Source organism: Nipponia nippon, unplaced genomic scaffold, assembly GCF_047370975.1.
Source record: "Nipponia nippon isolate SJK-2023a ecotype South Korea unplaced genomic scaffold, ASM4737097v1 scaffold_10, whole genome shotgun sequence".
NCBI classification, from domain to species: domain Eukaryota; kingdom Metazoa; phylum Chordata; class Aves; order Pelecaniformes; family Threskiornithidae; genus Nipponia; species Nipponia nippon.
Genome location: NW_028262291.1, coordinates 4,995,001 through 5,121,481, shown reverse-complemented (window position 1 = coordinate 5,121,481; position 126,481 = coordinate 4,995,001). Strand labels below are relative to the sequence as shown.

Here is a 126,481-nt window from a genome sequence, read left to right as displayed (position 1 = left end):
TTTTCAAGGCAAGATCTTTTCTGAGATGAGAGGTCAATGCTCAGCATCTCTTACAAATATATTTGGGCCTAGGCATTCCCAGCTGACTACCTCTCTTTTCCTCAATAAACACATGAGTAACGGGGGAATCTCTGATGACTTTGGGATGTCATCCTGCCACTGCTCACACACGACCCCCCTTTTAAAAAAGGTGAAAACACGTGACTGATTGACACAAGAGACATCTATGCAAAAGCAAGAGACTTCCAGAAAGCAAGATTTCTCCATTCAGAACACCCCAAAACACAGGCCCTCAAAGCCACTTATGGTTTAATTCTCTGTTATTTATCTGCTATTTTATTTTTCCTCTAGACATTGTGCAATGAGGGAGCAAGTTGCTGATGCATGCACTTGATGTTCTAACCTTTTTTGTCTCGCTGTTAGGGGGAGAAATCTAAGAAGTCTTCTGGGGGCTCTTTTCTCGTTTTAGTCCTCAGCTACCAAAGTGCGTCTGCCTGGAGCTCAGGAATGTCCGGCCTTACCCAGGCCATGTACCACAAGCCTTTACACACCTGCTTCTTCATGGCTAGCTTCAGAATAACCCTGCTTCAGAACAGGGAGGCATTTTTCACAAAACACTAAGTTACAATAGCCAAGAAGATCATCAGAGAAAGGAAAACCATGACCTATTAAGCAGGCCGTTTTCTTGACTAACTTAACAGCAGACTTCAGTAAAGCTCATACAACACCTTTTGCCTGTGCCCTTACCAGCCGCCCGATAGCGCAGCCCAAGCCGGAAAAGCAGCCACCCCAGAGGAACGCTGCAAAGTCCAACATGGAAAACAGGAGATCCTTAACAAAACCAGCACACACGCTGCACAAGAACAGATCAACGAACAGACCAGACCCTCAAGGCTGCAATAGTCAGGAGTGGAAACATCCCCAGTGCAGATTTCACAGTCCCTAGAGGTGATCAGCCCCTTGGCCTCAGCAGCCTCCCTGTCTGAGCAACCCACCACAGATTCACTCGGACTCTCTGGATTCAGGCAAAGCCCATCATTGTTGCTCTACCCATCGCAGGCGTGGAAGGCAGATGGTTCCTTTCCTCTTTGGAGGAGGTTTGTGGGTTCTTTAAAAAGTCATTTAAAGTTTCATCCCTTACTCTTCCTTACCTTGACGTAAACAGCCTCAGTCTGTTCATCGCTTCCTTAGCAGTCAGCTTTTCTAGGTCTCTGCTTGCTTTTATTTATCCATACTTACTGCGAATGTTCCATCTCTTCCTGAAATATCACGTCCCAAGACACATACACATCTCTAGCTACAAACATAAAATTAAGATTTTCAAATGCGGTTAGAATTTAAACAGTGCTCAGTGGTTTTCAGGTAAGTTAGATGCCCATCTTGCTTTGAAAGTTCATCTTACTTCAAGACAAAGCTTTACAATTAAACTATTTAAATCATATAAAGAAGCTCCCCCTCTAATTTAATTCTTTTAGATATCTGCCTTTTAAAAATATGTGTAATAACACATGAGTCAGAAAACTAAGATCTATATTTTCAGTTTGAACTTAGCAGATTATAAGCAAATCCGTTACTGGGTTTTGGGGCAATGGTAGCAATATGCATTGCATCTACCAGTTCACGTACTATTTTAACATACTAAAATATAACTCAAATTGCATGCATTTGAAGTATAATTCTCATGTTTTAGCAATATGTTGGCCCTCATTATTCCACTCTTCATTTTACTATAGTTATATCTTATGAGGTTTACTTTTTCTATGAGATTTTATTCTGAAGGTAGAAGAACCTTGCTTGGTGCCATGTGGATGACTGGCTTACTGGCTTGATGTGATTGATTGATTTAATCTTTCATGTACCTCTGCTTATGTTTTCCACTTCAGATGCTGTAAAAGCAAAAGAATCATATTACTTGTCAAAGACAACCATAAATATTCATAAACAGAAATTTGTATACATAATACTTTCCAAAGTAGTTTTGATATTTCAATCCAAACTTCCAATTATTTTCATGGGAGATACTCTGAATATTTGAATAAATGTGCCAACTAAAAAGCATATTTTAATACGCTTTTGTTCCATGACAAGATATGATGAAGGCATTACTTTCAGTCCCCCTTGCATAGTTTCTAAGGAAACAAGATATCACATCATGTTCTGCTTTGTTGCGAGACTGCAGATGAAGGACTTTGCTGAAACATAGCATCTAAGCATCTCCAGATATCCTTACTGCAGAACTGTAGCTTTTTGGATTACAGGCTTCAAGTACAGTGGTTCTGTACTTGAGTGACACTATCGAACATTTTTTTCCCTTCTCTTTTTTTTCCTTTTTTGCTTAAAGTGTTTTGCTCTGCTGCTTTGAGACTAACCCCTCAGTTCTCTTCACGTTGACCAAAAAAATCAGAGGGAAACCTATAACTCACATACCTGCATCTCCTGCGTTGTGACAATAATGTCTCTCTTACAATCAGAAACATATCCCCCTTTAACTGTAACTGGGCAAATGGATAGGAAAGACATATTTAATAAGACGATATGCTTGGAAGAGACTTTTTGACAGCGGAAATATTTGTTTTTCAGTTCTGGCACCTCAGCATGGGTGTGGGATTTGGCCAGGTGAGGAGAGGAGGTGGGCTGACTCACCCGTGCTGTCACCATTCCCATCCCTGCGGAGGAAACAGCCATGGGGCCATTCAAACTGTAGGGCCTTGCATGGTATGGTGAGCTATATGGTCAAACGCCAGAGACAGTTTATGCCTGCGCAGATGTATGCAATATATCCACCTGGACAAACCAATTACTTCAGTGTCAGCATTCTCATCTCTCCTATGTCAGAGTGTCACAAATCCTGATTTAGGATCCTGCCGACTATGCCAGTTTGTCACAAATAAGTGGAGCACACCTCGCTCAAAAGAGAGAAGTAGCGATATGTTTTATTGAGGTAAAATAATAGTTTGAGAGTTCAATGAATTTGGTGGAATTTAACAAAGTGTAACAGGGGTTTGCCAAGGTTCAGTAAGTTTGGTGGCAAGGTTCACCTTATTAATTACTGCATGGAAGAAACATATAAAGGAAAATTGAGTTAAACTCGAGTTAGAATGATTCACAGAGAGACCAGAGGTGCAAAGAGTAAGGAAGACCCTCCTGTTGAGTCATGAGGTTCAGAGTGGACCCCCTTGCTTTCTAAACTCCTCCTCAGACAGGAATCCAGGTGCGGCTAGATCCAAACCTAGTCTCAGACTTGGTCAACGGTTTATATCTAAGGAATTGTACATGCAAAGTTTATGTAATGTTTCATTAGCATCAATTCAGCATGCAATCAAAGTTACCAAGACAAAACCAAAGTTACCATACTACAAGGTTATGCGTGATACCGGTCGCTTACCAAAGATCTGTGGTTGGTACAAGGTCTCTCTGCCTTGAGGAGCAGCCTTGAGAGGTGTCCCAGCTCAAGGGGAGATCACTGCCATGCAGCCACGCTGCCTAGCAGGGAGAGCTCAAAGGCGGCTCACTTAGGCTGTCGTATTTGTAGGCTGAAGTGGTTGTCTTGTAGTCAAATTACATGCAATGGAAAAGGTATGCAGGAGACTCCTTGTACCACAGCTAACTTTGTTCCTTGATAAATGAGTCTTGGAAAAGCCACCCGCTATTCATGTGCTAATCGCATGATGGGTGTTCCAAGCTCATACGCATCGACGCTCACTGTGTTGCTCTGCTGCTTTGTGGGTTTTCAGAGAACAGACTGAAACTAGAGGGGTTCACAGCCCAGCTACGGCTTGGGCCTTTACCTCTTCTGGAGCATGCACCAAACCACCGCCAGTCTGATCAAGGGGTTGAGCGCAGCCATCACACAGAGGAAATTTTTCAGAGCAGTAGTCATTAATTTATAGGAATAGTTACAAAACCAACAACACAGAGACATCTTGGATGTAGAGGATGGCTCCTGCCCCTTTCTACCCAATTTGCTCATCCTCAAGCAACACATCATTGCTCAACTTTGAGCAATAACATTTAGAGAGACAAATGAAATTGATTTTGATGTCTGGAGACTAACCTGGAGAATTTCACAGAATTTGGCCAGACGTTCCTTTCTCCAGCTTCCTGCTGGGACTGACAATTATTAGTGGTTTCACTTCAGACATAAAGCAACCAAATCTGCTTGGTCTGTAGCAGAGAGAGAGGCAAATTCCAGGTATCACACAGCCCTGATCCTGAAGAAAAGCAAAGAATCCCCCCAAAAAAGTGAAGGAGCATACAAACATACACTTCAATGCAATTTCTATCAAGACTAACACAATTTGGGAGCATGTGTCAGATACAGGGGGAAAAAAAACCCCAAACAAACCATAAACAAACTGGAAATGAATGTACAGTCCAAGGAGGAGCAGCAAAAAGATCTGCAAGACGGAACTGTTTCTTCTGCAGAGATGATCTGGAAACTACCAGCAGCTCATTATATCAGCTAACAGAGTCAGCAGTGTTTTAATAGGGCTGACCCAGGATCTCTTGGTTTTTTTAGCCTAGCAAGATCATCAAGAACTGCTGCAAAACTCAGATTTAGTTACAGCAGGGAAGCGGACCTGACGTATGGCTTCCCCTTGGACAGCCCCAGGCAAGAGAAAGGGATATGTGCATGCTCAATATTTACCACCAAACATACTGAGCTTGTATATGGAGGCAGAATACTATTAACACCTATGGCAAGTTTTTATATCATCGCTTTCAAATCCTACACAACCAGAGGGAAGCAAGCTAGTGCAAACCGCAGTCCACAGGATGTACTACAAAAAGATTAAGTGTCATCTGCATGATCTACAGCTAGCCTTTCATCAGATCCGCACGTAACCCCCTGTAAAAATCCTCCAGGTGATAGCTCATAGTCTCCCTTCTGTTTCCACACTACTGATCATGAAAAATAGCTTTGCAGCGTAAGCTGCAACAGGCTGGTAGGGAGTGAAGAGGAAAAAGAAATTAGACTTGTAGAGGCTTCTGTGAAGTACAGGAAAACATAATAGGATCTGGTGATGTTTTCTTAAACGACACAGAGTTCTAAGTTGAGATAATTACTATATCAAGTTCCAGGTAGGTATTTTATTACCTTTTATTAACTTTCCCTACCATCCACACTCTTGTTACCAGCTAGGCTTATACATCCCTCTCCTTAATTCAGCTTCGGTTCTAGAGAAAAGGTAAATTACACTTGGCTAACTCCATCTAAGATTTTATTCTTTATGGAAGGCAGGGAAGAGCAGGTAGAGTTGAGGCAGTCTGGAAAGAGACTGTATATTTAAAATACTTCATGCAAAAAAAGCACATGATAGATATACCTAGTCCCCCAGTCCACAACCTTTTCAGACAGAGTGGTTAAGTATTGTTTAATGCATAGTAAATGCCAAACAAACAAATCCAACAGTTTGACTCTGGACCGCTTCCCCTCCTCCTCCAAATAATGAAAGCTGCACATATCGAATAAAGTGAATCCTGATGGGGAAAGTGATTTGAAAATATGTATTTGTCCTCTTCCAAAGGATTGGTACGCTCCAGTGTTTTTAAAATACTGAAGGATTTGCTGAAAAACAGATTGACTAGCAATGCCCTACTAAAACCAAGGTTTGTAGTACTGGTAATATATTAGCTGGGCATACTGACTAATGGGAACGGCTTCCATTTTGCTCACAGTGTTATAGCAAGATGTACAAACATGTGAAGTTATTGAAAACATTCAAGCACAGAGTGGTCCCAGAGGAGCAATTGCAGAACTCAGGAAAAACAACCATGTTCTCGCAGGCATATGAAAGCGTAGTATTTTATCAAAAACCCATTAAACTCCCCTGTAAGTTTACTCAATGCCTTTTCCCAACTCTGTAGACTATCAAGACAATTTCTTGCTAGGAATAAATCCAGGTACACAGAAAACCGATGAGACTGTCATAACAGCTCAGCCATTGCTTGCTTATTCCACTGACTGAAGCAAGGGTTTCAGATGGCAACTACAAAAGCTGACTACGGGATCATCTTACGGTGTTGATTTTGCTAAGGTTCCCTGCTGACAGCTCTCTTACCCACTTCCTTCAGCAATGTCTCAATTACCACAAAAGTAATTAACTGTCACATGGATGAATAAGTCAGGCATGAAATATCTGACTCAAAAAAATACTTGTGTGTGAAAAACATAAAATCCCATTAAGGGATGGGCTAAACCCCAGCCCTAACTCCATGGTATATTCCTTAGCCAGATGCTGCACCTAGGTTTTAACTTAAGAGTTGACCAAAATCATGGATTAAAAGGCAATGTGAAAGCCATGAAAAATTGAGACTTTATTACCGCCCTTATAGCACCTGTCATCCTGTCTGTGTTTTTTTTTGTTTTGTTTTGTTTTGTTTTTTTTAATACAGGAAGATAAGAAAAAGCGTGACACCTCTTAAATATTAAAACACAGATCAAGTTACCACAAAGAAATAATATTCAGGAAGTCTGTTTCAGAAAAAACAATCTTAAACTATCTTTCACTGAAGCCATGACAAAGGGGCCTTCACGCAGGCTTTTCAGAAAGGCAAACTCTTATAAAAATAAATCTCAGTTTGAACAGAGCAGTAAAAAAATTAAAATTAAAAAAATTAAAATCACTAGTCACTTCAGAAAATTTTGATCACAGCTGAATAGTTTGATAGTTAAAGAAGGAGCTTGCCATTTTTTCCTCAACATCCTCTCTTTCTGACAGCATTAACCTTCCTTGGCATATGCATATTTCCACAAAACCACTCTCCTTCCACTTTCCTCAGATGGCAGTGTGTTCCCTGCCGCTTTTTGCTGTCGTTTGCAAGAGGTGTTGGTTTGCTCTAAGTGACAAGTAAAAATAACTGGGGCCACCCATCTCCAGCTAGGTTGCGCAGTCCAGGGTCATTGTCATCTGGTACCGTAAAGGTGGTCAAAATCCCATGCAAACCAATTGCAAGACCATTATTTCTCTCTAGGGACACTGCATAATACCTGTTATCCTCTAAGCTACATCTATTTTGGTGTCTACGTAGATATAACAGTTGTGAATGCTCTAAACACACAATGCTTCTAAAATTAACATCAATGCATATATTAACATGAGGCAAGAGACCCAAGTTGCCTACTGCTTTCTCTTCTCAGTGTAAGGCTTTGCATTAATTCACAAGCAAGCAGAATAGTGCAGCTATAACATCTGAGTTGCAGAGAAGTCCTCCTCCTCACATCCAATTTTCCAGTTGAGTAGACTTTGTTTCAAGAATGTCCAGTGTTGTGACAGAAGTCAATATTAGTAAGAAATTCCCTCTCTTCAGTGCTCTTCTCTTTGCATAGCCCATCAGAAGGTTTAATCAAAGTTCAATTCTACTTACTGAATCCTACTTGTATTTCAGGCTTAATTACCTAAACCATCATTACCTAAACTGGATCAACACTCCTTCAAGGGAGCTCTCTTTGTGGTACGTGCCACCCGGGACCTGCAGTTCTCCAACGCGTCTCCCATCCGCTCACCTTTCTCTCCTGCCACCCTAGAGCTCCTTCTTTCAACCCGGCAGACTGCAATGCTCAGGGAAATATGAGGCAGTAAAAGTTGGTAATTCTTAGCAAGACTGATTGACTTTTTAATGAAAACTACTGCAAACAGTGGTACTGGAGAGTGATGGTACTAAAGAGCTAAGCAAATGTGTATTAATTTGTTTGGATAGTACTGGATGAACTGTATCAATTTTACAGATTTTTATTTTTTTTAAATCCAGGTCATCAAATATATACTGTGAATATCACCTGATAAAGTGGAAAAAATTTTAAGCCAGGTGTGATGATACCGAGAAGAGCATACATAGCACAGATTGCATTCTGGTAACATGGCATTATGTCCATGAGATGGGTTTTCACCAGTGGAAACTTCCCAAACATGGATATCTTGTAAGTCCTTGAATCACCTGCATCCTTGTTACTCACTGCACATTACTATTGTGTACAGATGTGATCTATCACAATTAATGCAAGTCACTTTGGAAAAATCTATCCCTTATTTTGTATAAACTGTAACATGCCTTAAGATGCTAGAGTGGTAAGAAAAAAACCATGAAAAAATGGGCATCCTCAGCTTTGCCTGGCTCTCTTTGGAAGAAAAAGAAATAAATTTGAAAAGCCTCTCAATCACTGCGAAAAGCAGGTTTATTTTAGCATCTGCCAATTGAATCCAAGGAGAATAATTTTATCTGGGTTGTAGCTCTCACTTGTGAAAGGCTAACTTCAGTTAGTTTGTTTTCCATGGGACATATTTGCTCTCACTCTGTTTCCACTGATGTTTTGAGTAGTACCCAAGTGGAAAATAGAATTAACATGTTGAGTAAGCTTTATTCCTCTTTAATTTGTTATCACTGTCATTAAGAGTCTTTTATTTTACTTTGGCTAATTGTTACAGGAACAGCAATAGAAATGTTATAAATCTGTAAGTTGATTGTTTCATGGTACAATTTTTCCATGGGGCGAGTCTTTTGCATTTATCATGGAGGAGTGCAGAGTACTGAAACCTAGAGGTATTAGTAAAACTGAATGACGCTCTTGCCATTCAGAAAGGGACATAAATGAAGTTTGTCCTATTTTGATAGATGAGAATCAGCAAAGTAGGTAAAAATTCAGACCCAGTTGGTAGGCACCAGGGAACAGACTGTTACTCACAGGTTCACGTACTGAGAAGGCACAAGCTTCTGAAATATTCTATTAACAAAACTTAATTTCTACGTGCACAGTACCTCACTAGCAGTAAGGTTTCTCCTTGCCCCTTTTGTCTTCGCCGCTCAACAATACCATTAAAAATACTGCTTTTAACTGTGAAGTTAATTTCCTACCTATTAATTTTATACAAGGTCAAATAATATATCAAAAAGTATGCGTTTAAACTCCTTTACTGAACCCAGAAAACTGAACCATCTGCAGGTTCCAGTCCAACTACATCAATGTCACTCAAACTGACTTGCTTTTTAAACCTATTCAATCAAATAAGCCCTTCTGTAAATTCATCTGCAGTGCTAGTCATAACATTAAATGCTAGCTTTTCCCTATGTTTTCCCTTGCCTTCTGATGTAATACAATATTTGTCTTTTAACTGGATGTCACTATTTCACCAGCATTAACAACTGCCAATATCTATATCAACCGAACAGCATAAAATCTCTTTGGCATTTCTTTCAAAGTTTGTATATTAAGAGATACGCCCAGGACATGATTTTATTTTTGGTTGCCTTTGAAAACACTTAAATGCTGTTATTATGCAGTTAATCAACGTTGTAACAGCAGCAGCAAATTGTACCCCCAAACCTGGTTTCTAAAAATAAAATCATCATCACTTTAGTCTTCGCACAAGCCTTTAGTTTCAACTCTTCATCTTCCAACTCCCCTTCCAGTAAGGGTGTGGGCTCTGCCTGCTTCTTCCAGCAAGTCAGTCAGAGCGAGGCTGTGACATTCTATTAACTTTGGTAAATATACACTTCTGCAATTTTTTCTTCAAATAATTTAAACCAGGGACAGAAAATGTCAAGTCATTACTACGGGGAACTTCAGGCACTATTAAACAGATAGCAGAGAAACATCCTTGAAAGGAAAAAAAACTCTTAAAAACTTAATAGCAGCCCACCTTTTTTAGTTAGCAGCTGCATCTCCCAAACCAGCTTTCCGAATCCTCTGTAGAGCTTTATCTGTTTGAAGTTGAGGCTTTGCTTTTATCTGGATCACAGAAGCTGGATCTATCTCATTACAGCGCACCCCATAGGACAGAATTTAGAAGGTCAAACTAAGGTGCACACAGAAAAATCCTGTTAGAGACCCCAGCATGATGCACACTGAAGAGACATTCAGCAATGAAGGACCAGGAGCTTCCACGTTTGTCTTTCTTGCTTAGCTGCTCTCTGATGGGTAGAACCAGGGAGAGAGTTTCACAGCCTAGCTAGGTACACATTTAAAAGCACTACAGAAGACAAGGAAGATTAAATAAGCAACAGATCATAAAAAGGGAAAAAAACCCTGTAGTTTAGCATCTAAATAAGAAGGGGAGCGGTGAGCATCCATACTCTTCAGGTGGGGTTATTTATCTTCAAGTACATAGACTTCGGGCACAGATTCGCAAGCAGAAGATAGGCCAACCTTCAGTTTTATCTGAATATTAAAAGAACTTTTATGAATGACTAGCCAATCTTAATACCTCTGACCTTGGGCTAAGTATAATGTAAATTACTTAAGCGTGAATAAAGATTGATAATTGACAGTTGAGAATATTCCTTACAAAAAAGGTTAACTATTGGATTAAACACTAAAAACTTCGGTACTTTCAACATTCTTCAGAACTCCTGGGCTTCATTATTAAGCACAACAAAAACATACTTTCTCAACAACAACAAAAACATCTTTTATAGCCAAACCAGCATTTTTTCTAAATGATTTCCCATTCAATAAAGTGTAGAAATAATTATGGTATATTAAAGATAATTCAATAGGATCACAATCACAGTAATTAATCTGCAAGTGTATTTTTATAGAAAAAATTAGTTTAACCACAAAATATTCAGTGAATACAATATGCATTTATAAACAGGATCATTAGTATATGGTATTTTGCAAATGCATAGTGCAAACTGGAAAATTTCAGTATGCCTCCAGTATGCATGTGTATATGAGCATATATGGTGTTTAGGGTCTGGAGCACAAGTCTTATGAGGAGCAGCTGAGGGAGCTGGGGTTGTTTCATTTGGAGAAGAGGAGGCTGAGGGGAGACCTCATCGCTCTCTACAACTACCTGAAAGGAGGCTGTAGCGAGGTGGGGGTCAGTCTCTTCTCCCTAGTAACAAGCAATAGGACAAGAAGAAATGGGCTCAAGCTGCGCCAGGGGAGGTTTAGGTTGGATATTCGGAAAGATTTCTTCCCGGAGAGAGTGGTGAGGCATTGGAACAGGCTGCCCAGGGAAGTGGTGCAATCAGAGTCCCTGGAAGTGTTCAAAAAAAAGCCTGTGGATGTGGACACGGTTTAGAGGTGGACCAGGCAGTTAGGCTAACAGGCTGGACTCAATGATCTCAGAGGTCCTTTCCAACCTAACAATTCTATGATATATGAGTATGAATACTGGAGACACACACATATACACAATTCCGTGACACAGCTAATACCTACCATGCAGGTTCCTTGGTTTTGCTAATGAAGAATCTTTCCGATTAGATGTATAGTTGCCATCTACAATTTGGGGCAGGCAAACTTTCATCCTCTTGGAAAACAGCCATGCTATTACCACCATGTAGTCATTTGCCCTTTACTGTGTGCAAGTTTCATAAATTCATAAAGTGAAATGAATTCATAAAGTGAATTAAGGGTCCTAAATATTGCTGATGCCAAAGAAAAGGTGTTTTTCTTTATGCACGTGAAATGACATTGCACATGCTTTAAGCAAGGTATCGCAGTGTCATTTCCTATTACTTCATGCATCTGACCATTGACCTGAAATGACTAATCTTTGTATTTTTTTTTCTTGATATCATCCTAGATATGCATCATAGACCGAATCAGATTTTTTAGCGTGCTTTAGCAGTTCTCCATGAGCAACAACAAATTCCTATGTTTTAAGGCCTGTAACAACGCTCTGTCTGTACCTGTCTTATTGCATCTGCATGCTGTTTGTGCCATGCCTGCAAATCAAGCACCGTCTGGGCAGTGCTGATTGCTGAAGCAAAGCTTACACTTGTACACAGTTTGTTGCATCTCTCAAGAATAATCTGCACATTCAACATTTTGAACGAAAGAAGGAGCAGGGAGAAGAGGAGCAGTCTAGGAATGGGGACAGATGAGTGAGAGCGCTCAGTTAACAGGAGGCTCCGGTCATCAGAAATAAGGGAATGCTGTCAGGGCACATTAGAAATTCAAACAAAACAAAAACCAACAGGCCCCTCAAAACAGGAAAAAACCCCAAAGGCCAGGGACAAGAGAGACATGCTCTGAAATGGAGCCAACAGCAAACAGCTCTGCGTATCATGTCAGACAAGAAACACACGGGGAAGAACGAGGGGTGTAAACAGGACAGCAGCCACCCACCTGCGGGGTTTGCTGTCTGCATTAAAAACTGCATCTGTACACACCAGGATGTGGGAAGGAGGGGGAAAAGAAGAGACAGGAGGAAACAGATCTCAAAGAAAGAGAGGCACGTAAATGAATTCCAAATTTGAATTGCAAAGTTGGCGAGATCTAGCCCGTAGGATATACCAATATGATATTTCTTAGTCAGGGGAAAAAAAAAAAAAAAAAAAAAAAGGTTTTGTCACGTAAGGAGTTGCTACTAAGATAAATCCTGTCAGGTAGACCAACTCAATTTCTATCAGCTGGTGTAACAGACAAGTACTGTCAGACGATAAGTGAAACTCAGGCTCTCTGCAATTTACTCCTTCCTTTCTTTTCTGAATACAGGAGCACACACTGAAGTAATAAATCTAGGTCTTAAACTATGACTATCCCAGTTGTTAAAAAAATATTAAAAAATCGATACATGAATGACTGACAAATGGCTGTTTCTACAACTATAACAGGGCTGTATCACCGTATTGTAAAAGGAATTTAAAGAGGACGTGTAGGGAGCAAATGTCCTTGGCAGTACAGGATCGGGTTAGGGTATCGTAACTGCAGTCACAGCACAACAGGAGCTGCAGCCAGGCCGGCAGAAGGGCTGGCAAGGCGTGGGATGCAGCACAGCTCTGCCTCTGCCCATCAGCACGGCCAAGCGGCACCTCCAACCAGCACTGACACACAGAGACTACAAACACCCAACACAGATAAACCCGCGTGATCCTATCACCCTCCCTAGGAAGAAAGTACCCAAGATAAGGATGATACTGTTTGCTTTTCCACAGCAATGAGCTGTAGCTATTTCATTACACAGGTCAGGCATCAAACTTCTGCACCAGTACTGGATGACATGACCTGCAATCTGCGTGCAGCAGAGGTAGCTGGAAGACAAGTTGTTACTACCACCTGGAGAAAGAAATGTTCTCACAAACTGTGCAGAACGCACAACTTGGCATTTCCAGCCACTGCCACAGAATTTTATTTATTTTTTTTAAATGCAGTTACAGATTATTTGCACCTTTGGCCACGCTGACTACATGCCTTAGAATAAAGGATCACATTTTGCATGAAGTATTACTATCTCTCACTGGACAAATTCAGGGCTAGTTCTACTCAAAGCAGTTACTTTTCACTTTTCTGCCTCTGATTCAATCATTAGAGTCCCTTTAAAAAAGTATTTATTGATCATGTTTCTTACAGTATTTAATTCTCAGAATTACAATTAGGAAACGTAAATAACTGATTGTGCTGTCAGATGAATCCCGTATTATTCAACTGCTAGGTTGAGAAAAGCCATTTTTAATTGATGGGCTACTTCCACAGGACAGTGTGCGACACTGGCTATTAGATCAATTCCCACTGATGGATTTAAAGTTCTCTGAAATTCCAATGCCTTTATCAATTGACCCTCCTCAGGCTTTACATTAATTAAGGTCTTTTCAGGACATTTTCCTTCTGGTTAAATGATACCAAATTTTCTCTTCTTGATGCAGTTTCATGGGGGGGGGGTTGTGCCTTTTTTTTTTTTTTTTTTTTAATAATAGCTACCCTTTCCCTTTTTCTTTTACACATTTTCAACCATTTTTTCATTTATAGTCCCCTGCTACTGCAGGCTACACAAACTCTGTATAGGCCTTTGCACTGCTCTCCCTTTGCGTTCTTTTTCTTCCTTTCTTGCCTTCTATGTCAACATTTATACAAACAAAATCTGCATTTCTACAAAATCTGCAGAAGAATTGAAAAATTAAGGTTGGAAGGGACCTCAACAAGATCATCTAGTCCAATGCTGATACATCAAAACATTAGTCACACTAAAAACACGTGAAGCTCCCACAGTCAACTGGGTATCAGATGACCAAATTCAGATGCAGATACTTCCAACTTCTGGTTGCCACAGTACTGAAAACACCGTATGAGAATTTTGCTTAGTCCGTCACTACCCTATATTTCTACGGCGCCTTTCGGCAAAGGACAAATTAGCAGCCCATCCCCTACCTTGCATGTTTACTGTCTAATACTGATAACTGTCACAAACTCCATTAATCAGTCCAATGCCAACTGCTGGCACTTCATCTGCAAGGTCAATTTTTATACGGAGTTGAAAAAGCCTGAGTTTCAGATAAACAGGGTCAATCATTTTAACAATCAAAAGATTATCAATGTATTTTCAAAAGGAATAAACATCACCAAGCTAGAAAAATGTTAAATCAGTGAGACTTACACATCATCTACATCACGGTAGAGCGTTCATACTTGTCAGGTACTATGAAACACATCTTGCATCTTTTTTTTTTTTTTTTTTTGTGTGTGCAAATGGCCTCATTTGTTATTAAGTTTTTAGAGTAAAGCCTATCCTGAAAACAAAATTCTGAAAATATGTAGAATTTACAAACTGCGTGCAGTCCCACTTGCATAAAATTGAGGTATCTAAAAATCAGTGCGAGCAATGAATTCATACCTATTACTAGGTGGACATAATAGCCAAGGTGCCAGTATGGGTGGTCAAGCCCTCATTTAGGCCATTAAAATGAGTTAACCAGACCAGATGCTCAGCACCCGAACATTCCTATTAAGCTGCAGATGTGAGCTGAGCTCTTGAACATCTAGATGTTTATCAGGACATTTAAGGGTCTAAAGGTAAATTCAATAGTTTTCACCCAGGAAAGAATCTTCACCCCACCCCCCCAGCCAAGGAAATTATTTGGATGCAAATTAGTAAGCAACACGTTTCCACAAGAGAGGATAAAAGCAGTGTAAGATGAAAGACAAATCCACAAGTCTGTTTTCCGTTCAAAATACAATAGCCCTGTAGCAACTATCGCTTCCTACTCAATGTCCACTTCACTGTATGAAATCAAGTGCTGCCCTGCAGGAGAATTTCACCTTTTGGAATAGAAGTTTCCACTTTTCTGCCAAATTGGCATTACCACTGGTAACACTCTTCTTTAGTTACAGGCAAAAGATTAAGTATTTCACCCCATTATACAATATACAATTACCCAAACTTTGTTGAGCAGATTCCAAGGGAATTTCCTTCTTGTCTTAGTCCTTTAAAAAAGGTTCTAACATCATTTTAACAGCAGTTCAGAGATCACTAGCAAAACACTGCCATCTTTGCTTCTTGAAACAATTTTTGAAACCACTTTCAACACAAATATACGTGTACAATGCAAGTGCATAAACTGCATGGCGTTACCATTCCAACTCTATTGCAGTTTAAAGTGTTTAAACATCACGACACGCACGTCAGTCCTTGATTGTTCATAGGCTGTTTCTGCAAGCAGCCAAACCAAATCCACTGTTTCAGCAACTGCTGCTAGTTGTTCATAGCATTTTTCCTAAAGCTGCTGAAATATACACTTCCATCCACCCATGCTCCAATGGGCTAGTACAGAAAAAACTGTAGCCACAAATAAATGAGCCATCACTGGACAGATAGAAGAATTTCCAATTACATAGAAAACAAGGAAACCGGCAACTGCATTATATAACATACTCGGTTCATTTATTTAGATAAATGTAACTGAAATGTGATACAACTTTTTAATTATAGAAGTGTAATAAAGTCTTTGTTGCTGCAATCCTGCAGCTGGAATTCCAAACTTATTCCTGCTGGGACTTTCCAGCTGCTGTTGAGGTACACCAGCACATGATTTAGCTTCTTCTTTCCTAAAAAAAAAAAATTGTGCAAGGAATTTGCCAGTTGGAGAATAAAACAATATTGAGAGATCATATTTATTGTTCCTCACAGCAAGACTTTAATCTGATTTTTCTCCCCCACCAGTCTCACGTAACCCAAAACCATCTTTCTTGCCTTCCCCACATCATGTGAAACACAGCAGAATCTGATTTTGTTGTCAGTCTCCATATCCCAGTGCAAAAGCATCCAAACAGTACTCTCTCAATTCTAGGTAAACTTTTCATATTCTTGTGTGTGTGTATACATACACAAATCTAAGAGTTTACCATTTTTGGGTGTTTAGAAACAGTTATCAACAGTTAAATCTATCATTTAAATTTAACATTTCCCAAAGTTACATGCACAGAATTTTCACTGAAGGCTGTAGGTCTGCTGTGTGTCCTTCACTGAAAGGGTTATAAAGAGGGACCGTGGATCCTTTCTGTTTTTGCGGACCATTATCTTTCCTCTCAAGGCCTCTCCTGCAAAAGTAAAAAGAAAATTACTAGGCTTACATTACCGACTCATGCATGGTAACAACAAAGATGCCTTACATACCCACATGTTCCTTGAGAAGCTGTTCCAAATTAATCGGAATTAAACAAGTCTACAAAAGTTTCCTTTACATTTTCAAAGCTCTAAGCAACAGTCTTAACAAACATAAGTCAGATTAACTGCAGTTAAACCTGGTGAGGTGCTGAGTTATGTCTGATGCTTTACTTCTCAGATGACTCACCCAAAGACCTGATCTGCCAATTATTTTACTTGTGACTGGGGAAAAACTCTGTACTCCTTGGATACATAAACCTCTCTTTGTATCTGGTTGTCCTGGTTTCAGCTGGGATAGAGTTAATTTTCTTCCTGGTAGCTGGTATAGTGGTGTGTTTTGGATTTAGGATGAGGATAATGTTGATAACACACTGATGGTTTAGTTGTTGCTGAGCAGTGCTTACACTAGTCAAGGACGTTTCAGCTTCTCATACTGCCCTGCCAGCGAGGAGGCTGGAGATGCACGAGAAGCTGGGAGGGGGCACAGCCAGGACAACTGACCCCAACTGGCCAAAGGGCTATCCCATACCACAGGACGTCATGCTGAACAAAAAAAACTAGGGGGAGTTGGCCAGGGGGCGGGGGGTGGTGGTGCGCAGCCGCTGCTCAGGAACTGGCTGGGCATCGGTCAGCAGGTGGTGAGCAATTGCATTGTGTATCGCTTGGTTTGTATATTCTTTTATCATTATTATTTTCCCTTCCTTTTCTGTCCCATTAAATTGTCTTTATCTCAATGCACAAGTTTTACCTTTTTTCCGTTTCTCTCCCCCGTCCCGCTGCAGGGGGGTGAGCTGTGTGGTGTTTAGCTGCCTGCTGGGTTAAACCACAGCACTGGTTAAGTTGGATCTGCACATCACTACCTAGCATTTCCAGGCACGGACAAGTCTCAGCTGGACAAGTTCAAAGTACCATTGTACTATTTCCCCGCCACCTCCGAGCTTCAAATATCAACTCGTTTTCTCATGAAATGATATTTAACGTCTTTAAATTCTTGAACATAGATTTCCATCCATGAAGTAAGCAAATTATTAGCAGTAATAAAACGTAATATAAAAATAAAGGTATAAAAAAGCAAAACTGCTAGTCCACAAAATTTAATATTGCATTATTCCTTTGCTGAGCTCCCTAATTTAAACGCATGACTACTATCAACTTTGAGTAAACCAAGCAACCACAAAAACCTATTCCACTTCCTACCACATATGCCATGTGGTTTCTATTTGCACTGCATTTCATTTAAGCTCTGATTAGGTAATGTTTTTATCTGGCAGGAAACATTAACACAGAAGTCTTCACAGCACTTCAAGTATACACATTATTAATAGCCTGACAGTTTGTAAGACAAAACTTGCTTTCTCGACCATAACACTTGGCATATATGCGCTTCAGCTAAAACCAGAGAGAACGCTTAGACACAGAAGGAAAGAGCTGAGAGACATCTAAAGAGGCACTCTCACTTTTGGTGTTACTAAATTTAAGTAAAAGCTTTTGTCCTAGAGAAATTTCAGGCCTTGATGTTTCTGTTTAACATTTGTCCTAGCCTGTGCTGATCAAGCCTGGTTCCACCCCAACAGCAGCTACAGTTCCACAGCACATCAAGTTTGTCCACATTTATTCTTTACTTAATTCAAAGGTCTGTTCTAACTTTTAAAAGCACTTTCAGATTCTGAAATAAGTGAGGAGAAAAATTAAACCTGCTGTGCCAGCTTAAGAACTTGTGTATACTCTCTAAGAAGAGATGTGTTGCTTTTCACACACAGGATAGGAGATTATTTGTGGATCTGTAAGTCCAATTTCATGATCTAACAGTCTATTTTATCATCATGCAAACGTACTCAACGGCTAAGATGTGAAAAGCCTTTATAGCTATGCAACCGCCTGAAACTTTATACAGGACTGAACGAAGGGACAATGAACCCATTTCTCTATAGGCACAGCTGTTCTTAACTTCTTTTTTTCCCCGCATCTAAGATCCTTATTATAAGAAAATAGCAGAAAACTAGATATACAGATATCGCGAGCTCCAGGAACTGATTCATGCTACATAAATTTAAGACAAAAGTTACAAGTTTGTATCCATCACATAAAAGTCACGCAAACTGAAATCCATAGCCATTCCCAACTAGTCATAGGGTTTCCTATTTGCTTATTTGAAAGCTTTATTTAAAAAGCAGTTTTGAGAGACCAAGCTTGCAACAAAGTTCTTGATTTACAGATACTTAAGGAGCTACTTTAATTAACATTATTCATATTTTTGAGTATTAAGCACAAATTTACTGAGAAGGCAGTACAGGAGGACAAAGAGAATTTAATCTTCTTATTAACTTTCATCTGCTTCCCCCAACTCCCATCCCACACCCCAACAAAAAGCCAGCAAATTCCAGGTTCCCTGGGCAATGCCGAAAGATTCTGCCAGACTTGTGTGCCCGGCTGGGAAGCAGGGGCATAACAAAAAGCAAAGCCTCAGATCTCTGCAGAGCAAAGGTATGGGGTAGCGTTTCATAAATTTCCCTAAACCATATACAACTGACACTTGGGCTACATCGTCCCCACTGAATACTGGAGAGAGGTTAATAACTTTCGAAAACATTAGTGTGGCTGTAAACCTAGTACTTGAAGACTGTAGCTTCAAATCTTTAGTTTCATGGAAAGAGAAAAACAATCAAGAGGTAAAGAAATGGAAGCAAACTGCAGACTTATTTGCAAATGCAAATTTCTTTGTTGATATAGACATACATGACAATCTATTAATGTTATGTATGTATGAAAAGATTACTTCTTAAACATCTTAGTGTTTGAAATATTTATATACATGGCAATTTCAAGTATTTATGTGTGAAGAATGCCTTCCTGGTTTTGGCATGTAGACTAAAAACCTGAAGCCAGAGGGTATCAACATCCCTTTAAGTAGAAACGACTAGATTCGACTAGTTTTGAACTACCTAAATAGAGTACATTGTGCATCAGAGATTGCTTCAAACTCAGATTAGCACAGGAATGATTTCAGACTTGTCACATACAAAAATAACTAAACCATGGTTTGAAAAGAGCTCAGGATACAATCCAGAAGCTGAAGCCAAATACCTTCAGGTTAGTATTTTATATTTTATTTATTTACAAACAAGTGCAATTCAATGGCCTGGACCGCAGAGAGGCAGAATGGATTTAATTTTTAAATCTGACCATGTGTGAAGTTTTTAAATAACGCCATATATATGTTAGAAAAAATAGAATAAAACTTTAAGCCAACAGCATTAACATTTTCAAGTAAGGTATCTGAAATGACGTGCCCCAGCAAGAGACTAATTTTGAAGTTGGAGGACCTTCACCTTCTATAACACATTGGGGGACTAGAAGAATCGGGATATCTTGTTTGGTGGCCTTCAGTCAGATACTCAAAAGATCAGTTACAGCTCAAACTTTTATGCACCTTAAATATCATTGCAAAAGCTCTGGAATGACAAATTCTGTTCCTATAGCCTGGCTCTAGCTTGAAGACGAACATATACATTGCATTCTTTTTATCTTGAGGAAACTACACACGCAGTGAATACTATAATATCTGAAGAAAAAAAAAAATCCACAAAGACAGATGTTGCCTCATATTGCAAGGAAAATTACCTATACAGGCTTTTTAGTCTTGTTTTTAGTGAGTTTACCAAGCAAGTAGCTCTTAATTTCACCATGCTTTTGTGAAGATTGCTGCTTGCAGTTACTAGAAAAAACTCATCTCAATTTATTTTCAGTCCTTAATAAGACCTGCAATTTAAGCTATATTTGTAAATATTTAGGAAGCCCATTGCTGAGCCACTTCATACCATCATTTTAAAACCACAAGAACTACATCTAAGTGGATGATTCTACTAAACACATAATAGGAGAGCATGACCTCGAGTTACAGCAGTAAGTTTGCTGCTACTCTTCCATTAGGCCTCCCTTGCCCCATTCATCTCCATCCCTCACACCAGCCACATCCACCGTTACTACTTTTCTACCTCACTGGATCCAAAGTATTTCCCAGCTGTTCATTACTTAGTGGGAATTTTAAAAGCCATTCTTTATGTTCTGTTAAAAAGCTGAAGTTTTCAATATTCTTATTGCAAAAATGAAAACAAATAGGAATTTGAAAACTAAGCTGATTTCAAATTCAGTAAAAATTTTAGAATTCTCCGTTTGGCACAATTCTCAGTTGCATCCACAAACAGTAAACTGACACAAGATCCACATTATAAATAATAAATGCAGGATATTTTTTCAAAGGCTGCAGTATAAACATCAAAGAAAGCTTTTCAAGAATGACTGTGGTACTAACACTGTAGAAAAGATAAAAAAAACATATTCTTTGATAATTTTGTATTTTTTTCATTATTTAACAGTTAGTTGGAGATTCCATTTAAATTCTTGTGCAGCTTTATTATTAGGACACAAATAACTGATATAACACAATGTGATTCGCAAAGAATTGTGAAAATGGTTTCACACATTATTTAGACAGAGACAGATTTGCCAGGTCTAAGGACAAGGTAAAGAGAAAAGGGCGTTATAGCTTCTCTCTACCTAAGAAGTTTAACCCACTTTGAACATACAGATTTTCAGAACTGCTACAAAATGCATTATTTGATATATTTTAACCTTCTATTTAACCTATCTTTTTAAAACATTCAGTAAGACTGAAGAGCCTCTGAGAACTAAAATTCCATGATTTAAATTAATCCATACTTCAATCTTGCCTTTTAAAACATTAATACAAAGCAATACAATAAATGAAGTAAAAATCTAATTTCATAAATTATAGCTGACTTCATAGAACAGAACCCTCAGATCCTGCTTGTAAAGGCAGTTAATGAAACGAAGCAGTCCATTTTTCTCAGCTATTTCTTATGCAGTAACCACATTAAATCTGCCTTTCGAAAGAGTCTTTTCTGAGGGCCGAAGCAAACAACAGCAGTGCAACCAAGTAACAGAAAGGCAGTTCTGAACAATTAATCAATGTCATGGAGATAGAAAATGACGGATGTTTTTTCACCATTCTGCTGTCCTGAGCTGCCTGGAGGAAGCCGTCTCTGGGACTCAGCTGCATCACCTTGCTCTTATCACGCTCAGTTGAATGCAAGTAAACCACACAGTGCCACTGCAGTTTGATTAGGACAAAACTGAATCCATTACGATCCCCTTCCTGCATTTTTATTATCCCTTGGGGAGTCCTGAAATTGTCCTCAAAAAGAAAAAAACAGAATTCAGCAGAAGCGCTGCACAAGCTTGCTAACACAGGAAAAAAAAAATGCATCGCTACATCCATACTGACCCACTGCCAAATAACATACATCTGATTACAGTACACTCTATGCATGTGCTCTGAACACTTAAAATAGTTTATTTTGGTTCTGACTTCTACCATCAGTGAAACTGCGAGCAATCGTTCTTTCACTTATATTTGTGCAATGCAATCACACACAGGGTACACCTGCAGTTCGTGAGCGAAGATACCTCTCAGTACAAGAGCCATATCACTAAGAGTGCTTAGGCCAAACAACCGTATTTTTTCAGTCTATAACATGATTAATTGGAAAGGATTTGACTGAATCCAAAGATTCCATGCAGTCTCCTGCATACATATCCATAACATCTACTTAAAGCTCAAAATGATCCATGGCAACGAGCTTGTAATGTGAAGAAACTACCCTGCCTTTCAATAATTCACCTTGGTGTCCTTTCCCTCTTTGATTATGAAGAAGATTGGAAGAGTTACTGAAGGTAGCCAGCAATCAAGATCCTTCAGGTTTCCTTCTTTTCTTCCTGTGGATGAGCTTTATGAAGCTAACAGTGAGACAAGTAAGAACACGGTACTCAAAGCATTCTTTACTCTGACCCACATTAAAATTACAAAAGATCTTACTGGAATTCTTTCAAAGACAGCTGCTAGAAAACTGCAGTGCATTTGGGCTAAAGACACCTTAACTACCAAACTGCCGGTGAGAAATATCTTTACAAATCCCCTACACTGCAATAACCACAAGCTTCTAAGTAGTAGTCATATGTGCCTTCACATTTACACAACAGTAAGCTCTGACACTGTTCTTCGTGATAAGGTTGTCCTTGCTTGAGACTGACAATTTAATCATCATCTAGTTTTCTACTTTGGTTTAGACCAACCAAACCCACAATCTTACGCAACGCTGAGGTCTAGCACGGAACTGGAAAAAACCAAGTCTCAAAAGCATTATTCCAGAAGAGTTGGCTAGAAAGTAGTTCCCATAGTAGTTCCCGTCTGTCTTCTGAAAACGCAAAAGAACAACGAAAGACAGAAATAATTTGTGGTGGGACCACGAGCATTTCCCTTAAAATTCAGTAACTTATCTTTAATCCTCCTATTCATTTTTTTTAAACTGGAGGCACCTGCAGCTGTACACAGACCACCACCTTCCCATTTGGCCACATCTCTCACTGCATCCCCAACCTGATGAGATGCCATGAGCAGTTTCTGTACTGAGCAGTAGTCATTGCCTTTCGGTATTATCCATCTGATCTGTGACACCCTTCTTCCGCCGGCTGGTTACTTTTATAAACTAAGCAGCTCTTTGCCAACTCCTTTCTGTTACATCTTTGTTCGGCCTCTTCTGAAACGATGTTGAGGTTTGATCTTCTCCTTTCATGCCCCGAGTATATTCTTTGAAGAGTTTTTGTAACAAACTGGCATGTTTCAACTCCCTACAACAAACTATGAACTATGCTGCTGCAAAGAAGTCTACACAGCTGGTTGAGTAAGGTAAGACAGCCTTGTATAGCAGCCTAAGATAACATGCACACGCTGCAAGCGACCAAGATTCCCAAGATAGCTCAGGTACCAGAAATAGTTGTCACAGGGAACTGTGAAGGCCAGATACTGGTCCTCCAAAATGTATAGCTGCAGTAGCCAAACTCGCTCACCTAGAACTAGTCTTATTTCACTTTTTGTAGAAGAGATCTTAAACTGTATAGCCTTGCCTCAGTCTTTCTCTCTCAACATTCATGACAAAATTCTGAGAAAACGAGACTGTTGTTGCTGTACGCGCCATATCCCCTTGCAGTCGCAGAACTCGCAAAGGGGGCCACGCAGAATGGCACAAGAAATCCATCCAAGTTTTCCTGTCTAGATACAGAACTTCTGTTATCTTTCAACAAGATAAAACAGCCATGGGAAGAGATTCGCTCAATTTAGTGCCTGAAATATGTACTTACAGATGTTTCTGGAAAGTCAGCAGGATGATTTTAAACCGCAGATTTCAGAAGACAGAGCGTAAGACATGCAAGATTTAGTCTGACCTCAAAATTCAAGGTTTAAAAATTACTAGATTTTAAAACTGAGCATCATTTTTGGAGGTATCACTTTTAAGTGAACAAGTGACAGCGTTCTATAGACACCATTTTGCAGCTGCAGACAGGCAAAACAGACACTAAAATCTCAATTAGGAACCAAATTATCCAACTGGGATGCACAATATTGAAGGATTTCAGTATAAGATCAAAACATTCAGACAGATTAATTGTGCCAGTGTTGTTTTCCTACTTTTAACAGAACTCTCTAGGTAGACAAATTAACATTTTTCAGTTTGTAAATTTACAAACAGCTACCCAATTATGGAGACTGGGGAGTTAAAGATAATAAAGGATTTTACAGGGGCTTAGTCATGTGAGTTCTACTTCAGTTTTGCTGTGCTAGCCCCTTTTAGCACCACAGAAGAACAAATCAAGGTTTTACTTCCACTGCAAGGCAATATCAAGAACACAAAATGCTGACAATATGCTGTTTTATTGCTAATAGAATTTGCTTGCATACAGATCTGGGGTTTAACTTAATGCACTCTTACTGAAAAGATTCTGTGGGCCCTTCAAGATAATTTTTGTTAGCATTTTATTTATTTAATAAATGCTTGAGACAAACAAATGAGAATATTCTGTATATAATTTTTTGTTTATGAAACTTAGCAGGAATATTTCATGTTTGGACCATTAATAAGAAAAAGATACTGCTTTGGCACCTCAATTTCTGTTTTCAAAATAAAGACATTTTCAAGCTATTAAAAGGGCCGCTAAGTGAAGCCTTGTACTCTGTAGGGAGTCCACAATACAATAGTCTTTTGTCTGAGAAAACCCAGTTTTTCTGGCAATAAAATATCATCTGGTTTCTTTCTCCAGTTTCTTTAATTTTACTGCATGCTAAGCAGTTAAAGCATATCCAACATGCTGATGCTACTTTGTTTTACTTCATTGTGCGTCAGCTTCAAGTCTCTTGTCACAGTTTGAGGAATAAAACTAGCTTTTCAGAATATATCAGGAGTAAGAGACTCTCCCCCACTCACACATTAAATCTAAACCAAATCAACAGAAATTATCCATTAAAACTACATACAAAGGTGACTAGTTATCAAGCTGAAATTCAGTGGCAAATCAGAAGTATTAATTAGGTATAACTTCTATTGCCTTGCTCTCCAGACCTTTGGACCTAGATTAAACAGCTCCCATTCCACCTCGGAGAAGTTGCAAACATTGCACACCTAGGGCAGGCTGTGGCAGGAACGGCAAAGGAGGGAGGATTAGTTGCAAGCCCCATCCTTTGGCTTGTAATGGCTTGATTCTGTTATCTTTAGAATCCAGATCAAAACAGTCGGTCTTTTTTACGGCTGAGAAAGTAGACCTATTTCTACAACAAATAACCTGGCATCAAACAGCTGAGAAAATTAACTAGTTCACACTGCAGAATAAAACGATTTTGCCATGGCATAAAGCAGCCTTTTCCTGTTAAACATCCAACAGGTTCAGATACCTGTAAGCTCAACCTCTTTTACAGAGCAAATCCAAACACAGTCGGTGCTTTATAAACACTTTAGGCATATCCCCAAAAGCTATAAAGCATCTGACAGAGACTTTAAGGCAGCCTTACTATTTTACTCAGAATTAGAAATCTGAGGGAACCATTTTTCTTTACTGAGAAAAAAAAAAAAAAACCACACAAAAAAAACCCAAAAAACCAACCAAAAACCACTGCCCTGTCTGAAAGATGCTTCCAAAACAGGAAAACATTTTAAATGCATTTTATATCACCAAATTCCTCTTTCACAACCTATTAAAATAATGAAAGCAAATGCCACCATGGGTACTGGTCAGATTATTGCAAGACTCAAATCATATTATTTCTGTTTATTTTCCAATATTTACTAAGAAAAGAGCTTGTCCTGATACATTTAGTCACAAGTGGGTCGTCTTCATTGTGTCTCCCAGTGCCATATATACATTTCTTATTCTAAGAATTTATACAGAGGATTGATGAGTATTGGTAAACACACAGGGATGGACATAAAGGCTGAAGCCTTCAAATGATGCAAATGTGTTTAATCTAACACCATTACTTTTTTTTTTTCAGCTATCTCACATTGAGAACAGTCCATTTGAAGACAAAAAAAATTTCCCCAAAAGCTAAGTACACTTGGAGTGGAGTTCAGTTCACCACATGTGGCAAAAAGGTAACAGGCAGTGCTAATTCATTAACAAGTGACAGATGAGAAACAGCTGGAACTTTACATATGCTGCAAAAGCAGTTTGAGCAGTTTGTTTAGCTGGTAAAATGGAAAGTGAAAGACTGAAGAAATCAAAGAATATGGTTAATCACAAATTACCAAGATGAGTATTTAAGTCACTATTTTCACAAAGGAAAAAAAACAATATGAAAAAATGGAAGATAGGGAAATCTGTACTTAGAGTAACATGTCTTGAGGAAAACCGATTTTTGGAACAATGAAGGAGAAGAATCAGAGAGAATGGTTTTTCAAGAAAAATGACCTAAATTAAGCAACATTCCTATGTAAGGATCAGGAAACACCTTCTGCCCTGATAGGCTTATGCAATCCATGAACAGCAAATATCCCACAGACATCAACACTGGGATTACAAAGGAAAAGAAAATTACCTCAGGAGTTTCTCTTGGAACCTTCTCTAACACTAGAAACAACCGGTAGAGAATCCTAGATTGAAGCGGTAATTTTATATAAAATCGGAAAACAGACAGAATGGGTAAAAGGATGGGAAAGGGGAACTTTAATTATGAAGAGAAGGAGACAGGTAGAAAGAAGAGAGAAGCATAGCTGTAACAAGATTTGTTACAGGAATAATTTTAAGCAATATGAGCTAATGAAGAGAAAGGAAGGAGTTGCAGTAAAAGTGATCTTGAATGTCAGCTAGGTTGTGTTCACTGCCTCAAAGCACACTGTTTCTGCAGTTGTCTTCAGAAAGTCACCACACCTAGACTAGAATTCTAGAGCCAGGCACACCTCCCGGTAATTTCAGACATTTGGTAAATGTCAAATGATGTGTGTAATATTAAATAATGTGCATATTCTAACAAATGTCATTGCACTTAAAATTTCACTTCACACTCCATGACATTGAAACTTAATGAGTTGCAGCAAGGAGACCTTAGCTAGCCTTGCCTAGAAAGAGAAACCGAACAGAACACAAGCCAAGTACAAATGCACCAATGCTTACGTGCATCCCAAGAACTGACAGGACCTAAGAATATGCAAATAAAAATTATTTAAGAATATAAAGTCAAAGCATGAAAGAGAGAAATGATTTGTCAGATAACATAGACCATAGTGCCTTCAGGAAAGGAGCTCCTGGTAAAAAGTTGCCACGGCTGATAGCTGGAAAAGGGAACCGCAAAAAGTGGTCTAATTGAGCACAGATGCTGCTTTCACCACTCACATTCATAATTAGGTCTGTTACGAGAGACAATATTCCATCTACATCAATACTTCTCTATAGCATCTCTAAGCCTCTTGACCTCAGTTTCTTTTGCAGCATCCACCTAAGTTTTTCTACACTTTCCCCCCATATGTCTGGTCTATTTATAAACTGTTCAGGTCAGGGCTATGTATTACCATGAGCTTATTAACTGACCAGCAGAAAAGAGCCCCATTCTGAGGTTCCTCCCTTGGTCCTGCTAGGCTGTAAAGAAAAATGGCCCGCAAAGACATCTAATTCACCATCGGGTAAGAGTTCAATAGTGGTGAGTAAATACCCAGCGCTTAAGTGGACAAAAATAAAATAATAAAACAGTATAAAAACATAAATACTTTATTTCCTTTGATTATAAAAAGACTAGGAGAGCCTGAAAGAAAGTGCAGTTCTACAGGAATAAGAGGGCAAGACTTATAATTCTCGCCCTGTTGTACATCTGCCCTCTTGCATGACTATCCTGTGACAGTCACGGACATATTTCTGTGTCTATAAAGCAACAATATTTGACTACTTGCAGAGAAATGTATTTTCAAGACTTACAAAACAGAACTAATTAAAACCACTAACAAGCATCACTTTAGTCTTCAAAACCTTACTTCAACAACTTGTCATCTGAATTTTGGGTTATCCCTTCTGACAAAAAAAGCCTTTTTACTCGCATCAAATTCAAGGTGAAAGATATTACGGTACTTATACATGTTATAAAAATTTACAGTGTTTCAAAATAACATCTTCCATACTTCAATGGATCAAGTTCATGGCTGTGAGTTCTTCGAAACTGTTTTCAATTTAAGAGCAATCCCACAGTGCCAGGTACTACACTCATGCATATATTCACAATTCATTTAACACTACAGCATAGTTCAGGAGTGCTACAAAAAATCCTGTGTAATCACTTGACAAATATGATACTTAAGAACATTAGTAATGTTAAAATTAAAAGAATGTTAATAGCAGTGTTCTGGTCTTACTTTTTTTCTGCCTTGGAAATGTTTTAATACACAAGTTTTCTCATCAAAATTACAGTACAGAGCTAAGTAAGTATAAGGCATGTGCCCGCTTACATACACATACGCAGACATTTATATGTATTTTTACATGAATTTTGTAGAATACAGATAAATATCTATTTCCCAGTGTTTTGCTTAAACAAAAAAATTTCTTTAACAGCAGTTGAAAGATTTATATACTAGTTCTTCTTAAAATACTTCAAGAATTACGTAAGTGTTAGGATTTAAATTTAATAACAGCAATGTAACACAACCACTGTTGCACCACAAGTGAATTTAAATATACCTGCTTCTACAGGAATTGGTTTCTCCAGGAGAAAAACTGTCTGTTTCCAGTGTGTTTTGGTACACTGGGGACCAGTTGAAAACAAGACCTGCAATGGAAGAGTTCAAGAGTTTGATCAAGAACAACATTTTTGATATCACACCACATCAATCAATTACCAAACACACATACACATGAAGTGTTTGCTACAGCAAAACAGACTCACTGCCAAACACCTTGAGGCAGAATAAAGTACAAAACCACCCTTATCTCTCAAAGATGTTTTTTAAATGCATAAGCCCAAATACTCACCTTGTTGTGACAGTTCTTCTCAAAAAATATATCAAAATAACCAGCGACTGCCTATAAACAAAAGAGGAAAATGCAAATATGATAAAGGAGTAATAGTGACACTCAAGTAAAAGTATATCATTAATATACACGTCTATTGGTGCTTCTACTCCTTTTCAAGCCTTTAATAACAGAAGCAAGGTTAGATTTATGCTTTCAAGCATGCTAGAAATCAAAATAACCCACAAACCCTAACTGCAACTAGAATGACATATGAGAAAACAGCCTTTCAGATGTGCAAACCCACAAGCATAAAATTCAGTCCTTGTCCTCTACGACTCCCATGACCCTCACTAAATGCACGCACGGTACGAGGGATCCTGCATGATGTGTTCGCTCTTTGCGTAGCTCAACACTATTTTCCACAAAAGCTCCCTGTGAACAGAGGCAGAGCATAACCAGGCAGGGAATATTTTTCTTCCTCTACTACACACACAGATACGAAAAAGATTCACAAATGTCTCATGCTGGCCTTTTCAGCAGTTAAATAGTTTCTAACAGTAACTCTCCATAGGATTCCTCAGAACACTTCTGTTCCTCCTGCCATCCCTCTCCTAACCTCAAAGAGCCTCTCTTCAGTGCATAATTCATTAGTGGGACTTTTCTTTCAGTTTGAAGAGAAATACAAAATGTCCGCACACAAAACAGTACACCGACACTATTAGTTACACAGTCTTTTAATACTGGCCTGCTTTTTTGGCAAAAAAAGTTTTGTGAGAGTCTCAGAAATTCAAAGAATTCAAATAAAGAACTGGAAGACCCTAATAAAATACCATCCACTCCACAGTTCTGCCTCTAAAAACTTGTCCATGCTGACCTTCATTTGCTTTCTACTGTCTCCTATGAAAAGGCTAAAGCAGATCAGACCGTGGGCCCAAGGCAGTTATGCTGTTGTATGTCAGCCTGAAGAAATGACCCAGAAGAGAGCTTTTGAGTAACTTCAGCTCCAGCAGCTGGGGACGCTCTACCCTGTGACAGCAGGAAGGGATTCTCCCCACGTCAGCTACAGCACACTCAAACAAGTTACGTACCAATTCGATGGCAAGTCGTTGCAAGAAAACTCACTGCAAACGACTGATAATAACCTTCCTCTCATGGCACCAGTGTTTTTCTCCTAAGTCTAGGAAACTGGTTGTTCTGAATAATTTCAGGACAAGTTCTGTAGCATGCCCTTCATTTTGACTCAGAGATAGATTGTGAAGGGGAAAAAAAAAAAAAGTCAAACATGCTCACAGAATTAAGGTAACAAACTGAAAGGCATAGGGCTTTATCATTGTGAAATATGTAATCTGAATGATAGCTAAACCATTCTGGTATTTTTCCTCTCTAGTCTAAATCCAGAACAGATTTCACTAAGGTGGTGGAGAATATAACGTGTTAAAAGCAAGTAAGAAGTAAGCCTACGCTAAAGCACCTGCATTAGCTTTTCAACTAAGGGCACCCCAGCGAAGCCTGGCAAGTTCCAAATTCCAACGTGGGCAAATATTCTTAAAAAAATGAACCAAGGAGACACTGAGGGACCTTCGTGACAAATGAGCACCAGACATTGGAAACGGTGGTTCTTTCATCCCCTAAGTAAAGTCCTATCACTCAGTGTTGAGAATCTCATTCCCAAGTGAATTACAGCCTTGTCTCCAATATGCCTTTTTGAGTAAAGATTGAGAAGGTTTTGACAAAGCTTTATTGACCCATCAGACTACTTTTATTGATGCACAATCTTTTCTGGACATTAGTCAGAGATCTACTAAAACACTGAAAAATATTTTTCAATCATCAGGTCAATACTGTTGATACGCTTACAAGTAAGACCTAGGATATGATTACTGGAGAAAGGAAAACAAGAGTGCCACAACAAAAATACGGTAAGAATTGAGGGGAAAAAAATTGGCTTCCAGAGAAAATGAGACAATCAAGCTACATTTTGGACCAAAAAGCTATAAGTTCCAAGCAGACACACCATAGCTAAGGTGAATGCAATTATCTATACACTTGGTAGCAAGAAGTAAAAGAAAATACCCTACATGCTACCCTGAGAAAACGTCCCCGAGTTAGCATTCTTTTGGGATCAAGTTCAGGCTGAAAAGAAACTGCAGTTACAAAAGCAAGGAAACTGTGCCCTGCTATTTGCCACCTCCTGTGCTCAGGGAAACAGGACTTGTACACCTTCTGTAAGCGACCAGGATAAATAACCACCTTACTCCTTACAGAATCAATGATTTCCCTAACTGAAACAACCTGAAACACTGAATTTGACTATCTAAATCAAAAGATAGTAACAGTAATTATTACACGTGACAAAGACCACCTTATGCAGAGCTCCATGGATTACAGAGTTCAAGAGTTCAAGGGATTACAGAGAAGAGTTGTACATTGATCCATTAAATTCTTTTCGAACCAACTAAAAAAAACACCCCCACACACACTTGGTTTGCTGATTTTTCTTTGTGAAATTGGTTACAGCTATGTAATTTGTTTTTAATAAACATTTTTAGGCAACCTGCCATCATTCACCAACACTGTGTTTCATCTCCAGATAGATATCTCTCCCCTCGTATTTTAAATCTTTGAGAAAACAAAAAGTCTAATACCAAACCCAGTAGCTACTGACCAGCTGCAAAGTTTTTCTAATGTTCACTACGGCAGCTATTCTACAAGCCAATTACAGTTAAGGAAAAACAGAAAGTGAAAATGCACGGATTAAGTATATCCCACTTTGATGCACACAGTCTGTGGCTTACCCTGTAAAACAAGAAACCAAACCAAAAGTTTAAACCTGCTATTCAACAGACGTAGAGTTACTTGCATGTAACTAGGTCAAGGTAAGGTCAAGTCTATCCTAAAGCCTCCCAGTATCTCCAGCCTAAATTAACTACCTTCTTTCTTTCCTCTTCTTGATTTCACATGGAAGATTTGATGTGCTAGATTGCACGTGTTCCCCTGCCAACAACACAGCACTTTAGAAGGCATTCCATTTATCCAAATTATACATTATTTTCACAAAGTTCAGTTCTATTTCTGAACAGACACGTTATAGGAATTATTAAATTCACCAGCTCTTCTCAAGACAAGGGTTGTTCTGTATGGTCCTCTATAGCATATGTACACTTACATGCTCGACGAAACGCTATGCTATAGTTAAATTTTTAAATATACTGTTGCCTTTTTGAGATCTTTCTGCTTTTGAGCTGTTTTGTTATATTTGACTTGCCCCAGGCCGAAGGGATCTCAAGCCAGCTACACAAATACCTACAGACTCATTAAAACGAGCACACCTGGCCTTCCTAAAACCCACCAGAATATTCTGTAGAACAAGAAAAGCAATCAGTAACAACAGTCATAATGAGTTTCAAGGCTGAGATGGTCCTGGGCCTATATTAAAGTTTAAGTTGGTAAGTAATTAGCTACTGATACTGTTTTCTCCATTTCCTTCAACAACTCCTAGCACCCATTGCAATACATCCGTGTACGAAACTCATCATTCAATTAAAAGTTTTATCAAAAGAAATAGGCTGGGCTGCTTCTATGCCAAAATACAGGGAGGGCATGCAGGATCTCATCGTAGCTCTAAAACCTTTTTGTAGAAAGCAAGCAAGCAAAGAAGGAACCCAAGAGAAAGGGAAACTTCATATTTGCAGTTAATCTAGAAAACCTTAGCCTAAAGAATGGATGGGCCTATGTCAAAAAGGAACTTTGTTCTTCACACCCAATTTAATGATTTCTTCATACCAGAAAAGAAGCTGACAGCTTCTTACAACCACTCAAGCTTTGCCTTAAGCAATCTAGGAATTCCAAGAATAGACCATTATAGTCTTACTATGATGGTCTGATTTTATTCATCTAGCAGAAAATAAGTACAAATGTTAACAATTAATTCCTACCACAACATCTTAAATCCAGAGCGTATATTTTTTTTTGTTACAGCTCAATTTTATAAATCTTTTCATGTTCAAAGTAGTCAACTATTCTAGGAGTAGCAAACATTTAATTTTCAAAAAATTCGTAAATGACACCGCATTTCTAATACAGAAAGAAAGTTTTCTTTGCCTTGTCAAAGGCTTTAGTAAAGCTTTTGACACCATTTCCCACAGCATTCTCCTGGAGAGACTGGCTGCTCACGGCTTGGATGAGTATACTCTTTTCTGGGTAAAAAACTGGCTGGATGGCCAGGCCCAAAGAGTTGTGGTAAGTGGAGTTAAATCCAGTTGGCGGCCAGTCACAAGTGGTGTTGCCCAGGGCTCAGTACTGGGGCCAGTTCTGTTTAATATCTTTATCCATGATCTGGATGAGGGGATTGAGTGCACCTTCAGTAAGTCTGCAGATGACACCAAGTTGGGCGGGAGTGTTGATCTGCTGGAGGGCAGGAAGGCCCTACAGAGGGACCTGGACAGGCTGGATCGATGGGCCGAGGCCACCTGTATGAGGTTCAACAAGGCTCAGCGCCAGGTCCTGCGCTTGGGTCACAACAACCCCATGCAATGCTACAGGCTTGGGGAAGAGTGGCTGGAGAGCTGCTTGGCAGAAAAGGACCTCGGGGTGTTGGTCGACAGCGGGCTGAAGGAAGATTAAGTCCTCCCTTCTTGTAAAATTTAACACATGCAGCTAAGCAGCAAAATATAAGGAAAAAGAAAATCACTTACAAGTGGCATACTAGAAGCAATCACAGACACAAGCATATTAAAATGAAATATAGGACTGGCCCGATTTTTATTAAAGGTGGCATCTTTTTTACAAGAAATCAAACTAAACAATGCCCCCATAAATTCTAGACGATGTTTCACAACTACTGCTTTGTTTGGTGGTTTGGTTTTGTTTTTTTTTTAAGCATAATGATAACAGTTATTTCTTCCATTGCAGTTTTCCTCATCTTTTTGCTCCACCTTTGATAGCTCATTTACAACTTCACCAACGACTAATCAACAAGAACTTCAGCCTTCTCTGGAATAATCTTTCAAGTGCCAGTCTCTTGAATACCATCAAAGAGGAAAACAAAAATAACGATTTCTAAACTGGTAATAAATAACTGCAACTCTAGCCTGACACATGCTCTAGCCTCAAAGGATGTTCAATATTAGGAAACACTGCAGAAATATTATTTTTCATGTAAAACAGCTTATGGTCTTCATCCATCACTGAGGGTTTCTAAAGTGTCCAAGCAAACAAAGAAAAACTGTAAATGAAGCACGTCCTCCCAGTAAGATTCACTTGTCTTCAACATATTTTTCTTCCCTCCCAGATAAATTATTTTGAGCCTATTTTTTCCCCATTTGTTCATGTAACGTACCAAACATATTAAGATCAAAAAAAGCTTTAACGTATGTAATAGATTAATATTAGTACATATTATTTATACTCTTCCACTTAGAGCCCTTAGCTGAAATAGGAAGAGGAGTCTAAATTTTAATTCAAATATATCTGAATACTAAGGCTTTTTTCTCAAGAAAATGGCTGGGTGTACATAAAGCATTTTAACAGGATAAAACAAATGAGACTGCTCGACTCCTTATGAGAACTCATAAAGGCAACCTTACCAATTCACTTAGGAACAAGGAAATTAAAAATTATCATCATCGCTATCACCTACAGTGAGTAATTTATCATTCTTGCTCTTCACTAGTATCATGTTCCAACAGTGAGTGGCTACAACAAATACAATTAGACAGCTGGCCACAGAAGTGGGAGATAATGTGCTTTTGATGGAGTTTATCCAAGCATGGAGATGGAATGTTTGTCATCCACACGGCAGAGCTGCTGCGTTTTTATCACAGGGAAAAGAAACCCCTCGCTATTAAAAACCCAACAATTTTGTCTTTTAAAGAGACTAAGAATCTGGAGATCACTGCAGAGGAGGCTACCAATAACTAAATAGATCAGAAGGACAAATCCTGCTTCATAATATGATAGAGTAGTCTTTCCTTTAAACAAAAATTGGCCATTCAAGGTGTGTTTAACCGTGGTACCCAAAGCCAGATTTCCAACTTTTAGCTTAAAAAATTTAATTTCTCACCTAAGGTTGGAATTGAAGACTTATATGCTAATATTTCTTTTTGGCTCCCAAGTGGAAGACTGGACATGAAGAAATGAAGCTAACATTTAAGACGTCTTTAACAAGCAAAGATTTTTCCTTAGTCAAAATCATTTTTTCCAGTCAACTCAACTTCCTTTTTCCTTCTAAAGGTTTTAATACATCAGTCACGTCCTCTGGTTCATTATCCTTCTTTCACCCCCCTTCCTCCCTCCCACTTTTTATACACATCCCCTGCTCTTTGACAAGATCTCCTGGGAGCAATGAAGAGATACTGCCATTTTCCTCCCAGGGGATATTGTTATTCAGCTAGGAAAGATCAACCTTGATGGACTCACAGGGGGAACGCTCGCAAACAAAGAGAAAGTTTGTCAATTGATTTCTACACCGAGGGTAATCACCATTATGTTTTATCTCAAAAGCTCACACGGTGATCAACTTAGAATACAATTAATGGAATATTTTCCTAGCAGCATCTACTAACTGATATTAGCCAGATGTCTCATTAAAATCAGCAGTGACAAACCCTAGCTCTTTACTAGGAAAACGCACTTTTGCAGGCTAATTAAATTTATTTTTGGCCATTATCTTTGTAAGACTGAAATCAAGTCAACTTGAAGTGCTTTGAAACAATTTCATATAATGATTCCATGCAACTGTTTCATGCTTTGAAAATCTTCAATCTTTGCAAGCTAAAATAATGATAAATAAACTTAATGCTAAAAGACAGTACTTTGTGGTAAACCACAGGAGGAATAAAAGAAATATCAACAGAAAGAATACGTGCTCTGAAGAAAGCCTTGACTCCCACCCGCCCCACAATAACTTCTGAAAGACTAAGCAACACATACAAGGTCACATTTAAAATGTTTATTTTTGCTCAATCTTTCCATATTTCTCAGGTTTATATGGATTTTTTTTTTCCTGAAGACTTATGTAATTCACACCTGGAAGAAAAACCTATTTAGAGCACCAAGCATTTTTTTTTTTTTTTTTTTTTAAGACATATGACTCAATAAATTACAGGATCATCTGCAATACGCTTAGGAAGCACCTACGGAGAGACATCAGGCTGATCGGTTACAAGCATGACTTAATATGCCGCTAGGGGTTTTTTTCAGTCATACAAAAGTATGAAAGGAATTTAAAATAATTTACAGGTGGAAGAACAGACAAATCAGGTATGCGTCAATTAATACTATGCTCTTAGGTTTTGGGAACTGCATAGTTCTTCTATTTTGCACAAGCTCATCACTAAGTCTGGGCATTTATGTCCTTAGTCCATTTATCTAAAACCAGAAAACGGTTAGCCTACTGCCCTCTGAACTGCATGGTTTTCAAACACCCTCTAGTACAATTAAGTGGCAGCAGATAATTAGCCAAGAGGTCAGCAAGAAGGCTTTCCAAGAGCAAGAACAGTAATAATATCTAGAAAGAAGAGAAATATCTATTTCAGCACTTGCATTATCAGTTTTCAGGAAGTAAAAGGTTTGTACTAAAAAGTGACAACGCAAAATGGAGGGGAAAACAAAAATAAAAGCAAAGGATGAGAAAGAGGTGGGTGGCAAGTCCCAAAGGTTAGCATTAGGCTTGAGAGGCTAATCTTCCCGTGGTCCCTCCCGCCAAAGAACAGGAAAAAAGCTCTGTTCCTAACTCTCTCCTAGGTGAAGCAGCCTTTATGAAATCCTCCCTGAAGCATTCACCAGAACAATTTACAAGAACAGAAATAAAGTACGGGGAAATTCAGAAGAGGTCAACTTCTCTGTTGAGAATTAAAATAAAAACCGAATTGCAAAGAGTATCTGCTAAAGGGGAAAAAAAAAAAGAGACTGAGGAAAAAACTAAGGTCATATTTTAAAGGTATTTAACACCTTGCTACAAAAACGAGAAGCGCAGCCTCTCCTGCCTGAGGGGTCCTGGGGGTGTTCCAAGTCATAATCAAAGCAAACGTGGTAATGAGTTGGTAAAAAGACTGCATTATGGCTGATTCCTGTTGGCTTTTACAACTTACTGTCCTGTTACCACAGACATGCAAACAGGTTGATGGGAGGAAGCAACACACCCCAACATGGCTAATGCCTCCAGAGTTGTCAGCTGAAAGCTTAGCCCTTCAACGATGAACATTACATTTCATACTCCAACTAGACGAGGCCGCAACTCTTTTCTCCGAGTACTTGCTCAATTACTTCCCATCAGTGCTAAGCTTCTGCAAAAACAAGTTCAGCAACAGCAACCACGCATTCCATGCTGCTGAGGCATTTCCATGTAAGAATGTCTACCATATACTCCTCTGGACCCACACCGTGCCTTGGAAAGAAGGAGCATGGAAACCCACTCCCCACAACCCGATGACACAGAGCAAACTAGGAGCTGATCTGCAACAGGATCCACAAAACAACTAACCTATCGCCGTGCACCTAAGCTTTCCACTTGCTTGGTTTTTAAAGACAGACCACTTAACAGGAGTCCTCGTTCTGATGGTAACACTGGTCCGAAGTTAGCTTTGTTATTGATGGCAACACTAGGAATAAGACAACCAAATCTGTTTTCTCACTTTTATGGCACAGAAAGGGCTGAGAAAAAGCTGCCTTGCAATGAACTTTAGGTTGTAAGCTAAAAACCCCTGATATATACAAGCATATAAGGATGGATTTCCAAACTTATTATTGTGGAATTTTTTTTTTTTTGTAAATTAAGTAAAAATATTTTAAAATGTTCATATTTTAAAAATGCAAAAATCAGGACAAGTACAAAAAGCTAGAATTTCGGGAAATATATGCAGCTTTCTCTTTTTGTGCAAAAAATGAAAAGCCATTAGAACAACAGAACACAGATGCAAACAAGAAAAACATCAAATGTTTTTTTCAAAGGACAAATTGCAATCTTAAAGCATCTCCTCAAAAATTCTCAACATAAATAATGGACTTTTATTGTTCATTTACTGCAAGGTTAGGCAGCCTGATATGATGGATGAACTGTCAACCCCCAACTAAACTTCTACAATCCATCATAGAAAGAGTGGAAATTTCACTCAAAGTGTCAATAAACCTAAATGATGAAGTGCAAAATACTTTACAGAGTTCTGATCATTTTTTAGAACCTGCATTCACTGCAAAATTTCAGAAACACTGCTCTTCCCCCACTTCCCTCCCCTTCTCCCTGGAAGTCATAAAATGGAGGCGTACATCTTGATTTCATAGAACAGAAATGAAGTTTTCTTAAAGGTCTAGTGCTAGGGAAAAAGATGTTTACAAAATAAGCTATTTTACTCTACCCAAACATCAAAAAGATCACCAAGATTTTGTCAAGATTTCTGTTTAACTAATCAGTTATTCAAAAGTGGCCACATTAAGAAAATTAACCCAGGACTGTACTGGAGCTTGGTCTGAAATCAAAGCTGACCCTGCCCTGAGGCAACTAGAATTATTCTATGATTCTATGACAAAAAAACAGGAGATTTTTTTTTTTTGTGAATGCACAATAAAATATATAGATTTCCATTTAATAAAAAACAAGAGGTTACTGTATCTTTACTTAATTTGGTGATAATTGAGAAAATAACTATGAAGTATTTGTACATAGCTACTAACTCACACTAATAACAATACTTTAAATTATATACCTTCACTTTATAATTATATACTTCACTTTTTAACACCAACAAATTCTTATGCATCCTGTTATACAGCAAAAGCGGTGGTAAATGCAGCAGCACAAACTAACCCACAGGCCCATCCAAAACCAGCTAGTACGTTGCTTGACATAGGTATCCAAGATTTTGTTATCAGCTTAAGCGTCCACACTATACAGCAACATATTCTTTGTGTCCATATCAGAGGAAGCCTGCATCTCTTCATGCGAAAGACAAATAAACCAGTTGTAGCAGACTTATCACAATATATTTAAAATTAGCTACCCATTACCCCTTTGGACTTGATTCTGTGATGTGCTGCAACTTAAAGCTAAGGATGAAACTCCCTGCAGAAGTATCACAATACACTAGACTATGAAAATTTTAGTTTGTACTACAGATCTCAGAGCCTAATACAAACTTTTGTCAAATTTGATGGGGATATTTGAATAAATCGGTAGAAAGCATTTATAACTGATGTTGAATATAAAAGCATATTAATGCAATCATAAAACCCGTGAAAATTAGGTCATCCTGCATTTGCTTATCATTTAGCATTCAAAAACTCAATGCATTAATCTAAGCCACCACCAGGCTCTCATCTGTACCTCATCTTTATTCCAACTGCCCTGCCTAACAGTAACACTACAAAAATCCACCTATTTGATTCTTTCCTTCCTTATTCCAACAAAGAAAGCAAGCTGTGCATCATAACTAAGCCAAATCAAAAAGGTATCCTCAGATAGGTACCAATCTAAACACTTAAATATTCATGTTGGAATACCTAATTTGTTTTAGCTTTAAACACATTCATAACACCTTTATATCAGAAGTCACTCACACCCTTACACAAAATATGTTAAATAAAACTGTTTAGGTATCTTCCTTGACTTATACTTCCAAAAAGGAACACAAAACACGCAACGTAAACTGCATGGGCCCTTGCAGGAAAAAAACAGGGGACATTTTTCATTAATACAAAAATCAGTGTTTCTCCCTGTGTTTTCATAACTACCAGATACTGAATGACCAAGAAAAAAAGTTGCAAAATGAATGTGTATTTATGTAAATTCATACTGAACAATGTAGGCACAACTTCAAAGAAGTGTTTGAAGGATGCCCTAGCACTAAGTTTTCATTTAATTCTAAAGCTCAGAATGAAAGTTTTTTTCCTTCTTTTCTTTCTTTTCACATTGACTAGTGTTTGATAGACAAATAATACTCACTCGAGTGAGATCACAGACTCAGATTTGCTGAAGATTCTTCACTCCATTTAATGCAGCATAGTCTGTAATACTAAGATGAAGCAGCTTGTGTTTGCTGTAATTAGAACTCCCCTCCAATCAAATTCCACAGCCTTTCTAGAATTAGTGTTCTTTTGAATGTAAGTCATTATTAACTTACATAAAGTAAAAATACTAACTTGCATACAATGAAACAGATGCAATAAACCCCCTGGTTATCAGATTCAGATTCTAATGCTGTATTTGTTCCCCCTCAGCCTTCACATGTAGAGTTCATGAACTTCCCTGCTTGAGAAACTCTGTTTGCCATATAAGTTGCTCTATGTTTATTACATGAGCTATAGTCTACCTTTCCCATATCTATTTTGTTTTTCACTCTTTTTACTAAACTCAGAAAAGCTCTTCTGAGAATAGGGACTGCATCATTCTTGAGCACAGTGGTAACAACATGTCTGAACAGAAAACGGGCTAGAGAACAAAACAGAACGACCCCAATGTTAAGGCTCCTTATCATTCCCTTTCCTCATCTACCTATATTCTACCATAACACTATGACTGGAGTTTTACATCCATCTCTCTACAAAAAGGGCTCATTTGACACCTCTGTACTGCAGAAATGAATGTTTCAAGGCAAGGACTGATGATAAATGAAGCTTAATTAATGCATTGCCTATTAGTCCAATGTGATACTGACCATATATGAAGAAATGAAAATTGTCTTACCGTACACATTGTGCTCGTTGTAATGGTCAGGGTGAAATCCGAAGAGAATTCTAAGTCTGGAGTGGATGCAGTATTACAGTTGATATGCTGTTGAAAGGAATAATACAATTCTGTCAGTAACAGTGCTGAATTTAAATTAAGATCTTCCTTTGGATGAAGGCTGTTCGGTTGCTCCCATAAGACGACAGCTTTTCTAGGGCAATACTAATTCAGGTCTCCAAAAATGGGAAGAGAATTAAAAACCACCTAATCCTATTCGTACACTGACAAAACACCTAAAACCCCTCTTCCCCAAATGCCAAAATAAACAGACACTTTAACTAGTAGTGGTATGGAACTAGATATTAGCAGCTTACTCTGTTCAAGAAAGTTACTCTTGATGACAGCTGCCCATATTGCCGAGATTAAGCAGCTTTCACAGGCATCTTCACCTGTGTTGCTCCTTGTTCATGTAGCCATATGGTAAACTACAGTATGAAACTGGTATGGGTTAAAATCGGGCTTTTTTGATTTGCCAGGCTAGTTTTGTATTGCTCATAGAATAATTGAGATTGAAAGGGACCTCTGGAGAACACTTGGTCCAACCCCCTCCACAAAGCAGGGTCAACTATAGCAGGTTGCTCAGGACCACGCTCAGATGGCTTCTGAGTGTCTCCAAGGATGGGGACTCCACAATGCCTCTGGGCAACCTGTCCCACTGTTCAATTGCCCTCACAGTAAAAAACTGTTTCCTGACCTTTAAAGGCAACTGTCTGCAGTTCAACCCGTGCCCATTGCTTCTTGTCCTGCCCCTGACCACCACTCAGAAGACTCTGGCTCCACCTCCTTTACTCCCCACCACCACCAGGCATTTATACACACTCAGAACATCTCCCCCAAGCCTTCTCTTCTCCAGACAAAACCACCCCAGCCCCTTCAGCCTCTCCCTATATCACAGATGCTCCAGTCCCTTCATCCCCTTTGCAGTCCTCCACTGGACTCACTCCAGGACACTCATCTCACTCTTGCACTGGGGAACCCAGCCCTGGGCACAGCACGCCAGCGGTCATCTCCCTGGGGCTGAGTACAAGAGAAGATTCACCTCTCTTGACGTGCTGCTGACAGTCTTCTTCCCAATGCAGCTCAGGAGGCTGGCTGGCTGCCTTTGCCACAAGGGTGCGTGCTGCTGGCTCATGCTCAACTTGGTGTTGACCAGGACACCCGCATTCTTTCCTGCAAAGCTGCTTTCCAGCCAGCAGCCCCCAGTCTCTACTGGTGTAGGGGGTTATTCCTCCACTCCCAGCTGCAGGATTTTGCATTGCCCCGAGCCCTTTGTGCAGGACCCCCGTTGACCCATTTCTCCAGCCTGTGGAGGTCCTTCTGAACGGCAGCACAACCGCGTGGTGTATCAATACGTGAAATATCAACAACACAAAGAAGAAATAGCACACAGGGCAGAGAACCACTTTGCTATTGTGAAATTGACACAAAGCAACAGCATCCAGGATAACGATAACATTGTCAACTCAAACTGCAACTTGCATTTCAATATTCTAATTTTTATATATATAAAATCAGAGCTTTTAAAGAACAATAAGCTTCAGTTTTCAGTTGCTCATAAAAATTCCACCACATTTTTTCACTGTATGAAGTTCTTTAATTTACATACTCAGTTAAAATGCTTCATCGAAGAATGTCATATACTGCTGAAGTTAAATGTCATATACATTATTAATCAATACTTCTTGATGCTGCCTTGTCTTTCTTTATGGACTGTTTTGCTTCCTGAGAAGTTACATTATGAACTATACAAAACAAGCAGCAGCTAATCCGAGCAAACACACCAAAATATCTTCTATAGTAATCAGATGATAAATTGGAACATTTTTAAACTTTTCCTCAAAAATATACTCCATTTGTCCTGTGGAATAGCTATTGATTAAAACAATTTACCTATAACGCCACTGTTGCTCAACTCATTAATTTTACTGCTTTGTACTGTAACTCCAGCAAACAAGCTCATGCATTGACTTTAGGTTATTTTAAAAATCATGATTGCTACTAAGAGCAAATGAGTATAGAAGCATTAAGCATAACAGTTATGCGAAATGCCACATGATGACAAAATTTGCCAAGCACACACACCTGAGCTGGACAGTGACTGCTCATGACAGTATATATTAGAAAGGGACATGTACCATTACCAGTAAGGCATTTTGCTTCTAAAATGACAGCAGCTTATCAACTGCATTGAGCACATTTAACTATAGTTATTGTTATCAACACCCTCCAGGTTAAGGTGTTGTTTTAATTTATTTGCTCGCCTAACAAACTGATAGAGTTCAACTTACCCATGCAGCTGTTAATTTAGAGCACGTTATATGTTCTCTACTTATTTTCTGTATACCAAACTTGACCTATTTGCCAGAAGTATACAACTACACTCCCACTTGAACCAGAACATGCAAAATGTTACCAAAAAAATGGCAGGTGAGAACAGTGCCTATGCCTCACTCATTGCACAATCAAACCTGCGAGATGGCTAGCAATTACGGCCTCAGATTCTTCATCTCAGTACCCCTGTTTTGTGCACATTCATTCACTAAGGGGGAAATTTATCTTCCCTATAATGACACGTCTACAAAGTGTATTTCAACAACTGAGTTGATCACTGTACCCTCTCCTTACACTCGAGGGAAACAGACACGTAAGCCTCAAGTCACACAACTTATTATAGGTGTCCTTAGGAATTTTATTTCACTGACTCTAGAGGGAGTCTAGTCAACAAGCTCAGAGAATAAAATGTAAGACACATCTGCAATGACTTCATTGTCTACAAATAAAGAATCCTGAAGTAAAAAAGAAAAAAAAAGAAAGTAGAGATGCACAAGAAGGTCAAAGTAGTTATTCAAGTTAAAGAAATATCAGTCTCAGCACTTCCTACATTCAAATATCCAATTTAAAAACCTTAATACTTCTAAATCTTCTCTGTAATAAAATTATAAACAAGAAAAGCTTAACCAATAACTTGCATCAGGATATACTTACAACAAAACCGTACTTCACCTGTTACTGTTTTTGTGGGCAGGATGACAACTGACCACAGCAAGTAGTTTCTATGCTGGAAGAGACTGGAATTACTCTCAATCACCACGTCAAGTTCAGTGATGAATTATGTAAACCCATTTTCTTCTATATAAAATAGGATAGGAATGCATTCAAATAGAAATTACCTCTTTACAGAACAGGCAATTCCTACTGAAAGGCAGTAATACTACTGCCTTAAGTGTTTTACAATAGAAAAGTAACTATACAAACCATAATTAGAATATAATTGTGACAAAAAAAAATCTTGGTTTATAATAGTCCTTCTCTCAATTTGATCTGAACTGTTCAAATTATTACTAATGACAAAGTTCATCAGAATTTCAAACTAGTCAGTGTTCTGGAACTGTATCTGGTCACGTAGGTGTTCTCTCATATGAATCACTACCAACTTTGTTGCTACTCCTCATCACAAAGCTGCTATAAAAAAAGACAACACAGAAAAGTAAGCATAAAATTAATTCAATGAGTGCTGCAGAAACAACCGTTGCCTTTTCAGACAAGGTCATTCTGTTGAATGACGCTATGGGTGATAGTGAGTGATCCTCCAATGAAAGATCTTCCAAGCCAGCTAGCTTGACACAGAAATAGCTAAGAAGCCCCCCTGCAACTCAGTACACTGAGTGAGGTGAAGAGGGAAGCAGAGTAGAAAAAAAGACTCTGTATTTCAGGTTTGTTTGTTTTTTTTTTTATAGTTTAAATTTCAGTTGCACAACTTGTAACTTACTAAAACACAAGTAAATTTGGGTTTGGATAGATGAAAATGTAGAACAGAACAATCTAAATATGGGAAAATTAAGAGCTCAAGCTGCGTTAAAAAAAAAGGGCAATTAATACAAGTCTTACAGTCTTAACACCAAGAACCTTATTGCATTTGCATAATTTTGAAGATGACAAAGGGGGTGTGTGTGTGTTTTTTCCCCCCTCCTCCATAAAAAAAAGGAAAATTCAAGAAGTATGGTACCTTAATGACACTGGCTGTAGATACCAGTGTGTTTGGATCCAGCACCTCCACAACAGCTTCTGGAATTACAGCCTTCTTCATACAAGACATGTCAAAGCCATATACATCTTCCCAGAAAAGTAGCTTGTCCGCATGTTTATTCATATCCCCAACAGCTACTAGACTAATGGTGCAAATGTCAGGATAAACTGTAACAACAGAAACAGATCAGTGAAATTTTATTTTAGACAGGCACAAAGAGCACTTTTTTCTTTTCTCTTTAAATATTAACAACTCAAAAGAAGAAATAACTTTTTTCAGCTCTTGGACAAGACACTTTTTCTGCTACTTTATTTTCTGGAGTCCCATTTGTCCACAGGAGAGACTAGACATTGGAACTTAATTTTCCTAGACTACTCTGGTAACAGTATTTCCTGTTCATGACAGAATATCTTTGCAGTTGAATCCCACTGCCAGGCAATGACTGGAAACTTGACGTCTGAAGAAAATAATTTGGAACATCCTATCCTGGCTTCTATACAGAAACTGGCCTAAAATGTATTTAATAACTGTAGACAGACAACCAGAGGAAAATTCAGGTGAGAGCTTTGCAATAACAAGAAACCTCTGTGAAAAGACCTTATTTCCAGAAAAGAGCAAATATTCTTACTCAAGAGTTTTATTCCTTTTTCTTATCAGCTTTGGCTGGTACTTGCCTTACAGCCTAAAAAATTACTTCCGAGTACTGGAAAAGAATAACCACCCTTCTATCTGCATCTGAAGAGTATGGCAGTGACCCAACAGACAGAAGAGCACTCCCTCATCGATTCCCGCCCCTAGTTTTAGGATGACAGCTATCATTCTTACACTATCTTCACATTTATGCTTTCCCTTCTCCCACGAATATCTTCAGAACAAGTACCTATTTACAGCTTTTCCAAATAGTTGTGCAAGACTGACATTTGCCTTTTTAACAGCTGCCTACTGCCAAGAGACGGACTGGCTTTGCTATCTCTATCCACTACTGATTGGAAAAAGACACAAAAAACCCCTGTTATGAACATGGTTGTCTACAACGCTATCAAATAGTAAGAGAAGCTCCATTTATATTTAGCTAGGTTTCGTTCCACAAAGAAATTCCTATGTTTTGTTTTCAGAGTTTTAAAGCCTTTAAAGCCCCACACGTGAAATTCTTGATCTGGCTTCAGAGCAAAATGCCCGCTAATAAACACCTTATTTTATTTTCTTTTTTATTGATACATGAATGTGGCAATGTTAATAAAACTGAAGCTAAGTTTCTCTTTTCCTCCCCAAAATCTGGTGAACTGTAAAATTAATTCTGTCTTCAGCTCTGCTTGAAATTGCAGCTTATCAAAATGAGTATGGAGAAATCATTGGTATAGCATGTTAAGTCAGAAAAGCAGTATTTTTTTGCCTTGTAAAATACTGAAGGCGGAAACAGCAAATTGCAATTAGACCTTTTCTATCGTGATAGTAGATTCAGCCTAAAGGAATAATCTTATACATATTAATGATAAAGACGAGTCTTCTCTAAAGAAGCTTTTTTAATTTTTCATAGGAAGACATTGAAGTAAGCAACCACCTCTACATTTGGAATGACTGGTTTATACAAAACATGAAGCCGCTGTCATTTTTCTCACTTTCTGACTGTTTAAAACAGAATAAGTAAATAAATATCAGCAAGCTTAAACTGGAATCCCATTGGTAAGCTACCACCATGCATACTTTGCAGATGAGGAACTCAAAGCAGAAGGTTTCTCCAGGAACAGCCTACTATTAACTCAGCAGTAAAAAGGCAGGTTGATGAGAATCAAAACAAGAAGGCATTCAAACTGGCTTGTCTGAAACAAATCATCTGGTTCCAGCACACCTGACAGCTGTCACACACGCACAAAAACCACAAACATCTGGTGGTAGGAGTATTTGCAAGTAGTTTCTGGAGCCATCAATACGGGATTTCCATTTCTCAAAGCTTTCATAATGCTGTTTACCAGTGTGACAACCGTGTTATATTCGGCTTTACCTCCCAGCATTTCAAACCTTCAAGGGCCGCCGCTGATGCTTCAAAAATTAAAAGACAGCATGAAACAGACAACAAAAGCGACTACGGCCTTTGAGGCAATATTTTTCAGGGAAATACTCTTCGTAGGATGCAAGCGGCATGGTGAGAAGAGGGGTGAAGAGAGACTGAAAGTCCCTAGTTATAGAATACGCTTCCAGGAGCATGCCAGCGACACTGCAGACAAAAATGAAAGCCGCAGCAAAAAGTGATCAACTACTTCATAACCTTCCTTCCTCGGACTAGCCCACATTTCTGGGACATTCTGTTAACAGGAAAAAGTTTACCACATCTATCAAGCGTGAAATATTTCAGTGGGACCATAACCAGTTTTTATTAAATCTCTTCATCCACGCAGCAGATCCTTAAATCAGCAGTGGAACTCATGATCGATTATACAAAGTGCTTAAGAACAAGCGAAAATGTAAACACTAATGTTCTAATCCAGTCTGCATTTTTAGTTTAGCCTATCAATAGCAACAAAAAAGTAGACAACACCTGTTCAGACTTCACGAAGAAACCTGTGGTTCCACAGGCAAAAGACTACAGTGATACATAACTTCCAAATTTACAAACCCACCCATGTCCAGAAGCATATGCTATACTGAAGTTTGACTGGAAATCTAAGCATGTTATCTAAATATCAGCCTAAAGCATCTCAACACTGGCGAGTTTTGTAAATGTTTAAAAGCATCTGCTTAAAATTGCATTTGCCATTTCACCCATTATCCTCAATCCCCCTGGAAATCCTCTGCTCTTTCTGCAACCCTGTAACACTTCCCTGTGCAATCCTGACAGACTTGTCATTTTTTTCTGATTAACGCCATAATTTAATAATTATTCCTTCTCACAGGTGAAATGAACAAAATGCTGATTGGACAAGAGCACATACTCCTCAGTGCTCTCACAGATTCATCATTTTGACCATCTGTGTCCTTCTCGACTCAGTGCCCAGAAGTCATCTGTCACTAGGAACAGCTCACGTGATGAACCGAATATGATGGGAAATCCTTTATCCCTTAGCAATGCCTCACAAACTTCAGGACGCTGAAGGGTAAGGCAGCAACCCTCCAGATATACGGAAATAATTCCAAGGGAATACCATCATGATTTTGATGTGAACAAGCAAACAGTGTTACAATTTGAATGCTGCCTGCCTTACACCCCTCACCAACATGCACTGCACTCAAGTGGATGCAAAAATCTACACTCAGGCAAGTAACAGCTCTAAAGAGCAAACAGATGGGTCCTAGGCAGCAAGAATTTTATGTTCCCAAATAAAGCTATTATATACTGTACCCATTACCCTAGAGAGTTTGGCATAATCCACTTCAGCATGCCAATAGGCTAAATTGAAGTAACGACGATATGACTGACTGAACACAAGTCTAGAAATTTGGATTCTATTCCCGGCTCAATCACGGAAAGGTTTGGCCAAATCGCAGCTGCTTCTATTGCTTTTTTCAGCTTTCAAACAGTCCCTGTAATAATGATCTTGGGCTCAATAGTACAAAGCGGCTTGAGACAAAATTAAGCTTTATGGCAGATTCAGGAGTTTCCCTGGTAAGACTTCACCTCAAAATGAGCTCTTAGATTTGGCTCATCTGAATTTGGATGTGCCCGCAGTTCTGCTGCTATTCATCTACGCTGCAGAAGAGCCTGTCTTGCTAAGCTGATTCGTGAGAAAGTTGCTCAGCAATCTCAGGCACAGCCATTTACCTGCTATACCAGCTGGCAGAAGAGCAGTAATTTTAAGTATCTTAAGGAAACGTCGTTCCATTTAAAGTCTGGCCATACCAACTGGCGACCATACAATACTGTATGCTTTGTGAAGAGTCAAATAAGGGCCCAAGATCATTCTCAGACCACAATGGATAAGTGTACTGAAGAGCCAGCATAGCCTGTCTCTCAAAGGAAATTCTGGGAGGCGCAAGCCACTAGCAAACTTACCAACAATACAAATAGAGAACAAGATGCTACCGCAGTTTCAATAGAGGTCAAAAATTCCCGGCCCTTTTCAGAAGGCTTTGGAAGTAGTAGCTAAACATAAAATGATTCCTTACAATTTTATGGGATGTCCTCAAATTTAACTATATTGCAATGTAAAGTTATCAGCATATATCGATACAGAGCACACCACAACTGTGTTCCAGATCTGGCTGGACTATTCTACATTACTGAAAACAAAAAAGCTTTTATTCTGTCACGTTGTTCAATGGCTTCTAAATGTTTTAACACATGAACAGTAATCTCTTGCTTGTATATTCAGCTTTGTGACCAAATGTTGAACAACTGCATAAACCCTCTTTTTTCTGCTGCACTCTAGCATACAAAAGCTCACTGCAATCACAGGGAAGCACTGCAGCGAGCACTGTTACATAGTCATTAATCCAATCATTAAGTCAGTGTAGTGAAACTAACTATGTGCATGGTTAGCACAAAAGGGGGAAAAAAACCCCAGACGGATGACTACGATTGAAAAGGTCAATACGAAATACAATACTGACAAAGGAATTAAGCGCAAGGAATAAAGCATATGCAGAACTTGTGCAAAAAACTGCATCACATGAGGAATAAATATTTACAGGCGTTTAAACACTGCTTAAAATGACACTAAGCTACTTAAAAGGATAAAAGAACTCTATTTCAAAATAAAACCTTTTTGTTCTGTCACTTCCTTACCCTCCAACCAGGAAGAAAAAGGGTATATTCCCACCAGGATAGAATATGCTGAACTGAAACAATGTAAATCCATTAGTTATTTCAAGTGGCTTCTTGTGTTTGAGACCATGTCCTCCCCACGCAACTTCCCTCCTCCAGGAAAATACGCGATCGACTTCTCCTCTAATTCATTGTAGCTTACTCAAACAGTAACACATCTTACAGAATAAAACTTGTTTTCCTCTGTTCATAGTTATGCAGAAACTGGGATTTCAAGAGGGGAAAACAAATGCCCACATGTGTGGGAAAAAAGTAGGGAGGAAAAATTTAGACTGTACTTAAGAATAAATAACCCCTCTATTCTTAAAAACACCATTAATTTGAGACCTTGATACCCCATCTAATGTCTTCTATTACCCATACAGTAAATTAATGCCTTGAAGCTCATACTAATGGAAACATTCTTCATTTACACTGGCAACTTTCTCACCCATGCATAGCTTATTCCGAGTCTGAGTTCATTTAGTTTCCCCCCAGAGCTACATTTATTAAAAGCATTATGCATACCAACCTGAGCCTCCCTCTGCCAGGTACTTGTCCTTTGCATAGATGACCGAATCCAGCATTGACTCAAAGAGAAGGAAGTAACCCTGTTTATAGAAAAGGGAAAGAATTTAGAAATCATTATGCTTCTTATGGAGCATATTTAATCAATCTACAGATAGACAACACAGTTTAAAAACTTTATATACCCATACACCTCAATAAGAGCCAGAACCCAGTAAATTTCTCAGCAATAGCATTGCAACTTCAAAACTTCAGTTACATAAAGCATCATCTTTCATTCCCCAGACTGCAAATATCTAGCACCTACTAAATTAATAAACTATAGGCAATAAATATCCAATCTACACAAACAATTACCTGATAGAGTCCTACAGCATCAAAAGAAATCAAATGCAACTCAAACCCGTGAAAAGCTGTATATATTGATTTTATAGTAATAACTCTGGCATGCCATACAAAAAAAAAAAGCAAAACCAACAAAACACCAAGAAAATACCTTCCCAAGTAGAACTGCAAGTAGAATGCATTTTTGCTACTTCCCATTGGCAACTTCGTGGTGCCCTGTACCAACTTGGGCAATGCTTACAAAGACAGGTGGAAATAAGTCATATACCAAAGAGATGGGTTCTCTGGATGTTCTACACCAGTTAGCAGCACCTGAACTTAAAACATTCTCAGGATAAAAATGGCTACAACTAAATTTGAGTAGTTTTTTTGGCGTTGGGATTAATTTTATAGCAGGTTAATCATACCACTATAGTTGTTTAGAATAACTTATTGTAAACTTAATCGAGTCAGACTTTTTTTGAAACAGAAAAAACCCACTTCTTTAATTAAATATTTCTGAAATATAAGTCATAGCAGTATTTCATACAATTAGCATTTTATACATAAAAGTAGTTGAGAAACCTGAGATGTTAAGTAAAATGCCAATTTCCAAGAGATATATAGCCCTTTGTTTTCCAAATGATTTACTGATTTTACACCCTGCCTATCTTCCAAGTTTGAGTATCACCCTTATTCTTACTGCTGAATACTATAACACAATTTCATCCACATACACATTCTTATGACATCAAATCAGTTCAGACAAATCATACCGGCATACATTTTGGATACATCCTAATTCTCATTTTGATTTTTTTTTTCTTCATCTTTCCTACACTTCCATATTTCTACAATCATAGACTTTATTTTATTTTTTGAAGTCATCCGTCCACACAACCGAAGACAGACAGCATTGCATGGGAACTGCACTGCTAAGATACCAAGTTTATTTCATGTTTATGCCATCTTGGCTGTTTATTTTGCCTACAGCTCTTAGAACAAAAAACACTGCAAGTTCAGAATTGCTTATAAATGTCACCATCTATACTGCAGCCTTCAGAACTAAAAACTAAACTAGAAAACCAGAAAGTTGAAGCATGACGTATTTGTATTCAACAAAAGCATAGCTTGAAAACAGTGGAAATGCCCTTTTCTCAACCGGTTTCTTCTGGTAACAGCACAGCGCTCTACTGGACACTTTTCTTCCAAATGTTGCCTCTTCTTCCACTTTACTGCCTAGCTTTTATGAAGGCCTTAGAATAAGTCCCAGAATGAAGACTACTGCTTTGTGAGCAATATGATTTTTAGTAAGCTTTGCAAAATGGTTGAAAAGGCCAGGAGCTCCAACTGCATCAGGCAGAGATGATTTTGTGCCTACAGCAAGCCAAAAGCACAGAATAGAACCCGACTTTTCTTTTTTTCATCCTTACTCTTGCAGTTTTAAAAACAGAGTATGTTTAGTTCATAAAAATTCTTTTCAGATGCTTTTAACTGAAAAGGAGTTGTTTTCACAGTATTTTAAATGTGACCTCTAGGACATATCTTAAGACTAGTTACCAGCAAGAGTCAGTAAGCTACAAAGTGACATTTTTAGAGATCAGCTCTTCACTTATTTCTTCCTGCCTAAAATGCCCAACGCCTACAATGTCTGCCTAACAAGTGCAAGAAGCAGAGCTGGAAGACACACCTTCTCATGAGAAATACAGTGAAATTCTCCCCGTCCTTTCCCTGACCTTTCCACTCTGGCACCGTTGGTTCTCCCCCCACTCCCAGTTCTATCCTCCCCCCCAATTCATTATAGCATTCCTGTAAGTTACATAAACTGTCAATGGTACTGAATCAAGTCATTTATTACTTATACCAAAGCGTTTTGCTCACTGTGCTGTGCTCATCTGTAGTGTAATTTAGAATGTAATTTCACAGGCTGCTGCCTCACCTGTAGGGGTGCCATCTGGAAAGAGAATTATACCTGACATCTTTTCCCCGTGATGCTGTGGGGCACTCTTGCTTCCACCCCAATCATGTTCAGGGTTTTGTTTTTCCTTAAGCGTGTATTAGCATCCTCAAAATTAATTACTGTGAAGAGATCTCTAGGATACAAATCTGTGAGCCGAATATTAATAATTCTGTCTTGCTAGTGGCTAAACTAAGACACATGAAAGGTGACAGGTTCTCTGTTAAAGACAACTAAATACACAGCACATCTTAAATGTTATGATGTCATATTAGGTGTTTTCTACTAAAAAGCTGGCCATTTCTTTCTCAAAATGAAGTTCCTTATTTTTATATTTTCAAAGCTGAAACAAAATAGTTGCTCTCCAGCTAACAACAAAACCACATATGAGCAGATCTGGACAGGAACAGAAATACGCAGCACTATGGAGTTAACTCCGTTCAAGTATACATCTGTCCTACATCATGTCTGACCATGTCTTACATCATGTCTGTCCAAGAAGTCAGCTATCAAAAATGCATGAGCCCACTGACAAATTTGAATCCAGGGGACTGTGAGTATCGCTACAGTTCTTACACAAACAAAATACAGATATAAAGGATGTATAACAGTTATAAAAGGCTCACAAAACTTTGATGTCTTAATATCCCGCATGGCTAAATTTTCCTCTATTACTCAAATACACTACAGAACTCTTAATACTTACTTTAATTCAAAGCTACATCAAAATATTTTACCAATTGATCAAAATGTAGAGCACAGGAAATTCTTTTAACATTAGTGCTTCAGTATTCATCTTTATATTCTTCATGAAGGAAAAGAGATTAAGCTCTTTAAAAGCATCAAGACACAAGAACAACGCTGCATTCTAAAGCATACCTCATTGTGTGGAGAATACTAAAGAAAAATGCTTTGTTTAAAACACAAATTGCTTCAGATTAAAAATGCCTCTTCATGTACATTTCCCTTAGCCGTTCCTAACAAATACCTTAGTGGAATTTGGCCTTGCCTTCACTTATTTTCTACTTATTGGTAAAAGCCATGTATATTTCAAAAAGTGGTACTGGCATGTTTACAATAGCAAGAATTAGCAGAATTTTTAGTACAGCAGAAAAAACAGGTAAGGATAGAACTGAGAAGAAATATGTAACTACTTGAATAAGTGTTGCATTTCCCCCCCCCCTTCTATCAAAGATCCGTTTTATTATTTTCTGTAACATAACTGAACCTGGTCTGGTACTCCAGATTCAGTAAGGCCCAACACCGAATATTTAACGAGATGGAAGGCAGCTATCAAATCGCTGGCCCAGAGAGTGGACTCTCTTTTTTTAATCCCTATCAGTATAAAAAAGTGCATTATTTTCTTAAACTAAAGTTTCTAACTACAAGGTTTCCATTGGACTATAAAGTAAAACAAGTTACAGAGGGTATATAACAGATTCGACAACGGATTCCGATTTAAAACATAAAACGTAATCTTGCATTAACAGATGCAGAAAACTGATGTGGCCCACTCAATTTTGTGAAAAATTACTTTTTACTTGACAAACACCCCCCCCCTCAAACCTGTGGTGCATTTAAATGAGAAGCAACAGCTACATGTAAACTCTTCTGCATGCTCTGCTGCAGCACTATTTCCCCCACGCTAAGTCAGCCTTCGTGCTGATCTCTCATGTATGATTTAATTTAGGAAAAAAGGAAATAATTCATCACTGACGGAGCAAGCCCACACATTTCAAAACCACAGCTTGACTTTGTTTTGTTATTACGCACACCCTGTTGTGTCCTTAAACAAATATGAGTGAGAACACCAAATGGGAAGATCTGAAGAGCAGAAAAGTGATACCCATTACTGGTGTTGGCAAGAAAAAAAAAAAAATCATGCAAGGAAATACAATCCCTTTATAAAAAAACATTTTGCTCTAAGGAGTATGCTCTTTACACAGCATTATTAAAAACACAAAAAAGAAAAGCTCAATTCTTATGTAAAATTATAAATTATTACTCTGTTATAGAAATAGAACACTTGTATTAATGCATCTCCAAATACTAACATACAATCATAGAATCATAGAATTGTTAAGGTTGGAAAGGACCTCTGAGATTGAGTCCAGCCTGTTAGCCTAACTGTCTGGTCCACCTCTAAACCATGTCCCTAAGCACCACATCCACACGCTTTTTGAACACTTCCAGGGACTGTGATTGCACCACTTCCCTGGGCAGCCTGTTCCAATGCCTCAACACTCTCTCCGGGAAGAAATTTTCCCTAATATCCAACCTAAACCTCCCCTGGTGCAACTTGAGGCCGTTTCCTCTCGTCCTATTGCTTGTTACTTGGGAGAAGAGACCGACCCCCACCTTGCTACAGCCTCCTTTCAGGTAGTTGTAGAGAGCAATAAGGTCTCCCCTCAGCCTCCTCCTCTTCAAACTAAAACAACCCCAGCTCCCTCAGCCGCTCCTCCTAAGACTTGTGCTCCAGGCCCTTCACCAGCTTCGTTGCCCTTCTTTGGACACGCTCCAGCACCTCCATGTCCTTCTTGTAGTGAGGGGCCCAAAACTGAACGCAGTACTCGAGGTGTGGTCTCACCAGTGCTGAATGCAGGGCACTAGAGACTATTAAAACTACAGAAAGACTAGTAAGTGTTTACAAAGCACCATCACTGTATGTCCATCACAGAAAGAGGGCAAAGGAGGAAGAAGAGTAAAGATGGCTTCCAGTGTTTCAGACACGCTCGCTTCCTAGTCCTCCTCCCTAGTTCCTGAATACCTCCCATTCACAGCCCATCCTGCAATCACTTCAAAATTATCTAACACAAAAAAAAAAAAAAGAAGATATTAGCTACCTGAGCAATGATATAATTAAGAGACAAGAGTGCTGGATTCTATCCTTGGTTTATTTTAATTTGAGAGTCCACCTCTTTCCCAGTTTTTCCTTGTGTAAAAACTCTACTGCACATTCAGTATCATAAAGCACTGCATAGAACAGCAATTTATGAGAACGCACTGTACTCTAACACTGTATTTGAGACAACCATCTCAGACAATTGTCTCTCATAGTAAAACCCCTTACAGCAAAAATGCAGATATTTTTCAAATGAATAAAACTCTTAACCTCCAGCTTTATATTCGTAGCCAGAGAAAGCAAGTGAAAGCATATCAAGAGGAAAAATCTGCACACAGATGCAGCTGGGTAAGAACATTCCAGAAAAACATTACATACATTTTGTTTCTTTCTGCACTCATCCTTTCAATAAGCAGCCTCTGAAGTTTACAATTACACTACCAAAATTCCTGTGCAATAACACAGCCATTTTCATATGTTTACAGCAAATCTTTTCCTGCCCAGCATTCAATTTAACCAAAAACTAGCTTCACCACTTTGCACAGCAGCTCGCATTTCAAACTCATATACTGTATGGAAAATTACTCTAATTACAGTAAAATATCATTGTTTCTTAAAAATTCAATATCTCTGGGGAGAGGACATAAATGTGATCCTGACTGAGAGCAAATCTATGATATATACAACTCGTAAGTACTTTCCCACCACCTGTACCAATGGCACCACATTCAAGTCAAAATTCTAAACTTCGGATGAAATTTGAGCATTTGCAAACCATTTCCAGGTCAAGTCACTAACTGACAAGGGTTTTCATTCATTACACCAAGGTGCAAACAAATCACTGATGTGTGTTCAGAAATGCATTTCCACCAGATTGCCACTAGGCAGTCTATGCAAATACTCCACTATTGGCACCTTTGCTTAGAAACCTAATCCGTGTAAGTCTAGAGTTTGAATAAGAAGATAAGAGACTTGCTTGTACGTGGTCCTATGGTACAAGCAGACAAGTAAAAACATGTTAGAGACTGGTACCTGTAACCACTAACAATAATTCGTAATTTCACAAACTTAGGGCTTTCAGAAGTTTCACACCTCAGAGCTCCAGGCAACCAAGCAGGATGGTGCATCAGAAGCTTACAGCCCTGCTACAGAACATCAAAAGATCCTGGACAGGGAAACCTCTCTAAAAACAAGGCCAGCGGTGAGATCTTATATAAAATTCACCCATTCTTACATTCAAATAACCCTTCTCCAAGAACTGGAAGACTTCCTTCTTATAGAATCAGTTTGGTTAGCAGAACAGGCTATTACTTGGCCATTCTTGAGGTCTTTCTTAAGGTAACGTGGTTTATTGGGTGAAGCTGCTCTTCGGTCCGTCTGCTCTGCCTTGTGCTCCTGACCCACAGCACACAAGTAGCCCTTGTGTCGGTCAGGCTGCATACTTCACCAATGTTTTGCTAAAAGGAATCCATACTTGCCTTCAGAGTGATAAAATCTAAACAGATGGCTTTATCTGGGTATTCCATAGTCCAACAGGCCCTCAATCTGCCTTTTGGACACCAACAGAACAGCTCATCGCACCTTCCGCTGTCTTTCTCAATAGTTTGCATACTGGTTTTAGTGGAACGCAATCACATAGATGTCCTGCTTACGGTCTGATTTTGACGATGTCAAACACGCATACTTCAGATGGTACAAACAATGCATTTAGTCTTTACATTAAAAGCAAGATCACTGCTAGTTTCTTTCACAGGCTTAAATAAAGCCACTGGAGAGAGAGTTGCCCATCATTCAGCCTCTAAACCTGGAACATGACAAAATCGTATCCAGATCAATTTAAAACTGAAAAATATTATTTTGGAAGATAGCAAATATACATTTTAAATATAATTTGGCTATATACACTCACACACAGAGTCACACACCCCTACCCACTGTGTAATATTTAAGCTGCTTCTCCCATTTTTGTGTATTTTAAGGGAACAAATTTAAAAACGAAAGAGAAGTAGGAATAGCAAGCAGTTTGTGGAAGTCATAGGCCACTTGTACAATTAAGAGCATGATCATCAGAATCCATTACGTTGGAGATGCTCATAATGTAACACTATACCTTTTACAATATACTATGTGCCATCTTTCTCAGAAAGCCTGTTCTAGAAACATTCCTGACGGATGCAGTATTTTTCCTCTCTCCAGCCTCCATTCCGTTGCTTCACACTTGTTTTAAATTTCCTGATGCTCCATGCATAGCTCTAAAAAAAGCTTATAATGTACTGGTCTTAAGTACTGTTCTGTACCAAGCAAAACAAAGGTATGGCTCCACCAAAGGATTTAATGTTTACTAGTCTAAAAGCAGTTTGTTTTCTAAACAGAACAGCAACTATTGATATTTTTGTTACAAAGGAAAAACACTGTTCCCATTGGAATTTTCCTGCTAGCCCATACAGATTCTGTAAATAAAGACCTGAAAACTGACATATGCTGACTTCCTTTTTCCTGTCACACTTCACTTTTGCAGCATTTTCAAGCACTGACATTCACATATTAATAAAAGAGTTCACACTGGTCAGTATCATGTAGGGAAGGAAAAGAAAAAGCAAATTCACACAAGAAAGCCAGACAAAGAGGAATCTTCATTTGCATCTAAGCAATCTAATGTTCCTTTCTGGACCGTGTTGGAACAGTGCACACACTGTCCAGCTATCAATCTTACTTCCGTGGCATTGTCCTCTTTATCTCTGTATTGCAGCAACCTATAAAAATGCTAACATTCCCAAACATTTAGAATACCTAATTAAGTGAAATGCACATGGCTATATAATTATGACATTAAAAGGTAAATTAGCACACAAATGGGAAACATGGAACATTCAATACTTCATTTCTTACAGGAGCTGCTTTTCGAAATCCCTTACTTCACCTTAGAGGCACTGATTTACAACATGACTTAAGCTCTTAAGCGCCCAAGTTGCTTTTAAAACCAAATCTTGGGCTCCAAAATGAGAAATGTGATTTTGGGAACATTATTCTTGGTGCACATATTAGGCAACTGATCAGAAGTTTCCCTGAAAGAACGAACTATAATTGCATTTCTAGTGAAGTCACTCTACTCTCGGAAATCACCAACCATAACACACTATTTTTAAATCACTAGTTTAAGCCAATGGCTTAAACCTTCCTTGAAACTAGTGACCTCAACATTAAATTAAGCCCATGCTTCAAATAACGTTCATTACAGCTGTGGAAGAAAAACTTTTGCAGATTTCCAGCTCACTGAAATTCGTAATATAAAATAAAGCCCACGGAAAAACCAAGACAAACGATTTATTTCCACCTTTACCTGGAAACTAGTTAGATAGACATGGATCCATACTGATCATGTGACCTCTCTCCCAAAGGCCCTTGCATACAGTAGAACAGCCACAGTTTGTAAACCAACCAACCAACTTGGAATAATAAGTTTTCATTATTGATCTTAAATCTGAAGGACAAAAGAACTTTTAAGTCCAGACAGTGGGAATGAGCATGGAAAAAAACCTGTATTTTGAAGTGCTTTTTGAAGGTCTGTGATATGAGGAGACCGAATAACAGAAGTCCACAAAAAGAGTCACAAAGGGTGTTTACTACCACGTTCTTGATATGCAACAGACTTATTCAGTTGCTATGAAGTTCAGCCTGGCACTGGGTCTTGTCACACAGATTTCTTTATTAGGATCAACGGCAGGTAGCAAGCACAACTGTGTAACAGTCATCAGCCAGCACATGAAAGAAAGGTAACAGGCCAACAGCCGAAATCCAATGGATTCCACGAAACGGCTCATTTACACACTGCATACTGCATTTCCTGTTGGCCACCATCATTATTACACACTTTTAAAATCCGTTATTTTATTCTTATACTAAAAAACTGCAATGAATAGTAACGCTGTTTTCAAGCTTTCTGTCCCTGGAAGCGTTCAAGGCCAGGTTGGATGGGGCTTTGAGCAACCTGGGCTAGTGGAAGGTGTCCCTGCTCATGGGAGGGGGCTGGAACTAAGATGATCTTTAAGGTCCCTTCCAACCCAAACCATTCCATGATTCTATGACATATTTGCCGATTTCCCAGTGCGTGTGCTCCTCACCTCCTTATCACCTTTCCCACACAGTCAGCACCGTCTTTAGCTGTCTTTGCGGACTAAAGTTATTTTACTCATCAGAATGATCTAGCTAGACGACTAATATAATATTTCTTCATTACTTTCACCTGAGCAGCTACAATAGTATTATTAAGGAATACGGAGTACTTCTGTAGCTTTGCACACTAACTACGTAACAGAAACTTACTACTGTACCCAAAACAACTCAACTGTACTTAGAGAACCTTGACTTGAAAGAGCGTGAACAAGAGGGATCGGGAACTGCATCCGACTACCACATAATCAGAAACATCATCCCATCTCTCACATTGTCAAAGACACTGTTGCAAGCATGATAAATTTTTGATTAAAAAAACAGCATTACTTAAAGAATAATTTTTCAAATAAATATAACAACACATTTTTTCCTGAAAATAACTATGTCTTGAAAAGGATATTCATGCACCTTACCATCCATTCAGATATAATTACATCCACTTTTTCCAAAGGCAGATCTACTTCTTCAATTCTTCCTTTGACTAATGTAATGATATTTTCAAGTTTATTTAATCTGCAAGTCACAACATAAACAAATTAGGTTATATTTCCAATTTATGCTGTCAAGAGAGAGATAGTGACATCTATATTTTTCATTTCCCCCCCCCCCCCCCCCGAATAACAAGGGGGGGGGGGTTAACTAATCAAGAAAGCACTAAAATGTAATATTCCTCTTCTCAGTTATATTTCAAAGGGAATGTTTCCGAGTATTCAAAACCTGCAGCAGATTAAGTGCCAGGCAAAGATGGCAGACAGTAGATCCACACACCTCCAATGTGCTGAGCATGCAAATGTGTAAGCTTCAGAAACGAGGAAAAAATAAAAAAAGGACAATTTAAAATGATGCTCCTCTTCACTTAGAGTTGCTTGTTCCCAGTTCTCCTTCTTTGACCCCTACAGCATGAGCCCATAGTGATTAGAGCCTACTCATCACACTAGGATAGCAATGGAAATTAACTTCCTCACAAAGCTGTTTTGCACGACTTGGTTTTTTATTTAACAAAACTAGCTGCAAAGTCACTGAGAACAAACATTCCGTCTAGATCAGTATTACAGTTATTCCACAATAAAGGCATCCTCCTCACTGCGATTTTGGCCAAGATCATCTGCAATGTTTAGTAACTGCAGGAATCGGGTATTACCTCATACGCAAGGTACAACCACCCTGCATAAGGAGGAAGGCACTGTGATGTGACTACAGTTTTTGAAACAAACTGCATGACAGTGAAAATACTAAACACATGAACACTTGAAATGTACTATTTTTCTTGTACACGTCATTATTAAGATAGCTATTGTTATAGAGGGCAGAAAACTATTCCCACCAAAGAAATTTATCTTTCCACTGCAGTTTTTATCTCTGCCCCTTCCTTCCCTGTCCTGATATCTTACTCTTACATTCTGTCTGGCTTTCAATGCAGACTAGTAATCACATTAAAAATTCAATCTAAAAGACAATGGGAGAACGATCAGAATGAAGGGAGGGAAAAAGAAAGGGTCAAAGGGCTACGTGAACATGTGGGCCCTTGGAAAGATCAATTAAATACTCTACACACAACAGTCTTCTGGTAGAAGAGTAGCAGTTCATCACTAACGTCATACTTAATGCTGTAAACAGAAGTAAAACCAGAAATTCAAAGTGAGAAATAGAACACTAAAGAGCTAACACCCACAACAATATTTTAAGAAGGACAAAAAGAGATCTAAGGATAACTTCCTAAATGACCATATACAAGAACATGATTTAAAACAAAAGAGAGGAAAACGGCTAATTCATTACATGCTTGTTTTCAATTGTAAGGTATAAAAAAGCCAAACAAACTGATGTAGTTTACACATTGCAGGAAAAACTGCCGAGATGCCACTTTGGAAGTATACTTCAACTTTCTATTCTAGCATAACGGTGACGAACGACAAAAATCAAGTCATTCGCTGCACTAGAAATTTTACGGGCAGCTACTCACAGTAAGAAAAAGAGAAGGCAAGCATTTAGTTAAAAATAAGTTTACTATGTAACCTTGGGAAAGAACCATGCCACTCAGGGCACTTACTCCAGCGTACTTACACACATGGGTTGCACTGTTTCTAGCAATTAGCATGCTAGAAGTGAACCTGAATTCGGGGAGGGACAAAAGCTCTTGAGCACATACTTGAGGCACACTGCAGTAGTCACTTTTAAGCTACACAGATTTCAGTATTCCAATAAATATTTGTTACCCCATTCCAAGTTTGTCAGCTTGATTTCTTTAGGAAAAGTAGGTTTAATGTGACAAATATAAATTGTTTGGATGTGAACTGAAGACTTGAATGTGAATTGAACCTTTTATAGCAGAAAGGTATCTATAAATGTGTAGCCGTACTGATAGTTCACTGTGCACTTCAAGGGGCAATTTATCCCTCTAAGAGTTTTGATCTGTTGTTTTTCTTGAGGGTCTGCCCTTCTCCCCACCAAAGGTAAAATGTGTTGGCCGATACTCCTATCCTCCTCAGAGTATGAATAACACATAAAGGACTTTCTGTGCGCTTGCTGAAAGATGTCAACAACCCTACATTTGTCATCTAGTACATTAGAAATAAAACACTGTTTCATAATTGTAACCATTCTGAAGGTGTCAAGGACTCCTGGGAAAAGTTGCCTTTAGAGAAAAAGTTCTTGTGCCATCAAGGCATTTTAGTCAAAGTTGCACCTAATGGTTAACGTGGTACTTTTCTTAAACAGGCACTTATTTAATAGAATAATTTTACAGCATCCAAGCGCGCAGCGTTGCACCTACAATGTGTGAAGTGGCATCTAACCTAAAAATTCTGCCTAGACAACCTTACTTCTGTACAACTTAAGCTTGCATAAAACCTGTCACTCCCAAATTCCTCAATATCTACCTGGACTTTCTTTTCCACAGTCGCTCTTACAAAAACAATCAAAATGAAAAAACCTACACACCTCAGCTATCAACAGTCCACATTTACACCTACATTTCTCCTACCCCATGCTAGGAAATCCTTCTTAAGCCTTCAGATGCCATTGCCTCATTGTTACATATACTCACAGTCTCCCTTAGTATCCTCTATAGGTTAATTAGTGCAATATGGAGTGGATAAATGAACCATCAGATGGGTGGAAAGCTGTCTAGATCCCAAGGCTCAAGAGGTGAGAGAAGGAGTACAAAGTCTAACTGGTAGCCAGGTACCAGAGGTGTCCCTCAGGGTTTAATGCTAGTTCTGATACTAATTAACACCTTTATTAGTGACCTAATGGGACAGAATGCACCCTCAGCAAGTCTGTGGATAATGCTGAACTAGGGGGGAGCAGTTGATATGCGAGAGGGCAAGGTTGCTATTTACAGGGACCTCAGACTGTAGATACGGGCTGATGGGAACCTCAGAGATCCAGCAAAGGCAAAGGTGAAGACCTGCACTTCAGCTGGAATAACCCCATGGAACAGTACAGATTGGTTCCTGCTGGTCAGAAATCAGCTCTGCTTGCTGTTCCCCACCCTGCCTCGATGAGGGGCCTGGTGAACAAGTTGAATGCAAGTCAGCAGTGCGCCCTGGTAGCAAAAGTGGCCAACTGTCTACTGTGTCATATACGCAAGAGGGCAGAAGCAGGTCAAGGAAAGTGACCTTTCCCCTCAATTTGACACTTGCAAAACTGCACCTGGAGTGCAGCGTCCAGTTGTGGGCTCCATGGTACAAGAAAGACAGCGACACAGAATCACAGAATGTCCTGAGTTGGAAGGGACCCACAAGGATCATCAAGTCCAACTCCTGTCCCTGCATAGGACAACCCCAAAAATCATACCATATGTCTGAGGGCACTGTCCAATTGCTTCTTGAATGTTGTCAGGCTTGGCGCCGTGACCACCTCCCAGGCGAGATTGTTCCCGTGCTCCACTACCCTTTGGGTGAAGAACCTTTTCCTAACGTCCAACCTAAACCGCCTCTGGCATATCTTCCTGCCGTTCCCTCCGGTCCTATCATTGGTCATCAGGGAGAAGAGATCAGTACCTGCCCCTCCTCCTTCCCTGGTAAGGAAGCTGTAGACTGCGATGAGGTCTCCCCTCAGTCTCCTCTTCTCCAGGCTGAACAGAACAAGTGACTTCAGCTGCTCCTCGTATGGCTTTCCCCTCCCAGAGCAAGTCCAGGGAAGGGGCCACCAAGATGATGAGGGGCTGGAGCACATGACATACATGGAGAAACTGAGAGAACTGCGTTTGTTCAGCCTTAAGAAGAGATGGTTAAGGGATGGGCTTCTGTCTGCCTCTGTCTAGCAGAAAGGTGACAAGAAGACAGAGCCAAGCTCTTCTCTTGTATCACAGGAACTGGATGACAGGCAACAGACACAAACTGAAACAATGGAAGTTACAATTTGGTATTTCAAAAGTAAGAGCGAGGCTAGTCAAACAAGACACAATTTCCAGAGAAGTTCAGACAGGAGTGGTACTGTTCATGACAGTTTACATGGCATGCAACATCTTTGTAGTTCTCCTGGAAATAACTCTTCTCAGTGACTCTGCAGACTGTGTGCGTGCTCTTAAAATGGGTTTGGTTTAGGTTTTTTTGTTTGCTTGTTTGCCTCCCCCCCCGCCCCCCAAAGATATTACAGTGCAATGGTAATCACTTTCCAACTAGCATGAAAACCAGAGGTCAGTAGGTTTCTAAAGGAACAAAACACAGGGTAATACACATTTACTATTCTCACAGAGAGTCCCTTAAATATACCAACGTACAGAGAACCTTACTAGAGAAAGGTTTTCCACAAGTTAACACTAAAGTACCATATAATTATAAAATCTATTTCCCAAAGAAAGCTACGTTATGTCTCCTTTTTATGTACTAAAATCGGTAAAAATTAACTAATGCATGACAAGCTTTTGTTTAAAATCATCAGTTTCAACATGATCTAAAATATATATGCATTTAGATGAATCTAGTATAAGTTGTTTAATTTTCGACATGGAAAAAAATTTCTATAAGAACAAAATGTCTATATTTCGATAGTTCTAATTTCTATACTTCTATAAAATAGAAAATTAAATTATAGAAATTATATCATTATTTAAAATTTCTATATAGAAATAGAAAATTAAACTGTATATACACACACACTCTTGAACAACCTTTACTGGGTTTATCTAAATCAGAACAGTTTCCTTAACTCCAAGTAGTGCAGTCAGGAAAAGTTTCTCATGTCCTCTTGGAACATGGTTGTCTAAAAACTTAGAATTTTATCAGTAGTGACATTTAAAGAGTGAGAATGCAAAATGGACTGGCAGCAGCCAGCTGGAGCCTCTGCAGCAAGACAGCACTGGCCCTATGCTAACATTAGGAGGAAGGTCTGGGAAACACCCTGCCTTAAATACAGCTCTGTTTTAATTATCCCTACCAGAGGAGCAAACAACTTTACTGCACATCAAAACCTGTGTTAATCCTTAGGACAAAGAAGGACTTCAATAAAACACATACCGGTTAATGATCACCTATCACTCTGTAATGGCATTTCAACAACTTCTTACATCAATATTTACCATACTTGGAACATTTCCTACCTAATGATGTCCATGGCCTGATAGACGATTTCAGATTGGTCAACTCCAATCACTTTCTTCGCGCCTGCTTTGGCAGCAAACATGGAGAGTATTCCAGTTCCACAGCCAACATCCAAAACCACCTGAAATGAATAAATGGAGGTAAAAATAAACACCTGATTTCCCTTGCTATGATTTTTCTACATGTCTTTCTACATCAGTGAGATACCATATTCTAACAGAAGGAACAAATTATTGCTCTCTACAACTGCCTGAAAGGAGGTTGTAACGAGGTGGGGGTTGCTCTCTTCTCCCCAGTAACAAGCAATAGGACAAGAGGAAACGGCCTCAAGCTGCGCCAGGGGAAGTTTAGGTTGGATATTAGGAAAAACTTCTTCACCAAAAGGGTGGTCAGGCACTGGCACAGGCTGCCCAGGAAGTGGTTGAATCTCCATCCCTGGAGGTATTTAAAGAACGGACAGATGTGGTGCTCGAGGACATGGCTTAGTGGTGGACTTGGCAGTGATAGGTTAACGGTTGGACTCAATGATCTTAAGGGTCTTTTCCACCTTAACGATTCTATGATTAAATGGTAGCATCAAGTCTTACTACTACATTCGGAGACAGCCAAGTCAAACTGCAGCTCTAACTCCACACCCTCTACTACCTTTTACAGACAGACAATGAAGCAGACCAGCTCCAGCTGCAGATTAACTCAGTCACATGGGAAACAATCACAAGCAATTATTTGGGCAACAACTGAAAAGTTACAGGAGAAACAGGAAATCATAGCCTCAGCAATTTTAATCAGTGAATCAGTTTTAACACCTGGAAATATTTTCTAACACCATTTATAAGCAAAATACAACCCCAAAAAATCCAGGAAGATGGGATCACTAAGTTTTCATGAAAGAAAAATAAACTTCACTACACTTGAAAAAAGCACATTCAACATAGCAACAAGACTCATGCAAACGCTTGGTTTTGACATCTCACATATTAGCTACTGTAGGAAGATACTGAAAAGTTTAAAAACATGAAGCAACTAAGAAAATAGTACCAAATACATTAATAAGTAGAGTTGAGCTGCCAGCAGTGGTGAACTTCATAAAGCAGAGATTTTACCAAGTAGCCTTGTTCAGGCCTCAATATCATAATAATGTATTTCCTCTAACTGCTGGAAACTTCTCAACAGCTTCAAAATTAACACTTTCAATCTTGAATGTGTTACAGTAGATTTTTAAGCTACGAGATTCACATCTGGTGTTTTCACAGAAACAAGAATTGTTGAGGTTGAAAGGGACCTCTGGAGAACACTTGGTCCAACCCCCTCCACAAAGCAGGGTCAACTATAGCAGGTTGCTCAGGACCACGCTCAGATGGCTTCTGAGTGTCTCCAAGGATGGGGACTCCACAATGCCTCTGGGCAACCTGTCCCACTGTTCAATTGCCCTCACAGTAAAAAACTGTTTCCTGATCTTTAAAGGCAACTGTCTGCAGTTCAACCCGTGCCCATTGCTTCTTGTCCTGCCCCTGACCACCACTCAGAAGACTCTGGCTCCACCTCCTTTACTCACCACCACCACCAGGCATTTATACACACTCAGAACATCTCCCCCAAGCCTTCTCTTCTCCAGACAAAACCACCCCAGCCCCTTCAGCCTCTCCCTATATCACAGATGCTCCAGTCCCTTCATCCCCTTTGCAGTCCTCCACTGGACTCACTCCAGGACACTCATCTCACTCTTGCACTGGGGAACCCAGCCCTGGGCACAGCACGCCAGCGGTCATCTCCCTGGGGCTGAGTACAAGAGAAGATTCACCTCTCTTGACGTGCTGCTGACAGTCTTCTTCCCAATGCAGCTCAGGAGGCTGGCTGGCTGCCTTTGCCACAAGGGTGCGTGCTGCTGGCTCATGCTCAACTTGGTGTTGACCAGGACACCCGCATTATTTCCTGCAAAGCTGCTTTCCAGCCAGCAGCCCCCAGTCTCTACTGGTGTAGGGGGTTAATTCCTCCACTCCCAGCTGCAGGATTTTGCATTGCCCCGAGCCCTTTGCGCAGGACTCCCGTTGTTTCTCCAGCCTGTGGAGGTCCTTCTGAATGGCAGCACAACCGTGTGGTGTATCAAGCACTCCTCCCAGTTTTGCATCATCTGCAAATTTGCTGAGGGTGCATTCTGTTGCATTGGCCAGATCACCAGCAGTCTTATTGTTAGACCTCTACTTACTATAGTTAAGCTTTACTAATGGTGTTAAAAAAATTCTAAGCACTATGTACAGTCACTCGTATCATGCATAGCATTTAAGCATTAACAGAATCAGAACCTTAAAGACAGACCTCCTTTCCCATACAAGAGATCTAAACAAGAGAGTAAGCACAATTTACTAAAACACTTCTAAGGTAACAAGAACATTGAGTTAGAATTACTAGTCATAAAAATTATTTATTAGAAAAACTAACTTATTTCACTGTCTCCTTAGCACAGCATCCAGTCTTGTAAAAGCTGTCCTCACAGCTTTCATGACATTAAATTTTTTTCAAAAGAAGGCATCGAATCACTCAGTAAATCAGTCCCACACTTGAGAATTGTAACCCCATTTTACAAAATATTTCAAGGCAATAACGCACCCTACTGACAAACTTTCTAGCTTATGAGCTATTGAGCATTCTTGCTTTGGCACAACAAAAACTTGCATGTGCACTTTTAAATTTCACCAGACAAACAGTATCAAAGTAAACATTTGAATGCTCGGCACATTAGGTCTGCTTGCCTTCCCTTGCATACAATTCTATACGTTCTGATGATGGATACAGAACAATGATTCTGAAGCCAGCATGAATAAAAATAGCCATTTACCCTTAGCAGCACTGTGTAAGTGAGCTTCTACTGGGAAGCAATGACTGAAGAGTTGACTGCCACCTGTCTTGAAAGAGCAACTTACAATCTGGAACTAAAAAACATTAGCGTGATGAATTTTTTTACAGCATCTTGTGTAGAGGCTGGCCACGGAAGTTGCGGACAGAGTTACTTGTTCCACTTGCAACTCTTTGCAGCTATGTTCCTTCCAATAGGAGTCAATTCTACAACTCATTCACAAGTTACATACGAGTATGTAATGGCTACAGAAATCCCTAGGTTAAGTCTTCTGAAGACAGGAATAGAAAGTAATAATCAATGTTCTGGCAGCTGCTGAAATCTCACGCCCCCTAACACCATCTATTCTAACGCTTCACCCATGGTAGTTAACAAAATTGCTGAGCCATGAAAGCTCGAAGTCAGAGCCAAAAATAAACCTCTGTGAAAGAATGATCTTGATGTACAGTTGCATGAAAGAGAGCAATCACCACAAATTGGAAAAAAATCAAAACAGACATCACTTTGGACAGCTGCCCTGGTCACTTAAAAACCCAGATGGAACTCATCTAGCCTTAGGCAGGGGATGAGGGTGGAGAAAAAGGCACAGGAGAGAAAATACACAAGCTGGAACACATCTGAGGAACAGAAAGACAAGCAGAATGATCACCAATTAGCCTAAGGACAAGGGTCTACAGCTAACGCATTCTTGCGGTGATCACATATGGCCTCTCACCAGAGATCTGGAGCAGCTGGACTGGCGATTTGACTATACCATAATCTACTGCAGCATCACACCCCTCTCTGCTAATCAAAACTGATATTCTACTTTTAGTAACAGAAAAAAATTACTTCAAATTCAGAAAAACAGGAGGTCAGGTAATTTGGCCAATTAAATTAATTCCATCAATGACCTTTAGTAGGAACAACGTTTAAAAACTCATTTTTTCCCCCTCAATATGGCATTGATGCCTGCCTCAGACTTCTATTCTACAACAAAAACTAAGCATGGCAACACTACTTTTCTAACCAATTATTTTTCCACCCAAAAATACTCTCGCTGTAAAGTGGATCACATTTCCTTTTACTGAGTAAGGCCACCTTAACTATTCCTGCTAGGTCATCTAAATTGTCCTATTCTCTTCTCAAGTACATCTGACAGGTTGGAAATAAAGGCAGCAAGCAGGACTCATTCAAGTTTTAATAATTTCTTTTGAAAGCTGAGAGAGAACAAACAAATTGGCTGGTTCTGAATAAAGTATGCATAATAAACAACCCTAAATATTCTGTTATCACCTGTTCCCGTGCAATCACACCTCTTGGGGATACTGCAGATCTGCATTAAAAGGCAGTACAATGAATTGAACTCTTTGAACAAGCTCCTCCCAACCCACCTCACAGGTGTCCTGTCAGAAACAACAAAAGCATTGCTATGTGCTTCCTAGGTAGGAATACCATATGGGAGTTCTAGGAAACCTGGTATCAGACATTTCCTCACTTTTTTTTTTTTTTTAAATTGTAATCAAACTTTAAGGGAAAACAGCTTATTTCCTCAAGTTGGAAGTTTTACTCATTAATACGGTTCTGAGAGCATCATATGATACGTAAATGAAGCAAAACATCTTAACGGATCTCTGAAAAAAATCCCATATATTCTCCATAACAGCATATCAAGTGAAAGCCACATCAACGTTTAGTCAGACGCAGAAGTTAAGTGGGGCACTGGTCACCTGGATGGAAGCTGTTGGGAACTCAAAACAATTAAGAATCTTTTGTTCCATTCAATCTCAATGCACTATGACAGGTTTGGATACAACATGAATTTGAGGTAATCATGATCAAAAAAACTGCTGTAAAAACATCGAGTTCAGAAACCAGTTTGTAGATGTTGCGATAACGGACAAGCTTTTCTTTAGAAGTTGAATGCTATCACGCGAAGTAAACACACAAAGCAAGCACACGTTTTCTAGCTGTTTCCTGACCCAGTGCATCTACAGCTGGGGCTGAAGCATCGTTGTCTGGAACAGTTCACCCACATTTTATTTCAAATGTTACTGGTATGTCCATACAGCAGGGGAGAAATACAACCAACCCTGAAAAATTCCTGTTCCACTAGGACATATATTCCATGTAACTTAAGATCAGTCTTACACCGTGAAAACCTGCAGTTATCAATTTTAGGGGCATCTGTGAAACTAAATTTCTCCCAAGAAAGTTTTCTTTCCTTTATTGATCTCTCTGCTTTGTTAGATGAGCCGCCCAGCTATGCAGTCACCCGCATCTTTTAAGTAGCTGGCAGCACAATGTTTCTACAACACTGGTGCTTGTTTTGTCATTGTAACTAAAGAGCTTCGAAATATTTAGTGGAAACAGGCTTGTGACATGGATTGAAGCAATAAGGAAAACTCTTTTCCTAATATTTTTCTGCTGCAATTGCCAAAAGAAAACTGAGATAAGACATACAAAGAGTATGCACTATCTACCTTGAAATACCTCCCAGCTAGGACAAAACCATATTTAGCACAATCTCCAACTGAGGAATTATCAGATGTGTGCACTTTTATTACTTCCACAACTATTCTGAAGCCTTGTATTATCGCTTATTAACAAAGTCTCAATCAAAACCAAAATAAAAAATCAACAGTGATTGCCTTCCATAAACATAGACATCCTGGTTTCACAGTAAGAAATATCCATACACAGCTTCAGAATGGCAAACACTAAGCAGAGGAAAGCTAATCCAGAATAGAAGGCTGCACAGCCTAACTCGGAACACAACAAACTCTTCAGAAATAGCCAGCACAAATACAGAAGACAAGAAGAGGATCATAACTGTGCAGGGGTCATAACCACAGTAAGATCACAAACAAAAGTCAATGCCATCTCTCCTCACTGCAAGTGAAATACTAGTTCCTGGTTCCAAGTCCCTTAATAATAACCTAGTCCGGAGAGACTACACAACACTAATTCAATAGATCAGTTGCATATGAATTCTTCCCCAGTTCTAATTACACAGTGCTTCTAGAATATTTTTACTCTATCAGTCACAGATTGAAATTTACTTAAATTGTGGTAAAGAGGCCCTCTACGATAGATTTCACTTAATATACTAGACAAGAAAGGCTCAACTTAACCCCGCCAACATAATTAATGAACATCCCGCCACGGCACACAGAACAATGACAATAGCGATCAGCACTTCTGTTATCAGCACTTTGCACCCTCCAGCAGCTGAATAGCACTCCACCACCTAATAAAGCCAGAGTACATTAAATCAAATCTTGTCAGTGTGATATTCCACTCCCAAAGCTACGAAGCAGCCAACCTGAAGGATTTCTACCACTTGAGAAAAAATAAAGAACAGAAATTATTGTATTTTCTGAGCTGTTTTACCTACCTTGTCCTTGAAGATATGGGGGTTTTGATAGATGAAGTCACGATAGCTTTCTGTACGCACTTTATCCTACGATTTAAAGAATAAAAACAATGTTCATTTTTACTACCTAGATGCAGCTTATTGTTCAAAAAAGCTGAAAAACTTGCTTTTTAACTTGGCCTAAAGATTTTTTGTGGCTACTGTACTTATAATGGCTCTGCAATGACAACACTTTCCATACTATATTCTTTCAGAATTTATGGTCTTTGCAAATGAAGCCAGCTGAGCCTCTGGAGGAAAAATAAGAAATTAGCTTACACTTTTCTAACCTGATGCATTTGATTTTGGATGTTTCAAAGTTCTCAATACCTCTTCACCACTTTCCAGGAACAGCAGTAATAGAATGGCAATACTGCACCAACTTTACATAACAACCTTCTACACAATGGTAAAAATTTGAGTCACGAGCTCATAAAATGTTTCAATCATTTTATTCTCTGACACTCCCGTGACACACAGATTCCTTCCAAAAAAAGTTATGGATCAGACTAACCTTTTCTATTTTTAAACAAACTGCAAATTTACAAGCTAGTAACTGAAGCTGTACAGCCCATTCTATGAAAGCCAAATAAACTTAAGTGTAATAGAATATGACCTGAGAAGCTAGAATGTTTTCAAGCATATAACTAAACACTTATAGTATCTTAGTGTACGAAAGCTAGCAGTATAGCTCAATCTACCAGCAAGGTAATCTATTAAAACATTGATTCTCTTAATATGCATCAGCAGGTACACAAATTGACAGCCAAGTATAGGTTTTGGAATTGCTGTTGCAGTTCAAGTGTTAGAGCAAAGTAAAAGAAAAATTTTAAGCAATTTTTATCTAGTAAAGACAAGTCTACAAATAATATTGGAAGTATAAAATCCAACTGCTTATATATAAGTTAACATTTTTCTACTATGGCAGGTAAGAATTTCTAGAAACAATACAGAAACTGAAGAAATTTTCTCTAGCGAGAAAGAACAAAGTCTATTTTATTAGAAAAACAAGATCAAAAAACAGAGACTAAGAACAAAGGATATGTTCATAAAAATTCTGGAGACAAAACAAATTATTCTGAGGCTTGAAAATCCTAAAATCCAGTTTTAAGTTTAGGAGGATTATCACACACACAGAGAGCCCACAGAAACAGTTAGGGATGATTTTAGAAAATCATACTTTAAAATTATACATAATTGACATGAATAAAAAAAAATGGGATCCTTTAAAACCGTATCGATTTACTACAATGTTATATTCAGAGAAACTATTTTTAGTACTTTGCGTCTATTGCAGTATATAACAGGATTTGCTGAAACAACTAAAAAAGTTTAAAAAAAAATTGGAAGGTTCAGCATCAATCGAGAAAGCCGTCAGCTGGAAAGCTTTCAGCCTTACAGCTTGCCCACTCACATTGCCTCAGCACTGCCCCAGCTGAATCAATACCGGTCGCGCCGCTGCCTCTGCTATATGCACTGCTGCTCGAGTGAGCCACAGGCATTCGCTTCAGGTCTCTCTATTCATCAATTCCATTCTCTCACTCGCCATTTCAATGCAATGCCTTTTTTTGTTTTGTTTTTAAACAAAATGGTAAGGAAATGTATTAAAACGAGTCAAGAAATTCGAGGGAAAAAATAGAACAAGGGAAACACTAGCCATTTGGCCAGTGTGAAGTAACAACACTCTTCCCCCATCTCTGAAGTATTTGCAGGAAAAAAAAAAACAAACAAACAAAAAAACAAATTGAAACTTCATCCTACCACTACCAGGCATAAAAAAAAAAAAGGCTTTGAAAGTGAACAATATCAGAAACAGACTTAAAATTCAGACAGCAAGACTCCTTTCTTAAAAATTTCAATGTAGCAAGCCACTATATTTATACAAATAAGGTAGATATAAAAAAAAAAGTGAATGGCTAGCATATAGGAAAAAAATTCGATGCATGTAATAAAAAAATCAATTGCTTTCCTATGTTTAGGAAAGTCAAAAAGCCTTCTTAAAGGCATTCTGAAAAACATTCCCTGAAACCAATAAAATACGATTTTGTACCAATCTCCTTGTGCAGAGATGCAGAATTATAAACTTTATTAGCAAACAGAAAGGCTTCCTCATCCTATAGCCTATAAAATCTCAAATGACACCTTTATACAACTGCAATACCAAACTTCTATCATTTTTATTTATCTTCAAGACTTTAAATATATTTCTCTAGACCGTACATTTCAGAAAACATTCTTCTACCTCCGCAGACATCTCTGTGCTTCTGTAAAATCCCCCCCATGCCCCAAAACTAACCTCATGCTTTTATTATTCCTAACACAGATTTCTACATTGGGGCCACTTAGCAATATACAAAGCAGGAAACTTTATATGCTACCTGTATGGACGAAGTCACTTCACAATTCCGTATCCTATCTCTACATTAGACAGGAATTTTATTTATTTCTGTCTTAAAATGTTAAAAATGATAAACTGTTTATAACTTTCACAACTATGACAGCTTCTCTGAAAGGAAGCATTAAGAGGTTTTGCTTTTCATGTCAATTCTAAGTTGTTGGGTTTTGTGTTTGGTTGTTTGTTTTTAAGTTAAAAGGGCATACACAGGTTTGCCTTTGAAGAGTTTTAAGCCTTAATTATTTTATCTTTATCATATAAATGGAGCATACAATTTTTCCAGCTGTTCAATTTCATGTTATCAATACACTGAACTGTGCACAAATACCAACAATTTCTGTTTACCTAATGCAATAGGAAACCACAATATTTGAGAAGTGGTTTTGCCTGACAAATTTCAATTGCTAGGAAAACATAAACTAAAGAAAAATATTCACTGACTACCATGTTTTATTCTTTATCTTTTAAGCACCCAGGAAAAAGCTGCTTTTGGCAAGGTAAGGTTGTGGTACAGATGTTATAGTATATCTTCAAGCATATCTGTAAAGGAAATGATTTTGTGTTCCTCATGCTTCCCATAGAGTACATATTTTATACAAAGGAAACAAAACTGGAAAAAGAACTCCCAACCCAACTCCTAGCAAAAATCTATCGTGTATAGAAAGGGTTAAAAATGCAGCTGCTCTGCAGTATATTTATGGGAACACAGCCCACTTCATTCCATCTTTCCTCTTTAGTCCTACTAAGATGCAGTTGAGACGACTTTCTAACCTTTAGCATCTCTTCGTGTATCCCATAATGCCCATAGGAGCTGAAGTAAACACCATCTTCATCCTCCTGAAGGTCTGCAATGGCGCTGGATGACGAGCTGCTCCTGACATCTGCGTTCATCACAAAATCCTGTGCAAATTGTCTGTAATCAATTTGAAATATACCCTTGAGACATGTTTATGGGACCATGAAAAGGAGGCGGGGGTAGGGGGGGAGAAGGGGCTTGGAAGAGGTGAGGAATCCAGACTGCACAAGGGCTTTTACAACAATAGAACCGGTTTTAAGCATGCACAACCTCCCTCTGCCGGCTCCTCCAGGCTGCTGCACCACCATTCTCCGTCCGTCACCCTCCTGCAATGACTACTTTCTGCTTTCAACCAGCAAATATCAGCAGTGAACCATTCGGGCTTCGTTTCTATTTTTAAGGAGAAATTACCTATTTTGCACTTGCTGGTACAAAAGCTAGTACCACGGTGGTCCAAGTCTACGGGGGACAACATGCATTTTAAGCCATGTAACACAGATGCGGACTCAACACAACAAACAACACTTAAGAACTATAAATCATACATCACTGCATGACTACTGGAAGGTTGAAGAGAGTACTTCAAAACTGAAGCACTTGGGTGGAAACAAGTACGAGCTTAAAATTAATTTTCATTTAAAATAATTTAATTTAATAATTTAATTTAAATAAAATTAATTTTCATTTTTATTTACGTGCTGCTACTTAATTTTCCTCCTCCATGGCCTTGCATTCCTAATACACATGTTCTCTTCCCATTTCTCAAAGCAGTTTTGATGACCAACTACACAAATCAAGGGCTTTATCATGAAAACACAATTAAAAGTTGACAAGCAAACAGCTCATACTATACACACAATGAAGTGAAAAAGCAAACATATTCCTCCAAGGTCTACAGTCCAACATCAACGAAACTTGCATCCTAGACCACTCCAAAGCAGCCAAGCTCACCTTCAACAGCAGTCATACTTTCTTAAATAGGAACTTAATGTATAGAAACTGTAGGTAAAATCTCATTACCAGTACCATCCTTATAGAACAACAAAGCCAAAAATACTATTTCAGTCCAGACATATCAAATACTTCTCTGCTTAACTAGTTTGAATGGGGAAGCGAAGGTGGTAAGGGAATTCATATTAGAGGCTTGGCAATATCAGAAACTGTCTATACTTGCTGACACAGAGGTAAGGTCTGGATCTTATTTTTAATATTGGTCTTTACCGTAGCAGTTTGTGTTTTCCTTACTTTTAGATAAATATCAAAATTATAAAGTCAAAACTTACAGAAAATAGATTCTATGACATATAATTAAGTATAATTAGCATTTTACAAGATTTAAACCCAATTTTAAATTTAAAATTATTTAAAACAGATGCAGCCAATACTTCCTCCAGCCTACGCATGCAACACAAGTACCCAACTCTAGAGACAGAGCTGCCCTCCCATCTTTTTAATCAAGAAAAAAAGAAGATAACTAGAAACAAAAGTCATCATCTCTAAGCAGGGGACAGATTAAAAATTTCAGGATATACAAGCCAAGCTCTTAAATCCCTAAGTTACATCAAATGCTAGAGGTGACCTGATTTATAGAACTGTTACCATTTGTGGGGGGCAAACAAAAGGTCATGAGGCCTCCAGCTACCCATCTTTGCTTTGCACCCCTTTCAATTCTCATAATTCTACAAGTCTACTCAGTCTAGCAAACTTGGAAAAACATTTCTGATTTGTAAAACTTAAACCCAGCTGAAGACAAAACCGTTCATTTTTGACATGTGTAATTGCGCACAGCCGATAGGATTTGAATATGTGATTTTATTTTGGTATACTTAGTTACTAATAACATCAAGTGCACACTCTCAAAACATACACCGAACCCTCGAATGTATTTTACAAAACAAGGGTTTTGCCACTTTACTTTTCTACAAAAGAACATGAATTATTTTTCCAAGTCTCTTAAATACAATTTCAGTTCTTCAGTGGCCAGTGTGATCTTGAAATAACACGTTTGTACAGGATTTAATCCTATGTGACCCAAAAAGTTGTTTATATTCCCATTTTATCCATGAGCATCATCAAGAAGTAGCATGTACAGCTATGAGGATTTCCTGATTGTAATGCACTGAATATTCTTACTAACAGAAGCCACACCTGAGACCGAAAATAAAAGTAGCCGAAAAGTTGGTTTATTAATTTCACTGAGGGTTTCTCCAAACTCTAACTGGATTCTACTACTAACAATCATTGTTTGGAGCCATCTCTGAAAATGTTGAGAGTCCCACATTTAATTTGTCAATACCTCCCTCTTCTCCATTGTGTACATCTTCAATGTTTAAATTCATATCTAAAGGACTAACAGACACGTGTCTGAAAAACAGAGAGTGGTCTGAAACAAAGTACATGTTTCTGGGCCATATGCTTATTTAGCTTTCCTAAGCACACTTTGCTCTTTCAATTTGTGCAGGTTTTGTGCAGTTTTTACTAATCATCTACAAGACAGTTACTGATCACCTACAAGATAAAAGTTAAACGTACAGTCCCAACACAAGTTATGAGTTTTATTCTGTAGTTACATTCTACCACTTCTTTGAATTTCTATTCGTCTTTAAAAATGAACATCTCATCTAAAACACATCAAATAGAAAACAAAACTTCAGTTCAAACACTTACTTCATTTTTTGAAGATCATCTTGTGCTCTAGCCAAGGCTGCTTCTGCGAGTCTTGCTCTGTGTTCTGCATGTTTTAATTGTTCAAGGAGCACCATAGTATCATTTAAACCATTAGAAGGCAAAACGCTTGCAGGTTCACAAAGATCTTCTATATCTGATGAAATGGGGAGGAAAAAAAAAAAGACCAACACATATCAGTCACATGTTGTTTCACAGCAGCTCATAAACATATGATGCTTTCAGTGTTACTATTTCTGTCTTTGGATGATTTGTAAAAGTAGCGTGTTTTACAAGAAGCATCACTGAGTTTGACAGGACTAACCACAGAAGACCATACTATTCAGTAAAAGCAAGTAGACTAGAAGCAAGCTCTAAGCTAACAAAGCAAATAAATCCAGAACTCAGGCTTCTTTAAATACCAGTGTTTCATTATTGATAGAAGAGACATTAAGTTTAAACTGTAATTAAGTTAATTACAGTCCTATCCTCTATTTTTCCAGTTATGTTATTCTGAGGCTGAAAAGGCCATGGTAATAGTAAAAGGTAAGAAAGTATATAAATTGAAGATTTCTTAATAATTAGACAGTAGCTCTTAATTTTCAAACCAATTCCTTGGGCTTTTATAAAGCTTATGAACACACACAACTCAAAAGAGCATAAGCAGAATGAATCGAGACAAAACATCGCTTTCTAACTACCAAAACTCAGATTCAGCACTAGGTCCCCATTCACCTCTTGCTAAATTCAGCTGGTGATTTCAACAGATGCCAGTGGATAAAAAAATGGTGCTACTGTGTTTTTGGATATAGTAAGAAGTTATTGCCAGCTTATTGGGCAAAAGACTTCATTAAAAAGCACATGTATCTATTCCTTTTAATCATGGAAGACTGACTATTTGGCCCATGGGACGAAAACAAAGCAGATACCAAAAATAAGATTTCAGAGGTTCAGATCATCCCCATAACCCTTCAGCAACTGCAACAGCACCTCAGAAGTCTAGAGCTTGGGCACAGAGCACACATTAGGCAGGAGCTGATACAGTGAAACATGAAATCCCTGAAGTAACCAACCAACGTCCTCTACCATGCACGATCTCTGCTATCATGCAGCAAGGCTCGCTTAGAAAAGGGCAAAACTGCATTCCAGACTGTACGGAGAAGAAAAAACCCACAAGCCCTAAGTACTTTATGGTTTAGGTAAAAAAAAGATGTACAATCAAGTGCAAAATAGGAACAGAGTAGGAGGATTGTGGGCGGCAAAAATAAGTTCAAAAGTCAAACTGAATTCTCTCAAGACCATCTGATGAACTGTCATGAGAGAGAAACTAAGGCTGCTTGTACTGATCGCTAGAACCATTAAAGAAGCAGAACTCTTCTATGCACCTGGAGTATCTTACACTGGGTTGGTCCAAAATGGAACCTGTATAAAAGATGAAGACATTTTCAACAAAGCAAATTACTTGCTCCTTACTTACAGCATACGTTTTTGAATGAATGCATCCGATCTTAAATACCCGCATTTAGAAGCTTTAAAAGCTTCATAAATCTTCCAGTGAAGCTCGGATGGAGTGCCTCCTTGACCTGCTTAATTACTACATACAGCATCTCCGCTATGAACATCGTATCTACAATAAGTGAATGCAGATAATAAAACAGGACTATGGAAATCTCAGCCATTAAAAACCAACGTGTATCGTGTGGTAAAAATTTCAGAACGCAACTTAATGTCACGACTTCAGCTATTACACGGACTTTCTCATATACCTAAGTCAACTGGATAACAGTGATGATGCTTTGTATGACAGGAACCGTACCAATACCACATGTACGCCACAACGTAGTATACTCATACCGAAGCATATTTATTTACCAAACTGAAGCAGGAGATCATCTTCTAGCTCTGGTTTCAAATATTCCTCTCCTTCCCAAGGCAGTGGGCTGCTGAGTGAACTCAAATATGCTGCTGTTGGTTTCTAGACAGGAGAAGAGCACGTAAGCTAAGTTTCTTTGAAAACATCAGCCCTTCAATTTCATTGAAGAAAATATGGCAAACATCTGTTTTTCCACCCATTAAAATAAATAGGGTATTATTAAAGGAGCTTTGTAGCAAAAGCTGAGAAAGATACTATGTTAAAGCATGACTTGCAAGAACAGTGAAGAAATGAATTTCTGGCTTCCATCCTGGCTCTGACAACAAGTACTCACCTCAGCACACCGACATTACAACCATGGTGACCAGAGAACAGCATAAAACTACACCTATGAGCTACTCTGGGTCCCAAAGCCCAAGAAGCTACGGGATCAAGGAATTCAGTACAAGCAGTAAAGCACAGCAGTTTGATAGAGACGTTGAAGGATACTTGTAGGATTACACTGCTATCGGGAACCAAGTTTACTCAGGTGTTTGACTGTGTCAGACCCATAGCTTACAACAGGGCTTATCAATAACACCAAGATATAATTGTGCCAAGTATTTTTACATGAACAGAGCTGTAGGGACATGTTTTGGAAACGCTATATTCTCTCCTGTTTGTATCCAGCCAGTTAATACTTTGTCAGGAAAGGAGAGGTCAGACTCAGGACTTTAGTTTTTCCATTTCCGTTTTTACTCCATATAGCTAGTTATGCCTTAAATAACTATTTGAGGATTTAAGATTTGAAGACTTAAGTAAAAAAGGCTTAATTATGTAAGATAGTATTACATCTAAATCAAAACCAAAGAACATACTTTTAAGTCACAGTATACACAAAATATACCCAGGCCTAACTTAAAACTGTAGGTTCCCATCAGCTTTCCTGATTCTGGTATCATTTTAGCAGAGATTAATTTTGGGTTCTGTGACCCGAGGGATCAGGTGTTTTCCTTACTAACAGTGCACTAGGTGTCCGGCCAGCTCACATCCCCAAGAAAGATTCTTTTACACCAATATGCATGTGAGGACTGAGAAATTTAAGTTATCAAGAAGTGAATCCATTTCAGGAGCAAGACAGCAAAGTCAAAGGCCAAGATGAATTAACAAAACCCCATGATACTACATAGCATAGGCTTTTTACAATTCTGAACATCCTCTTCTAGGAACTCCCATGAATTAAATGTATTTAAAATGAAAACAACTTCACATCTAAATAAACCCATGAAAAGCTATTTTAATTCCCATGATTTCTTATTTCTAGAAATATAACACAAAATTTCCTACAGTTATTTAAAAAAAAGGCAAATTGAAAACACAGCATCTTGGTTTCCCATTCTCCAGACATAGATTATGGAAGTAATATGTGGTACGCTTACCTTTAATCTAACAAAGTTTATCAGTTTAATGTATCCATAAAAATCAAGTCCTGAAAAGAAAGAAGGGGAAAAAAAAAAAAAAAGGAGAGCTTACATTACAGAAAACCTACATACATTTTACAATTATATGAATACTAATTACTTGTTCAATTGGCCAGCTTCCCCTTGGGGTGTACATCGTTATCTAGGGCAGCCTTCCTATCTTAAGTTTGCCATCTATATTTTACTTCTCTTTAGGACCAAAGAAGAAAATTCTTACCCTCAGGACAAATACATTTGCTGGAAATTAAGAACAGAACACATGCAAACGTGGCTTATGAACAGGGATTTCATTCATTTGGAAAGTAATGACATCAGGACAGCCACATTTATCTCCTACTAGTTACCTCGGTGATATTTTAGGCTGTTGTGCTCCTTTGTTCGTAATTTTAGCTTTCGCCTTTATAAAATATAAATTGATCCTACTCATCGAGGACATGCACCAATATTGATTTACAGCTACCGCCTCGCTCAGAAATAACAATAGTTTAAATGCAACTATGTACTCTCCTCAAGAACAGCGAGTACACTGCATAAACTCAAAATACTTTCCTTTGGATTTTATACAGAAACAGACCAGATCTTAGAATTTTACACGCAGATTTCTAAACACTTTGTGTGGTACCCATCCGCTTATCTCTCTCTCCTTTTTAGTGCACGCTCTTAAAACAGTGTTTCTCCAACACTGTTCCCCTTCCCTTGCTTTCCAGTTTTCCTCTATATGCAGTAAGATATGGATTTCAGGCTCAGTAGTTCAGCACTTACCTAACTCTTCCAACACCATCCCTTCACATACAACCTCCTGTATCTATCTCCCTTCAGTCACCACCTTAGCCTAAACACACATGCTAAAACACCACCACAGGCCTAAATACATGACAGCTTCAAGTGAAAGCCAGCCTTAAACTTCACTTGGAAAGAATGAAAGAGACGTTGGAGGGTACACCTTCCTGCGATCACCCGAGGGAACATAAGGCAAGACTGCAAACAGCCGCTTAAAAGACACCAGCAGTGCAGCCCAGTTACTTAACCTCTTGGTAGATACATCCACTTTATCTCCGCTAAACTACTGAGCTCAACAACAGTATCACTAGTCAGGGAAGAGTTCCCAGCAGATCAGGTAAATAGCTCTTACTCCAGCACGCAGTGGGCTGGCTCAGGTCGATCAAGCCGGCAGCAGGGACTCAGCACAAGGCAGCAGAGATCAGTCTTACTTTTGTTACTAGCCAAAAGCTTTGCCAGTAGATAAAGCATACAAGAAACAGCCAGCATAAAGATAACGTATAAGCATTTTTCTACAATTGCTTATCTTGTTCCATCTTGGAATCTTCAGCTGCAACCAGGAAATCAGTTAGAAATAAGCTAATCTTTGTGATTTATTTTAAACAAGATGCTGATACGCAGAAGGAAATAACAAGTTGTGAAAAAAAAACTTACCGTGTTTGTTGATTACATTGCAAACATTAAAGTGATGGTCTGTTTTGCAGTGGGAGAATACACCTTCAGCAGAACTAAACAACCTATAAAAAACGAATTATTAAATATGCAGTGTTAACACGCTTAGAAATTGTAACACTCGTAAGTTTTATATGCTCTGTTCTGACCTGCTAGGCAACGTGTTCAGAACACATCATTTTTGCCTTTAGGAAAGGATGAACAGGCACCGACTTCCTCACATACCTCACAAAGAAGCTTTCACCCTGTTTGCAAAACATTTTGCAACAAAAGGTAACAAACACAAAAAAATTGTTCCACAAACCCTACTAACTTTCAAAAACTCTTTGAGAGCAAAGCCAGCATTAAACCCAAAATCTCAGAACCACACGTATACGAGGTGAGTTAGCCAGCGAGATCTGCTGCGTCAAAATAAAAATCCTCATCTATTTATTGATAACAGGAAAAGAAAATTCAAGAGAAAGTTCAAGAGAAAAGCTTCGATATTGTTTCAGGGCGAGGAGAGGGGAATTATCTGCTTTCCGCGTTACTTCTCCCTCGTTTAGCGTACATCAGACTTTTAGCCCCAGAGGGACCGCACATAAGATCAACAAGCCACAGAGCACTGTTACAAACCACGTATTAGCTATTTTTCTGACGGGGCTGCCTCCCTCAGGCTGCGTTTGGGCGCTCGCACCCCAGCCCCCCCTCTCCAAGGGGCTCCGCGGCCTCAAGAGGCCCCTCGGCCGGGCCGGGGGGAGCGCAGGGACAACCTGTCGCAGAAGAGACAGCGGGTCCGCAGGCCCTCGGCGGCGGCACCTTCCTCCTCCTCCTCCTCCTCCCAGGCCTCATCACCGTCGGACAGCTCGGGCATCTCCTCCTCGGCGGGCGGCCCGCCGGCCCCTGTGGAGCCCACAGCAGGGGACCGTTACTGACTGGGAGAGGGGGAAGAGAGGGAGAGAGAGGAAGAGAAGAAGGAAGAGGAAGAGGAGGAGGCGGCGCGCCCCCAGGCACCCACCTGCGGGAGCGGCGCCCGCCGCCCGGGCAGCCATGGCCCCGCCGCCGCCCCACGTGCGGCCGCTTCCGGGCGGCCGCCCCGCCCCGCCCGCCGACGTCATCGCGGAGGGGCGGGCCCAAGGGGGTAGCGCGCCCCCTGGCGGCGCCCGCGGCCCCGACCGTTATTTTTCAAACGTGAAGGGGGGGCCAGGGGCGGCGCCATCTTGTGGGGGCCCAGCCGCGCAGCAGGGCGAGCGTGCAGCTTCCACGTCCCGTCAGCTCCGCTGCCGCTTGCTCGCCCCTCGCCGAGGCGGCCCCCGCTGTGGATGCCTGGGAGCCTCACAGAAGGGAGAAGCAGGCAGATGGATAAAGGGTCACGCCCTCAGCCAACCTAAAATATAAGAGATGATTTCTGCTTGGAGCTGGACAGGTGGCTGGCAGAGGGCTTTCTGTTTCTTACAGAGAGCGTGGCTGTGATGGGAGAGTTAAAGGAAATAACACATGCACACGGGCTTGTAAGCAAGGTTTAGCAACAGACTTCGAGAACTGAGGGTCTCACTCAAATGCAGAAGTTAAAAGTGGCCTAAAGAAAAAGATAGAGAAAAACAAATCTTGAGGCTCATCATCTGAAAAAGATGGTATTTGACATTCTAGGTAGGCTACTATATCTCCTTCATTTTCTCACATCATTTTGTGCCTGACAGAAACGTACATCTCTTTAGAACCAAACAGTGCCTTTCTGCTGTTTCACGTGGTGCTCCTAAGCAGCACATGGTGGAGGAAACGTGGAAGCTAGAATTTTTCCAATTTGTACCCTCAAAGTGTATAAATTCACACCCATGCTACTACAAATATTTCCAAAGATAATGAAATTACTGTTTCTCTTTGAACCTGACTACCTTATATGACTAGTAATTGCAGGAACAGACGTATGCTGTGCATCCTATTAGCACTGCTCTGAATCAGATGGCTACATACGGTATTTGTACGGTGTCTTATAACTGAACAAGGGTACAGCCTATTTCCTGATATGAAATACTTAAGAAATCTCCCAAAGCTCATCACTGCTGTTAGACAACTGCACCTCCTTAGGCATCATGTATGGATTTATGTATGTCAAATTAATAAACGATCCAGACTTGCAAAGGGTTATAGTCATTTTTTAAATAATATCTTGTACTTTTTGATCAAATCAGGTATCTGTGAGCAGGCTAAAAATAACCTTTTTTTTCTTCACCTAGTTGGTTGGCAAAGTTAGGGTGCCTCTGCCTTGGCACTTCGGTTCAGGAGATCCAACGTGTCCTTTACGAGCTGATTTGCCAAACTCCCCCACTTCCCATGCGTTTGTCCGCGTCGCAGCGGGGTCTCGCACCACATCAGATAGACTCCTTTTTCAAAGGAAACTACCAGACTGCTCCAGGACTCCAGGTCACGGGACCAAACTACAGCTAGCCCAAACATTGAAGCATCCAGGTGCTGGCTTTTCAGCACCAACACTTGCTGTACCACGCTACTTGCCAGGGCAGACATGGCAATAGTCTCCTCCCTTTTGGTCTCCGATCTTGTTTTTCATAAGAAGCTATTATACATTATATTTATTTTACAAAGGCTTAATCTGCAACAGCACCCAATCTTGACGTGTAGCACTCGGCGTAAGTGGAGGTACCAACTGCTGGTTAGTACACGGCAGTTAATTGTTGCTCAACAGAGGGAACACCAGCATTAATCATCATGATTGCAGGTTTTTGGTCGTTTCTAGAGTGCAAATTCAGTGGTCTTTGCTGAATATAAAAGTACAGAGATTTGAATTGATCAGTAAGAAAACAAAAGGGGGGGGGGAAATGCAGAATTCAAGAAGGAAACCTGAGAGTCTGCATTTACTTTGTTGGGATTACAATCTCTGATTTCTAATCTATGCTTGTAAATTTGTCCCATGTAGCTTAATTTTCCCTTTCACTTACTCTCCTATCTCTCAAAGCTATCAAAGAAGGCTTCTAAGTATGGTACTAATTATACAAATCAGGCTTGCCTAGTTATAGGCAAATCCAAAGGGACGTGAAAAATCTAAATACAAAAACTGGTTTTAGATAAGACCAGAATGACATGTTTGAAAAAGGATCTAAGAGCTACTGAATCAGATGCCTTCACAAATTCCATTTTTTGTTTTGTTTTTAAATTTCACATCCATTCAGAATTACTTCTATAGGTATAACAAGATAACACCGATTCTGCAAACGCTACTTAGTGGTGTAAACCAGTGCTTCTTTTGGATTTTTTTTTCCTTACATAGCAACTCAGTACTACTCGTTGAATTAGAATTAGTGCAAAATGCTGGCATAAAAATACTGCATACCCTTAATGTACAGAAGAAATGTAGGCAAGTCAGATGCTTTTACCTTATTCTCCCAAAGCAGGCTCTGATCTAATGAAAGAAACAGAAGTGACACAGAGTGATAAAACACACTTCTCCTCTACTCTTGCTCAAGCAGCTAATCGCAGAAATAGATTTAACAGCCACTGCTCTGCAAGTAGTGCCCGGGCTGATAGCAGCAAAAGCAGAAACAGCAGCTGCTTTGTGTTTTACTGAAATTGTCCCCCACCGAAGGGGCAAGGGGTCACTGATTGCATAGTCCTTGCTCCATTGCACACCCTCGGCTATTGTTGAGTCCACTCGGAGAGCAACAGACTGAATGTGCCGCACAGCCTTGTAACCAAATCTTCTTTTTTATTATTGCTTGAATTAAGATTCTCAATAAATGTAAAGCACCTGTTCCTTTGGGTCAGTGGATATAACATGTTGGATGAAGGCTGTGCAAAATCCTGCAGCAGAAGTGTATAACTTACACCGGTACCTCTTGAAATATGATCATCTTTGTTGCAATCTCCTAATCCTTGTAAAGGGATTTGCATGGTACAGGAAGATTTACAATGTAATGGATTACTATTTCATAATCCGGGCCAAGGGGAAGAAACTTCAAATATTTACAGGTTTTTTACTGCACTTCAAACTTTTTTTCTAGATCTGGAAGCACGACACCGGGGAGGCTGTTAGACAGTGTTCGCACACAAAATATGGTATCACCCATCGCGCTTCTGGGCTTTCTTTCATCTGGATTTCCAAGCACGTGTAACTTTATTCTCTACCTGCGTCACTCTTTTGTAACCACAGCGCTTGTCATTATTCAAAAGCAAAGAAAGTATGTTAATAGAAATTGTGTAGGAAACGAAACATTTTTGAGCAGACAATGATTAAATGGCTATGACTTTACCCTGTGTAAAATGTATTAGAAAAAAGAGAGAGAAAATGTTTAAAAATTAATATTAGGAAACCAAATTTCTTCTTAGTGAGTTGTGTAGTCAGAGTTATATTTTTTCAATTTTAACCACTCAAGGTCTCCAACAGGACAGACAATTGCACAGAACCATGAAACTCAAGACGGAAGACAATTTTGCAAAAGCATTTTCTATCTAGAAAGTCCAAACCACCTGAAGTTTTACACTACGCTCCTTGGATACTAAGCCCAGCCTGCTGCATGTCAGTGCCAAGAGTGACACTCCCAAAAGCACGGAATATCATTGCAACTACTCTCTCATGCTCAGTTCTCCCATCCCAGTTGGTTGCATTTTTTATTAAATTAGTGATGCCAGCTCTTTGTAGCCAGCAGTCTAAAGGCAGATAGTGGCTTTTTCATTAAGTCTTTAAGATATGTAGCAACGAGGAGATTCTCACCAAGCTGTCCCTTCCCAACGGCACGCAGCAATGAAAAGCGCAGCTGCAGCAATGACAGGTACAACAGAAAGAGGTATAGAAACCTCACATTTTGCAGAGGGGCATCACTGCAAGTAAAACATCATTAATGCCAGCGACCTCCTTACACCTTTATTACCCTCTCAGTTGAAGGGTGAATTTAGACTCCGTTAAAGTAATTAAGAGCTTGGAAAGATTTAAATGAAACATAAATCAGAAAATTTGAGTGCCAGTTAATATATATAGGGAACAAGCTGTAGTCAAAAATATTTTTTATTCCTATCATCAGGAAAAATGAGTGATATTGAAAAGAGAATTGCTAATCTGGATTTATGTGCCCAGTCACCATCCTCAGTCAGTTTAAAAGTTTCATAAAATGTTGTCCATATTCCCCTTAATGTAATTCTGAACTAAGATAACTGGCTGAGATATTTTTCATCTGGGCAAAGCCCAGGGGACCCTGTGTGGGGCTCACCCTGAAGGGTAGGGTTAGGTTTGAGCTTGAGAGAGAAAGCAAGCAATTTCAGGTGCTACAGACCACGGGGATCCAACTGAGATAACTCCCATCAGATAATGTTAAAAAAACAAAAATACTTAGAGGCTTAGAAAATCACAGATCTTCAGTTAGTTTCACTGTTGATGTCCAAAAGGTAAATGCAGATAAAAGTACTCGTAAGCATCTTAAGGGTAAACCAGTGTTCACAGAGGAAGCATCCAGAAGTAGTTTAGACTTTTCTGGCTGTTAATGTCTGTGTTTCTACAGGGAAAAAAACACCTGGACTTAGAGTAAATGATTGTAAGGATAAACTACAAAAGAAATCCTATCCCCATATGAAGTAAAATGAAGTGTTTACCTTAGACCACATCTTTACGATGAAAATATATGATCTGTATTCATTCTCAGTAAGAAAACAAGTGAGAACAGGCATTCGGTGGCATTCAGATCGGCTAACAGGTCGAACTAGTGGAACTAGGAGAGCTGTGCGTTAAAAACAAACCCTCAAAAGCAACTGTTGGGGACATAATGTTCTTTAAATATCTACAAGATATTTTGTGTTACAACAGTGGATGTTAAGCATTTAGCAAACTGGATGGAAATACCTAGATGAGTTACTTTGAACTAAAGCCCTTCTTGTGAGGGGCTGCGCATCTGAGAACATCAAGTCCACCAGAACCAGCCCTGGTCTGTGTTCACGAGGAGTAACAGACCAAAGACAGTGGCAACTTGGAGTGTGCCAGTAAAAAAAGGATCAAATTGTTTGAGCCCAAAATAGCAATATCACAGGTGAAGAAAAATTTAGAAATCATAAATGAAAAGAGCATTAGTACATGTTTTCATAACTATCTAAGGAATCTAGTGCCTAGTACCAAGATTTCCGAGGGCTTGATAAGAATGTCTTTAAGAGCAGAACTAAAAGGCAAGTAGAGGAAGAGTGTGAAATTTTGTACATTACAGGATAACAGGGACCAACAGAAGACAGCCATACTTCTCATGTCTATTACATACGCAGTGTAAAAGATTTACCTTAGCGTGCGTTAGATCGCAGCCCAGGTCTGTCTCTCCATTTTGATGGATGTAACAAAAATACAAGTATTTCTTTGTTCAGCTCCACTTTCCCTAAGTTGTGACTGCCCCAGTAGAATGAGGAACAGTGTTGATGATCATGAGCAGACAAAAGCAAGTTAGGAGAAGTCAGAGAAAGAGATAAAAATCAAAAAGTGGAACCATGCATAAGATCACATCCATTGACACCGCTTCTCTTGCAAAATCGTTTTTACTTTTCCAACAAAGATGGAAGGGAGTATCCATCACACTGCATTTTTCAAAAGTAAATTTCATAGCTAACTGGGATGAATTCGGTTAGTTGCTTGCAGCAAAGGATGTACTATTTTACTTTCATTTCTATATCTAGAAAACTGGAGAGACTTATACAATGATTTTGACAACACACAGATTGGGAATATTTCAGGAGTTCAAGGTTTCAAAAGATTTATTGCAACAGTTCAGTTAAATCTTTGTAGAGGTTCTATAAACACAGGATTTCTTCATGTTACTAGTATTGAAAAGATAGTTACTATCTCTTGCTGTAAACCTCTAATGAAAACGCTTTGCAGGAGAAGATACCAGACAGCTTGGGAAAATTATTTTATCAGAGACGATCTAGCTACCCCAAGGGCTTCTCCCAGAGGTGTAAAGAATGTAGGAAGGAGGAAAAAGAATGACTTACCCTGCACGAAAAATGTAAGTAAACAAGAGCAAAATGTAAATGTGCAATCAAACGATTTTTAAAGCAGGTAAATGAAACTGTCTATTGTGAATCAAACAAGAAGTCATCAAGTAGCATTAGGCTAGCGTTTCGATTTTTGTGCCAGCTTGTTAGAAGTTCTCTCGGTTTAGCTTTTCTGTTGACAGATTTTTGCCTCATTTTGAGTTTATTTCACTGAACAAAACTAACGTAAAAATGGAAATATCCTTCAGTAAAACTGCAAATTCTCCTGATAAATATTAATTCCCGCTTCTTTAAAAGGTGCTTGTTTGAGGTATTATGAGTAGTAGCTATGTGTGTTAAATCTCCCATTCTTTGTACTAGCTTCTTTTAAAAAAAAAATAAATAAATCAGCCAATGAAAAGTGCCTAGACCGACGCTGTCTCCCTCAGTTAATCCAAGGCCAGTAGAGGGATAATTTGATTAAACTGAGACCCTAATTTATTTAGCTTTAGTTCTGGATCAACCTCTTCTTAATAGAGTGCTGTCGTCTCCAATTGTTTGATGAAAATTAAAGTGACATAAATACCATGGGACTTTTTCAATCTGATTAGTCAGCTAACTTGCATCAATACTACCCCAGCCATCAGGCGCTGGCGTCCTTCCTTTCACCAGCCTTACTAACAACTGACAAGTTCTCCTTGAAGACCAGGCACCCACGCTGCCACTCAGACCCCCACACTTAACCCATCATCCGTCCTCAATGGGTCTTGTTTGACAAGGTGCCCACACCTTTTTCCATTGCTGTTCATCAGACAAAGCTAAATATTGTTTTATTAGCAATCAATAGCCTGTTAATCCCAAACGATTTCACAAATCCACTGAGCTCTCAAGCTGATTATAAACGTTTGGGGTTTTTTTTAAGCTGCTAAATTTCAGATGGATTTTCTTCTCTCCTCCCAACCCTCCCACTCTGATATGGGACATTGTAGCTGGTAAGCAAAGCCACAAAAGCAAGAGAGCTCTGTTGTCTTTAATGTTGCCTTTAACTGGACATTTACAAATGTCAAAAGTTCTGCAGTTTAAATATGATGAAACCTATGCCACCAAACCCTCAGCAGATTTCCTAGCTCCTCCGCTTTCTACCATCAGTTTGAGACTTAAGAATAAGCGAGCTTCTGAGCCTTCCCTTTTCTTTTAAAGTAATATGGTAAAATCTTGCTTAGTCTGTGGGCTGGGGGACTAGGAGTGAGAGACAGAGAGAAGTAAGCTTCTTTAATTTACAATATATAAAATGCTAACAAAGCTAGCTGTTGCACTATTGAATGATGTACCATTCACGTCCGAGTCACAGACAAAACACTTGGGCATGCCTGGTACACTCTGATGATCCCTTTGTTTGCGTGTTGGGTCACGGATATATCTTCCGTCAGGCACAAGGGGAACAGCATTACAAACATGCTTCCTCTTGGAAGTAAGCTTACACCTACTGTCTGCCTGCCTTTGCCCTGGAGATGTTGATCACGATAGCTGGTAACATAACGATAGTTCACTTACGTGAAGTACCATAAATCACCAGGTCAAGGCAGACAGGCAGTATCGGTAGGCACGTGCTGAGTGTATGAAGCTCCCAGAAACAAGACGCTGACTTTCAAGGCCTGGTGAGCTGGCTTTGCAAGTCTGGGTTATCCTCTGCATCTCCCTGCTGAATCGTTGTTCCTGTAGAACTTCCTCCCTCGGCAATGCTTGCACATACTCCGCCTGAAACAAATCTTGAAACGGGTGCTCTTTGCTCTTCAGTACAGGAAGGTTAACTCTAGTAAAATTTCTGGTTGAACTAAGTTAACTAAAAACCAAAATGGACTAAACACACGCCTTATGCTTTCTGTGCGGGGACTTAATGTGTCCAAATTGTGTGTTAAGTAGAAGGGGAAAAGTTATTTCAGCTGATAGGATCCTCTGGGATGTCTACTGAAACAAAACACGAATTTCCCATGTCATCAGCCTTGACAACAAAGTACCAGTTGTGAAACAAACTGTAAATGTAAAGTTTCAGAGGCAACATTTCACATCGGTTAACTTCCAAAAGTTGACACAATCTTGGCACAATTAATGTGAGCGTATCTGCTTGAAGCATAATGTTAAAAGAGCTCCAAATTTGACTGTTCAGTATCTGGTCTAAATGGCTCTTTCATATAATCTCAGGTCTTTTATGGGCTTAACTCAAACTCTTCTTTCAACAACTTTTCCTGTTAGGAGAAATACCTATGCTGTCAAAAATATTTGTCAAAACACTGGAACATAATGACAAAAAATAAACCTACTTATAATTTTCAAAAAAAGGTTGACACTTTAAATCTCAGACATTTTAGACGGAACATGCAAGTTTCTGCCAAGCCGAATAAAGCAGCAACTTTTTGTTCCTCTTTCTTTGGCTACTGTGCATGACCTTGTTGCCTTTGCCAGTTGTAAAATTGGGCCTAAAATGTTAAAAATGTTTTTCAGTTTTGTATTCTTAACAATAAGAATTAACAAGAAACAATATTAAAACTAATACTTGTTCGCTCAGTATAGTAAATACTTACTGTAGTTTACAATTCCTCTCCAAAACTTGTATTTCTAAGGTCAATGACAGTAACTTTAGAAAATGATTGCTGATTTAAGATTTGAACAACTCTTTACTGCTCTTGAATTCTAGGATAAAGCAATACGTATCTTGGGTCAAACTTTTCAAGGTTTCGGTGTATTCTCAAGCTGGCCATTCAGCACAGCAACAAACGTGTAGTTCTTTTTAAAAAAATCATAAGTAAATCTGCAGATGTTGCATTGTGCAATAGCATGCACTGTTTGAAACTGAAGTTTGCTGTTTTTTCATAAAATAATTTTTATGTAATAATGGGGGAAAAAATGCCGTTGATATCTTAACCTTTCATCTAGTCATTCTGTACAGAGTATTTGAACATGTAAGAACACACAGGGAATGAAACCTGAAAGATTTTCTTTGACAGCACAGTAAGAAACCCATCATCATTGTAAAGAGGTGCTAAAGACTGAAAATCAGAAAGAGTTCTTGCTGCACTGTGAAGCTGGTTATGTCCCACACACCAGACTGCAGCAGTCCGTACAAGCCAGCTCAGGTACTGAAAGGAGTCTGTCCAGAGCAGCACAAAACGCTACGCTCTTTAATTTACCTTAATACACCACAGACAGATAGCTTTTCAATTCGTGCTCAGAATACTTGTCTTAAAAGTTCTGTAATGTTTTGCTTTTAATGCAGCATTTTCTATGGGAAAAATAAAAAATTCATTAATTTATTCAGGAAAGCAGAAGATACAGATTTCCAAGTACTGTTTTTGGCTAGCCTATTTTAATGCTGGGTGACAGCCTTGACTGTATGTCAAGACTGCGGTGGCTGCATCTACTAAAGCATTTTGGTTTGTGTGGGAACAGCGTTATGGTTTTGAAGTGATTCCCATTTCTGATTTGTCATTCGGATCTGCAGACCGCTTTAGGTGGACGCGCACTAGATTCTTTTCAGAAGACACTAAACCAGAGTCTCCACTCCAGGTGCACACCAGATATGCTCCAAGAGCAGAACTGAGGGTCTGAACCACCAACTGCTTGCTCGGACAGCTCCAGCCCCCAAGTATGGTGCAGACAGTGAATCCAGGGGACCAGACTAAATCTGACCTGGAGTATAAACCTCTTGAACTTAGAATCATAGAATGGTTTGGGTTGGAAAGGACCTTTAAAGGTCATCTAGTCCAGGCCCCCTGAAGTGAGCAGGGACATCTTCAACTAGATCAGGTTGCTCAGAGCCCCGTCCAGCCTGGCCTTGAATGTTTCCAGGGACAGGGCATCTGCCACCTCTCTGGGCAACCTGTGCCAGTGTTTTACCACCCTCATCATAAAAAAAATTTCTTCCTTATATCTAGTCTGAATCTACCCTCTTTTAGTTTAAAATCATCACCCTTTGTCCTATTGCAACAGGCCCTACTAAAAAGCCTGTCCCCATCTTTCTTATAAGCGCCCTGTAAGTATTGAAAGGCCGAACTTAATGTGGTGTAGATGTAAGAGCTTCTGCAACTCTTGCTTCTGTTTATTGATCTGCTCCTAAGAAATCACTGACTAATGTAAGCATAACATTTTTGCTGTCAGGCTGAGCGGGCTGTTATTCCAGAGTTCTTCCCCAGAGGAATAATCCCTGTGAATCATTACAAATTGTCACAATTTAGAGTAATTCCTCTAATGTTTCACTTGGTGCTAGGGGTCACCTGCCTCTGCAAACTCAGCGTTCGTGTTCAGTGATGCTCGCACACTGGTACAAAATGTAGGTCACCCCACTTGTTTACTGGAGCTCTTTGACTGGTAGCCAAGTCGTACAGCTGGAAGTCGAGGCAGGTGCTCGGCAGCTGTTGTCCAAGTTACATGTGCAGGAAGGAGATTTACTGCTTTGCTCCAGGTCTCCAAACCACTGGTTCATTTCTTTGGCAACATTCAGAGCACACTGGAGACAGCAGTTCTGTGGTTTTGCTATTAATTGATCAGGCATTTTTGTTTCTTAACCGTGGGTGTTGATATAACTTGTTTTCTTTAATGGCCATATCATTTGTATCCTGAACTTTTGTCTGCTGAACTTTAAAAGCCCAGAACTGAATAACATGACACTCAGAGAAGCTTGAGACCAAATCTAGACCCAGATCCTGGGTAGAACTTGAGTCAACAGGGAATGTCATTCCCGAGCAGATTCATCTGGATATACAGTAATTCAATAAAATTAAAATTGAGTCTCGGTGGCTTTAAATATAGTGTCTTATTTTGTCTTTCAGCTTCCATGCTTAGAAATATCTGACAATAAATAATTCTTCTATTAATATTATTTTCGCTTTTGTCCCCTAGAAGAAATCTGCGATTGCAAAACAATGAAAGATTCTGTCTTCAAAAAACTTCAAAAAATGAGAATTACCACTTTTATGTTACCATTACAGTAAATCTGGTACAACTCTGTTGAACTAATGCTTTGCTATTTTATCCCAAATCTGCCCTCCCCAGCAGCTGTCCCTACCGGCCACACTGGAGAAAGTTCTGCCTTTGGTCTCCTCTCTCCCGCTTTCGTTGCCTGCGTGCTTCATTTCTGTTCTGTTCGGTAGAGGCCGCAGTGCTCGCCTTCCAGGAACCAACTCGTTCTCAAGAGACATGACCAAAATACACGGACATAATAGAGGGAGGAGAACCCTACTCAATATGGGGCTTCAGCTACTTCAATGAAAAAGTGCGTGACCCTCCGGTGAACCCTGGTGTGTATACAGCACCAGAGGGCACTCCATAACAAACAACGACTTTCTATATATTCACATAGGTTTTCCCATACTACTTATTCTTGCAGGCCACTATATTGCCTTTAAAGTGTACCACCTCTCAGTCCCAAATGAGTTGCTCTTCTTATTCCTATCCTTTCATGAAAAGTCTGTTCTAGACCTTATTTTTCTCACGCTCAGGAACAATTTTATTTCTAAACTAGCAGGTGGACGGAGCTGCTGTGCAGGTGCGGAGGCGGGGGGACAGGACAGCACACAGCTCTCGCTGCTCCAGGATCCTGCGAGCCCGCTCTGCCGCAAGCAGGACTAGGGGCAGGGGCTGCTGGCGCAACCCCCGGCAGGCCAGCCCCACCAGCCGTGACCCGGGCATGCTCTGCTACCCAACATTTCATGTCCCTGGCCAGCTCTGCCAAGCCCTTCGAATGAGCCCCCGGGCTGTTTAACATCGCGGTACCTGACATAGCCGCTGCCACTGGAGTGCATTGGCTAAGCCCTGTGGGCTGTCGTTGCCAGCGCCAGCAGTGGTTACGTGAAGGCTGCCTGGACACCTCTGTGTTGTACGTCCTGGTTTGCAGAGGTTTCAGCCTGAGCCCTTCCTTTCTGCTTTCCAGAAATGTCTGGATTTGTTGAACCCGGGTGAGAAGAAATAACGGGGCAACCTCACGTCTGTCGTAGGAGCTTTCTACCACTGGCTGTATTGTCAGTGACGGCTTTGGAATCCGAACAGCTGTAAAACGGTCAGGATCCCTAAAGTCTTTACACAAGGCTTCACTGGAGCCTGAACTGGCCGCCTGTAACAGCAGAGCATCACTTGCAAAATGTTTAGGCAATGAATGCATAGTTGGAAAAAAACACCCCACAGGGTTTGGACTATCCACTTTTTCTGTATGGTTTGGGTGAAACCAAGCGCAGAATCCGCCCCGAGCAGGCAAAATTAATTTGGTTATATGCTTTTCTAAGTCGCCGGGCACAGGAATCATTTTGTTCTTTTTGTTTAACATTCATGGTACAGAAACAGATGCTTCCTCTGTACCAGGAATCTTTTTCCCGAAACTTTTTCCTTTTCACACAGGGTTTTTCTGCTGTGGACGCAGGAGGGCAGTGCAGTTCTAATTTGGATTCAAACATCTGTGGAGCAGATGGCCTTCCACATAAAGCAAGCTCAGCCCAAGTCCAAGCGAAGCCTCCATTCTGTTTAAAGGAGAGTGTCTGCTCTTTCCTTCATTATTATACTTGGCAACCCACCTGTAGCTACACTTTTAAAAATAAACATATCTTCCTCAACCTCTGCATGTGCAGCCAATATCTATACTGCCAAAGGAAAAAAAAAGGGGGGGGGGGGGAAGGGGGGAACAGGGAAAAAAGGGGGAGGAAAGGGGGAAGGGAAAATGGGAGGAAGTGGGGAAAAGTGGGGGAAGGGAAAAGGGGAGGAAGGGGGAAAAGGGGGGAAAAGGGGGGGCGAAAGGGGAGGGAAGGGGGCAAATATTCCCTAAGTGTATGGAAGTGGCTCTATCAGTGCTACTGGGGACCAAATCCTGGATGGTGCTGATCACCCGTAATCACTCTGGAGTCCTGTGCCATTTGTAAGCGCTCAGGCCTCCCTGGGCTGAACTCAAAAGCAGACCAAGTGTGTCTGAATTTGATCTTTCCAAAGGCACCGAGTAACAGCTCTGCGAGATAAAGCTCTTCAAACTTCTTCCAGACTGCAGTCAGTATTAGCGTGTAACAAAGATGCTGAATACCAATCTCATCGACGCAGGGGTTAGGGCAGTAGCCTCTCACCCATAACCAAGGGACCCTGTCCTGAGTTTGAGCTTAAAATAAAATAAATCAAGTTGCTTTCTTACATGGCTCTTGGTCTTCTTCAACATCTTAAAAACAACTGTATAACACAGGGTAGGCAGAGCCTATCAAGAGACTTTAAGTCTGTAAAGAAAAGGAAGTGCTAGAGGATGTCAGTGTACTGAATTTTTGGGGGGGCAAAGCCTCATTGCTAATGGAATTAATTGCTTACTGGAAGTGAAGACTAAAAGTTCTGCCCACGATTTAATGTCATCTTCAACAGGGGATTAAAAGATCCTGGTATTGATCGAAAAGGCAAAACTGCAACTTGTAAACTAAACTGAAAAAGAGGGTAAATTTCCACAGGCAAACTCTGGTTTCACAGATTTTGTTACTCCCATCAGTGAAGGCTTTTGATTTCTCCCCATAATGCTCTCTTCAAGCTTTGTTGGTCCGGCTCGCTCTGGAAGTGCTAGCGTACCGCTTCCGTGCGTTGCATTTATTTGTAGAACACACAAACAAGCTGCTGGGCTCAAAGGCATCAAAAAAGTCAAGTCGGGATGCCAGCGCATGTACATCTCTAAATACATCTTAGAAATTTTACTTGAGGTAGAAAGAGTAGCTGCATGGTTTTGAAATGTGTGAAATAGGCGCAGGAAATAACCGCTTAATAAAAAAAAGAAAAGGTTAGTGATTATTTTTTCATGGTGACCCTTTTGGCAGATTTGTTCTGTTCCCTTCTGATCGGTCAGCCTGCTCATTCAAATTTCCTCTGTAAAATGTATTTCCACTGTCACATTCTGCTTATTTTAGTGTATTCATTTCACAGTGCTTCTTCCACCCAGATACCTTCGTGGAAAGGCATTTTGCAAAGTAAATGACGAATACCACACAAACAAAATAGTCACTGAAGTAAATGAGTAGTTTGGGGCAATAAAGATTGCCCTACTTGGTGCAATAATCTAGGTTTTTTTAAGCACATTTTTTTCCCAGCACACTGAGGCAAGGTCAACTATTTAGCATGAACAAAAGTCTGTTGTTAGCAGGATACTGACTCTAACCAGGCTCTTACCTGGTGCAGAACCTGAGGAATGGGGTGGTTTTGAAACCTCCCCAGCACCGCTCAAGGTCTGGATCCCATCCCATACCACAGTGCTGAGAAACCTTTAGAGCACATGGCTACGCGAGATGGGGGATATTTTACCAACGGTACCACCTCGCGTGCACAGCATACGGCGGCATTACACAAGATCTCACAGAATCTGTTGTAGCCGCACCAGCAGAGAAGATTTTGTGCTGAAATAGTTCTTAATCAGGAAAATGTTTCCCTTAAATTCTGTAGGTCATCCGTTTGTGGCACTTGCTAGTCTTTTTCTGTTTGATCCTTTTCATGGGTGATTTTGTTCCTTGGGAATATACATATACTCGTAGAGAGATGTACAGAAATTGTAGAAATCATTGATGATATCTGTGGCCATTATTTTACACTGTCATTTTATGGGAATTTCTAGCTAACATTTCAGTGAGCTGCATTCTACCTTAATATATATTTCTACATTTACTTTTTCTGTATTTCAAATTTCAGCTTACTAAGTATTGAGACTGAAGTGTTGTCAAGAAATCACACGATCAGGTAATACATTTAATTGGCTCCTTGGTACATCCCCAGCATGAAGCAACAGTATGATTCTTTAAAGGCAGATAAAAAAATAAATCTAGTAGTTTCAAGTAGTTATTCCAATCAGGTAAAAAAAATAAATAGAAGATATAGTAGTAGAATAATCACCTTTACAAACACCGAATACACCTGCCAAAATGTTTCTACAAAAGAGGAGGTACCCTGCTTCTGTTTCTGGTTTCACCTTCCTACCGCACCCTAACACATTCCTGTATGAATGAAAACATAATTCATCTGAAAACTAAACCTGCAAAAAATGGATCAGCCAGGTTGGTATCTGCACTGTCTCAACATGTGGCTAAAAATGTCCTGGCAAAGGAGGAGAGGTGGGATGGTGCTGCTAAGGGCAGGGAGGGAGGGAGGGACTGCTCTTATGAGCAGCATCTTCAGTTTGGACTGGTGTAAACCCAAGGGCATAATCTGAGACCAACTTCCACTGAATTCAAGGGAATCTCAGTGCTCTGAGGGCCTTTCGCTGGGGCCGCTTTCTTATAAAGTCCTTCACAAAAATACCAGGTCCACTAAAAAAAATCAATTTGAAAATATCAAGGTAATAACAAAGTGTATACACCTCCTTCTGAAGGCATGCCTTACCAATGAAGGTGTATGTGACATAAAAAAGGGAAGAAACGGCTAAAAGTCAAGTGGTAAAAGAAAAATCACAGCAAAATCAAGAAAAAAAACCCTGAAATTGAGAAGATGCATGTCAAAAAGAAATACTACAAAGCACTTATGGAGCTGATACTTTGGAACTCAGTTGCACTGGTATAAAAATATGAAGCAGCTCCCTCTGCCTTTCCTTTTGTAACAGGTTTGTCATGTGCAAAGCCAACCAAATAATCAAAGCAGTCACTGGAAAATTATAAATAAATTTTAAAAAGGAAGGAACCATAGGATATTAGTAGTTTGAAAGACTGACATTCCTCAGTGGGATGCGAGAATTTTTTAATCTGCATTCCTATCAATATACGTTTTACTCACCACTGCAATATATGCTTCTAATTAATGTAACATATGTAGCTACTTACATAGCCAATACCATTACAATTAACAAGTACTAACCTATAAAATCTATAATGCCTTTTAAATTTTGACTAAAGCCATCTTGTCAAAGAGAAAAACGACACAAGGACTTATACACAGCAAAAAGCACACAGCAAAGAGCACACAGCAAAACATTTGAAATTCGGTTACCTCAGTATTGCATTGTTCAGCAAATTAAGTTTTCATATTTTCTGAGAGAGAATAGTGATGCTTCTGAGCTTTTTTTTCCCCTCACAGATAGCAAGCATAAAAGTAAAGGAAATTTGGTCAAGTTCACACAGAATCTTCATGAACATTGGTTTCAGCTGCAGTCATCTACCAAAGGATTTTCTTTTCTTCCATATTAATGCAGCTGACTGGGAAAAAAATAATGTTTTCACTGTTATTGGGTTGGTTTGGGAAAACTTTAAAAATGGCAGGACGAGATTTTGGGCTAGAGCATCATTATGAAGTGTCTACTTTTATTGTGACAATTTTTGTGTGTAGAAAGACTCAGTTATTTGTGGAATTAAATAGCAGAAATCTTCATGAGGATGCAATGAGCAACCAGTTTTTGCAAATAATTGTCCCCAAGAGGGTTCCTGAACCATATAAAACGTTCAGAAAATAAAGTAGTACTAAACTATAGAAAATTATTTGAGCTTTTACAGAGAGGCTACATTAATTCATACTTGTTTGTTTGTTTGTTTCTTGTCATTCTGTTACAGTAATCATAACAACATTTTTAAATGTTAATTGAATTTGGAGAGAGAGCTGTTCTTTTTTTATAAAAAGAAAGGTGAAAACTAACCTTTCACTCCTGCCCTGTTTCACTGGTCTAATTCTGCTTTCGTTTGCAATCTCTGTATAATCACTCCTTATACAGAGGGACATGTCAGAAAAAACCCAAATGCAGAGCCTCTTTTTTAAAAGAACTTCCATAAGAGATTATTCAAAATTACAGGATTTTTTCTTTTGGTATTTCAGGCAGAGCATTCCTGAAGCATCCACGCCCTCCCACCATCATCAGGAAGCTGGTTGGACAACTGTAAAGGTTAGCAAAAAATAAATGTCAAGAATATTAAAATAATGAGATCGTTGCCTGGCAGACAAACTGTTTTGAAAACTAAGATCCAAGATACATCTCCTGCGCAGCCAGAGGATATGACTGAGATAAAGGGATGACCGTACGAAATATACCCCAAAATCCTATAATCCATTTGTCCATAACTATTTCCAGCCACCAGAATCAAGAACAAACAAACAAAGCAATCTGACCTCAGTAGAAAAGATAAAGTGAACTGCAAACAAATCTCAAATTCCGTCTCCCTCATCAACATGCTCAAAATGCCCTCTGCAGCCTGCACCGGAGAGGAGCGGGAGAGCCCAGTCAGCGAGCTAGCTCCGTGAAAACACCCTTGGGACCACAAAAAAATCTCAACAGCGGGATGAAAGAAAGTGCCATATCAATTTCATTTCCATTCATCATTGTTAAGCTTCAAGTTTAAGAAAGTTTCATTGCCCATAAATACTGAGATCATAAGCAGCTGCACATGATATCATTTAGAGCCCGGTTGCATAACACGGATTTCCCCCGGGCTTTGTCCCTAAGCTGCAGCCTGACAGGCATCAGCCAGACCCAGCTTGCTTTTTTAAAAAAGCCTGCGCAGCGTTTTTACATTTAGCAGCTGAACCAAACTTCACAAAAGCAGCCGAAAAGAATTGGTAAAAGGTTAGGATAGATTGACTGTTTCCAAATTGGAATACTAATGATGATCTTTAATGAAGCCTGACAGTACAATCTGTTTCTTATTGTTCCCTAAGTGCTGGCTACTGATCATATTCACTGGCTTTAGGTGACGGGGACGGACAGGGACAAATGGGCCCCACTGGTGAGCAGGACTGTGCACAGCTGATCTTTCAACAAGGATTAAATTAATTAAAATGATTCTCCCATCAGAAGAATCAATCTTTTGATTTGTTATCATCATAGTGGTTATTAATTTTGAATGATGTCTAATTGGTGCCACTGCTGTTTGGGTCAGCTGGCTTAGTAATCTCCTTAGAAAGCAGTAAAGAATACATAATTTTAGTAGCTCTGGCAGGAAGCAGGGGAGCTGAAGGAGGAAAAAAACATCACCAGCTTGATTTAATACCTCTTATAATGTGGAAGAACAATGGAGAAAGTAGGCAAAATTCCTACAAGACCCAACTAGTGAAAACTGACTTTGCTTTATTCATTTCACGGCTTTTAATACAAAATGAAGGCGCTTTCTCATAAGGATAGCTTTAAAGAAATGTTTTATTATAGTGCTGATAATAAGCACTATTGGAAATAGTTCATTTTCTGGGTAAAGACAGTATGCTCAGGGCTGGACAGGACTCAGGGGGAAGCCCAGGCTGATCAAGGAGGTCACCACTAGATTTAAGAGACAGAACTTGCACAGGTTGCGTGGTATCTGGCCCAGCCATTTCAGAATATGGCCCTAGACGTCTAAACGTCTCCCATTTATTTGCACAACCAGTCTTTTGAAACCGATGTCAAAGACCACAAGATTAGGACCGGGAAGATCTGGTCTCCTACTCAAAATTTTAAGATATTTAAGCACTTTAAAACATCAACAAGAGTTTAGAAGAGACCACAGAAGCACCTGCATGTCAAGCAAGGTTGCCCATCTGCCTGGTCATGAAGTTTGGGCTGGATGTGCCATCTCCACAGCTATCTGCTCCAATAATGCCTAAATCATCCCTGCAAGTGGATGTGGGGCTTCTCATTTGTTGTTCAGATTAAAGTGACAGAGTAAGACAAAGGCCGCGTTCTGTGCCTTATAACAACAGATATCTCAATGAGGTGAGGACAGAGCTGGTATACTACAGAGTTTTTCCTCCTGTTCACTTTTGAAAGAGAAATATATGACTGCTATGGACGATCTGAAGGAGAGCTAAATCCTGAATCTAGGATATTCACATAAATTAAAGCCCTGGAGATTTCTGTTGAAGTAAGTGATATCTGAATCTCACTCAGATGAAAACAGGGACATAATTCTTATTTTTTATTAGTTTGTCTTCTACGCCTAGGAAATTGGTTCTCGCTTACCTGTCTATTGTCATAAATATACAACAGCAATAGCATTACTTTGTGAACGGAGCAGTTCATCTGGGAAGGCATCTATTTCATCAGCAGAATAGGTGTTTAGATGATACATATCGAGATAATCTAACATATTTGGGGGCTGAATGTGTTACCTCCCTCTTCCCTGCAGCTAGCAACAGGAGGCGTCACCCTCTTTGCAAATCCACAGTTTCGCCTTCCCTTTCTCCAGCCACGCTCTCAGGCTCGTCAACTAGCTGTCTCATAGGAAAAGGCAATACATTGCAAGACAAATAAGAGTGGTGCAATCCTGATTTCTCTTGGAGTGATCTCTTCTCCTCTAGGAGGGTGGCACGAGTGTTGTAATTCCCGTGTTTTATTTAAAACCTGAGATAGGCTGGAATAATAATACTTGAGTAAAAATTATTTCATGCACGTTAGCCCTTTGAAGTCAACAGCAAAACCATCAACCCAGGAGCATCCATCCACTACATTAGATGAAAAATAGACCTTTTACAATCTTAGCTACATTCTGTAAGAAATTCTGCTTAGCCTGATCTTGTTAGGCTTTACTATAGGCCACAATTCCCACCAAACCATCTTCATAACTCAAGTAGTAAAAAGAGATTTAAAACCTCTGTTTTTAATTCCTCGTCCTCCAGATAGTCATTCTTCAACTACAAGAAAGCAAGATAAACCTCTGCCAAATTACAGGTCTTTATAACAGTACAAATAAAAAGCTTTTACAGGATAGAACCCAAATCTTCATCCAAGTTTGGGGAGCTGGAATATCCAGACCTGGGTCCTATTTCATAGGTTAAAAGCATTTATACTTGTTAGATGAAGTTTATTTTTATCTTTTCTCCACACACATTCCCCCGACTTGTTCTGCTGTGTTTTGTTAGACTGGGTGCACTGCACCGTTAATAACTGTTTAGACAAGGAGTAAGTTACAGCTCGTAAAATCCAACTATTGTTCCTGGCCCCAGCACTGGTTTGAAAGATATATCTATCTATATAGATAGATATGACTTTGAGTAAATTGCATCTCTACCATTTCCTTTGTTTCTTTATTTGACTGTCCTGTTCTGCAAAATATTTTTAAGCAAATGAAGCTAAATATCATTACTAGTGCTCCCACAAATCCTCTTTTTTTTTTTTTCAAACAATCACTCTAGCTTTTTTTGTATTATTCTTTTTAAAATGGATAGCTTGCATTTCAAACCTGGGTGGAACCAAAGGCTACTGACTAATGTCCAGTGGGACAATACCAGCTCCCAACTGTCATATCTAAGACTGGTATTCTATCAATTTTATCGCATCTGCAGTCAGAAGAGATAAGCAGGTTAAGAGAGTCTCATTGAAATGCATATTGAGAATTTTATTTCCACCATGAGAAGAATCTGAGATTAAAAAAAAGAGATTAAAATATTTTGAAAGCTACACAAGACTATCATTGTTTAGTTAGTCTTTGAATCATGCCTGAGCTCAAATCTTCTTATTATATTCTGCTTAGAGACACAGCTGTTTTGATTGGACTTTCAAAATTCCTCTAAGTATGAAAGTATACATTAAAACAAGCACATTAAAGAATCCACTTAATTCTAAATTCAATTCTCCAAAATATATGTGTTGCCTTGCTATCTAATATTGCTTTTTGTCCAAATATATCTAAATATAACACTTCCCATTCTTCCTTACAAACATGGTGCCTTTAATTTGAGCATTATAATTGCCTTGTAGCTAAAAGCTATTTGACACACCGGGAGGCTGTGGCATAGATCTGCCACAGAAAATCCAAAATGCAACCAGTAGGACACCAGATGTTTATCTCCCTGAATCAAACCAGTGATTCAGCAGAAGGTGGAATGAACATCTTCCCCCCCATGACAGCAGTGGAATCCAATATTTATATTTTGTAAACATATTACCGGAATCCAGTATGTTCACCTGTATGCACACATAAAGTTTTAGTCCTGGGAACCGTATTAGTCCTTTAAGGCTGTAGAAGTGCCTGTCTTGTCTTCTCTAAATCCTGCTCAAAACCACTGTGGACATTTTCATACCCAACAAAAAAGATAGCCGTGTTGTCCATAAAAGCCAATTGCTCTAAAACCCAGAAGATCCAGGAACACACACACAAAAAAAAAAATTAGAAAAGCTGCAACCCATATCAGAAAGGAGATCAACAGCTGTACTCACTGCTTAAACAATATGAATATTTCTGGCCACCTACACTGTAAGCTCTTCTTCAAAATAAGACAATATAAGCTGGAGAGTTTTTATTATTTCAGGATTCCCTGCAGTAAACTCCAATCCCTGATGAGATGCTGCTTCGAACAGTGCAAGATCAGAAGCCTCCAACAGCTTTTTCCTTTGATTCAGATCTCACTGTAAAATTACCACTTACTTTACAAGCTCTAAAAAAGAAGTCAGATCCTGAGAGGCATAACTACATCAAAGGAAAGCAACATGGGAAGAGAAAGCTCGTGTGTACATTGAAAACAAAGCTTAAATAGAGCCAAGATAAAGTATTTGCGGAGAATGCTCTCCTCTCTTTCTAGCAACCATGATTTCCACACAACCTATTTGGATACTGTCAGATTTTTGTAAAGAAAACTCAGCTTCTAATGGTGTTTTTTAGTTTATATGGTGACAGGCTTTCTGGAATTCCCCTTCTCCGCACTCTTTTTGTTCCCCTAAATACTTTCCCTGCTGGAAAATGCACTGATTCCAAACAGCTATAATGGCTAAGTCCTCTAGCAAATGTCTTAAGTACCTGATTTTGAATAACACCTTGTCCAAGGAATTGGTCAGTTGTTAACCTTTAACCCTATGTACTGCCATGCAGGAGGAATCCGCTTAAAATTCTCATTGTAAAGATAGACAAGGAGTAGCATTAAGGCTATTTGACCTCAGGATTTTCTGAAGGTAACTTTTGGATGTAATTTTCTCACATCTTTTTGCATTTGCAAATAATTCCTTAAACAACAATCCAAACAAACTTACTTTTCACGGTGCATTTTTTTCCCTTTTGTGATCCCATTTAGCAGTGCTGGAACTGAGAATTCTTTCCAGAAAAAGTTGCAAAAAATTTAGGATTCAGAAGTGCCTAAGAAAGAAGCTGTATTTACTTTCCCTGGAATGGGGACATAAGCTGTCTTTGACAACTGATCTTTCTGATAGTAGAGTTATCCCAAGTGACCAGAAATCGTTCACCGGGACAGGTGAAAAGCCAGGTATAGACCTGCCTGATGCATGTAACTAAAAAGAAACCCATGTAATGCAAACAGATGCCCTAATATTTTTATGTAAAAGAAAATGACCACCTAGAACAAATATGCAGAATACAACTGTTGCAGACAGAGAAGGAAACTTGCTTGAAAAAGAAGCAATTATAATTCTACCATACCACATGAGGTTCTCTTTGAATAAGAAAAGAAGTCAGACTCATCAGTTGTGTCTAGATTGCAAGAGTGCTGAAAAGGAGCTGTGAGATGTATATAAACTAAGTTACAATGTATGATGCAGAGTTACAACTTTCCTCTGTACTTCTTATTGGAAAATACCATCAATGTTACAATATATTTTGGTCTCATCTTCTCTTTAACTGTATTTCCAACCACTCTGTTGAAACCGCAAGTGAAATCCTGCCCCCACTGAAATTAGTGGGCATTTAGCTCCTAGTTTCAGTGGAGCTAGGAAGCCATCAGCCACGTGAAGAATTCCCTTTGCATATAGAAATGCTTCAGTGGTAAATAGACACCAACAGCTATTGAACCCAGGCCTCCTTGCTGACTTGAAATATGTAGAGAACACAGGACAGGGTGGGGAGCGGTCAAGGCAGGACCGCATTAAGTGTCTGGGCAGCTGCGGGCAGTGTCTCCGCACATAGGAAAGTTTAGGGGACTGGATTGTACGTGAAGCGAGGCAGGACTGTATGGCATGCCCAGCACACTTGGGTTCATGGCACGTGCAATGAAGGGTCCCCTGCAGAGGCACAGAAAATCCGGTGTCTCTGCTGTCAGACCTCCATGCCAGGTGTTCCCTGCTTCCCAGTGGGGGCTCTAAGGGATCGTACCTGAGCATGGGATGAGGCCAAAGCACAGTGGGGTAGCTGGAAGCGTAGAAGATCCCCGAGCAGGTAAGCTGCTCCACAGATCCTCCTCTACCATGTGCTTACAGGCCACATCATGAGACACGGTTCAGGACGAAACTCAGTTGGCTCAGGCTAGATTCATAGTCTGGATCTCCAATGGTATCTTAACCCCATCTCTTGATTAGGCATCTCTTCTTGTCAGAAATATTTTACTGTGTTAGTGAGCAGAACATAGGATTTGTTTAAGCAACATACAAAGTCCTACAAAGTCCTACAAAGTCCTACAAAGTAGCAGCTCTTAAAGATATTCTGGTAGGCTGGGAATAATATATTCTCTTTAGCACCACAGAGGACTATCCTCGAAGATAAGGAGGTCAAAAATTGATTATCTCTTCTATGAATATGTCTGTTTCCATTAAGCAATTTTAAAATTACTCGCAGTAAAGCCATCAGCTGTAGATAGATCCCAGCATCTGAAACTCAAACTGAAACTCTCAGGGAGTCCGATTCATAAAAAGCTACATGTCCTGTTTATAAGGGTGGTTTGTGTTTCGCGATTTATTATTATTTATTCTGCATATATGGGAAATAAATGTTTTACAATGAGTTCCTGAAAACAGAGGCATGATTCATCTAACCCCCAACTTCTATTAGCAAAAAATATTACTTCAGGGGCGACCCAGGAGAGACGTGTTATCCAAAGCATAAGTTAAAGGGCAGGCTGAAAAACTTATTTTCCTGAAATCTAGAAGAGGATGCTGTTTAAACTAAAACTACTATGAACCCTGTCATTGTGCCATTTCTGTTTTAGAGCTGAAGAAGTAGATTTCAAAGAGCATTTGCAATAAAGCAGGATAAAATGGAATTCCTGAAGTTGCGGTATCACCAGTCCTGTGATTACGATGTATATGGAAGTCAAGGGCGCTTAGCATTTGAAGGGTTCGTTTCCAAAAGAAAAATGAACATTATGTGGTAGACTAAACTGCTGCTAGACTGATGAGAGTCCCTGGACAGCATATACTCCTTTCTCTTCCAACTTCTAAGACTCACTCTTCTGGCATGGAAGACTGGCAGCTGCCTAAGTTCCTAGTACAAGTACTGGGTTTGTTTGCAAAGTATGATTGCTAACTTATGTACTGCATCGATGTACAATCGCTGTGTATTGAATCATAAAATAAAGGATTTTTTTGCAAAAGACTTCCACAGAGGCCAGCTTTCATCTTTCGTGCCTGATGGTCCTTTTGCTTGTACCAGTCTCAGAACCTCACAAGCTCAGATCGTCCGTCTTTGCCAGCGGTGTACTGCTGACAGCTAGTTTTGTCATCCAGTGGAAATCAGCATGGAGTCGTTCTTAATTTAATTTAATTTAATTTAATTTCAATATTTACTGCCACAGTTTCATCCCTCAGCATGTATACATTCTTATAGCCCATGTGTTTCTCTTTACTGGAGCATAGACACTTTTTCACTCACACATTCATTTTTGAACACTATGTCAGCATACTTTCTTGACCAAAGCAAGGAGTAACCTTTCTCTTGCATACAGTATGCACTCTCCTCAAAGAAAGAAAGAAAAAATAAACGCACGGCAAATTTATTGTGTAACTACACTCTCAGAAACAATTCTTTTGCTCTCACTTATGGCATCTATTACCAATGCTGTTATCAAATCAGATATTTTTCTTTAAAGTTTTAACACGATTTCTGATCTGGTCTGTCCAAGTACAAGTAGGCTTTTTTTCTGCCATGTCTTTTGCATTTGCTTAAGTCCATTGCATTTCATAAATTCAGTATCTTTCACCATCTCAACTCTCCGGTAAAACAGAGTCATCAGCGTTCAGAGATGTTCTTGTTTAAATGAAATATCCATTAAAAGAAAAATATTTTTTTCCTTGTTCTAAAGAGTTCCTTAATCTTTCCAAGGATTTACATTCTTTGTGAACATCCAGGGATTCTGGCTCCTGGGATTTTGAATAGGTCCAACCTTGATAAACTTTCCTCACCTTCTCAGTATTTGAAGCAACAGCACACAGATATAAAGCATAAGGATAAACAGACAGTGGTGCCTTTGTAATCTACAAATAGCACAACAACATTCTGCCGGCAGGACTCCACTGAGCTGTAATCACTGTGATTCGAATTCTCCTCATCATTTCCTCCAGGTTATTTTGGAGGTGAGCAAAGAGCAGGATAACGGAATGATAAAGAAACCAAAAAGACGTGCTCTGTTTAAACCCTTCCACTCTGACTGGCTTTCCCCCATCCATTAGTCAGTGCTTTTTAGCTTATACAAGATCCAGGGCATCCTTTGCAAAGTTATTGCACATAATGACGACAGGTTATCCCAAGCACAACCTGAACAAAGACAGTGTCCACGAGCAACCTCAGGTTCCAGTTCACAGACCAGGAGAGCAAAGCAACCTTAATAGAAGTGCCATATAAGCAGATGAGCCAGCCTCACTTATCCAGAATCCTTCGGTTCAAGAGACTGATCACTGATCTGAATTTGCAAATTTTGGACCCGTGTTTGATTTTCAAATGCCTTAAAGTGGAAAGGCACAAAAAAAGTTCAGATGCAGAACCTTCCCCTGAAGGTATACATTTAGTTAGGGTCAGTCAGAGCAAACAGATGAACAATAGGTATGTATGTATTAAATCTAAGAAGCTTTGCATATTTACATTTGTGGACCCACTTTCGAACACTTTACCCTTTAAACCTTTGTCTCAATCTCCCCACGTATAATGATGACAATTCCAACTCAGTCTTTCTGAAGATGAAAGCAAAGCTTTGAACTCATTAAAGGCTACCTGGGCCCCCGAATTTCTGACTTCTCCTAGGACAACTCAACAGTCTAGTGAGACCCTTGAATTTTAAGTAATATTTAAATGAAGGAAAGAGTAATTGGAGGTATTACTGTTGTAATAAAAACAAAACCCCACAACATCACATCTTTTTTGGCAAAATCCTCAAATGGGTCTTAAACTAAGATTTACTTTAAAATACCTGTAAAACCAGGTACCAGGTAAAACCTGTCATTCATTGAGCATCTTCTGTTTAATTTTGGCATTTCTCAGATGATGTACTTGTGGATTTCTACTATATTCTGCGTCCCCCATACATGGAAACAGCTATGCTTCTATATCTCATTGTTCATAAAGCAGAGATCTTTAAAATGATTTGCTAATCCTATCTTAATTTCTTCTGTAGGCTTGGATAAGATGGCACCAAAGTCCTTCAGGGAAATACTGACAATCGCTATACGCTTGGGGTCATATATATACGTGTATGGAATAATTGCTTTTTATGAAATGGGTATACTTAAGGAAATTTTAGACAACCAAATAGCAGGGGTATCAGCTAACAAATTGTTCACATCACATGCTCTGGTCTATGATACCTTACTGATGTCACTTCACTTTTCTCCACTCACACGGAGAGTCAATGCGCTGCACTGTGGAACTGCTTGCATGATAAAGGAAATTTTAAAAGAAATATCACCGAATAAGAAAAATGAAAAAGCAAAAAGTTGTACCAAACCACTGAAACAGCCAAAGCCCCAGTGAGATCACTCATCCCCAGAAGTGGTGTCTTTTGTTCTCACTGTATACTTTTAGGCTGCACGTTCTTTTGTGGAAGAGAGAGTTGGCTAGTTGTGAACAAGAGAAAATATAGGTTGATCATATTGCCGTGCTTTACATTTTATTCAAAAGTATGTGAAAAGTTCATGTAAATGTTAAGCAACTGTTAATTAAACTCCCCCTTTGCCCTCCGGTGGCAATTTCCCAGGCAGCTGGGGTGGAGGGGGAAATCCCCATTTCAGTCATGGGTTGTTGTGTATGGCTAAAGACCAGCCCAACCGGATTTATCAACTTCATATCTAGCGGCGAGGAGTTTGTGTCAGACCCACCACAGCCCTAATAGATCTCCTACTGGGCCACAAACACCAGTACAAATGGCAGGGCTGCCAGCACAATCCCAGCGTGAATGGGCCTAAATTAGCCAGCGCCTAATAACCAGTTTACTAACACCTGTATTAGTACTGTATCACCGTGGGGAGGACTGCTGTTAGACAAGGCATAATCCCATAAGCTTGGCATTTGCATATCCCTCATTAGCTGATTAAAACCTGAAGGAGGCAGGTTTTTGCAGCCGGTGGGTCCATTCCGATGCTCCGGCTGCCTGGGTGGCTCGATAATGAAGTAACGGTGGTGAATGTGAGGTTTATATGTATGGAAGGGATTAAGAGTATTAGAGTTTGTGTGAACCGATGTTGCCATATTCTCTCTACTGGATCACAGTAATTGGATGGGAGGAGCAAGAGTGGATCCATTAGTTTTGTCTGTTTGCCCAGGAGCTGGGTGCTAGAGATTCAATTTTGCTTCCTTTTGCTCCTTTGCTTTTGTGAAGCATGGCTGCTTTGTCTAGGCGAGCCCTTAGCACCTCTGTACACTACCCACGCTAAGGCGATTCAGCCACAAAGAAGAAACCTCGGAGACAGCCAGCATAAAATGCAGCCTAGACTCAAGTACTACTTGAGGGCAGCACAATCCTGCCTAGCCCAATCCTGGGAGAGAAAGCAAGAGATAATTGAAATCTATAAACACCTCTGGAGCCTTTTTATTATTTTATTAGTTCTCCACATTTGGGCTTAACAAACCTCATCATCAAAGAAGCCGTGAGCTCCTTACAAGAAAACTGAATGGCTTGAAATTTCACTGACTTAAGGAGCAATTGTTGGGAGTATTTGCTGGGCTTGCATAATTCTAATGCAAAAAAAAATCCATTTCCTACATTATTTGTACAGCTGGAGTAATCACTCTGTGTGACCGATGATGTAAAAAAAAAAAATTTGCAAGGTTGTCTCTCCCATAGCGCCAAAAATGCACCTTCAGCAACAGCAAGAAGAAAACGTACTAAATAAATAGTTCAGGAAAGCCCGATGCCAAGGACAGGCTTGGCAGGATGCGAAGCCACAGGTTATGCACAACAGACATCGAATAGAGACACAATGTTTTGGGGGGGAAATATTTTAGACATTCTAACATGGCCACATGATTTCAGCAACAACTTGGAGAATGCTTTCTTCTTTTTGGGATAGCTCTAACAGTTGAAAAATGACTACGTAAATGAAGCTGTGGGGCACAGAGAAGATGGGACTATTCAAATATAATAATAATAAAAGCAACACCCACAGGCAGCATATTTTTTTCTGATTTTTTTAAATATTATTTTGTCCCCAAAGCTTAACACCATCATTCTATTAATTACACTTCCCTGAATTTTAGTATTAAAATCTCTATTTGTTTTATATCACCTCTTTATTTTGTGTTTTTATCCTAAACAATGGCAGTTGTTTGTGAAATAAAAGAAGCTAAAAGTTCCTTTAGTTAGAGATGTGAGAAAACTGAAAACATTCTGTTCTTTAGGAACAAATGAATTTCAGAACAACTGAATGCACAGCAGCAGTGCAACATTAAGGAATAATGTGTGATTTGTCCTTGCGTTACTCCAAGATTTCCTCATTGGAACAGTTTTATCAGCATGAAACCATAATGGCACAGACCCTGTTTATTAAGCAGTGATTGAATCTGTATTACTGCCTCCACATATCGTCAATATAGTTACATGCATTTTAATGATGCTGCAATCATTTATTGCCTTTCACCTGAATTTTACAAAGGAAAAAGACTATATGGTGTTTCTAATTAGATGCAAAGGGGAATGTTTAAATTAGAGACAGCCCGTCTTTTGCTCCATAATTCCATACCTGAATTATATAGGCTTCATTAATGCCTGCAGCAGGCTGGGAGCTGACCTGATGAGGCAGCTCAGGGGTGTGAGAAGTTATGCATCAAAAGTAGCTTTGCATCTTCTTTCTCTCAGGCCATTAGAGGACAAGGACAGGCACAACCATCCTGCCTGGCTACTGGAGCCCCCGAAATCCAGACAGGAACTGCAGCTCTCCAGCTCTAGCTTTTATCCCCAGGAATATACCCAACCCTAAGCACTGGAAGGGTTCTCTGGAAAGCAACATATACTGGGGGCACATTGGTTCTGCCACCTTTGGGTGACAGCACAACACAGAGACCACAGAGCCTCCTATTCCTACAGCTGAGTCGAATCCTTGGATTCAAACACTCTTAAACTGGGTGGTGTGAGATACAGCGCTGACAGCTGAAGATTCCCGGTGTCCAAGGAGTTGAGTTTCTGCACTCACCGACCTCCACTGCCACTGGTGGGTGACAACCGCGTTGTGCACAATACTCCTTCTCTGTATGTGCTGCAGGCTTGAGCTATAAACAAGGACTCCTGCTCTGCCCGTTTCTCATTTAAAACAGCATTGATAGCAGCCAAGAGACCAAATAAAAATCTACATCCAAAATATTTTCCTATTTTTTCCCCAGAAAAAATAAATTTTGTCATTAACACTACTTAAGAAGTCTCTGCACCTAGGTATCTCTAGAAGGTATCACAGTAGTGCCCTGTCTAGTCCCCGTTTTAAGTAAACCCTACCTGCCATTAGAAACAAGCAACTCCCCGTGTCCTCACCCACTTCTCATTTATGGGAGCCACACATCCCTGCCAAGAACGGGGAATTCAGGCAGACTACGTTTGACCTCATGGGAATTTCAGGAAGCTACACAAGGTACCCACCAGCTTGTGCAAGCAATCGCTTTCCTCTCTTGATGGCAAACCCCTTCATTTCCTTTCTTCTTTCTCTCCTTCTTGCAGGAGCTGAGCCCTCTGCGGCGGCTCTGACAATGCCAGTTTTGTCTGTAGGGTAATGCTACCTACAATACCCAACCTGACCTCACAGCTATGGGATATCAGGTCACCGCCATGCTGTACGGATGATTAATGAAACAGCACTGGTTGCCAAACTGCTGCCGAATGGACAACACACATTTGTCTAAATATTATGTTTCCAGAAACTCAGGTTCAGCGAGGACTAGTGACAAAGAGGAATGAAGCTGTCCTGGGTGAGCTGTAGGTGTTTCAACAGCTCCTTATGTGCTCTGCTCTATGCCTCTGCTGGTGAAATCCTGTAAGGTCCCAGCTTCAAAAGGGAAGGGAGCATCAGAGGTTCCTATGCTACCTCTCATTCCCCCAAGCAAAGTCTCCTTTTAATTCGGATTATTTTAGCGTTTGGGTTCATAACATAGCCCCAACAAACAGATTCAACGCCAGAACAGAGCGGACACTGAAAAGGTGAATACTTCTTGAGCCAGCTGGACTATGAGTGCCAGCCCTTGCAATGCTGGAGAGTCGGACACGTCATGTGTCTGCTGCAAAACCAGAAGAGATGACAAACATAGGTTTCCTATGACAACCAGATTCTATGGTTCAAGTTAGCCCTTCCAGATTGATGTTTCTGTATTGAAGTAGGAATCAATTTAGGAATTCACAGAATTCATTTTGGGGTTTTGAATAAAAATACCCATCTCATTTCTTCATATAAGAGCAAACACCCAGGTACGTTTTCACCATTTACTACAAATTACTGTCTAAACATCTCAATGCAAGAGAAGTGACATTGTAAACAAGCCAGTCAGAACATTAGCTTGCTAATATGTCTGATTAGATTAGACAAAAAAGAGAGAGCATGAAATAAGCACCCGTGTTTTTAGAAAGCATTGCCTACAAAATCCCATGTTGTATTATGATATAGCTCTTAGTGATGTAATGTAACCTCTTAAATTATAGCTGATTCTACTGCAGAATATGAAACATTGTGTAGATGTACCATGGCCTCAGCTCCCATGACCTCAACTCTCATAACCTCCAGTCCCATGTCCTCTAGTCTCATGTCCTCCACTCCTGTGGAATTTGGTCCTGTGGCCACCTGTCCCATGGTCTCCGCTCCCAGTACCTCGAGTCATGTGTTCTCCATCTCCGTGGCCTTGGATTCCATGGCCTCCACTCCCTAAGTTTCCACTCCCATGGCCTTGGCTCTTGTGGGATCATGTCCCACAGCCTCTGGTCTCAGGGCCTCTTCCTCATGTGAACTCTACTCGCATGGCCTCCACTTCTGTGTCTCCTGGTCCCACAGCCTAGGCTCCTCCAGCCTTGGATCATGAGATTTCTATTCCAGTGGATTCACCTTCAGACAAAGATGATGACTACAGCTTAGATGAAATGTCTTCTGAGAATTTGGATTTGGGCAAGAGAAAAAGCTCAACCATTACAACTGCGCTCACAAGTAACCACAGAGAGCCACCAGAGCCTACCATGGACAAGCCAACTAACTGCAGTTCACTTCAGCTTTCACGCTAATTCACTCCTTGAATTGCACTCCTCCAGCTTCTGGCACTTGCACTTACATGTCCAGCTGGATCAAGGAACCGATCCAGCTCCAAGGAAATCTGGGGATTTGAGGGCTGGGGTTTGTTCAGATTTCCATGGATCAGTGCCTTGATCCAACTCACTAAGAGCACAGGAGCACTTGCACTCTCTTCACAATGAGCCACAGAGGGAGGACAAGGGGCAATGGGCACAAGTTGCACCAGGAGAGATTTCATGTCGACATAAGAAATTTTTACAGTAAGAACAATCATTCACTGGAACAACCTCCCCGGGGATGTGGTAAAGTCCCCATCACTGGAGGTTTTCATGATGCGTTTGGAGAGGGTGCTAGATAATCTCATCTAGGCTTCCTTTCCCATGAAAGGTTGGACCAGAGGATCTTTTAAGGTCCTTTCTTAGCCTGGGCTATTCTGTGTTTCTAAGTGAGGTAGTAGAGAGTAGAAGAATTAAATCATCAGGCTGTGAAATATAGAGCGAGCTCTAGCAAGAGAGGTTAATACAAAAGTACTTGATAGCTTCAGAAACAGCCTAAGGAACTGGGTACCACCTGCAGAGGACAGACAGCAAAGGGTCCCATAGTCCTCTTACTGGAGGAAAGCCCTCAGACCCCCCTATGGCTGTGCCTTTCCAGAAAGTAAAAACTGGAATCCAGAATGCACACTTCATGGAGTTCAGGAAAACAAACTATTTAAATTAATGAAATGACTTTGGGGAAAACAAGGGTGTTCTTTTTGTCCCAAAGTGAAGGAAGTTCAGCCCCTCTTCAACCCAACATTTTTTATTAAGAATTCACAATGACTTTGGAGTAGTTTATTATTATTATTATTAAGGACCACAGACTTTATTCATAGGATACATCTTACTATCAAGCTGACTTTACGTGGAAAAAGACCCACAGTCTTCTAAAATGACTGCAATAAGCTGTAGGAGAAGGCTGCCAAATGAATCATGCTGTGGCTGCACTGTGGTAAATTCCAGAGCACATAATAATGCTCCCAGTTGTTTGTTTGAATCATCTTATGATGCTGCACGCACATTTAGCTGATGTACCAACACTAATGTACCGTGCCGTTCTTGGAGTTGGAATTATAAAATATCTCATAAAAATAAACAGCTTTATTGCCAGGCTCATGAATGATAATCCCACAGATGCAAATCATTAATCACAGAATGTGTCAAGGTAATTACCAAACCAGGGATCTGTTTTATGGAGGTTGTGGGTATGTGGTTAGATTATGTTCTTTTTGCACAAAGCAGACAGCAGTTGCCTGCTGCTGGAATCACTCTGTACCCACAAGGATCAGATCCTAATAAAACACCAGTGTTCAGCCAACCCATGTTCATTATGGCACTGTCAATGTACCACCTGCACAGAACATTTTCCTGTCACTTTTATTTAGAATACATGCAGACATCTCAACACTGCTGCTGATCTGAAAGAGAAACAAAAAAAATCCTCGTCGCATGCTTATACTTAACAAGACCCAGTTCTGAAATCAGGAGAAGATCCTGAGTCACACAGAGCTATTTTCTATTTGTCCATTTAATTCATCCCAACCACATGAAAGAAACCTTGTTGTAGAAATTTCTGATCCTGGGTTTTGCCACAGATTATGTTCCTTGCAAATAACGACAGAATACAGTACAGAATGAGGGCAGGGAGTTGTATTTCTTCTCACTTCAAACCTTTGCATGTGAAGACTGAAATCACTTTTAAAAGTGGAAGCATTTTGCATTAAGTTGTTTGCTAGTATTTTTAATTTCTGCCAGCTTTGACAATTTATTTTGTTTCTAGTCAGCATCACAATCCCATTTTCAAGCACTACTGTGACATGGCATTGGGGTTTAACAACGCTGCAAGAAGCTGTTCATATCCCTCACTCCCCACTCCATTTTATACTTTCTTCTTCTTTACCACCATCCTCCAAAAAAACCCATTAAAAATATGAGTGTGGAAATACTTTTACAAACTCCAGCCTAGGCAGGTCTCCAAAGCACAGCTGAGCCCTGGGATTCTGGGCAGCCAAGAAACACACATTGGAAGAAAGCTCCACTGTGTCATTGGGGGGGGGGGGGGGGGGGGCGGAATAGTTTAGCAGCATAAGGACAAAGGACCACCATCGAGGACATTGGTCCAGAACCATTAATTCCCACAGGCATTGGAGTAATTCCAAGCATTTATCTGGCTTTCCATCACTATTGCGTATAACCAGGTATCCCTAGAGTATCCTGTGGTTCACAACTAAAATGAGTGGAAGGCTCATTCTCCAGGTTACCCTCATTTTCCATCCTTATCCTGGAATCCTCTTGATCAATAAAACCCATGTATGGCAAAAATAAAGGGATCCTGCACCATGCAGGGCCTTTAAACAACAAGCACTCATTGGAGCCTATACGGCCTGATGTGGCCATCAGAGAAAGGCTGCGATAGCACTACCTGGAGCATAGGAAGCTTCCCAACCTGAGCTGGCCAGTATTGCCACAGGCTTGTGGTCTGTTCGTGAATGGCTTGCTGTGGAACAGGCAGGGTGGCTGGAGGCATATGTTGCGACATGAAATGCTGGGACTGTTTGTGGAGGGCACCTCCATCTTCACAGTGATGAGAACCACCCAACCGTAACAGCTGTCTCCATGCAGCTGTGCTGGCCCCTCTCCCCTCAGGAAACCGGTTCCCACTGCCCAAGTCCCCACAGCTGCACAGGATCAGCTGTGGAGGACGCTCAGTGAGAATCATTTCAGCTCTAAAAGGAAAATCAAAGTGTCAGTTCAGGATGACACTAGAGAGAACAGCTGAGGCTCAGCTGCACTTACAAGTCATCACCAAGTCACCAAGGCTGATTAAATTATTTTTGAGTCAACTGTTCCCTGTCCCTTTAGTCTACCTACCAGTGACTTCTAGGGGTCTGCATTTTCTTCTGCCTAGTGAAAAGGAATAGACTTTTATATTCCTTTATAACACGGAAATAGATTTGATGCCCCATCGTACCACTACAATTCATTTTTCACATCCTGGGTTATTTTGGTGAGTGACACCTTAAAAACTCACTGCACTTCACTATTCATTGTACAGCATCATTGTTCTAGCATTACACAACGAGTACACAAATCAAATAATGGAAAGGATGGGAGCTGAGGCCACAGGACCTATATGATCTACTAGATGAAGTGCAATCAGGAGACCCTATTTAATGTGGTCTGGCAATTATCCATCTGAACAGAATTACAATGTCTTTAATCATACTGGGACAAAAACAAACAGAAAAGAAGGTTAATCAACTTAATGGACTAGAACGGGTAAGTCATTTTATTATTTGGTTTTTGAACCATAACGTGAGAGCTGAGAGCACCACAAGGTCCTACTCCACTGAGCATATTGCTTGCTGACACTTAGACAGTTGGGCTACATGACTGTTGTAGCTCCTTTCCAACTGAACTATTCTATTCTAAGATTAGTAGTACTTAAAGTGCAATTTCCCAAATGAGTGGGTGGTACTGGTGGCCTAAGCACAAGAACAAGGTGACTTAAGACAAGTGAAGTTATAAACTTACAATGCATCATATCACCTTCCTCTATGCCTACACTTACTCCATGGTAGCTGGAGCTAAACACCAAGTAGCTTCTCCCTTGTATGCTGCTACCACGGAGTAGTTGAGGTACAGTAAGACACACCATCACTTATATCACAGTAATGGGTTTAATTGCCTCAACCCTGAATCTTCCAGACAGAAAAGTACCTCCTTTTCTGGGCATTAGAGGAGAGCAAGAGACAGACTCGTATTAAAAAACAACTCTCATTTGGGCTGCACATGATCATTTACATTGGTACCTTCTTTTGTAACCATCAACAGGTGGGAGAACCTTTTTCGTGGTGCAGACTACTGGTATGTAGAACTACACAGGTCTTCTGCAGCTACTCAGCTGCGAGCTTTTTTACACTGAAGATGAAGCAAGACTGTAGGTTGATTTTTATATCTTCTTATTAAACTACAGTAGGGTTAGAAGGCTAAGCCTGAAGTTGAGACCTTTGCTATGCTAGGCAGAAGGACAGAACAAGAAGAGTGCCCTTGAGACAAAGAGTGGGATAGCCAGTTAAAATAAGCCCACAGTTTGGGATCACTTAACTGTCAATCAGCTGTCAAAGCACTGTTACTTATTCTCTATCAGAACTTCGTTGCTCCTTACTGTACTTTCCCTTATATTGCAAAGGTGGGAGGTGCAAATAGGTGACTGACTCAACTCCAGACACAGACCCCTTTCTCTTCCCCTTCCTCGCGCTCCGGCCGAGTACCAAACAGCACAACTGACTCTGAAGAGAATTATATTGGGGAGCCTGTATGTGCTTACAGACGCTTTACCTAAAACATAATTAATCAACACTGGGGAAAAAAGGCTTTTTGGGGAACAATACATGGATTTGAAAAGTTTGAGTTTAGCTGAACACACACTTGCATTATTTAACACACGTTCACCCCTTGTTCTGTCTGCTCTGTCCCCACCATTTACTGCTAAACAGGTCCCTTATCTTTATTGATCACTTAATTTATCTTTTCTTAACTCCCTTTGCTCCGTCTGGTGCCGTGTGTCCAAGGTATTGAGGCTAAACATCCGTCTGTTCATACTGTCATGACTGGTTTGCCTTTGAAAGAATAGGGGGAGCAGGTGGTGTGACTAAGTAGACCCTCGACAGAATAGGGGCACCATTGCTGTGTCCTGTCCCAACCTGCCAGCGATTCCCCACCCTCCCAACTGTTCCACATTAAAGCAGTCAACTGTGGCTTTACAGTCCAAGTTTTACACAACTGTTTTACAAACCAGGAAGAATTTCTTTTGTTGAAAATCTTTTGTTAGGCAGCGCAGAATGGGGGGGGGGGGGGGGGGAGCGGGGTAGAGGGAGTAGAGAAAGCCCGTTCTGAGACCAAGCGCATTTTAATGTGTATGTAGATATACACTACGCAATGTGCCGAGCCGCTGAGCTCGCTCACTCTGTATTTCTGTGCTGCTTTTAAGCTGTCTTGGAAAGCAGTTGCACAACGTATCTTTCAAATACATCCATCATTTTCATTTTCTTGGGGTCTTTTAGTCATTTTCCTTTACTACTGTTTATGGTACAATTTTGGTTTATTAGAGCAAGTAAGAGTTGATTTTATTTGGTTGTTTTCAGTCTTACAACATGATTTTTCTCAATAGGAATAGAATATCCATTTTTCAGTGTTGCAAGATTATTATAAATCCATCTAACTGGATAGATGTCCCCAAAGAAAAGCCCTGATGATGTTTCAACCACATTCCAGTTTCCGAGCAATCCTGCTGTAGGCACCATGCTGCTTCTGATCTCATCCACTGTATTTCCTCACAGCATTCAGTGGTGTGTATTTCAGTCCAGATGTAGGAAAGCACTTCTACACATGGGTTATCTCTGAGATAACGTACCCTGAAATGATCTGGTCCATAAGAGACAGAGCATTCAGAAACTCACAAAACAGAACCCAGAAAGAGCAAATATTTGTTACAGCTGTGAAACTAATCTGGTATCACCACCAGAGTACCACAAATAGTTGCATACAAAAACTGAACCTACCAAATTCTTCTTGGTTGCTTTTTTCCCTCCTCCCTGTGAGAATTCACGAACTAGATCAGTGACAAATTTTTCAAAGCCAAACACAAGATTTGGGTATTTTCCACATTTTCAAAGGAAAATGACAAGTTTATGCATATTCACATTTTGCACCGTAACCTTTTTTCCACAGGCAAAAATGTATTGAAAGTTCTATTTCGGGCAAAATTGCAAACCAAGAGATAGAGATCCTTTCCCTTTTTAAAAGATATTGCAGTCAAGTGCTCAAGTCTTATAACTGTACAGAAAAAAAAAAAAAAAGTTGGCTTCTCTTTTCTTTCCTTTAGAGATTTGTCTGTCTTCCCACCCTCTCCCTCACCATCAGACTGCAGTGGAAAGACAAAAGCTGAGACCCTGCTCCTGTAGTAGTCAATGGCAAAATTTCTATGAGGCCTGAATTTCACCCAAACTGCCAAGTCCTGCAGCAACCACAGAAATCAGTGACTGTTGCCTAAAGAAGGAAGGATTCACATTTTTTACTAGATCATTGGGAAGGTACTGGGAATTAATCCTGCTAAAAGCACCATTTTCTCTTAAGAGCCTGATCCTCTCGAATATGCAAGTAATTGACTTTTCAGTTCAACTGATATAGAGTACAGTTCAGATTTATGGGGTTTTTTTAAGCTTCCTGATCAAAAATAAAGCATAAAAATATCAAAAAACATTCAGAGCTAAAATGAAATGCTTTGAAATGAAGCATATGTTAAAAAAAGAAGGAAAACAGGAAAATGTGACACTGGTCACGAGTGGTGTTCCCCAGGGCTCAGTATTGGGGCCAGTTCTGTTTAATATCTTTATCAATGTTCTAGATGAGGCGATCGAGGGCACCCTCAGTAAGTTTGCAGATGACACCAGGTTGTGTGGAAGTGTTGATCTGCGGGAGGGTAGGAAGGCTCTACAGAGGGATCTGGACAGGCTGGATCGATGGGCCAAGGCCAACTGTATGAGGATCAACAAGGTTCAGTGCCAGGTCCTGCACTTGGGTCACAACAACCCCATGCAATGCTACAGGTTTGGGGAAGAGTGGTCGGATAGCTGCCCAGCAGAAAAGGACCTGGGGGTGCTGGTTGACAGCCAGCTGAATATGAGCCAGCAGTGTGTCCAGGTGGCCAAGAGGGCCAATGGCACCCTGGCTTGCATCAAGAATAGCGTGGCCAGCAGGACCAGGGAGGTGACAGTGCCCCTGTACTCGGCACTGGTGAGGCCACACCTGGAATCCTGTGTCCAGTTTTGGGCCCCTCACTACAAGAAGGACATGGAGGTGCTGGAGCGTGTCCAGAGAAGGGCAACGAAGCTGGTGAAGGGTCTGGAGCACAAGTCTTATGAGGAGTGGCTGAGGGAGCTGGGGTTGTTTAGTTTGGAGAAGAGGAGGCTGAGGGGAGACCTTATCACTCTCTACAACTACCTGAAAGGAGGCTGTAGCGAGGTGGGAGTCAGTCTCTTCTCCCAAGTAACAAGCGATAGGACAAGAGGAAATGGGCTCAAGTTGTGCCAGGGGAGATTTAGATTAGATATTAGGAAAAATTTCTTCCCGGAGAGAGTGGTGAGGCATTGGAACAGATTGCCCAGGGAAGTGGTGCAATCAGTCCCTGGAAGTATTCAAAAAATGTGTGGATGTGGTACTTAGGGACATGGTTTAGAGGTGGACCAGGCAGTTAGGCTAACAGGTTGGACTCGATGATCTCAGAGGTCCTTTCCAACCTTAACGATTCTATGATTCTATGAAAGAGAAAGAGAAATCCTGACTGGCATATGTCCCTTCAGAAACCTAGTGGTTGGGTCACTCACTCAGAAGACTTGCTTTCAATCCTTCCCTTTCTTGAAAGGACCTGAAGGGCTTCTACAAAAAGCACTAAAACCACAGGATGTATGATGGCATGGATGCTGTATGATTGCCAGTCTCTTATATTACTGCAATTCCACTGTGCATAAAGAGTCAATGATCTTTGAAGCCAGCATCAGAAGTATCTTTTCTCTGAGACCATTGTCCTAATCAGGAAGTTCTTTGAGTCTTATTTTACATTTCCTATTTCACTGAATATTTATTTAATACATAGTGAACCACCACCTACGAGAAAGAAGGGCAGCTCACCTCACCTCACCCTCTCCGTTGTTTTATGCCGTGGTGCTTACGGCAGTCACCCTGCAGAAGGGAGACAAAGATTGCATTTTTCCTGGACTGTGGAGAATACTGAAACTAGCACTCTAAAAATATGAACAAATATGCTATTACTGCAATACTGGATAAAAAAGGATCATTATGGCTTATTTTCAGTCCAAGCTTCTTCTCAAATGCAGCAAGAATTTGAAATATTTTTTTGACAACCAAGATGGAAATATTAGTGGATAGTAGTGCATCCCCAAAAGTTTATCCAAACCTAGAAGTGATCATGAAAAGGAGATGAGGATGAGCATCACCAAGAATGAAACATTCTCAGTGTTTTCCCCCAAAATTTATATGACACTTTCACAGCAGGAAACAGAGACAAATATTTTAGTATTGTAGGTAAGCAGAGAAAGAGGATATCTACAGGTATCTGTAAAGAGGATATTGACAGAGATCTATAGATCTAGAGTCTCTGTAATTTAAAAAGTGTACCTAGCCATTTTCTCAATAATAGATGAAAATCTGTGTTAATAAAGCTTGAGGGAAAGAAAACGTCTTACATCTCCATTTATTTCAAAGTTATTACAACTACATACCTACTTCAGAAGTCGTCTGTCGCAAATATTCATTATCTGTAATTTGTCAAACTGCCTCCCAACTGTAAAATCATAAAATCTACTAGTAGATTAGAAAATCCTTCCGAATTGTTAGTTTTGAATATCGTATATGATCTCTCTACTACCATGTTTAACAGTAGCGTTTTGTTCCTATTAACTTCTTAAATGCTGACTAGCTTTTCTCAAATTTGTATATGAAACATCAATACATTTGAATGTATGACATTCAAAAGGTAGATGTAAAAAACAGGTGTGAAGTCCACAATCATTCTATTTCATCTGCTCGTGCAGGTTAGTTTGTGTGTCTAGAATGTCCTTGTCTACAGAAATACTTGGAGAATTACCGAGTCAGTTATAAATTTATTCTTATATTATATTAAGGATGGACAGAGAACCAAATAGCTAGAGAGAAAAAATGTGAAACTACACAGGAGATGACACACTACTCATAGTGACCTGCAATGTAAATCTGAGTTGGATCACAAATGATCTAACTAGATCTGAAATGAGTCCCGTGGTCTTTCCGATCCTCAATGGACGTTTGTCTACATCACAAAAGCCACCATACAGTTTGGCACAATTTGACAGAACTGCCATTTTCTGAGAGGCTTATTGCTGGCAAGGCACAGATATTGTAGGTCAGAATAAGTTGTATTGGCTGATCTGCTGTATACAAGGTTACACGGCAACTGTCAAAAGCTGTCTAGAATCAACAGTGCTTCCTTTCCAAGACAAACTGAATTAGATTAACGAAACATCCCAGCATACGGATGAAAGACACATAGTTTTATAGGACAGTCAACTACGTGCACCTGTTTATTCAGAGACAAGAACAAGCTTCCTTCACTGGCATATACAACCCTCAAAATATTTTGTGTGAATTTTGCTGCTTCTGTGAAACAACATTGTCACTTGCTGCACACATCAAACTCGATTTAACTTGCTTAAAAGTCACGTACTGATATCCTCATATATATATAATTTCTTCATTTTACTTTCCCAATGGATGAAGAAAATTAAAAGAGGAAGGGGAAAAAAATCATATTAGCTTCAACTTATCCCATTGCAAATACAATATTTGTGTAATTGTGTATAATCGTTTAAAGTATAATTTAATACATCCCTTTAACAACCCACAAATTATCACTTGACAACTAGAAATAATAGGTCTTTTTGTTAAAAACAGAAAGCATGTGAAGACTAAAGGTTAAACAGGTCTTTTCATCATGATAAATCACTGGTTAATGAGCCTGGTATTGTTGGGTATTATACTTGCTCACTTTAATGCCATTACCTTCTGGTTGTAAAGCTGACACTACTAATGATCTTCATTCTTTGAACTTTTCCACAATATTGACTGGTTGCATAGAGCAGATGTTACTTGGATTTGACTGCAAAAGTAGCAATTCTTCTAAGGCTTGGAGTGGCCCTGAAAAGAATGATACTGAACACAATGTATTTTGATATCTCTAAGTCAAAAGAGATCCTTCTCTAAGTGTCAACTATTGCTCTTGCAGTTTCTCAGTATCACACAAAAATCAATCACAGATAAGTTATAAATATTCTTCATCTATTTTCTGCAGTTCCTTTTTAAAAAAAAAAAAAGTTGTAATAACGTAATGAACCAACACGAGAATGTTCATATCTAGTCTCTGTTATCGTACCCGTAACTTCTCCTGCATTACAGCATGCACAAGTCAAAAAACCCCTTTCAGTTCTGTATTTCACAGCTTTCCTTGCTCTTGACTGAAGGATGCTGAGGTTGCCAGGAGCTGTATTAGTGTGCCAAGTGCTAACAAAGCAGGATGCAGAAGGCATGCACACATATGTTTGTGTACCCACATCCATCACTTTTTCTTCCAGGGGGAAGGAGGTCCAGCAGAGCCCAGTTCCCTCCACTAGTAGACTGTTAGGAGAAGTAGTTACTCAACACCTCTTTAAAATACGAGGGCTGTCTTTATTTGTGTGATGGGCTACGTTCAAATAAACTGGCCTTGGGAACGAGATGGAAGACTTAAGGGTAAGGAAGCAGGGATTGCTGAGTTTAATTTAAAACTGAAGCAATGTGGAAGCTTCATGTTTATCCCCATTCCTTTCTCTTCCTGACCTTGCCCTTTTCTTGTACCTCTTCTTGCTCTGTTCCTGTCGCCACTGGATTCTATATTTAGAAAATGTGGACTCTAGATCAAAATTCAAACCTTAGGAAGGCAGAGGTAGTTTTATCTCAATTTATGTCAAGTTCTGGGCCAGAAAGATTTTGCTACATCATAGAACAGAAATGGAGACAACCGAATTCACCATCCCCAAAGTCAAACCTCAGGACCATTACATCCTTCGCGTACACATTCTTTGTATACTTCTGTGCAGCAGCAAGCACAGAAGTTGCATAGTTTACCTTATGTTAAGGCCATATTCTGCCCTCTTTGCAACACTATGTTATGCCTAGTGGACTTCAAGGACTTCTAGATTCTTTTCTACTTTTGCTTAAGTAAGGGTTTGGTTTTCTTTTCTTTCAGCGAATTTGGGGAAAACGGAGAATAAGGATGTGATTGATTTTATAAATAGCATTCTGGTTGTGGAGTTAAGTTTCATGTGAGGTGAATGAAAAAAACCAGCAATTTCTCTAAATAAAAACAACAAATACTAAAATGTCCATACTGAAAAAATCCACGCTACAAAAGGCATTTTGCATGTACTGCTAACAACTTGCTGATGCATAAAAAATTTTTTTTTTTTTTTTCCTTAAGTGATTCATGAAAGTTTAATCCTGAAGGTTTAATCCTTAACCTGCACGGGAAGTTTAAGAAACTTTTCAATAATATTAATCTCACAATATAAAAATGTAAGCATGAACATATTTTCTGCCTGTCACCTCTGCTTCTAGTAAACTCAGTTGGATTGAGAGAAATAATTTTCATATTATATGTCTATCATACCAGCACCTGAGGCTATCTGACCTGCAAAGAGGGTCTGCCACTTAAAGAACTTAGAGCTACTCACATACAGGGTAAAATCCTGAACAAGTCAACCAAAGTATCAACAAAATAAAGATTTTACTTGAGAAGTAATTAGGTAGACACAATTCATTTATTTAATAGGGGGTGAGGGGTGTGACATGGTCTTTAATAACTCCACAGGTAGCAACCTATTTCTCATCTGAAAGATGTCATCTCCAACAGTATATAACACGCCCGTACCTGGTATGCGCCCTGTCCTAGTGTCAGAGGAAAACTGTCACCCGTCCCAGCTTGAGGTTAAGAGAAACATTTTTAAAACCATTTCCAAAGTTGCTGTTAGATATATCTAAATATCTATTTATCTATATATATATAACTTCCCAAAATCAGAACTGCAGTCTTGCAAAAGCCGGTTAGCTTACACTTTAGAGATATAAATCCTCTCCTACTCAGAGTTTATAAAACACATAGAACAAGAATTTTCATTTAAAGAATATTTACTTATTAGTGCAGCCAATTTGTTTCTATTTTAGTGTCTACAAAGTGTGTTTTTAATCAGGTAGAAATTAGTCAGAAGTGCTTTGAAAGGCATGTCTTTGATAAAATGGCCTTTTTAAAAAAAATCATTTTTAGTGTGGGTAGTATCAACTTTTTTTTTTTCCTTTTGATTATCAATTTAAGTGTTTCCCATTTTATTGATAAAGCAATAAAAAGAATAGTGGCTACTGCCACGAAAAAAGCCCTTTGAATCTTGGGGACCACACACAAACGCTCCATCTATTTTAAGATTCCTTTTCAAACAATTCCACTCATATTCTTTGATGCCAGTATTGCAAACTGCACTCTCACTCTCTGCGTTGTGTTCTCGGATAGCCGTTATTTTTGCCACAAAAAGCTTTCATTTTTAGGAGCTACTTCTGAATTTTTTTCTTGGATGAGATGCAAGACTAGTGGCTGAACATCCGTATTAATTTGGACATTCAGATGTAGCTTATTATCGTGTAATCAGAGCACTTCTACAGTGTTTGGGCCACTAAAAATCACTAGTGGTAAACACTTCAGCACAAGCTAATGCAAATTATCCAAGAAAGGCTCTGTTAGACAAACCATGTTTACCACAGAGGCAGACCCACTGGGAGTACTGGTTTCACAGAAGGTGGGTAACTTCTTTAAAAGCTATTATCTCATTCCATATTTCTGCCTCTACATCCTAAGTAACTCCACGGATCATTTTATGTGTCTCAATATTGAAAAGCACAACTGTGCGCCAGGTAGTTTCCCTGAAGCCATCTATCTTGGCTTCGGGGTCTGCTCTCTCTTGACAAAAACCCTCTTTCACAGAATCTTCATTCTCTACAAGCAGATTTGTGATTGAAACATCTGACTTCGTTCCTGCTCCCATTCCAATGGATCGAGCCCATGATTCCTGCTTACCTTGCCTCCCAAAATCATGAATCCCAATTAAAGTAGTATGCTTATAAAAATTGTAACAAGTAATACCTTAACTTACTTATTTCACTATTTTTCTAAGCAGAAGTTTCACTGCG

At 39.6% G+C, this 126,481-nt stretch overlaps 1 protein-coding gene across 9 annotated transcripts; it reads right to left on the bottom strand.

Annotated features, from left to right (window-relative positions):
- Positions 1 to 15,583: 15,583 nt before the first annotated feature.
- On the bottom strand, positions 15,584 to 90,094 carry PRMT3 (protein arginine methyltransferase 3). Of its 9 annotated transcripts, none has more exons than XR_015701206.1 (17): positions 82,410 to 82,480; positions 82,165 to 82,294; positions 81,395 to 81,477; positions 79,919 to 79,968; positions 78,500 to 78,602; positions 76,631 to 76,784; positions 73,939 to 74,080; positions 70,755 to 70,820; positions 64,524 to 64,645; positions 59,392 to 59,491; positions 49,687 to 49,765; positions 44,396 to 44,583; positions 40,348 to 40,434; positions 28,689 to 28,739; positions 28,398 to 28,485; positions 21,355 to 21,543; positions 15,584 to 16,261 (listed from the first exon to the last, which is right to left on the bottom strand). XR_015701206.1 is itself a non-coding variant. In XM_087743037.1 (17 exons), the coding sequence occupies exons 1-16, from the start codon at positions 82,441 to 82,443 to the stop codon at positions 16,152 to 16,154; spliced, it is 1,587 nt and encodes a 528-aa protein (XP_087599163.1). In that variant the 5' UTR covers positions 82,444 to 82,480; the 3' UTR covers positions 15,584 to 15,769; positions 16,139 to 16,151. The 9 variants fall into 9 exon arrangements, 5 of the variants coding, with proteins under 5 accessions (XP_087599163.1, XP_087599174.1, XP_087599153.1 ...); XM_087743037.1 differs by lacking the exon at positions 21,355 to 21,543 and having other exon boundaries at positions 15,584 to 15,769; positions 16,139 to 16,261; XM_087743048.1 differs by lacking the exons at positions 21,355 to 21,543; positions 82,410 to 82,480 and adding an exon at positions 89,900 to 90,094.
- Positions 90,095 to 126,481: the final 36,387 nt, after the last annotated feature.

What these genes read in the sequence shown, in the direction of transcription:
- PRMT3 (XM_087743027.1), bottom strand. Translation starts at nt 82,443, where the DNA reads ATGGCTGCCCGGGCGGCGGGCGCCGCTCCCGCAG. An exon ending in TAAACTTTGTTAGATTAAAG is followed by an intron (nt 78,603 to 79,918) that starts GTAAGCGTACCA and finishes TCTCCTGTCTAG; the next exon opens with AAACCAACAGCAGCATATTT. An exon ending in GATGATCTTCAAAAAATGAA is followed by an intron (nt 74,081 to 76,630) that starts GTAAGTGTTTGA and finishes AATTGATTACAG; the next exon opens with ACAATTTGCACAGGATTTTG.